At 55.9% G+C, this 138,079-nt stretch overlaps 4 protein-coding genes and 3 pseudogenes across 10 annotated transcripts in view; 4 read left to right on the plus strand and 3 right to left on the minus strand.

Annotated features, from left to right (window-relative positions):
- Positions 1–9,144: 9,144 nt before the first annotated feature.
- LOC116537649 lies at positions 9,145–23,237 on the minus strand (annotated as a pseudogene).
- A 12,174-nt stretch (positions 23,238–35,411) lies between these two features.
- Positions 35,412–38,414, plus strand: PSMG3 (proteasome assembly chaperone 3). 2 transcript variants are annotated; one of them, XM_032259859.1, is made up of 3 exons: positions 35,412–35,519; positions 36,170–36,394; positions 37,887–38,414. In XM_032259859.1, exons 2-3 carry the CDS (start codon positions 36,179–36,181, stop codon positions 38,037–38,039), a joined length of 369 nt encoding a protein of 122 aa, XP_032115750.1. In that variant the 5' UTR covers positions 35,412–35,519; positions 36,170–36,178; the 3' UTR covers positions 38,040–38,414. The 2 variants fall into 2 exon arrangements, with proteins under 2 accessions (XP_032115750.1, XP_032115749.1); XM_032259858.1 differs by having other exon boundaries at positions 35,428–35,519; positions 36,158–36,394.
- A 12,114-nt stretch (positions 38,415–50,528) lies between these two features.
- Positions 50,529–62,857, plus strand: TMEM184A (transmembrane protein 184A). 2 transcript variants are annotated; one of them, XM_032259860.1, is made up of 9 exons: positions 50,529–50,685; positions 51,211–51,429; positions 57,426–57,591; positions 57,974–58,064; positions 58,170–58,245; positions 58,489–58,580; positions 59,643–59,812; positions 61,136–61,333; positions 61,915–62,855. In XM_032259860.1, the coding sequence occupies exons 2-9, from the start codon at positions 51,211–51,213 to the stop codon at positions 62,142–62,144; spliced, it is 1,242 nt and encodes a 413-aa protein (XP_032115751.1). In that variant the 5' UTR covers positions 50,529–50,685; the 3' UTR covers positions 62,145–62,855. The 2 variants fall into 2 exon arrangements, with proteins under 2 accessions (XP_032115751.1, XP_032115752.1); XM_032259861.1 differs by lacking the exon at positions 50,529–50,685 and having other exon boundaries at positions 51,143–51,429; positions 59,736–59,812; positions 61,915–62,857.
- Positions 62,858–65,932: 3,075 nt separating this feature from the next.
- Positions 65,933–67,966, minus strand: LOC116537650 (annotated as a pseudogene). Its single transcript, XR_004263237.1, has one exon. The product of XR_004263237.1 is annotated as an uncharacterized LOC116537650 (transcript).
- On the minus strand, positions 65,934–78,441 carry MAFK (MAF bZIP transcription factor K). Of its 4 annotated transcripts, none has more exons than XM_032259864.1 (3): positions 78,257–78,441; positions 69,662–69,741; positions 65,934–68,938 (listed from the first exon to the last, which is right to left on the minus strand). In XM_032259864.1, exons 2-3 carry the CDS (start codon positions 69,695–69,697, stop codon positions 68,504–68,506), a joined length of 471 nt encoding a protein of 156 aa, XP_032115755.1. In that variant the 5' UTR covers positions 69,698–69,741; positions 78,257–78,441; the 3' UTR covers positions 65,934–68,503. The 4 variants fall into 4 exon arrangements, with proteins under 4 accessions (XP_032115755.1, XP_032115754.1, XP_032115756.1 ...); XM_032259863.1 differs by having other exon boundaries at positions 69,662–69,856; positions 78,257–78,335; XM_032259865.1 differs by lacking the exon at positions 78,257–78,441 and adding an exon at positions 70,415–73,032.
- Positions 71,672–75,272, plus strand: LOC116537651 (annotated as a pseudogene).
- A 28,788-nt stretch (positions 78,442–107,229) lies between the features above and the next one.
- Positions 107,230–138,079, plus strand: part of INTS1 (integrator complex subunit 1) — a 33,132-nt gene continuing 2,282 nt past the window's right edge. Inside the window, exons 1-43 of the mRNA XM_032259867.1 lie at positions 107,230–107,329; positions 107,650–107,748; positions 108,445–108,735; positions 111,596–111,792; positions 111,941–112,078; positions 112,351–112,510; positions 112,606–112,711; positions 112,801–112,987; positions 113,094–113,239; positions 113,359–113,500; positions 114,624–114,800; positions 115,452–115,560; positions 116,160–116,280; positions 116,650–116,727; positions 117,665–117,822; positions 118,424–118,520; positions 121,333–121,424; positions 121,628–121,688; positions 122,966–123,163; positions 123,490–123,619; positions 123,838–124,017; positions 124,103–124,252; positions 125,385–125,564; positions 125,682–125,786; positions 126,757–126,924; positions 127,022–127,133; positions 128,168–128,329; positions 129,254–129,400; positions 129,817–129,915; positions 130,231–130,355; positions 130,910–131,164; positions 131,760–131,919; positions 132,137–132,277; positions 132,649–132,832; positions 132,912–133,035; positions 133,655–133,779; positions 133,917–134,004; positions 134,077–134,303; positions 134,430–134,553; positions 135,628–135,761; positions 136,169–136,361; positions 136,835–136,962; positions 137,332–137,444. Coding sequence (XP_032115758.1) covers positions 107,691–107,748; positions 108,445–108,735; positions 111,596–111,792; positions 111,941–112,078; positions 112,351–112,510; positions 112,606–112,711; positions 112,801–112,987; positions 113,094–113,239; positions 113,359–113,500; positions 114,624–114,800; positions 115,452–115,560; positions 116,160–116,280; positions 116,650–116,727; positions 117,665–117,822; positions 118,424–118,520; positions 121,333–121,424; positions 121,628–121,688; positions 122,966–123,163; positions 123,490–123,619; positions 123,838–124,017; positions 124,103–124,252; positions 125,385–125,564; positions 125,682–125,786; positions 126,757–126,924; positions 127,022–127,133; positions 128,168–128,329; positions 129,254–129,400; positions 129,817–129,915; positions 130,231–130,355; positions 130,910–131,164; positions 131,760–131,919; positions 132,137–132,277; positions 132,649–132,832; positions 132,912–133,035; positions 133,655–133,779; positions 133,917–134,004; positions 134,077–134,303; positions 134,430–134,553; positions 135,628–135,761; positions 136,169–136,361; positions 136,835–136,962; positions 137,332–137,444 — 6,070 coding nt within the window. The 5' untranslated portion in view covers positions 107,230–107,329; positions 107,650–107,690. The remainder of the gene's footprint in view (positions 107,330–107,649; positions 107,749–108,444; positions 108,736–111,595; positions 111,793–111,940; positions 112,079–112,350; positions 112,511–112,605; positions 112,712–112,800; positions 112,988–113,093; positions 113,240–113,358; positions 113,501–114,623; positions 114,801–115,451; positions 115,561–116,159; positions 116,281–116,649; positions 116,728–117,664; positions 117,823–118,423; positions 118,521–121,332; positions 121,425–121,627; positions 121,689–122,965; positions 123,164–123,489; positions 123,620–123,837; positions 124,018–124,102; positions 124,253–125,384; positions 125,565–125,681; positions 125,787–126,756; positions 126,925–127,021; positions 127,134–128,167; positions 128,330–129,253; positions 129,401–129,816; positions 129,916–130,230; positions 130,356–130,909; positions 131,165–131,759; positions 131,920–132,136; positions 132,278–132,648; positions 132,833–132,911; positions 133,036–133,654; positions 133,780–133,916; positions 134,005–134,076; positions 134,304–134,429; positions 134,554–135,627; positions 135,762–136,168; positions 136,362–136,834; positions 136,963–137,331; positions 137,445–138,079) is intronic.

Here is a 138,079-nt window from a genome sequence, read left to right on the forward strand (position 1 = left end):
TTCACATACACACACCTGTCCACATACACACACCTGTGTACATGCACACACCTGTCCACATACACACACCTGTCCACATACACACCTGTGCACATACACACACCTGTCCATACACACACCTGTCCACATACACACACTTGTGCACATACACACACCTGTGCACATACACACACCTGTGCACATACACATACCTGTCCACATACACACACCTGTGCACATGCACACACTTGTGCACATACACACACCTGTTCACATACACACCTGTGCACATACACACACCTGTCCACATACACCATACACACACCTGTGCACACACACCTGTGCACATGCACACACCTGTGCACATACACACCTGTGCACATACACACCTGTCCACATACACACACCTGTGCACATACACACACCTGTCCACATACACACCTGTGCACATACACACCTGTCCACATACACACACCTGTGCACATACACACACCTGTGCACAACCTGTGCACACATCCGTCAACATATTGGTCCCCACACCTGCGCACCTGATGCCTTCCTCTAACACATCTTCCCTTTGCAGCCGACACGAACTGAGCCTGCCCTGGCCAGTCCCGAGGAAGGCCAGCAGCCCGGCCCCCCGCTTTCCAAAAGCTGCTTATCTGACATCACAGCTCCCACGGGGGAAGAGAAGCCCAGCGAACATAATGAATCCAGAGAAGCTTCATCATTATTTCAACCTTTTAGCTGAGGCCGTGTTTACACCAGAGAGCAGGCCTGGAAGGCAATCGTGGGTGGGAAGCTTCTCTCAGATTTTAGGGAAAATCACAGGCACAAAGGCGTGCCGGACCGCGTAACTGATGCAGAAGGGCATCCCAGAGGGAGCAGGGGCTGGCTCAGCGTCATACAGCGCATGCCCCGCACTGGCCCCTGCATTGGCCTCCGCCTCCTCAACGCCCCCCATGCCTCCCTCCCTGCCCAGGAGGTATCAGAATCCAGCTGGTGCAGCCACTCAAGAATGATGAATACTTTTATGTTTTTAACAAGTGTAATTTAAAATCTTAATATGACATCCTGTCCAGCCACAGGCCTCGGGATGCACTTAACCTTCCTGCTGGCCCTTCTGCCCAGCCAGGGCTGGGATCCCACCCACAAGCCGGGGGTTGTCACGACCCACACTGGAAGCCCTCCACACATCCCACAGCCCCTCACCCCATTTCCTCTTCTTCCTCTATCACTGCTCCATTTTCCCAAAGGCCTCATGAGTTCTGGTTTCTCCATTTTCCCCTCAATGAAGTAGCAGAGGCCCTGCCCCCCCGCAGAATCCCTGGAAGCTCTGAGAACCATCCTCTCTTCCCTGTGCCCACATCCAGGCCCCTGCAAACGCCACAGCAGCTGCCAGGTGCACCCTTAACACAGCCAACCTCCTACCGGGGCCAACGGGCCTTATGGAGCCTGGCCCCATTACTTCTCCTCCATCATCTCGCACTGTGAGCCTCCCGGATCACCATCGAGACCACATGCTGCCTTCCACGGGGTGAATGGGGGACCCCAAAAAGATATGCCCGAGCGCTGACCCCTGAAACCTGTGAATGGGATCCTTCACCCTGTGATGGTCTTAGGGGATGTAATTAATGAAAGATATCAAGATGAAGTCATCCTGGATTCAGGATGGGCCCTAATTCTGATGACAGATGTCCTTGTAGGAACAGAGAAGGACACAAAGACACAGAGCCCATGTGATGAGACTGTGAGGTGACAGTGACAGAGATCGGAGCGTCAGGGTGGTGTGTTGTTGGAAACAGAGGCTCAGTGCCGCAAAGAAAAATCAGCGCTGAGACAAAGAATCTTTCAGCAATGCAACTTTTATTCCCTGGACTGCAGGAAGGGGACTCTCATGAGCCATCTTGTCATGAGCATACAGTGAACAAAGGAAAGCAGGCATATTTATCCCTTACACATTTGGCGTTGTCCTTGCTGCTGCATCTGATCTCCGTTGGCTGGAGCCAGACCTCACAATCTAAACTAAAACCCGATTGGCTAACAACTTAAAACTTTTCTAAACAGGTAAAAGCAGTGAAGAGCTGAGACATGCCTGTGAGCACATCCAGCACAGATGTCTTGTTAAAGTACAAGGACATAGAATGTACCACATGCCTGTAAGCATGGCATGTCTAAGAGCTACGTAGGATAGGGCTTAACAAAGTTATTAGCACACTTATTCTTTAACAAAAAAGGAACCTTTAAAAAGGAACTTTTCTACTTTTCACATGTGTCTACAAGCCAAGAACCACCATGAGCTGCTGGTGGCAGCCACAAGCAGGGGAGGGGGCTGGAATCCATTCCCCCTCCGGACCCTCAAGAAGGAACCAGCCCTACTGACTCCGACTTCCTTGTTCCCTCCTGACCTGTGTGACAGTAACTTTCTGTGGTTTTAAGCCCCACAGTTTGCAACATCTCATCACGGTCATCAAAGGAAGCTGCCTCTCTTTGAGTCCCCAAAACATTTGTGTCCTTTCTGTCTCCGAGCCTTTTTGTGTGCTGTTTCCTCTGCCCAGAATGTTTTCCCCTCTACCTCCACCTGCCTGCCTTCTGCTCAGCATTCAAGCCTCAACAAAAACATCACCTCCTCAGGTGCTCTTCCTCGGACCACCCCCCAGGATGATCATGCCCCTCCTTGTTAGTGTCCTCATGGCGCTAATCCCTGGAAATGGCCTCATGAACTGACAAGCCTGCTCCTCTTCCTGTCTTTCCAACCCCCTGGATGTGGCCATCAGCTCTCTTGATCCCTGAGATGACTCAGGGTCAGCACAGCTTATGTGGGTTGACCTGGATGGATCATCTATCCCTCTATCCATCCTCCTATCCATCCTCCCATCGATCCACCCTCCCATCCATCCTCCCTCCAACCACCCTCCCATCCATCCTCCCTCCATCCATCCTCCCTCCATCCATCCTCCCTCCATTCATCCTCCCTCCATCCACCCTCCCTCCATCCATCCTCCCATACATCTTCCCATCCATCCTCCTCCATCCATCCTCCCATCCACCTTCCCATCCATCCTCCCTCCATCCATCCTCCCAATCACCTTTCCATCCATCCTCCCTCCATCCATCCTCCCTCCATACACCCTCCATCCATCCTCCCTCCACCCATCCTCCCTCCACCCATCCTTCATCCATCCTCCCTCCATCCATCCTCCCATCCATCCGCCCTCTATCCATCCTCCCTCCATTTATCCTCCCATCCACCTTCCCATCCATCCTCCATCCATCCTCCCTCCACCATCCTCTCTCCATCCATCCTCCCTTCACCCATCCTCTCATCCATCCACGCTCCCACCCATCCAAGCAATCCCTGCCTGTCCAGAACAGTAGGAGCTGTGTCAGGCTCCTGGCACAGGGTTGGTAAACAAGCATGGAGTCAGTGGCTCAAGCAGAAGGACCATGGGGAGACTAATTGGCCGACCTGGGGGCAGAAAAAGCAGCAAGTACCTTGGGAACCATGTGTTTTAACTGTGTGCACTATTGCCACTCTCTGCAATGGCAGGAGAGAGACTATTGGGTTTTAAATCTCCAGGAAGCTGATAAATGCATTTGGCTCCTCATGGCCGGGGTGCGCCCCCCGCCACCCACACACAGCCATTAGAGCCCTGGGAACAGGGCATGGAGCCTGGAACACGTCACACCCCATGAACGCCAGGCCATCACTCCATCTCCCCAAATATCTGATTTCTGTCATGCGGGATTGTAAGCTGTCCCCACGCACAGGGCACCCAAGATAGTCTCAGGGGCTAAGTGGCCGCTGCTCCTCCAAGAGCTCATAGGTAAACATGGCTAGTTTTCTCTCAGCTGACACCAGAGGGGAATGTTGCAGCATGAGGCACTGAGAGAGCAAAACGTTTAATTAATTTTTAGTCTTTGCAGACGAAAGGCACTGTCGCTGCCAAGGTGCGGTTTCACTAATGAAATCGTAATATGTACAATGGGTTAAAAACACACAAATAAAGCCCCAGTCCCTAAGGGTTTGCCTGGGAAACTACAGAGATGGCTCCCTGTCGAGTAATGAGGGGAAATCGCTTGAGGAATTGGAAAATGATTTGGGGAGAGGGGTTTATCAAGTCAGGGGAGGGAGGGTGCAAAGATAACATAGAGGAAAGAGGGGTGGAGGGAGGGGGGAAAAAAGGAGGAGGAGGGAGGAAAGAGGGGAGAGAAAAGGGGAAGAGAGGAGGGAAGGAGGGAGGAATGAGGGCAGACCAGCGCCCTTGGCCTGGGGCTGTGACCCTCTCTGGGGAGTGACCCTGGGACCATCTCAGAAAGGCAGAGAACCTGAGGCACTATCGGCAGAGGAGCTTCTGGGATCGGGGGTCTCCTCTGTGGGCTCCAGTCCACCCTGCCTGGACAGCAGCTTCCCAAAGGCCCAAGGTGCCAGGGCTGGGCCCTAGCTTCTCTTCCCATCTCCAGAGGCCTCCTTCCTCCCCCTTGGCAGAAGGGGCCTCACAGGGAGATCCTGTGGGCATCCTGCTAACTCCCTGCACAGTCTCTGTGAGCATCGCCCTGAGCCAAGGTGGATCAGGCTGTCCTGAGGCCTGGGAGCCTCCTGGCCCGGTCACATACAGGCATCCTGCACTCGGTCTGCCCCAGGCCTCCCTCCCCCAAGCCTTTGTCCGTGCCATGCCCCCGGGCCAAGATGCCGTCCCCAATGCCACCATCCACCTGGACTCCCAGAGAGCGTGCCTCCTCTGTACCCACAGCAAAGCTCGGGAATAGAGCCTGACCGAGCCTGGCTTGTTCTAGCTTGTGTGATAGCTTCCTACGCACACAGTTCATCTTTCAAGCCTAATTGAAATCTCAGAGCCGGGTTGTCATCTCATAGCACCCTTACCCCGTCCGGGTGCCCGGGGGCCCACCGCGTGCCTTCTGAGCCTTGGTTTTTTGGGGTTACGATGGGGAGCACAGGGGTGTGCAAAGCTTCAGAGTGCAGATTGTCACAGAGGTGCAGAGAGCATGGGACATGCTAGGATAGGCTGATTGCCGTCTCCTTCCTGGGAAAAGGCTCTGGGCCTCAGACTCCAGAGCCCTGGCAAGGATGGACGGACGGACGGGTGGATAGCAGTGAGCCCAGCCTTCCCTCCAGGTGAGAACGCAGCCACCTCGGTCCTGCTGTTTCCAGGTAAAGAGTTCTGTGAATTCGATGGAGGAAGCTGGCCCCCCGCCCACCCACACATGGTGTCAGACAGTGTTCCGGGACAGCGCACTCCCCAGCCGACCCTGTCTGCTACGTCCTATCCTCCGAACCACAGAGGCAGTGGAGGATGAGGTATTTGAGGAGTTCGGGGAGTTGCAAGAGAGTTAGCATATTTCTGAGAACCCCAGGTGCAGCTTAACCTACAAATGGAAAATTATGGTGATGAGAAAGAGGATATTTGATGAGGCAGAGTCTTGGGGGAATCGGATTTTGGCTGACGAGCAAGGAAAAGGCAGGCTGGGCAGGGAGGCAGGAAGAGGCAGGTGGCCCTGCTGGGAGGGGGGCGGTGGAGGTGGGAAGCGAGTCCTGAGCGAATGTGGAGGGGGGAGAACCATGGGAAGTATCCCCCAAGGCCTTGGGAACCACAGGACCTGCACTGCCAGCCACCAGCCCTGGGGACCACCGAAGAGAGCTTGGACCCTCCTGGCTGACCGTTTACATCTCACCCATCATGCAATAAGCATGCACCTTCTGGGCACCCCAGCAACTCCTGGTGCCACCAAGGCACATCCATTGAGTGTGTGTCTGTCCCCACACCCCCGGCAGACTGGGCTGCTCCTGCCTGCCTGGCCCCACTACCCACTCCCACTGTCGCCCAGCCTCATATAAGTAGACGCCAGCTGGCCCATCTCTCGGTGGCCACCACGGCTCTTCCCATCCTTCACGCCTCATTCTTCCTCCCAGTCATGAGTAAAGTGGATTTCCCCTCCCTTGAGGGGGACGTCTTAGCTTCAGAAGCATGATCTCAGGAAGCCCCCAGCCTCTGCTCAGACCTTGAGATGCCCAAAGAGGAAACCAGCTTCCCAAGAGCCTGAGGTGCCAGGGCTGGGCTCTAGCTTCTCTCCCCGTCTCCAGAGGCCCCCTTCCTTCCCCTTGGCAGTCCTCCCCAGACCCAGCCTCATTTCTTCAGACCCCAGGTTCCTATCTCCCCTTTCCTCTGCCATTCGGCAGATTTGCTATGTGGCCCTGGGAAGAGAGTCTCCAGCAACCTCTGTCTAGCACAATGCGGGGGGTTAAAGGTGACTCACGCCTGTAATCCCAACAACTTTGGGAGGCCGAGATGGGAGGATCACTTGAGCCCAGGAGTTTGAGACCAGCCTGGGCAACATCTCCAGACCCCATTCGCAGTCCAGCCTCCAGCAGGCAGAGCCCTGTGAGGAAAGCAAGGGACCTCAGCACCTCTGACCACCAAGCCGGATGCTGGAGAGAAGGGAACCCCCTAGCTCCCACCAACCCACAGCCTCGCGATCGAGGTGGGCTGCCGACGGGGGACACTGTGGCCTCCCAGACAGCTCTGGTTCAGGCTGGGCCCCTGGGAAGTGCACACAGATTAGTCAGGGTTCTCCAGAGAAACAGAACCAGAGGAAAAATGAGTGTGACTGTATGTGCGTGTGTGTACATGGAGGCAGAGAGGCAGACAGACAGAGAGATTCACACGGGAATCAGCTCACAGAATCATAGAGGCTGAGCAGTCCCACCATCTGCTCTCTGTAAGCTGGAGGCCCATGGAAGCCAGTGGTGTGATTCAGTCCAAGTTTGAAGGCCTGAGAACAGGGGCTCGACCGACACCCACAGGCAGGAGGAGATGGACGCCCCCGAATAGGAAGAGAGATAATTCTCCCCTCTCCTGCCTTTGTCCCAGGGGATCATCAGTGGTTTGCGTGACACCTGCTCACACTGGGGAGGATGGACTTGTCTACTTCGTGTAGTGATTCAAATGGTGATCCCCTCTGGAAATGGGAGAATCGGATTTTGGCTGACGTGCAAGGAAAATGCAGGCTGGGCTGGGAGGCAGGAAGAGGCAGGTGGTCCTGCAGGGAGAGGGGGTGGTGGAGGTGGGAAGCTCATCCTGAGCAGATTCGGGTGGGGTTGAATAACAGGAGGTGCCCCCCAAGGCCTCAGGGACCACAGGATCTGCACTGCCAGCCCCCAGCCGTGGCGACCATCAAAGAGAGCTCAGACCCGCCCAGCTGGCCATCACGGCCTCACAGGCACACCCAGAAGTGATGTTTCACCAGCCCTCTCGGCGTCCCTTACCCAGTCAAGCTGACTCCTAAAATTAACATCACAGTCAGGTCAGAGGTATGCACGGACTTTCCCACTGAATTCCCTCGATGTCCTTTGAAGGAGGTCTTATTATTATTCTCATCTTATAAGAGAATGTTTGAGAGATTTGGTGATGGCTCCTGGCCACACAGCTCAGGGGCAGACGCACACCCAAGGCTTCAGCCTTCACGCCCGGGCTCTCAAATTCTCCCCAGCCCAGTTTCCTTTAAACCCAACCCAAGCCTCTCCAGACCTGAGGCATGATATACGCCCACCCCTTACTGGAAGCCTCCACCCCCACCTCTCCTTCCACTTCTCCCAGCTGTGTCTCCTGGCCATGCTGCCTCTGACTCGTCCTCCCTAGACCCAGCCTTATTTCTCCAGACCCCGGGCACCTATCTCCCCTTTCCTCTGCCACTCGGCAGATTTGCTGTGTGGCCCCGGGAAGAGAGTCTTCAGCAACTTTTGTCTACCACAGTGGGGGGGATTAAAGGTGACTCATGCCTGTAATCCCAACAACTTTGGGAGGCTGAGGTGGATGGATCATTTGAGCCCAGGAGTTTGAGACCAGCCTCCAGACCCCATTGCTACAAAAAATGAAAATTAGCTAGGCTTGGTGGCATGCACCTGTAGTCCCAACTACTCTGGAGGCCAAAGTGGGAGGGTTGCTTGAACCCAGGAGGTTGAGGCTGCAGTGGGCTATGATGGTGCTACTGTACTAGCCTGGGTGACAGAGCAAGATCTTGTCTACGAACAAACTAACACACAGAAAAAGACTGCAAATTCTTTGCCCTCCTCCCATTGAGAGGAGGCCATTGCCCCTCCCATTGAATCTGTGGGCTCCAGTCACCATCAAGAGCACATGGGGCTCAGTCACTTGCTCACTGTGTTCACAGCAGCACTGTCCCCAACAGCCAAAAGAAGAAAGCAGCCCAAGTGTCAGGGACTGATGAATGGATACACAAAACGTGGTCCTTCCACACAACAGAGCATTACTCAGCCTTAAAAGGGAATGAAGGCCAGGTGCGGTGGCTGATGCCTGTAATCACGCCCAGCACGTTGGAAGGCCAAGGTAGGTGGATCACCTGAGGTCAGGAGTTCAATACCAGCCTGGCCAACATGATGAAAGCTTGTCTGTACTGAAAATACAAAAATTAGCCAGGCGTGGTGGTGGGCACCTGTATTCTCAGCTACTCAGGAGGCTGAGGCAGGAGAATTGCTTGAACCTGGGAGGCGGAGGTTACAGTGAGCTGAGATCACGCCACTGCACTCCAGCCTGGGTGACAGAGCAAGACTCCATCTCAGAAAGGAAAAAAAAAAGAGAGAGACAGAGAGAGACAGAATGAAGCCCAGGTGTGGTTGCTTATCCCTGCAATCCCACACTTTGGGAGGCCTAGGCAGATGGATTGCCTGAGGTCAGCAGTTCGAGACCAGCTGGCCAACATGGTAAAACCCTGTCTCTTCTAAAAATACAAAAGTCAGCCAGGCATGGTGGTGGGTGCCTGTAATCCCAGCTACTCAGGAGGCTGAGGCAGGAGAATTGCTTGAACCTGGGAGGTGGAGGTTGCAGTGAGCAGAGACCGCACCATTGCACTCCAGCCTGGGCGACAGAGTGAGACTCCATCTCAAAAATAAATAAATAAATAAATAAAAATTTTTTAAAAGGGAATGAAGTGCCATCATGTGCTGCAGTGTGAAGAAAACTCAAGGACATTATGTAAAGTGAAATAAGCCAGTCACCAAAAAACTGATACTGTATGATTCTGCTTATGTGAAGTGTCTAGAATAGCCTTATCCATAGAAGTAGAAAGCAAAATGGTGGGTACCAGGGGCGGGAGGGACAGAAGGATGGGGAGTTATGATTTAATGCATACAGAGTTTTTATTGCAGATGATGAAAAAGTTTTAGGTATCTACACTGGCAATGGTTATAAACATTATAAATGTATTTAATGCCACTTATGAAGGATTAAAATGATAAATGTTATGTTTATTTCATCACCACCAAAACGTTGTGGGTGCAGCAGTGCTGGTTTCTGGTCCTAGCCTGAGAGACTGGCAGCTTCCACCTACTGTCTCTTGGGACAGTGTCTCTGGGAGCTCTGAGCTGTCATGCAAGACGTCCAGCTACCCTGAGACCACCATCCTGAAAGGCCACAGGGAGGAGCTCTGTGGACAGTCCTAGTTGAATCTTGCCTTCCAGCTGTCCCTGCCAAGATGCCAGGCATGTGAGTAAAGCCATCATGGACCCTCTAGACCAGACTTCCCACCAGCACGGGACCATCTGGCAGCCACATGGAGCAGAAGAACCGCCCAGCTGAGCCACTTCCAAACTCTTTACCTACTAAGTCATGATCCACAATGAGCCCATCATAGGGATGGTTTGCTTTGCAGTGTGGATAACAAGGATGTCATGTGAGGGACAGCTGAGGTACTGACCCAGGATGTGACTGATGCTCTCCATGTTCCCAGAGCTCACTGGGAGCTGGGGACCTTCAGGTGCATCAGAAACATGCCCTACCTCTGTGAAGCTCACAACCCAGTGGGGGCACATCAAGTCACCAGGCAGTTATCACCACAAGGTCATTGGAGCATCGATGGTGGAGACACAGGGCAGCACAGCAGCTTCGGGGTGGGGAGTGGGGCTGATACCACTGGAAAAAAACAGAGAGGGCTTTCTGGCATGGAGGCTCTTGGCTCTAACCCCATCAAGACTCTCAGGATCCCAGTTTCTCCATTTATGAAATGAGGACCATGGGACATCATGAAGATGAGCGGCTGTGATCCAGGAGTGTGGACATTCAGCCAATGCCCAATAGAACTGGAGTATAAATACCCCAGCTCCCTCCCCCTTAGGGATGACTTCGAGGTGTGTGCTACAGCAGCTGCCCACAGCAGTGGCAGGCATGGAGACACATCCATTTTGAAACATCTTCCCTTCCCTACCTCACTCCCTGGGATGGTTAATTTTAATTTTATGTGTCACTTAAGTGCACTGTAGGGTGCCTAGATTACACATTGTGTCTGTGAAGGTGTTTCTGAATTAGATTAGCATTTGAATTGTGGACTCAGGAAGGTGGCCTGCCCTCCCCAAGTGGCTAGTCATCTTCCAGTCCCTCAAGGGGCTGAACAGAACAGACGGCAGAGGGAGGAGGACTCACCCCTCATTTCCTGCCTAGCCGCTGGAGCTGGGACATCTCATCCTCTCTTGCTCTGGGACTGGATGTCCGCCATCGGATGCCCTGGTTCTCAGGCCTTTGGACTTGAGCTGAGTTTCAATCACACCTCGGGCTTCCCTGGGTTTCCAGCTTGCAACAAGACAGTGGGACTTCTCAGCCCCAAGAGTCACAGGAACCAAATTCCTCACCCTAAATCTTTGTGAATTGGTTCTGTTTCTCCGGAGAATCTCACTAATATGCTCCCTCACTGTCCCTTGCAATTCCTGAGATCACCTCCCAAAGAAAGCATGCATTCTCACTCCTTCCTTTAGGATCTGCTTCTGGGAAGCCCGATCCAAGACAGCTGAGATTGACTAGCCCTAAGTCTTCTGAAGGCCACTACCCTGCTTTCACTGGGAGGGCCAGGGCTCAGGGTAGGAGGGTAGGAGCAGATGGCTCAGGAGGGGATGGTGCAGGGGCACCTCGAACTGTAGATTCACAAAGGAGCAGCAGTGTGGCCTGGGAGAAGTCGATTAACCTCTCTGAGCCTCCATTTCCTCACACTTGAAAAGGGGCAATGGGCCAGGCACAGTGGCTCACACCTATAACCCCAGCACTTTGGGAGGCTGAGTTGGGCAGATCATGAGGTCAGGAGTTCAAGCCTGGCCAACATGGTGAAACACTGTCTCTACTGAAAATACAAAATATTATCCACGCATGGTGGCATGTGCCTGTAGTCCCAGCTACTTGGGAGGTTGAGGCCAGAGAATCACTTGAACCCAGGAGGCAGAGGTTGCAGTGAGCTGAGACTGCGCCATTGCACTCCAGCCTGGGTGACGGAAGGAAGGGAGGAAGGGAGGAAGGAAGGAGGGAGGGAGGGAGGGAGGGAGGGAGGAAAAGAGGGAAAGGGGGAAGGCAGGAGGGAGAGGGAAGGAGGGAAGGAGGGAGGGAAGGAGGGAGGGAGGGAGGGAGGAAGAAAAAGGGCAATGGTGTCCTCCCCGTGGGTGGCTGTGAGGTGTGGGTTTGGGTAGATGCAGGGCTTGGGCTGAGGAGTCACCACCAGGGCTCTCCTCTCGCACTGCTCCTTTTCTCACCATTGGTCCCTGCCCTGCCCCTGATGGGCTGTGTGACCCAGGAGGCATCACTTCCCCTCTCTGGGCTTCAGATTCCTCTACTGTTCTGCAAAGGGATTGACCTAGATGGCCAAGGCACCTCAGACTCCTAGAAAACCGTGTTTGCTTGGGAGACACAGTCCCGGGGGATGCCACTACTCTGGACTTGCAAGATGGTTTCTCTCCTGGAATGGCTAGGAGAAGCCCAACAGGAAGGCGGAATGTGGGTGTCATCTTCGCCCCTGGACCCCTCCTTGCCTTGCCCTGTCTGGGCTCCTACATTGCAGATGGCGAAAGAATCCAAGCCTTCCCTGTGCCCCTCGCCTCTGCACTTCCAGCCCTCTCGGCAGCCTCCGGGGCACCTGGGCTACTCCTTGGAGGCACGTGCCATCCCTCCCTTGTCTCCCACAGCCTTGGTTGCTATGGCCTCCAGCCTGGGACCTCTGAGCCACCCCAGGACTCCTGAGTCTCCGCAGCCCATTCTGCCCATCGAAAGCCAGGGTGGACAGGGACGGGCAGGTAGCTGAGGACAGGGGCACAGGGGCAAGCCTCCCCACTCCAGGCGCCACCACAGGATAGGAGGACATGGGACCTGGAAAGGGACACCCACCAGGACATCTGATCCCAAGGCAGGAAAGGAGCAGGCTGCCAAGTCACGCTCATCCCAGGTGGCATCAACGTGCAATCCATCATCTGCGGCTGCCGGAGAAGGATCCCGGCTCCTCACAGGAGTTCTGCCCACCTGGCCAATCCAGCTGCCCACTCTTCCACCTCCGTGTCCTTCTGCACCAGTCACCAGGCAGGGTGGAGGCTGGAGCTCACCCACCCAGCTACAAAGCCCAGCCTAGCAGGCTGCAGGAGGGCAGGGTGTCATTCCCAATGTGTGGATGGGAACACTGAGGCGGGGTGGAGGAAACACCTTTAGGTCCCCTTGAGAGAGGGGACGGGTCCCAGGAAGAAGGTAGTTCAGCCTGGGTTAGGATGGGTCACATGACAGAGGGAACCTCCCGGTGTCAGCGCCAGAGGCCAGTGAGGCTGAACTCTCAGCACAGTGCTCAGGCATCCCCCTGCATCCGGGAACAAGAGCCACTGCACCCCGCCTCCCAGGGCTCCAGTCTCCCAAGGCTGCCACGTACTCCCTCAGCCTGGAGCAAGCAGGAGGGGGCGGCTCCGGCAGGAGTGGCAGTGGCCCTCACCCTAATGAAGCCATCTCGCCACCATAATAAAGACCTCATGTACCTCCAATGACACTTAGCAAATCCGGGCACAAATAAATAACCCAAGTCCAATTGAATTAACCTTCAGCTGATCAGCACAGCTAAGCAAATTACCCTGCGGCCCGAACGAGATTAAAAGACCCGGCGCAGACTGGGATCATTCGGCGGGAGGGTTCACTGGGTTTAACGAGTTTAAGCCAAATCCCCCGGCGTTCTTTTCTCTGGTTTTAGGCCACTCTGCTCCCAGAGTGTAGCCTTTCTGGGGCACAGCTCCCCCCAGGGAGTGGCAGGGAGAAGTCAGACGTGTGGCAGAGAGGGTGAGGCCAAGGGAGTGGTGGTGGAGGAGGGAGACCCCCGCCTGTGCAGGGGAGAACGGCAGGCCACGGCAGACGGTGTCCCCAGGGGCACAGCCAAAGCTGGTTTCCAAGAGACAGCGGGTGCCGGGCTGGAGGCCTGGTCCTCCTAGCTTACCCCTTGACACCCGATGGCACCCCCTTTACGCCCAGCTGCATTTAGACCTGGGCTGACCCCCAGGATAAACCTGCTTTATAAGGTCCGATCCCAGTCATGCTTCTCCCACCCTGACCCCAGGCTCTCCCCCAGCCCATGCAGAGGGTAGGGGCTGGAAGCTGCCTGTGGTTGGACAGAGACGTCCCCTGAGTGGGAGGCCACAGTGATGCAAGGCCATAATGACAGATCAAATCACCACCCCGCCAGCTGCCGGAGATACATGGGTCAACATGACTTTTAGAAGAACAAAGACTGCCGGGTGCGGTGGCTCACGCCTGTAATCCCAACACTTTGGGAGGCTGAGGTGGGTGGATCACGAGGTCAGGAGTTCAGGACCAGCCTGACCAACATGGTGAAACCCCGTCTCTACTAAAAATACAAAAATTAGCCAGGCGTGGTGGTACGCACCTGTAATCCCAGCTACTCAGGAGGCTGAGGCAGGAGAATCGCTTCAACCCAGGAGGTGGAGGTTGCAGTGAGCCAAGATTGCACCACTGCACTCCAGCCTGGGTGACAGAGCAGGACGCATATCAAAGAAAAAAAAAAGGAACAGAAGAACAGAGACCACTCAGGAGGGTTTCTCTGCCCTCTAGGGCTGCCAGCCTTTCCTGGCAAAAGGGCCTGCGCTCAGCTGGGATGTCGCAGCCAGGGATGGTGGGCCCCGGAGGGAAGCAGAGACCTCACCGTGCCTGAGGAACCATTGCCCAGAGCATGCAATCTTCTTCCTGCTCCGGGGTGGAGCACTCAGGCAGCCTGAAGAGGCCACACGCCTGAGGGCTGCTCCCAACCGAGTGACCCAGCTAGAAACACGAGAGCTGTTTACCCAGGCTGCAGTGGATCCACTGAGACGTGGCCCTAGAATTTACACAGAGAGAGAGGACTCAGAAGACAGTGCTCCCCGAAAGTTCTAGAGCCAAGCGAGGTGTGGCTTCCCAAGGCAGGGGTACAGCAGGCCATGGACTTCTCCCCTAAGGGATTTGCTTGTAGCGCAGGAGACTCAAAGGGAACCTTAACCTCACGGAGTTCAAAAAACCCTGTTGCATGTGTCAGCCGGGAGTTGGTGGCCGGGGAGGGCTTCCTAGCAGGTCTGATTTGCGTGATCGTGCCATCCACAGTGGAACTCTGGAGTTCTGAGTCAGGAGGGAGGTTGGGGCAGCTGTGCTCATGGGGGAAGCCATGCAGACGCCATGGAGCGGGCGCCACTCTGGGGAAGGTTTTGGTCCCAGTGCCACAGCTGAATTTCCAGGTGTCGCTCTGTGGGTCTTTTTTTTTTTTGAGAAGGAGTTTCACTGTCACCAGGCTGGAGTGCAGTGGCACAATCTCAGCTCACTGCAGCCTCCACCTCCCAGGTTCAAGCGATAATCCTGCCTCAGCCTCCTGAGTAGCTGGGACTACAGGTGCGTACCACCACGCCCAGCTAATATTTTTTGTATTTTTAGTAGAGACGGGGTTTCACCGTGTTGGCCAAGATGGTCTCCATCTCCTGATCTCAGGTGATCTGCCTGCCTCCACCTCCCAAAGTGCTGGGATTACAGGCATAAGCCACAGCACCCAGCCCTCCTCTGTGGGTCTTTAGAGAAGTCATGCCAGCGGCGCCCAGAATGGTGCCAGGAGGCAGCCTGTGCCCTTGTTTTGGGGTTCACTATTAGGTGATGTTGGTAGGAGCCACCTGAGAATAGGATGGGGATGGGAGAGTGGAGACTCCATAAGCCATTAACTCCCAAGGGAGCTCATCCTTGCGGTGGGGCCATGCAGGATGGGATGACGGATCCAGGAGGTGCGATGGCCACCAGCAGATACGGTGAGTCAGCGGCATGAGAGCAGCACAGCCCCAAATCATCCAGGCTTCGCCAGCACAGACCCCGGCCTGGGTGCTGTGGGGGTGCATGGATGCTCCCTGCCTTGTCCCTGAACACAAGAAGGCACCTTCCGGCTGGGACCGAAAGCCAGAGAACAGTAAAACCAAAACACAGCAGTTCAGAATGGAAGATGTCCCAGGCCCCAGGTGATAAAGGCCCAGCTGGTTACAGATGCCCAGAGCTGGGAAGCCTTCCTGAAGGAGGAGGCTTGAGTGGGGCCTACAGCCAGCTAGGGAGCACCTCGGAGGTCCTTCCAGGGGTGGAACGGAACCCAAGGCGAAAGAGAAAAGCAAACCGTATCAGCCACTGTGCTTCCTTCCTCTGGGCTGTGTGCTGGGGTCACTCCAACACTGCACCTCCATGTTTACCTAGTGAGCATCTCTTCCGGGAGGTGGAGGTTCGGGTCCCAAAGCCACAGCTGGAAGGGGTACACACGGCCCTCTTGCCCACTGGTGGGTCCCAGCATCCAGCAGCTGGGAATGCTCTGTCTCTACTAAAAATGCAAAAACAAAAAAATTAGCTACTCGGGAGGCTGAAGCAGGAGAATCACTTGAACCCGGGAGGCGGAGGTTGCAGTGAGCCAAGATTGCGGCATTGCACTCCAGCCTGGGTGACAAAAGACTCCATCAAAAAAAAAAAAAAAAAAAAAAAAACCACATAATTGGGAGTAAATCACTCCTCAGCAAATGCAAAAGAACGGAAATCATAACAAACAGTCTCTCAGACCATGGTGCAATCAAATTAGAACTCAGAATTCAAAAACTAACCCAGAACCGCACAGCTTCATGGAAACTGAACAACTTGCTCTTGAATGTTGACCGCATAACCAATGAAATGAAGACAGAAATAAAGATGTTCTTCGAAACCAACGAGAATGAAGACACAACATACCAGAATCTCTGGGACACATTTAAAGCAGTCTCTAGAGGAAAATATATAGCAATAAGTGCCCACATGAGAAGCAAGGAGAGATAAAAAATTCACACCCTATCATCAAAACTGAAAGAGCTAGAGGAGCAAGATCAAAAAACCTCAAAGTCTAGCAGAAGACAAGAAATAGCTAAGATCAGAGCAGAACTGAAGGAGATAGAGACACAAAAAACCCTTCAAAAAATCAACAAATCCAGGAGCTGGTTTTTTGAAAAGATCAACAAAATAGACAGACTGCTAGCCAGATTAATAAAAAAGAAAAGAGAGAATAACCAAATTGATGCAATAAAAAACGATAAAGGGGATATCACCACAGATTCCCCAGAAATTCAAACCATCATCAGAGATTATTACAAACAACTCTATGCACATAAACTAGGAAACCTGGAAGAAATGGATAAATTCCTGGACACTTGCCTCCTCCCAAGCCTAAACCAGGAAGAAGCCGAAACCCTGAACAGACCCATAACAAGGTCTGAAGTTGAGGCAGCAATTAAGAGCTTACCACCCAAAAAAAGCCCAGGTCCAGACGGGTTCACAGCCGAATTCTACCAGACATACAAAGAGGAGCTGGTAACATTCCTTCTGAAACTATTCCAAACAATACAAAAAGAGGGAATTCTTCCCAAATCATTTTATGAGACCAACATCATCCTGATTCCAAAACCCGGCAGAGACTCAACAAGAAAAGGAAACTTCAGGCCAATATCCATCATGAACATAGATACAAAAATCTTCAATAAAATACTGACAAGCCGATTGCCACAGCACATCAAAAAGCTTATCCACCATGATCAAGCAGGCTTCATCCCGGGGATGCAAGGCTGGTTCAACATACACAAGTCTATAAACGTAATTCACCACATAAATAGAACCAAAGACAAAAACCACATGATTATCTCAATTGATGCAGAGAAGGCCTTTGACAAAATTCAACAGCCCTTTATGCTAAAAACCCTCAATAAGCTAGGTATTGATGGAACGTATCTCAAAATAATAAAAGCTATTTATACAAACCAACAGCCAATATCGTAATGAATGGGCAAAAACTGGAAGCATTCCCCTTGAAATCTGGCACTAGAGAAGGATGCCGTCTCTCACCACTCCTATTCAATATAGTACTGGAAGTTCTAGCCAGAGCAATCAGGCAAGAAAAAGAAATAAAGGATATTCAAATAGGAAAGGAGGAAGTCAAATTGTCTCTATTTGCAGACGACATGATTGTATATCTAGAAGACCCCATCGTCTCAGCCCAAAATCTCCTGAAACTGATAAGCAACTTCAGCAAAGTCTCAGGATACAAAATCAATGTGCAAAAATCACATGCATTCCTATACACCAATAACAGACTTAAAGAGTGCCAAATCAAGAACAAACTTCCATTCACAATTGCCACAAAGAGAATAAAATACCTAGGAATACAGCTAACAAGGAACGTAAAGGACCTCTTCAAGGAGAACTACAAGCCAATGCTCAACGAAATAAGAGAGGACACAAACGGATGGAGAAACATTCCATGTTCATGGTTAGGAAGAATCAATATCATGAAAATGGCCATACGGCCCAAAGTAATTTACAGATTCAATGCTATCCCCATCAAGCTACCAATGACCTTCTTCACAGAACTGGAAAAAAACACCTTAAACTTCACATGGAACCAAAAGAGAGCCCGCATAGCCAAGTCAATTCTAAGCAAAAAGAACAAAGCGGGAGGCATCACACTACCGGACTTCAAACTATACTACAAGGCTACAGTAATCAAAACAGCATGGTACTGGTACCAAAACAGAGATATAGACCAATGGAACAGAACAGAGGTCTCGGAGGCAACGCAACATATCTACAACCATCTGATAGTTGACAAACCAGACAAAAACAAGCAATGGGGAAAGGAGTCCCTGTTTAATAAATGGTGTTGGGAAAACTGGCTAGCCATGTGCAGAAGGCAGAAACTGGACCCCTTCCTGACACCTTACGCTAAAATTAACTCCAGATGGATTAAAGACTTAAACATAAGACCTAACACCATAAAAACCCTAGAAGAAAATCTAGGCAAAACCATTCAGGACATAGGTGTAGGCAAGGACTTCACGACCAGAACACCAAAAGCATTTGCAACAAAAGCCAAAATAGACAAATGGGACCTAATCAAACTCCACAGCTTCTGCACAGCAAAAGAAACAGTCATTAGAGTGAATCGGCAACCAACAGAATGGGAAAAAATTTTTGCAGTTTACCCATCTGACAAAGGGCTTATAACCAGAATTTACAAAGAACTAAAACAGACTTACAAGAAAAAAACTAACAAGCCCATTCAAAAGTGGGCAAAGGATATGAACAGATACTTTACAAAAGAAGACATACATGAGGCCAACAAACATATGAAAAAATGCTCATCATCACTGGTCATCAGAGAAATGCAAATCAAAACAACATTGAGATACCATCTCACGCCAGTTAGAATGGCGATCATTAAAAAATCTGGAGATAACAGATGCTGGAGAGGATGTGGAGAAACAGGAACACTTTTACACTGTTGGTGGGCGTGTAAATTATTTCAACCATTGTGGAAGACAGTGTGGCGATTCCTCAAGGATCTAGAAAGAGAAATTCCATTTGACCCAGCAATCCCATTACTGGCTATGTATCCAAAGGATTATAAATCATTCTACTATAACGACACGTGCACACTAATGTTCATTGCAGCACTGTCTACAATAGCAAAGACCTGGAACCAACCCAAATGCCCATCGATGATAGACTGGACAGGGAAAATGTGGCATATATACACCATGGAATATTATGCAGCCATCAAAAACGATGAGTTTGTGCCCTTTGTAGGGACATGGATGAACCTGTAAACCATCATTCTCAGCAAACTGACAGAAAAGCAGAAGATCAAACACCGCATGTTCTCACTCATAGGCGGATGTTGAACAATGAGAACACAGGGACACAGGGAGGGGAGCACTACACACTGGGGTCAGTTGGGGGGAAATAGGGGAGGGACGGTGGAGGGTGGGGAGCTGGGGAGAGATAGCAAGGGGAGAGATGCCGGATGTAGGTGATGGGGAGGAAGGCAGCAAATCACACTGCCACGTGTGTACCTATGCAACAATCTTGCATGTTCTTCACATGTACCCCAAAACCTAAAATGCAATAAAATAAATAAATGGGAAAAAAAAAGGATTAACTTCTTCTTCTTGTTTTTGAGACAGAGCCTCACTCTGTCTCCCCAGCTGGAGTGCAATGGTGTGATATCGGCTCACTGCCTTCCTGGTTCAAGAGATCCTCCTGCCTCACCCTCCCCAGTAGCTGGGATGACAGGTGCCCGCCACCATGCCCGGCTATTTTGTGTGTGTGTGTGTATTTTTAGTAGAGACATGGTTTCGCCATGTTGGCCAGGCTAGTCTCAAACTCCTGGCCTCAAGTGATCCTCACCCCCTTGGCCTCCCAATGTGCTGGGATTACAGGCGTGTGCCACCATGCCCGGCCCCCACCCAAAAGGATTGAAAGCAGGATCTGAGAGAGGCAGATGCCCACCCACATTCCCAGAGGTGTTACTCACAGGAGCTGAGAGATCAGAGCTGCCCACGTGTCCACCAACAGGTGAGTGAATGGGCACGAAGCGCTCCATCCATACATCCGGAAACTGTTCAGCTAAACAGAGGAAGGGGCGTCTGACACCTGCCGCAGCGTAGATGGACCTCAATGGCATCGGGTTCCATGAAATCAGCCAGTCATGAAAGGGCCGGTACCGTATGCTTACACACACATGGGGTTTCTATAGCACTAGAATCTGCAGAGGCAGAAAACAGAACAGTGGGTGCCGGGGAGTGCAGGGTCAGGGGGGATGGAGCGTGAGGGTTTCACGGGACATGAAAGAGTTCTGGAGACAAGTGCTGAGGGGTGCACAACAACATGACTGTGTTTAATGCCACTGGCCTCTGCATTGGAACGTGGTTATCATGGTGATTTTCTGGGATGTGCATTTTACTACAATCAAAAATCAAAATAGGACAGGCATGGTGGCTCATGCCTGTAATCCCTGCACTTTGAGAGGCTGAGGCAGGCAGATCACTTGAGGTCAGGAGTTCAAGACCAGCCTGGTCTCGAACATAGCAAAATGCTGTCTCTACTAAAAATACAAAAATTAGCCAGGTGTGGTGGTGCACGCCTGTAATCCCAGCTACTCAGGAGGCTGACTGAGGCAAAAGAATCGCTTGAACCTGAGAAGCAGAGGTTGCAGTGAGCTGAGATCGTGCCACTGCACCCCAGCCTGGGAGACAGAGAATCTGTCTTTAAGAAAAACTAAGATAAAAAGAGTTTGGCTATGGACCAAGAGAGACAGTCAGGAAGACGGACAACGGGGTGGGCTTCCCTCGGGAACGGAGGCAGAAGCAGGGAGACTGAGGGAGGAGCTGAGACTGCATGGGTAGGTGAATGCAGTGACCAGGTGGGCACAGAGGGGCCAGAGAGAGAGGGACAGAGCTGGTCCCAGCCACACAGTGGCAAGTCCGCAGGTCTCACAGCCCCTCCACGAACATGCAAGCCTCCATGCATGCACAGGTTTTCATGCTCACATCTGCACATGCTTACACATATGTGCTCGTAACACACGTGTACAGCTCACCCTCATCAAAGCCCAGCTGGTACTTGATGTACAATCTCAGGTGGGTGACATTCTGGAGACAAGGCAGGGAGTGGGTCAGGGCTTAGTGGGCGCAGGGCTGACAGCAAAGGCTGGTAAGGGAATTCGGGGAGGTCGCTGTTGGTTTGGGTCTTTTTTTTTTTTTTTTATTGAGATGGAGTCTTGCTCTGTCGCCCAGGCTGGAGTGCAGTGGTGCAATCTCGGCTCACTGCAACCTCCGCTTCCCAGGTTCAAGTGATTCTTCTGCCTCATCCTCCCAAGTAGCTGGGATTACAGGCACCTGCCACCATACCCAACTAATTTTTGTATTTTTAGTAGAGACGGGGCTTCACCATGTTGGCCAGGCTGGTCTCGATCATGATCATATCTGTAAGATGGTCAGCATTTGTCAAAATTCATAGAACAAAACACCAAAGGAATGCATTTTACTGTATGCAAAATATACCTCCTTTTTTATTTTTGTTGTTTCAAGAGACAGAGTCTGGCTCTGTCACCCAGGCTGGAGTGCAGTGGTATAATGATGGCTGAGTGCAGCCTCCACCTCCTGGGCCCAAGCGATTCTTATGCCTCAGCCTCCAGAGTAGCTGGGACTACCGGGCCACCACACCAGGCTAATTTTTTTTTTACTTTTTGTAGAGACAGGGTCTTGCTATGCTGCCCAGGCTGGTCTTGATCTCCTAGGCTCAAACAATCTGCCCACCATAGCCTCCCAAAGTGTTGAGATTCTAGGCATGAGCCCCCCCACACTCAGCATTTATATCATTGTTTAAGTTAAAAATAGAAGAAAACAAAACACAAGCCTAGCCAGGAGCCCTGTTCTTAGCTCCCTAGACCTGGCTCTGTGGAAGGCGGGGTCCCTGGGCCACCCCCATCCTATGGCTCTGTCCTTCGCAGCTATGTTCCAGGGGAACAGAGTGAGCCTGTCACATATATGCCAGACAGAGAGTGCCCACACACTGCCCTGATGCTGGGGAGCCCTGGAGAGAGCTGCAGGGCTGTGAGCAGCTCAGAGTGTGTCGCTTTTGCTGAGCAGCCAGTAGGTTCCTTGCCCAGGACAGTGAGTCAGGAACCTGGCTGCCTGATCTTGTTCCCCTTTTCTCTAGGGCTACCAGGAAGGTCAGAGCTGAGGCTGAGGCCCAATAACAGCAAATGCAGAGGACCCGGCACCAGCACACACATGCTCTGTGCTTCTGTTACGGCCTTGACAGTCTGTTCCAGCGTTTCTCTCCCCAGGTCCAATTCTGGAATTCATGCCCTTGTCTGATTTATAACCCTCTACCTGCGTGCACCCTGCCATCTCCCCAAAGGACTGCGGGCTGGGACTGTCTCCTGGCTACTTCTGCAGAGCCAGCACGGGGTCAGGCTCAGCAGGTGCCTGTGACGTCAATTACAGATGCCAACACCTTCCAAAGACAAAGTGCTTTGTCATCAGGTGACTGGATGGGGAGAGAGGGACCCAGATAAGAGAAGATAGACAGAGAAAGAGAGAGAGAGAAAGGGAGACAAAGACAGAGATAGAGACAGACGGACAGACCAAGGAAGACAGAAAGAAACAGGCAGACAGACAGACACAGAAACAGATAGAGACAGACCATGAGAGAAAGAGAGACACACAGACAGGCAGGAATGGCAGAGAAAGAGACAGACCAAGAGAGACAGAAACGAGAGAGACAGAGATAGACGAAGAGACAGAAGACAGAGACAGACAGACCATGAGAGACCGAAGGAGACAGGCAGACAGACAGAAAGAGACAGAGAGAAAGAGACAGAGAGAGACACACAGACAGACAGACAGACAGGCTGAGAAAGAGACAGAGATAGTCAGACAGACCAAGAAAAAGAGAGACAGACATAGACACAGACAGACAGATAGGCTGAGAAAGAGAGACAGACAGACCAAGAGAGAAATGAGAGAAAGACAGAGATAAACCAAGAGAAAGACAGAGACAGACAAAGACAGAGATGCAGAGACAGACAGATAGACAGACAGACAAAGACAGAGCCAGACCATGGGAGACAGAAGGAGACCGGCACAGACAGAAAAGAGAGGAGAGAGATGGAGACAGAAAGCGGCACACAGACAGAGAGGCAGGTAGAGAAAGAGAAGAGAAAGACCAAGACAGAAACAGACAGACCGAGACAGTCAGACAAAGAGAAACAGACAGACTGAGAGAGACGACCGAGAGAGACAGAGACCAAGAGAGACAGCAACAGACAGACAGAGACAGACAGCGAGGGACAGAGACAGAGAGACAGAGACAGGGAGAGGGATGCACTGGCTCCCAGCCTCCCAGGAACATGCAGAATTTCTCAGAAGAGGAGGAGGAGGAGGACCTCCCTCCTCCAAGCAGGGAGTGAGGAGAATAAGACACCTCCGTCCCTCCACCCACCCTAGACCCAGCCCCAGCCCAGTCCCAGTGCCTCACCAGAGGGTTCTGTGGCCTCTGCTGCCCCCTAGAGGTGCTTTCTGGCAACACATGCACTCCCGACCCGGCTTCCCAGTGGCTGGAGGCAATCCAGGTGCTCATCCTTACCACCCTCATCCCTGCCAGACTCGGCTCAAATCCCCTCCCGGGACTCGTGCACCTGGGGTTCGTGGGTGCTTCTGTGCCATGCCAGCCTCCCTGGCTACACCTACTGCAAGTATTTTTCCTTCTTTTCCCTTTTGATTTCTTTTGTGGTTGTAAAAGTAAAATGTTAGCTATAGCCGGGTGCAGTGGCTCACACCTATAATCCCAACACTTTGGGAGTCTGAGGTGGGAAGATTTATTGAGCCTGAGAGGTCGAGGCTGCAGTCAGCAGAGCTCGTGCCACTGCACTCCAGACGGGGGAACAGAGTGAGACACTGTTGAAAACAAAACAAAAAAACAACAAAAACGTCAACTATAAAAAATTCATATTGAATATGTGTGGACATGGAAGCACAAGTCCCACCTAATTCTGCCCCACCACCCCAGTTGAGCTTGGTGACACAGCATCACTGAGGGCCTTCTCAACCAGGAGGGAGGTCCTGTATTTCCAGGAGCTCTTTGCTTATGGGCCCCTCTCATTCTTTTTCACAGCTGTCTTCCTAGGGGAGCATTTTCTCCTTCCTTTCAAATCCCTTTGAAATTATTTCCTGTTCCACTTGTTGGCAGTAGCGTCATTTCTGCTTTTCCTGGCTCTGCCTTGACCTGCAGCCCTTTGCTTATTGCCCATCTTATGGAGGTAGTGGGGGGTCCTTGGACCAGCTTCCAGCAGAAAATGCTCATCGAGTGAATGACCAAGCAAACATTTCTCTTATGGATGGATGGATCAGCAGATGGATGGGTGGGTGAATGAGTGGATGGATGGATGAGTGAATTCATGTGTGGCTGGATGGATGAGTGAATTCCTGGGTGGGTGGATGGATGAACGGATGGATAGATGGATGGATGGATGGATGGATGAGTGGGTGGATGGATGGGTGGATGGGTGGATGGATGGGTGGTTGGATGGGTGGATGAGTGGGTGGATGGGTGAGTAGATGGATGGAAGGGTGAATGCATGGATGCATGGATGGATGGATGGATGGATGGATGGATGAGTGAATTCATGAATGGATGAACAGGTGGACAGATGTGCGAATGGATGAGTGGGCAGATGAATGGGTTGGTGGATGAATGGATGAACGGATGGGTGGGTGGATGAATGAGTGGATAGAAGGGTGGTTGGATGGATGGATGGATGGATGGATGGATGGATGAATGGGTGGGTGGATGGATGGATGAGTGAATGAATGGATGAATGGATGAGTGAATTTATGAGTGGGTGGATGGATGGGTGAGTGAATGCATGGGTGGGTGAATGGATGAATGAGTGGATGAGTGAATGCACGATTGGGTGCGTGGATGGATGAGTGAATGGAATGGGTGGGTGGATGGATAGATGAGTGAATGCATGGATGGATGGATGAGTGAATTCATGGGTGGGTGGATGGATGGGCGAGTGAACACATGGGTGGATGAATGAGTGGATGAGTGAATGCATGAATGGGTGGGTGGATGGATGGATGAATGGGTAGGTGGATGGATGGATGGATGAATGGGTGGGTGGGTGGATAGGTGGATGAGCAGATGAATGGGTGGGTGGGTGGGTGGATGAGAAGATGGATAGGTGGGTGGATGGATAAATGAGTGGGTGGATTAGTGGATGAGCAGATGGATGGATGAGTGGGTGGATGGATGGATGGGTAAGCGGGTGGATGGATGGGCGGATGGATGGATGTCTGTTTGGCAGGCATAGAGAGCAACTGAGATGTGCTTGCAATGCTGGAGGGAATGCACAGTGGTGCATACACATTGGAGAGCAGCTTGGAAGCTTTTAGAATTAAACAAGTACTTACCATGCTACTTAGTAACCCCATTCTCAAGTATTTCCCAAGAGAAGTGAACATTTATGTTCTCACAAACACGTGTATATGGAGGTCAATGGGAGCTTTATTCACAGTGGTCCAAGCTGGATACAACCCAAATGTCTTCAGTAGGAGAATGGACAAAGAAATTGTGGTGCATCCAGACAATGGAATACTACTCAGCAAAAAAAAAAAAAAAAAAAAAAGAAAGAAAGAAAAAAAAAGAGAGAGAGAGATAAATTACTGATGTGGCCAACAACATGGTTGAATCAGTATCCTAAGTGGAAGAAGCCAATCAGGAAAGGCTACACACCACGTGACTCAGGAGGTCAGCAGGACTGGTTTCAGAAGACACAGGTAACAAAGACCCTGGTGATAACACAGAATACAGTTAAGAAGCCAGCCAAAACCCACCAAATCCAAGACGGCGGGAAAGCGACCTCTGATCATCCTCACTGCTCGTGAAAGACACTTCCACCAGTGCCGTGACAGCTTACAAATGCCATGGCAACGTCCAAAAGTTACCCTACATGGTCTAAAAAGGGAAGGAAACCTCAGTTCTGGGAATTCCTCCCCTCTTTCCCAAAAATCTCATGAATAATCCAGCCCTTGTATAACATATGATCAAGAAATAACCCTAAAAATAGCTGGTCAGCAGCACCCAGGGCAGCTCTGCCTACAGGATAGCCACCCTTTTATTCCTTTTTTTTTTTTTAGGTGGTGTTTCTGTTGCCCAGGCTGGAGTGCAGTGGCATGATCTCAGCTCACTGCAACTTCCGCCTCCCAGCTTCAAGCGATTTTCCTACCTCAGCCTCCTGAGTAGCTGGGATCACAGGCATGTGCCACCACGCCCAGCTAATTTTTTGTATTTTTAGTAGAGACAGGGTTTCACCATGTTAGCCAAGTTGGTCTCGAACTCCTGACCTTATGATCTGCCTGCCTTGGCCTATTTCTTTACTTTCTTATCACCCAGGCTGGAGTGCAGTGGCATGATCATAGCTTGCTGCACCCTCGAACCCCTGGGCTCAAGCAATTCTCCTGCCTCAGCCTCCCAAGTAGCTGGGACTACAGGTGCACCACACCACGCCCAGGTAATTTACTTATTTTTTGTAGAAATGGGGTCTAGTTTGAGGCCAGCATGGCCTCAAATTCCTGGCCTCAAGTGACCCTCCCAACTCGGCCTCCCTAGTAGCTAGGTCTACAGGCGTGGGCCACCATGCCCAGCCTTGTCTTTAGTCTGAATTTGCATTTTGTTTTCTGTTAGATGTCAGAGCTGCCTTTAGCAGTATCCCCTGTGGTTACCAGTTCTACCATTGCTTACAGAATGACAGCCATTTAGATTTGCAAAAGCCTTTCATAGTCTGAGTGCAGCCTCCCAAATGCAGACTATCTGATGCAAGCCACACATGCCCAGGGCTCAGTCCGTCTGGGGCAGGGCTCTCCCCATATGCCGTGCGTGGAAGGTCTTGGAAAGTTCCAGTGTTCAGAAAGCCCTCGTGCTGTGTCCGGTCTGCCTGTTCTGGCCCGCCATTCAGTCAGGTCTCTACACTCACCCACAGACACAGACAGGACCTTCAGGAAGTGAGGCCCTTCTCACCTTCCCACCCCTCCACACTCCCTCTTTGCTTGTACAAAATCAACTCCAGGTCTGTCTCTACCTCCCACAGGCAGGACCACCAGGCCACCCCTTCCTTCTTGGTCCCCGTCCCCACCCCAGTTCGAGAGTCTTAGGAGCAGATAGGAACCCCCCCAGGAAACACAACAATCACAGAAGCACAGACCTGGAGGCCACATTGCCAATCTTGCCATTTTACAGATGAAAAAACAGACCCAAGACCATAAGGGAATCATCCAAGGTCGTCAGCAAGTTAGAGGTGGGGACGAGGCAGGGCTTGGGCTGTGTCCTGCCTCCTGGGTCTTTCCCCATCCCTACACCCCCACACCACCTCACGAACCACTTGCTTTGCACGCCTTGTTTAATTCAATCACTTCCACAAACGTTCACCCAGAGACCATGAAACACTCCATTCTCTCCTGGAAGAGCAAAAACGCAGCAATAATGAATGAGCTTCCACTCAGGCTAATGAGCTTTGTCATCAGGCTCCTCACCCGGCCACTGGGCGGCTTCTTTGCCAGGGGAAATAACTTCTTAAAATATTGAAATAAAGGCTTTTAGAAATTGTACATGGATTAAGGTTTCATTTCTTAAAGAACTAAGCAAATAGTGCAAGAGGTGAGGTGGCAGTTTTCAATATTTGCAACAAAGACAGAAAGCCTCAAGCTAGGGAGATTGTAAGACTGGAACTTAACTAAGTTCAGCGGAAAACAAAGTGACGTGCTAAACTCTCAATTCTGCGCCATGATGGAAAGGGGCCCAGCAGCAGTGGGTTTTCTTTGTTTACTGTGTGGTGTTAAATGAAATACTCCAGTTCACATAGAACTCCAAAGCCTGGCTGGGCTCCGTGGCTCACGCCTGTAATCCTAGCACTGTGGGAGGCTGAGGCGGGTGGATCACCTGAGGTCAGGAGTTCAAGACCAGCCTGGCCAACAAGGTGAAACCCCATCTCTACTAAAAATACTAAAATTAGCAGGGCATGGTGGAGGGTGCCTGCCTGTAATCCCAGCTACTCCAGAGGCTGAGGCAGAAGAATTGCTTGAACCTGGGAGGCAGAGGTTGCAGTGAGCTGAGATCGCACCACTGCACTCCAGCCTACAAGACAGAGACAGACTCCAAAACAAAAACAAAAACAAAAACAAAAAAACCTGCAAAGCTCAGAGCATCCCTGGGCAACACAGCAATCACAGCGCTGGCGAAACTGAGACTATGCCCAGCAAGAAACGCCACTGGTCTTTGTTTTAATTTTTTTTGAGACAGGGTCTCACCCTGTCATCCACGCTGGAGTGCAGTGGCACCATTATAGATCACTGCGGCCTTGACCTTCTGGGTTCAAGCAATCCTCCTGCCTCAGCCTCCTGAGTAGCTGGAACTATAGGTGTGAGCTGCCACTCAACTAATTTTTAAACTTTTTTGTAGAGATGGGGTCTTGCCGTATTGCCCAGACTGGTCTCCAACTCCTGGGCTCAAGCGATTCTCCCACCCTGGCCTCCCAAAGTGCTGGGATTACATTCAAGAGCCACCACGCCTGGCTCCAAGCCATCTTTAAATGCTCCCCAAGAAAAGGTTTAATTTGCTTTCTAGATGAATCTCTCCCTGGATCCTTATAAACTGGATTTGTTTTTTTTCTTTTTTTTTTTTAATAGGATTCATTAATTTCCTTTGGGAAAAAAATATGAATTTTACATTAGACAACCCTGGGTTTTGCTCTTATGAGAAAATATCTGTAATTTTCAATTGGTTGCTTTTAATCTTTTTTTCTCCAAAAAACTGTAGCAGCAGATGCTTCTTAAATCCTGCCCTGCCCCACCCTCGACTTGGACTATCAAAGTTCAGAAAAAATAAGTGGTTCGTTGTTTTTCCAGATAACTAGGTGCTAAAGATAATCTGTGTCTTGTGGAATGCTCCAATTGGAATCATTTCTATGTCTGTGCTGCTATTTATCCAAGTGCCTTTGCAACCATAGTGTGTAGGTCACTGCCAACGGCAACCCTACAGGCACATGGCAAGGCCACAAGATTCTCACACCCAGCTGGGGGCACAGCAAAGGCAGTGATGAGGCCAGTGTAAAAGCTGGAGTCTCTGGGGCATGGAGTCTCCCAGGCCTCAGCTTCAGGTCTGCTAGCGAGGAAGAAGATCTTGGCCTGCCGCTGTGGTTCATGCCTGTAATCCCATTGGGAGGCTGAGGTGGGAGGATCGCTTGAGCCCAGGAGTTTGAGGCCAGCCTGGGTGACATAGCAAGACCTTATCTCTATAAAAATATTTTTTAAATGAGCCAGGTGTGGTGGCAAGCACCTGTAGTCTCTGCTACCCTGGGGGCTGAGGTGGGAGGGTTGCTTGAGCCTGGGAGGTGGAGGCTGCAGTGAGCTATGATTGTGTCACTGTATTCCAGCCTAGGTGATAGAGCAACACCCTGTCTAAAAAAAAAAAGGAAAAAGAGGCCAGATGCAGTGGCTCACACGTATAATCCCAGAACTTTGGGAGGCTGAAGCGGGTGGATCACCTGAGGTCAGGAGTTGGAGACCAGCCTGGCCAACATGGCGAAACCCCGTCTCTGCTAAAAATACAAATATTACCAGGGCATGGTGGGACGCACCTGTAATCCCAGCTACTTGGGAGGCTGAGACAGGAGAATTGCTTGAGCCCAGGGGGCGGAGGTTGCAGTGAGCCAAGGCTGTGCCATTGCACTCCAGCCTTGGCAACAATAGCAAAACTCCTTCTAGAAAAAAAAAGAGAAAGATCTATAGCCCAGCAGTGAAGCCTGCCCACAGTCCAGAGTCCCCCTCCTGGCCCTGGCCTCATCTCCTCTGCAGGGGCAGTGTGTGTCTGCTTCTCTGAGTCAATGTCCAGTTTCTTTTTGTTTTTTGAGATAGGGTCTAGCTGTGTCACCCAGGCTGGAGTGCAATGGTGCAATCATGGCTCACAGCAGCCTTGACTTTCTGGGCTCAAGTGATCTTCCCACTTCAGCCTCCCAAGTAGCTGAGACCACAGATGCACATTACCATGCCCATTAATTTTATGTTTATGTTTGGTAGAGATGGAGTAGCTGGAATTACAGGCACCCGCCACCATGCCTAGCTAATTTTTGTATTTGTGTAGATACGGGGTTTTACCATGTTGGCCAGGCTAGTTTTGGAATTCCTGACCTCAGGTGATCTGCCCTCCTAAGCCTCCCATGTGCTGGGATTACAGGCGTGAGCCACCGTGCCCAGGCCTAAGTCTGCTTCTTGACCCTGTGGATTTGTCTGTTCTGGAAACTGTCTATAAATGAACCATGCACTGTGTGGCCATTTGTGCCTGGCTTCCTTCACGAAGCGTAACGTTGTTGAGGCTTGTTCGTGCTGTGGCCTGTGTCAAGTGCTTTATTCCTTTTAGAGAAACCGATTCCTGCTTGCTGAATAGTTGGGGAGAGTGCATGACATCACCTTTGCAGAAGGGCCCGGCACAGGACATGATACGTAAGGGGTGCTCAGTAAAGCTTCCCTCCCTTCACGGGTCACAGGGACCCACTGATCATAAACTCATAAACAGACAGACTCATAAACACCCACTGTGATCAGTGGTTCTGAGCTCTCTGCACTCCTAGGCTTTTGCAAGAAGCAGAAAGACTACACATAGCAATGAAGCCAACCTATACGTCCCAAATTCCCCTTGATGGGCCTGGTAATTGTCAAAACAGCCTCAATGCCACAGTCAGTTCTGGCTACTGAGGTGGGCTGTGATGGTGCAGAGGCTGAATATTGCCTGGCGTGGTAGTTCACACTTAATCCCCATGCTTCGGGAGGCTGAGGCAAGAGGATTGCTTGAGGCCGGGAGTTCAAGACCAGCCTGGGCAACATGGTGAGACCCTGTCTCTACTAAAAATACAAAAATTACCCGGGCATGGTGACACACGCCTGTAATCCCAACTACTCAGAAGACTGAGGCAGGAGAATTGCTTGAACCTGCAAGGGCGAAGGTTGCAGTGAGCTGAGATCGCATCACTGCACTCCAGTCTGGGCGACAGAGCAAGACTGTCTCAAAAAAAAAAAAAAAAGCAGCCATTCAGGCAGCCCCTGGGGGCCCTGTGCAGGGCCTGATGGTCACCACTCCAGCAGCTTGTAGAGAGCCCTGCCAGGCCCAGGACATCCCGGCCATATGGTCCATTTGCACTCCAGCTGCTCCTCATCAGGTATAGAGCAGCAAGGTCTATTTATCGAAGGACAGGGAGAACAGCTGGGTAATCATAAACCTAACAGCTAAATTTATGATATTCCAAGCCTTGGTAATATACCAAAACTTCATATCTACTAAAAACACAAAAATTAGCTGGGCGTGGCGGTACGTACCTGTAGTCTCAGCTACTCAGGAGGCTGAGACGGATGGGATTGCTTGAGCCCAGGAGGCTGAGGCTGCAGGGAGCCATGATCATGCCGCCACACTCCAGCCTGGGTAACAGAGTGAGACCCTGTCTCCCAAATAAATAATAAAGTAATGAACGTATGATGTTCCAGTGAACCGCCGCGTGTGGGCTGCCTCTCTATTTATTTATTTATTTTTTTTAGACGGGGTTTCCCCATGTTGGTCAGGCTGGTCTTGAACTCCCGACCTCAGGTGATCCGTCTGCCTTGGCCTCCAAAGTGCTTGGATTACAGGCGTGAGCCACCACGCCCGGCCTCTTATTTATTTATTTATATTTTGGGGGGGCTGCCTCTCTCAATCCCACAAGACAGGCACCCTCCTTTTCCATCTTCATTTCTAAGCTGAGAAACTGAGACAAGTTGCCCAAAATTATAGAGTTACTCAAAATTAATAGCCGAGGAGGTTGATTCTGATGCCTAAAGCTTTACCCAATCAAGATTTGTTGTACCTGGAAGTCCTCTGGGTCTAAAGGCCAGACTATCTGAGTCCTTGTCTTTACAGGGCTGCAGAGGAAAACAGAAATCATCGTGAACACAGAACCTGTTACGTCACTGGTCTCCACTCACACACCCCTCCCGGCGGAGCTCTGGGATCTTTCCTGCTGAGCGGACTGGAGAGTGTGCTGTGAGGCTGTGCACATACAAAGCATGTCAGTTGCAAAGCCAAACTGTCTATGTTTCAAGAGGTGTAAGGTTTCAGGAAGCCCACGGATGGGACGCCAGGGATGCTCAGACGGAGACCAATGCCATGGGTCAGCGTGGGAGGTTCTGGCAAAGCCACACAGGCAGGCAACTGAGAGTAGGGCCACCACCATGGCTAACCACTGGATGCCCCTTCAACAAGATACGGCGTGAATATCAAATGATGAAGAGAGCCTTCTGGGGAAACTGACGGCGCCCTTACACGTTTTTGTAAAACAATCCTCTTCATCCTGGAGCTGGGAGAATCACACACAGTGGGAAGGACAACGTGTGGAACCATCATACAGTTTGTCAGAAAAATTACAACCCTATCAAATTGGCACTTGACTAATTCTTTGTTGGTTTCACAGATTAACACACCATGGCATTTTCACCTACAATTTAGTGAATATAAGACAAATTTAAGATACTTTCCTTTTTTTTTTTTTTAAGATAACTTCTCAAACTCTTTGTGCCATGATTGGCATCATTACTATTAGATTCCCATTTTACGTGAATGCACTTCAGAGAGTCTTTCTTTCCAGTTCATTTACCCTTCGGTACTGGAGAACAGTCAATGATGTGCAATGAGATCCTCCTCCATTCTTCTAGGTATATAACTTCTGTCCATTTAGGCTGCCAGAAAGTCCCTGGACCATCACCTTAGCCTAGGACAACCTCCTCCTCTCATTTTTTTCCTACTATCTTTATCTTAGATCTAGACCCAAATTGACCAAACAATCCCTCACATATGTAATTAACAGTGACATCAAAAACAACATCCAGGCTGGGCGCGGTGGCTCACACCTATAATCCAGCACTTTGGGAGGCTGAGGCAGGCAAATCACCTGAGGTCAGGAGTTTGAGACCAGCCTGGTCAATATGGTGAAACCCCGTCTCTACTAAAAATACAAAAATTAGCCGGGTGTGGTGGCAGGTACCTGTAATCTCAGCTACTCAGAAGGCTGAGGCAGGAGAATCCCTTGAACCCGGGAGGTGGAGGTTGTAGTTAGCCAGGATGGCACCAATGCACTCCAGCCTGGTGACAGAGCAAGACTGTGCCTCAAAAAACAACAACAGCAAAAACCCAGCATCCATCTTGTTCTTCAACATCCCTTTATAAAGGTGATAAGTTTATTTCAGAGGGTTTTTTGGTTGTTTTTTTTTTAGGGGATTGGATCAGATTTCTTGTGTCTATTTGCCTACAGAGAGAGAGAATGCACACACAGGTGAATAAAAATGAGTGAACCTCTTGAAGATTTTAGATGGCAAAGCAATACATTGGCAATTTGCTTGTGGGGTATGTGTGGGTGGATATGTGTTTAAATTTAGAACCGGGAGCAACTTAAGACTTTCCTGGGAAATTGAGATGCTTCCGGCTTTTTGAGTAGTAGAACCACGAAACTCATCATCCTTCCTTTTGTGTACTGGCTGCAAGAATGCTCAAAAATGAATTTCCTCTTGATTTATGTCTATTTTGAACATGTTCTGTATGCATGCCTTTTATTTCAGGCCTCCAGAAATCATCACTGGAGGAGCATGCTTCATTTGACTTGACCTGGATTGGATATGAAGTCATCAAGTCATGAGAAGAGGGAGTCAAGCTCTTCCTAAGGGCTGTAGTGGCGTAGATGTCAGAGGTGTGTGAACCACAGCGGCTCCAGCTTGAACAGGGGCTGGGTTAAATGAGGCTGAGACCTACTGGGCTACATTCCTAGACGGTTAAGGCATTCTAAGTCACAGCATGAGATAGGAGGTCAGCAAAAGATACAGGTCATAAGCAGTCTGCTGATAAAACAGTTTGCAGTAAAGAAGCTGCCCAAAACCAAGATGGTGATGACAGTGACCTCTGGTCATTCTCACTGCTACACTCCCACCAGCACCATGCCAGTTTACAAATGCCATGGCAACATCAGGAAGTTATCCTAAAGGGTTTTAAAAGGGGAGGCAGAAATAATCCACCCGTTGTTTGGCATATAATCAAGAAATAGCCACAAAAATGGGCACCCGCAGCCCTTGCGGCTGCTTTGTCTATGGAGCAGTCATTCTTTATTCTATTACTGGTGGAGGGCGTCCAGGTTCTTGACGTCTTGAACAAAGAAATGGACAAAACGCACAAAGCAGCCTGGACGAGGTGGCTCATGCCTGTAACCCCAGCACTCTGGGAGGCCAAGGCGGGCAGATCCCCTGAGGTCGCAAGTTTGAGACCAGCCTGACCAACATGGAGAAACCCCATCTCTACTAATAATACAAAATTAGCCAGGCGTGGTGGTGCATGTCTGTAATCCCAGCTACTAAATGAAGAGGATGAAACAAAGTTACAGAATCATTTACTCAGTGTACACCCTATGGATTTTTTTTTTTTTTTTTTTTTTTTTTTTGAGACAGAGTCTCACTCTGTCACCCAGGCTGGAGTGCAGTGGTGCAATCTCAGCTCACTGCAACCTCCACCTCCCCAGTTCAAGTAATTCTGCCTCAGTCTCCTGAGTAGCTGGGATTACAGGTGCACGCCACCACAGCCAGTTAATTTTTTTATTTTTAGTAAAGGTGGGGTTTCACCATATTGGTCAGGCTGGTCTTGAACTCCTGACCTCATGATCCACCCGCCTTGGCCTCCCAAAGTGCTGGGATTACAGACGTGAGCCACTGTGCCCGGACTGGAGATGTTATTTCCTGTCACAGCTGAAGTGTTCATTGGCCTTATGTACCCTGTCTGCAGACCCTATTATTCTACCTCAATTCCTTTACTTTTCTAATAAACTTGCTTTCACTTTATGGACTCGTCCTGAATTCTTTCTCGCATGAGATCCAAGAACCCCCTCATAGGGTCTGGATCGGAACCCCTTTCCGGTAATATAACAGAAAATACAGCCTTGACATGGCTGTCAGGAAACGACAGACAGGCCGCTGAGGGTGGGGTTCTGAAGGGGTTTGACCCCGTGAGGAAGGCTCTGGAGGCTCCAGTCACTCTCAGCCACTGTGAAAGATGCCCGACCCTGCCAATAAAACTTCCAGCTTGGAGAAACTGAGGCTGAGCAGTAGGGGGTATGGGGGTCCCTGGAGGAACCAGAACCCATCCTGCTTCAGGGTGGGGCTGGTCCCCCTCTTGGCCTTTGCTGGGGCTTCGTGTCACGGAGCAGTGACTGAGGGTCGGTGTTCGAAGCCCACCACAGGCTGCCAGCTGCCCAGGCGTGGCCAAGCTCTCCGCACCTGCACGCGTCTGTAAAACGTGGATGAAACGCTTCTACTGAACCGGGTGGCTGAAATCAAACGAGTTATGGGTATAAAGCGCTTAAAACGATGTCTGGTACACACTCGGTGCCAAATAAGCGTTCGCTGTGGTGACTACAATGCCTCCAGCCCAAAGCCGAAGGTCGAAAAGGGCCGGGCTCCCAGCGCAGGGGGTTCCCTTGCGCTACGCTTCGGGGGGGTCCTGGACACAGACACGGCGGACAGAGCTCTCACCAGCGAGGGCCCCGAAGGTCTGCAGCTGAAGGCCCGGGGACAAAGATGGTCGCAACACCCTTTCCTGAAAAGAACGGGGTCCCGCGCTAAGGCGCCCCCAAGCACTCCCGGCAGCGCGGAACCCGAGCAGCTCAGGAGCCCGGGAGCCCCACGTCCCGGGGACCGGAAACGCCGCGGCCCTTACTTCCGGAAGGTGGACAGAACCTGCGAATGGGGGCGGGCCAGCGTCGCTCACGCAGAGCCGTTTCCGAGCGCGACGCCTGCTTGGTGGGAGCAGGTACTGCCGAGTCTTCCCGGGCAGTTGCGTCCTGCGGTAGCGCTGCTGGTCTTGGCCCCGCGTGTCATGGGGGTCCCCGACCCGCGGTTGTAGGGCCAGGGCGGCGGTGGCGGGGCCTAGGGGCAGGAAGCCACTGCCCGGCCTGGCAGTGTGAACGTGCAAGTCGATCCGCTAACCCAGGAAGCCCCTGGCACGGTCTGTGCGGGCGGTCCCGCTCCAGCCTGGGTTTTATTTTTTAGTGACAGATTCTCGCTCTGTCGCCCAGGTTGGAGTGCTGTGGTGTGATCACGGCTCACTGCAGCCTCGACCTCCCAGGCTGAAGTGATCATCCCGCCTCAGCCTCCTGATTAACTGGGACCACAGGCGCGCGGGGCTGATTTTTAAATTTTTTTGTAATTTTTTTTTGGTAGAGATGGAGGTCTCACTATGTTGGCCAGGCTGGTCTTGAACTCCTGGCCTCAAGCTGTCCTCCTGCCCCGGCCTCCGAAAGTGCTGGGATGACAGGCATGAGCCACCGCGCCTTGCCTCTCCTTTTGAATGGACCTTCTTCCATTTCTGTTTCAATGCCCGGTGCTTCATATCTGTACATAATCCGTTTGATTAACTCTTTTTTTTCTCCTGTTTAACCTAAATCAAAGCTGCCATTAAAGAGCCCCGCAATGGAAGATACGCCGTTGGTGATATCAAAACAGAAGACGGAGATGGTGTGTGGAGTCCCCACCCAGGTGGTGTGCACGGCCTTCAGTAGTCACATCCTGGTGGTGGTGACCCAGTTTGGGAAGATGGGTACCCTGGTCTCCCTGGAGCCCAGCAGCGTGGCCAATGACATCAGCAAACCTGTGCTCACCACAAAAGTCCTTCTGGGGCAGGATGAGGTAAAGTGGATTGGCCGGGAACTGTGGCTCACACCTGTAACCCTAGCACTTTCAGAGGCCTTGGTGGGCAGATCGCTTGAGGCCAGGAGTTTGAGACCAGCCTGGGCAACACAACAATGCACACAGAAGTCTCTACAAAAAAACAAGTGCCTACAAAAAATGAGAGAGAGAGGCTGGGCGCAGTGGCTCACACCTGTAATCAGAGCACTTTGGGAGTCTGAGGTGGGCAGATCACTGGAGATCAGGAGTTCTAAACCAGCCTGGCCAACATGATGAAATCTCATTTCTACTAAAAATTAGCTGGGTGTGGTGGCACATGCCTGTAATCTCAGCTACTTCAGAGGCTAAGGCACAAGAATCGCTTGAACCCAAGAGGCAGAGGTTGCAGTGAGCCAAGATCATGCCACTGCATCCCAGCCTGGGAAACAGATGGAGACTCTGTCTCAAAAAAAAAAAAAAAAGAAAAAGAAAAGAAAAAAATTAGTTGGGCATAGTGGTGAGTGCCTTTGGTCCCAGCTGCTTGGGAGGCTGAGGTGGGAGGATCACTTGAGCCCTGGAGGTTGAGGCTGTAGTGAGCCATGATTGTGCCACTGCACTCCAGCCTGGATGACAGAGCAAGAGTCTGCCTCTGAAAATACTAATAATAGGTTGGGTGCAGTAGCTCACGCCTATAATCCCAGCACTTTGGGAGGCCGAGGCAGGTGGATCACGAGGTCAAGAGATGGTGGCACGCACCTGTAGTCCCAGCTACTCAGGAGGCTGAGGCAGGAGAATTGCTTGAACCCAGGAGGCGGAGGTTGCTGTGAGCCGAGATCGCGCCATTGCACTCCAGCCTAGGTAACGAGCGAAACTCCATCTCAAAATAATAGTAATAAAGTTGTCAGGAAGGGACCCCCAGGGAGGAGGAAACAGCCCTTCATTGGCTGTGATTTGTTGTTAAGGATATGGGGCATCTGACAGACAAAGCCCCGTACAGCAACAGCATTTTCCGGGCACTCGTGGGTCTCAAGGCACCCTGCTTGTCCTCGGTGGATGCTTTGTCCAGTCTGCAGGCATTTTATCCAGCAGACAAGCAGAGGTACCAATTTTGTCATTCAGGCCGCCTCCCCTGCCATGATTCATTATGTGAGCAGGTGGCTGGCTGTGCCCTGCCCTGCTCTGCTCTGCAAAGATCACATGTGAGATTCGTCAGCACTTGCCTCCACAGGCTTGTCTTTCCTGGGTTCTTTTAGATGAGAGTCAGCCAGAAGAGACAGGGCTGCAAAGGCGCGGAGAGAATGAACAGAATAACGCGTCCTTAGCAGTGTGTTCCTGACTGGAGTGTTCTGAGTGCTGCCTGTACTCTGAGTCACTGTGGCATGGACTTAACATGGTGGTGGTTAATGGTGGTATGGGAGGCCTATCTGGGTTCCTGAGGGATACTTTATGAAAGCATTGAGGAAAAGACCAGGCTTCTTGCAGTTAAAATGTTTTCTTCTCCCTCCTTTCACAGCCTCTCATCCACGTCTTTGCAAAGAACCTGGTAGCGTTTGTGTCTCAAGAAGCTGGAAACAAAGCAGTCCTCCTCGCTGTGGCCATGAAAGACAAAAGCATGGAGGGGGTGAAGGCGCTGAGGGAGGTGATCCGGGTGTGCCAGGTGTGGTGACCTGGAGGCAGCTGCCCCTCACTGCTCAGCAGGACACGTGAGGACCCAGACACCCTCTCAGGGACTCAAGTCTTGCCTCCCTTCCCGGTGGAGGGAGGAACTTTGTCTGGCACTAGCTCTTGGAGCCAGGAAAAATATTTGTGTCTCAGGCAGACTTTTACTCTGGTTACTAAGATTATCTGTGCATGGGGGTAGAGGTGGAGCATGGAGCATGTCCCAAGGGAGTTGTGAATGGATCTCACTGGGACCTGAGTCGTTGCTTGTGTTTGAGAATTGGAGGAATGAGCCAGCAGGCCTGGCTTATGGCTCCCTGTGTGCAGGATCAATTTTAGGAGAAAATTTCTTTTTTATTAAAAGCAAATGTGTATCCCAGAATACTTCCCCATCCTCCTTAACAATGGCAAGACCCCACAGTGGCACAGCATGAGTTCAGTTTCATGTTCTTCACAGGGAAGGAAAACTTGTTGGGTGAAAACGCAGAGGAATGTCATTCCCGGCCACTGCCTGGATCGCAGGCGTGGGCCTGTACGTGCTGTCACCCTGCTCCTCCTCCCCTGACTTCTCTGAGCCCGCTGGGAAGCTGGTGGCTGTCAGCGGACATTTCTATCTTTCTGTGTGTGCCTGTTCCTGTGCGGCAGCTGGGGACAGACGCTGGCCTCTGAATCCTGAATGGCAAGAGTGGAGGGACACTTCTGTCAAAGGAGCCTCGTGTGCAGAGATCAGGAGGGAGGAGCGAGGCAGGGCGGTGCAGGGCACTGGGGTGGGTCGCCAGAGGTAGGCAGCTGGGTTGTGGCTGAACATGACCTCCCTGTGGGGAAGGCAGGGGTCCTGCTGTGCTGAGGCCACAAGACTTAGTCTTTCGGGAAGCAGTGTTCACAAGGGTTGGCAGAGCCCAGGGCCAGGAATTGGCTTCAGGATGGCATTTACGCCTCTGACAAGTGGCAGCCTGGGCTTTCCCTCCACCTGCTGCCAGGGAAGCTTTACTGATCATGCCCAAGTTGGAATTTCTGAAGCTGGAAGTCGAAGATTTGGACCACTCGACTGGCAGTCTCGTGAAAAACAGGCAACTGGAGAGTTGAGGTGGGTGACAGGATCCAGAGGCAGAAACCAGGCAACACTCTGGAGCAGAGTGAGCGCCCCGCCTGGCCTTCCAGAGAATCGGGGGGTTTACTAAGTCTTAGCTACCTGTGAAGAAACACCTTAGGGGCATAGGGTGTTTGTGGAATTAGAAAGGAATATTTTCTTTATTCCTTTTTATTTTTTTCAATAGAGGCTGGTCTCACTGTTGCCCAGGCTGGTCTTGAACTCCTGGCCTCAAGTGATCCTGTTGCCTCAGACTCCAAAAGTGCTGGGATCACAGGCATGTGCCCTATTTCTTCCCTTTTTTTTTTTTTCTTTTTTAATTGTTATGCCTATTATCCTATTCTAAACCCCTGCTGCTTTTTTTTTTTTTTCTTTTTTTTGAGACAGAGTCTCTTTCTGTTGCCCAGGCTGGAGCGCAGTAGTGCAATCTCGGCTCACTGCAACCTCCGCCTCCCAGGTTCAAGTAAGTCTAAGCTTCCCGAGTGGCTGGGACTACAGGCGTGCGCCACCACCTTTGGCTGATTTTTTGTATTTTTTAGAAGAGAGGGCGTTTTACCATGTTGGTCAGGCTGGTCTTGAACTCCTGACCTCAAATGATCTGCCTGCCACAGCCTCCCAAAGTGTTGGGATTACAGGTGTGAGCCACCATGCCCAGCCTAACCCCTGCTCATTTCTAATAGCTTCTGAAGTCCTGCGATTTTCTTTTTTTTCTTCTTTTTTTTTTTTTTTTGAGATAGGGTCTCATTCTATCAACCTGGCTGGAGCACAGTGGAGCAATCTCAGCTCACTACAGCCTTGACTCCCAGGTTCAAGCGATCCTCCCATGCTCAGCCAAGCAACCTGAGTAGCTGGGACTACAGGTGCATGCCTCATTCCTGAAGTGCCTAAGTTTTGTGTTTTTACTAGAGATGAGGGTCTCACTATGTTGCCCAGACTGGTCTCAAACTCCTAGACTCAAGCGATCCTCCTACCTCAGCTTCCCAAAATGCTGGGATTACAGGCATGAGCCATGACACCTGGCCAATTTTCTCGATATTAGAAACCCTCGAGGACAGGTGATGGGAAGGACCATTTCAGACTGCTGGTCCGATTTAAAAGGAGTTTGGAAGGTGAGTTTGCTAAAGATGGGACAGAAGGAAACTGACTCTTCAGGGGCTCACTTCTTTAGCAAGGGCTGCGGAATGCCCAGTGCCATGCTGCCTGCTGGGTCACCCACAGCCGTGGTCCCTGCCCCTGTGGGTTCACAGCCTGGTTGGCTATCAGACAACCTTAGCATGAGAAGAGAGCAGCAGAGTCCCATGTAGGGATCCTGGCAGATTTCCTGGAGGAGGTGCTGCCCCCATCATCTACATGCAGCAGGGACCCAGGGTATACTGAGGCAAACCCAGCCCTGGTAGATAGGACTCTCGGGCAGGCATGCGTCAGGTCTGCCAGCCCCTCATGAAATCCTACATTGAATCCCACTTGGTGTCTGCCTCCTGGGGGGCCTGAACCCACAATTTTAAGGGCCATAAAAGAGTGGATGGAAGGAAAAAGGAAGGGCCATCTGCACATGAGTAAAGCCCCAGTGGGTAGCAGGTGTGTCAGGACAGGTGCAGGGACTCAGGATCACTGCCAAAGGAAGGGGACCTGGGGCGGGGGTGGAGTAGGGGGACCAGCTCACCAAGGGCTCAGCCTTGAACCAGAGGCCAGGGCATGATGTCAGCAGATTAATAGAGTGGGTGCCTGGGCAGAAGCCTTGCCCTTTGGTATTAGCCTGTAATTACTCACACTTGTCTAAAAGTCAGATGTTTTTGCTGGGTGTGGTGGCTCATGCCCCAAATCTCAGCTACTTGGAAGGCTGAGACAGGGAGGGTGGCTTGAGCCTGGGAGTTTGAGCCCAGCCTGGGCAATGAAGCAAGACCCCATGTTAATACATACTTGCCTGTCTCTACAAATAAAAACCCGACAGTTTTGTTGAAGAGCTGCAGCTTCACTTATTTAACCAGTGGGGACACAGTGTGGACAGCGCTCCAATATGAGTCCGGATGCAGCTCTGCGGCTTGCGCCTCCTGACCTGTCCCTTAGCGGTAATGATGGACTGCTGGCCGTGGGATTGCCCTTACCACCAGGGCCACCCATTCAGGCCTCGCCCCATGAGTGGTCCCCTGCATTTTCCATACACAGAAGCAGGCACAGAGAGGCCGCACCCCAAGGTGGAGAAGCCGGAATCACCCCTGCGGGGTACCCTGGAGCCCCTGTACCCCAGTCACGGGCCCCGTGGTTCTCCTTCATGGCTTCCTTTTTTATTTTTGAAACAGTCTCACTCTGTCGCCCAGGCTGGAGTTCAGTGGCTCAATCTCAGCTCACTGCAACCTCTGCCTTCCTGGTTCAAGCGATTCTCCTGCCTCAACCTCTCGAGTAGCTGAGATTACAGGCACATATCACGACAGGGTTTCACCACGTTGTTCAGGCTGGTCTCGAACTCCTGACCTCAGGTGATCTGCCCACCTCAGCCTCCCAAAGTGCTGGGATCACAGGCGTGAGCCACTGTGCTGGCAATGGCTTCCTTTTCTTTCACGCAGCAACTGCACCAGGAAAATTGTTCTCACCAAAGCCAAGGTCGTTTGCCTCCAAGGGTGCCCAGTCTAGTGTGGCACTCTTGTTTTCGGGAGAGCATTGGCTCCTGAGAGCCAGGCCCGGGAGGCCTGTCCCATCTAATTGAGTCCTTGTGACCACTCTTCAAAGGTAGTCTGTGAAGGCCAGGCGTGGTAGCTCACACCTATAATCCCAGAACTTTGGGAGGTCGAGGTGGGCGGATCATCTGAGGTCAGGAGTTCGAGATCAGCCTGGCCAACATGGAGAAATCCCATCTGTACTAAAAATACAAAAAGTTAGCCAGGCGTGGAGGCAGGTGCTAAAAATACAAAAAGTTAGCCAGGCGTGGAGGCAGGTGCCTGTGATCCCAGTACTTTGGAAGTCCAAGGCAGGCCGATTGCTTGAGCCAGGAGTTCAAAACCAACCTGGGCAACATGGGGAAACCCCATCTCTGTATTTAAAAAAGCATATAAAGACAAAAATGAATTTCATAAAAAATAATAAAGTAGGCTGTGGAGAAACTAAGGCTCTGGAGGGGTGGGCACATTGCCTGGAGGCTCCTGGGATGTCCACACGGCTCTGCCCCGTGTCCTGTGCAGGGTCCCGAAGCCAGCCGCCTTGAAGATGGTGCTGAAACAGGCATGTGATTGAGAATGGGCTCCCAGCGCCCTCCTGAGGTCCTTCACAGCCACCTGGCAGCCATTAGCAACACGGACCGAGGCGAAGCGCCTTCGCCATCCGGCCAACTTCTCTGCTGTAAATCAGATGGCAGCAACTGTGGAAGGGCCCTGGCCCTCTGCTTTCTGAGGCCTGCTCCCAGCCTCATAACTCAGGAGCCACCCCTGCTCCAGTGAGGAGCTCTCTGGCCATCATCGCAGGCACAGCCTTCTGCTGTGGGGATTGCTGCTCCTTTAGGAGTACGAGCTGCCAGTGGCATTTACCCGCAATCCAGCTGTAATCACAGCTCCCAGAAACTCACGGCCCACTGTTAGTAATGAACACGGGGCCTATGGCAGCCACTGCAGCTGAGACAGTGGACAGTGTTCACTCCAAAGCAATACACTTGCACCAGCACGGTGCAGCTTCCAGCACTGTTTTCTGCTTGGCTGCAAGGGAACCTCCCCAAGTCTCCCCACCACCCCCTTTTCCGAAGTGGATGTGGTGACCTTGGAGGCCAAAAAGAGCCAATGAGAGGACTGTTCTTGGCTCTTGTTTCACGTGGCTTCTCCAGGGTGTTGACGAGCCCTGGTCCATGTGGACTGATGATGACAAATGACCCATGAAGGGGGACAGCAGCACGCGGGGACCAGCAGACTGAGCTGGCCTCGGTTATCTTGTTGAGCATCTGGGAATGCAATTGGAACAGGAGCCGTGGGTAAGTGACTGGAATGAGGGCCTGACCAAAAGGAATGAAACCAGAGAGACCAGAATGGTGGGGAAAAGAACTGCACAGGGGCACTCTGCCACTTTGGTTTTATACTTTGGCATCACAGCGAGAAAAATGACAAACCCTGCCTTGGGTGTAGTGAAGGGTGACTCGAGCAGCGAGTGAGGATGTGTAGATTCCCTAACAACTGTGAGAAGACTGAAAGCGCTGGAGCTCTGGGGATTCAGAGTCATTTTCAGAAATAAGGCCAAGCGCATGGCTCACGGCTGTTATCCCAACACTTTGGGAGGCTGAGGTGGGAGGACGGCCTGAGCCAGAGGCAGAGGTTGCAGTGAACCCAGATCACATTGTTAATAGCTGTGGCCAGGCAGCTGTGAAGGACCTCGGGAGGGTACTGGGAGCCCACTCTCAAGTACACGCTAGTTTCAGCACCGCCTTCAAGGCAGGTGGCCTGGGACCCTGCATATGACATGGAGCAGAGCCACATGAACACCCCAGCCTGGGCAACAAAGCGAGACTCTGTCTCCAAAAGAAAAAGCAAATAAGAAAGAAGCACACATCTTTTGATGAAGGATGTTTTGATAAAGACTCTGCTCTCATGGGCCCCAGAACACTCCAAGGTAGGCAGCACGATGCCGTCAGCCCCAGGACCTGCAGACGCGAAGCTGGGCTCTGAGTTGCTGGCTGGGAAGGTGGTTGCCAGCCGAACCCACGCCGGCTGAGGAGGGCAGAGGTCAGCTGCCCCTGTCTAGGCATGATTTGTGACACAGGAAGGAGAGAGCACTGGAGAAATCCTGGGGTCTGGAAGGAAAGGTGGGGGAGGGAGGGAGGGGTCTCCAAGAAAAGGGAAGCCGGCAGCGCTGTTTCTAAGCAGAATTCTACGGAACTTGCAGCCAGGACTCAGGGCACACACCTGCTCTGCCTGTCCAACTTCACCCCGACCACCCAGGATGGGAAGCATTGTGGAGGCTACTTTGCAGGTGGGAAGATCGAGGCCCAGGGCCATGCTGCGACGTCCCCCCACCCAAGGTTCAGCCCAGGAAGGTAGAACAAACCCCAATTCCAGCCCCATGTCCCACTAGCCAGGGGCCTGCAGCTCCTGACTTAGCTCCCCCATCAAACAGGGGTTTGTCCTGCCCCACCGGGTGGGAGGCCTGAGCTGCCAGGCCCACGGGAGCTCGTGCGTGCATCTCATGTTCCAGTCCGCCCGGGTAGCAGGCGTACATGGGGAGGGGCAGAGCTTGACAGTGATCTGTGTCCCGACACCCTCAGGCTCCTGGATGAGGCTTTTCAGGGGTGAGGGGGCCAAAGAAGGGAAGGGGGAGGCAGGGCCTGCGTCACGTGTGAAGGGGCATCAGGACCCCAGCCCATGCACGGTCCCATGTCTGAAATCCACCTGACAGGGAGATTGGTCCAGGCTCTCATACCTGCTGGGACAACAGGAGGCAGGGGTGGCACGCGGACAGACGTGGGTCCCAGAATTCGGGCAGAGGGGAAGGTAGAGGGTGTGGTCCATGCCAGCTGCACCCAGGCAGGTAGAGCCAGCTGGGTGGGGTGGGGGTGGGGCTGGGAGGAGTACCTGGGTCTGTGGAGAGGCTAGAGCTCAGGAGCAATCGTCTCACAGGGACCCAGGCTGCCCCGCTGCTGTGAGGAGGGGGCAGTGGAGGCCGGGGACCTCGCTTCAGGGCCACAAGCCCAGAGAGCTGCCGCCAACTGGCCTGACAGGCTGAGCACTACTGGAAGGTAAGCTGCATGGGTGTGGAAGTGCAAGCGTGTGTGTGTACATGGGGTGTGGGGTCCAGGCTGAGCCCCTGCACTTCAATGGGGTGGGAGGCTCCTGAAAAAAAAAAACTCATACCTTGAAATTTTAAGAATCACAGTCTCCCCACCCCTGAGCCCCACCTCTGGCTCCAGATGTGGGGGTGTCCAGGCCAGACCAGCATCCCCAACCCTGGCTCCAGATGAAAGGGTGCCCCCAACCTGTCTACACCCAGTGCTGGCAGCTCCCCCAGGCGAAGGCAAGTACAGGCAGGCCCTGGTGACTCTCTGGGGAAGGGGCAACAGGGACGGGAGCAGGGAGGCGGGGGCTGGGCCCGGGAGGACAGGGCGGAAGACCTACTGCAGGAAGAAAGCAGAGTCCTCAGGATGGGGTCCTCAGGGTCTGGGGCTGACGGGCTCAGGCAGGCAAAATTGCTTGAGGGTCAGAAGCTGAGGCAGGGGCCCTCCATGCTGCACCTAGCTGCCAGGTCACCAGGCCAGCTGAGACAATGGAGCTGAGTCCCAGGGCCTGGCCAGGCTGGCTCTCCCATGCAGCAGCCTGCATCCCTAGAAGAGCAGGTGACAGGAGGCCAACCTGAGGCCTCAGCCCAGCCGCCCTGACCTGCCGCACAGCTTTCGCTAGTGGAGACAGGCGCAGGCTGGCACAGGCTCTGCCTCAGGTCACAGACACCGTGCATAGCCAGAGCCGGCCCCAGCTCTTGGTATTGCCCAGGGCCTGCTCCCCGCAGCTGTAGGAGCCATTCCCCAGCCCTAGTGAGAAGGGGTATGTGGACCCCCAGGAGGCCACACTGTCTGCCCGCCCCACTCGGCTCTCCGGAGGGCATGCCCATGGACAGGAGCCAGGGGAATCCCAGAACCAAAGGAGGAGGTGGACATGGCACCCAGGTCCCCGGCATGGCGGGTGGCTGCCAGGCCTTCCAGGATCATGCTGGAGGGAAGAGCGGCCCCTCTATGTGACTCCATGGCCTGAGCACCAGGGCCTGGCCAACAGGGAGACCTGTCCCTGTCACCCCCTGCTCTCACCCCAGGGCTGCTGCCTTGGTGAATTGCTGGCCAGGGCCCCCAGGGGAGGATGGGGTGGGGTGGGCCTGGGAAGTTGGGTGTCAGGGATGTGTGCCCACTGGTCACCTCATCCCCCTGGGGTGTAGCTTGGCCTGGGACACTAAATGAGCTAATTCTGAGGACATGACTCCCGGGTGCCCCAAATTCCACCCAGCAGCAAAGGAGGCAGGGGGTACAGCACACCCTGGGTCTGCAGAGAGGTGGGTGGGCAGGGGGTCGGGGTGGGCACCAGCAGGGCAGCCAGCCTGGAACTGGGCAGCAGTGCATGGGCCTGAAGCCAGGCTTCTCACGAGGACAGGAGGCAGCTGTGCCAGGACCAGGATGTGGGACTGGCTGGGCGGCTTCTCAGCTCCAGGCACCTGGACACAGTGAACAGGGGTCAGAGGGCCCTGACGCCCAGATCTGGGCAGGCAGGTCTGTCCTGCGATGGGCTTGGTCAGCGTCCAGCCCCCGCCAAGAAAATCAGGCCCAGCCAACTCTGCCGCCTCTTGTGACTGGGCGCAGGCAGTGACACCAGCACCGGCTGTGGCCTCGATCAGCCTTTGAGCCCCAGGAGCAGGTGACAGAGTGGTCAACCTCCCAACTGCCCCACCCTGGGGACTAGGCCCCCTAAAAACTCCCTGTGGGACTTGGAGCCAGGATCCTCCCTGGGGAGGAGGGAGGGAACTGGCTACTCCATCAGATCCTTTCCCACCCAGGGTGTACCTCAGCGTGCCCAGAATGGGCCGGGCCTGGGCAGGGCAGGTGACGGAGGTGAGGGCTGCAGTGCAGGGCTCTGAGAGCCTTGGAACCCACTGGGGAGACCCTGGAGCTGCTCACAGACACTGGCAGGGCCAGAACCAGCTGAGAGCCAGAGAGGTGAGGGCGTTTCAGGAATGGGAGGACTCACATGGCCGGGCAGGTGGTCACTGGGTAGGGGAGAGAGGGAAGCCAGTGGCCATTCAGCATGGTGTGCACAAGTCATGGGTCTCACTGCGTCCACTCAGCACCCTCTCAGGGCAGGCATCTCTGCTCCCATGTTCCAGGTAGGGACATGGAGGCTAAGGTGTGCACACGGGGGAATGGCTGGACTGGAGTTCACACCCAAGAGCCCTGAGTGTTCACTTTGCTGAATGATCGGGCACGGTGGGTAGGGATTTGGTAGAAACCCTGGTAGTCCCTGGGTCTGCCTGGATGTTGGGACAAAAGAGGCAGATGTGATGGAGACAGAGCCAGGTGGGAGAGACAGCAGGGGTGGGGACAAATGCAGGCTGGGTGGGGTGGGTGGGCAGATGATGGAGACAGAGCTGGGGTGGGATAGCTGGGGCAGGGCCAGAGGCAGGCCAGGTGGGGAGGGTGGCCCAGAAGATGGACGGGCAGGCCAGCAGTGATCAAATCCTGCTTTGGCCAGGACTTGGAGCAAATCCACTTTACAGATGAAAAAACAGGCCCAGAGAGGCAAAGGCGCCTGCCAAGGTTGCCAAGGCCATGGGCAAGACAAAGGGCCAAGGGCTGAGGCTGCTTCTGAGAGTGGCATGCTCAGAAAGCTGTGAAGGAAGGCTGGGTGGAGATGGCAGAGGCCTCCTCTCTTTTCAGAGCCTTGCGTTTATAAAAGGCCTTCAAGGCCCAGTGCTGGGGAGAAGGGATACAGCCAAAGCTGCCAGATGAGGCAAAGTCATTACCTCGAATGTGCAAGAGGACCTGGAGTTCTGGGCTTAGGGGCCAGAGCCCAGGCTTTTGGGACAGTTTCCTAAAGGCACTAGCTGAACAAGAACATGCCAGAGTAGGACGGCTATGAGAAAAACCCAGAGGCAATGCTGGACCTGCCTTCCACCATCAGGGCAGGAGGCATCCCTGACTAAAGAGGGCTTCTAAGGGTCAGGGACCCTCAGGGGCCATGAACCAGCTCAGGCTGACACCAAAGACCCTTCACCCATACTCCCCACTGGCACAGCTGTGGGCTGAGGAGATCAGCAGGCCTCCCTGGCCTTGTGAGAATGCCCCACCTCTTCCCACCGAGGATCTGCCTCTGGAGGAAAGCAGAGCTTTGGACTTCCCTCAATCTGTGTCCGGGGCCCAGACCCTGAGCCTCCCCGAAGCTGGAGCCCTTCTGGAAGCCTGGCCCTGGGGGCTCCAGGACATCCAGAGATGTCCTGCTGACATCTAACCACAGTGCTTCCTGCCATCCACTCAGCCATTCCCACCGCCAGCCAAGGGAGGGGCCTGAAGCTTCATCCTGTGCTCGGGGCTGGAAGCAAATCAAGCAGGGACTATGGCCTCAGTTTCCCTGCCTGTAGCATGAGCCACCTGGATGAGGTGAATCCTGGTCCCTTCCAGCGCTGTGCACACCCAGGCAACAAAGTTTCACCCTTCAAAGCCCCCAGCCAACATCACTTCGTAATTGTCTGTGATGGTGATCCCAACACCCACAGCCAGAGGGCGACATCTGCACGAGCTGAGCCGTCTGCCTAGGACTCTGCAGGGAAGGTAGGGGGGCAGGGGGAGAGTACCTGCAGCTGCAGCTGGAATGCAGCCAAATGGAAGTTGGTGACCGCCTTCCAGCATCCCTGCCTGGCCAAAGGGAGACCTTAGCCCACAGGACCACCGCGTCAGCAGGACAGACACCCCCTACCCCCATGTCCCAAGCATGGACAGGGCACGGCTCCAGGCTCTGGTAGCTCCCGCCAAGAGAGGGCCAGCAGCAAACACAGACAGGTGCACAGGGATAGCACACGAGTGAGGAGGGTGCTGGGACAGCTGGGACTTTTTCTAAAGGTGACGCCTGAGGCTACAGGACAGAGTCACCCAGGAGCAGGTTTGCCTGCTCCAGAAGGTCCTGGCCTAGGGAGCAGGCACGCTCTGGGAGGGCTGAGCCAGGGTGTGCGCTTGGTGGCTTTGGGCCAGGCAGGCGCTGATGGGGAGGTCCAGCAAGGCAGGCCTGAGAGCTGGGCACGACTTCCTGAGCTTGTCCCCCACCTGGGAGGCTCCCTGGAAGGACAGTGTGGGTGGAGGGGTTGGGGAGAGCAGCCAGGGTGTCCCAGGTACTGATGGGCCTCAGCCTGGGCCCCTCGTGGATCCCTGGAGGATGTTGGATACAGTGATGTGCCCCTTGTTCCCATCTCTAAAAGGGAAACAGGCCAGGGACAGTGGCTCACGCCTATAATCCCAGCACTTTGGGAGGCCATAGCAGGCGGATCACCTGAGGTCGGTAGTTCGAGACCACCCTGGCCAACATGGTGAAACTCCATCTCTATTAAAAATTCAAAAGTTAGGCAGGTGTGGTGGTGGCTGCATGTAGTCCCAGCTACTCGGGAGGCTGAGGCAGGAGAATCACTTGAGCCCAGGAGGCGGAGATTGTAGTGAGCCGAGATTGTGCCACTGCCCGGTGACAGAGCGAGACTCCATCTCAAAAAATAAATAAAAATAAAAGAGGAACAGTGGCTCCAGTCATTGCAGCCTCAACCCCCGTTGCCCAGGGCTGTGGGAGGGTCGGAAGCATGAAGGACAAGGAGTGTGTGGACCTGCTGCAGGCACGGAGTGGGACTTGGTAATGGTGGCCCCCGCGGCATGAGCCCAAGCGTAACCAGAACAGGCCAAGAGGTGGGCTGAGGGCCCATGTCCTACTCCCAGGAGCCGGGGTGGGTGAGTTTTCCACAGGGGTCTCTGCACGGGGTGACAGGGACCCTCAGGGCCCCCCAACACCTTGCCAGACCTCAAAGAGTCCAGGGACCTGGCTGTCACTCCCTGCCTCCTGCCTTGACCCACAAAACCCAGAAATATTTCATTTCTTTTACTTTTTTTTTTTTTTTTTTTTTGAGACAGAGTCTCCCTCGGTCGCCTAGGCTGGAGTGCAGTGGCTCAATCTCAGCTCACTGCAACCTGTGCCTCCTTAGTTCAAGCGATTCTCCTGCCTCAGCCTCTTGAGTAGCTGGGATTATAGGTGTGTGCCACCAACCTGGCTAATTTTTATATTTTTAGTAGAGATGGGGTTTCACCACGTTGACCGGGCTGGTCTCGAACTCCTGACGTCAAGTGATCCGCCTGCCTCGGCCTCCCCAAGTGCTGGGATGACAGGCGTGAGCCACCGCATTCTGCCCAGAAAACAAATGTTTCAACACACCTCTTGGGGCATGGATTTTTTTTTTATTCAGGTGAAATTCACATAACATCAATGTTTAAGTGAACAACTCATTGGCAGTGAGTACCTCTGCAGTGCTGTGTGCCTGCTTCTACCTCATTTCAGGACCCCTGTCACATGCCCCAGAGAATCCCTGTACCATTAGCTGTCCAGCCTTCCTCCCACAGCCTGGCCCTCCTCGGCCCACCGCAGACCTCTCCCACCTGTCCCTGCTGGGTGGCAGCTGCCTGGCCGTCTGACATAGGCAGGTGAGGGCACCTGGCAGCCAGCAGGTTCCTGAGAGCCAGCTGCCACCCAGCAAACAGCCAGGAGGATAGAGTGTCAGCCATGGGAGGGGATGGGCCTGCAGCCTGGGGCTCAGGTGGGCCACTGGGGACATAAGGTGCTGGCTGCCCCGCCCCATCCTGGCCTGGCACAGCCTTTCAGATCCCAGCCTTGCCCCGCCCACTATGGGACTGCCAGTGAAGGCCACGTGGCCACGAGAATGGCCAGCCAGGCTTCCCTGGAGGCTGGGCCTCCCCGGACTGGGCCAGGTGCTTCCTGCCAGCGGAGGTAGAGCTGGGTCCTATGACTGCAGGCCAGAGGGAGAGGAGGAGGCTGGACTGCAAGTGTGGGAGTGGGTGGACCCAGGCCCCCAGCAGGTTAGTGGGAATAGCAGGTGCCTAGGTCTGCCAAGAACGCTAGCAAAGCTGGGCTCCCAGGTGGGCGGGCAGGTCCTGGGGAGCCAGTGAGGGCCCCTCCTCCATGAGTGGCTGCACACTCCCTCCTGCTGGGGCAGGTAGTGCTGTCCTGCACCTGCTCCCCAGAGCTCCCAGGCAGGCAGGATGGCAGGGGTTCCCCCTCCTCTGCCCCATTGGAAGACAGTCTTTGTCCCCTCAGAAGCAGGCTCCCTGCAAGCCTGCGACTCCAAGGTGGAAGCTGGTTTTACAAGGGGGAATCTAAGTAGGGCCCCTAGGTTGCAGGTGGCTGATGGGTGAGCCTGGGTGCCTGAGCTCGGGGCAGGGAGGGACCTGGGCCTTGTCCATGCATGTGGGGGCACGGCCTGGTGGGTGGCTCAGCCTCAGCGCCCATCTCACTGTCCCCTCCCTCCCCAGCTGCTTCCTGCTGCCGGACGCCAGCACCTTTGCCCTCACTCCTCTGGGTCTGTGTCCTCCCTCCCTCTGCAGATGAGTAATGTCTCAGTGATCCTGGGGACAGCTGGCGTCCCCCTGGTGTCAGCGACCTGGCCACAACCCAGCCCCCCACCGTCCGTGCCAGCTGGGCTGCAGATGGACCGCATGGGGAATGGCTCCCAGCAGGCCCCCTGGCTCTTCCTCACCTCCGCGCTGGCCCGAGGAGTCTCAGGCATCTTCGTGTGGACTGCCCTGGTCCTCACCTGCCACCAGGTAAGCCCTCCAGCCCCCAGCCTCCTTCAGGACCCCGGTCGCCAAGGGATGTGGCTGTGGCTCAACTGGGTCCCCCTGGGTGCTGCTGCTACAGAGGCTGTCAGAAGTGGCATCGGGCCAGGGCACAGGGGGAGGGGATAGGCGTTCCCCAAGACATGGCATGTGGGAGCTGGGCCTGAAAATGGGGAAGCCTGCCAGGCTGAGTACAGAGTGCCCACCAGGCAACCCCAGCTATTTCTCAGGCTCCTCACCTAGCTCACTGAGGTCAGCAGTGTGGTCCCATTTCACAGACAAGAAGACTGAGTCTCAGAGAGACCAGAGGTCTTTCCCAGGCTCATGTATCTGGAAAGGGGAAAGGGCCTTCTCCCTCCAGAGGTGTGGCACCCTGGAGAAGGCTGGTGAGGGGGTTGGCGGGGGGTTGAACTTTGCTCCATAGGGAGCTGGGGAGCAAAGGTTTCAGCTTGGCTAGAGGGACTGGGACTCCTGTGCAAGAGATGGGCAAGAAGCAACTTCCCCAAGCCCTCAGCTACACACAGCTCCCCACCTGAAGCAGTCCCCAGGTAGAAAAGCGGCCAGGCACTGTGGCAAGGAAGGGCCAGACAGAGGCAAGGAGGAAGCGATTGCCAAGGGCAGGGGCTGGGCAGAGAGGGCAGGGAGTCAGGGATGGGACCAGCCTGAGAGCCTCAGATACGCAGAGAGGCCGGGGCAGTGTGGGGGGCGGGGGCAGGACCTTGTCCAGAGCCCTTTACCCCACTGTGGGGAGGCGGCTTTCAGGAGGCACTGGGAACCCAGGAAGGCTGCAGAGAGCTTGGCTGAGAGCAGAGCTGCTCCCTGGGTGCCAGGGGCACTGGCATAGGGAATGGATCCATAGATGAGCCGGGCAGGGGGCCATCAGGAGACTCCTGGGCTCAATCCATCCTCGTGCCTCGGTCTACCAAAGTGGTGGGATTACAGGCGGGAGCCATTGCACCCGGCCTACCAGGAAACTGGCTGGCAGGGACATGGGCACGAGCCTCCAAGGCAGCATCTTAGTGACGACTTATGAACTGTTTATTAGCTGGTCGTGGGGGCCCGCATCAGTCATCCCAGCTACTCAGGAGGCTGAGGTGGGAGGATTGATTGAGCCCGGGAGTTCGAGGCTGCAGTGAGCCGTGACTAGATAACCAGAACCCAAGGTAGATTTGTATAAGCGTGGGCCTGGAGTGTGCAGAGCCAGGGAGGTGGTATGGAGGCAGGCCCTTCCTGTAAGACCATCAGGGGAGGCTTCCTGGAGGAGGCCGTCTTTGCATTGTAATTTTGGGAACTGGCTGTGTATGTGTAGCTATAGCCTGGCTTCAGCATCTTGGGGGCTTGCAGTCAAGACAGGGCTTGTGAAGGCCCCTCGGGCTCGAGTTCAGGCCCTGTCCCAGGAGTCTCAGGCAGGACAGGAGTGGCTGGACACCCTCACTTTTTACCTGCGAGGACCGAGGCCAGAGAGGGCGGCAGCTGGTCAAGGTCACCCAGCCATGCAGTGCCAGCCCCGAGAGAGGTCTCCTGCTGGCTGGTCATGCCGTCCCTCCCAGGCACCAGTGGGGGAGTGTGTGACTGATAAGAGTCTGTTCCTGCCGCCAGCCTCCCCCAACTTCCTGAGCTGCACCCCAAGCAGCCAGGTGCACATGGCCTCTGCTCGCCTGCTGCTGCCACTCATGGCACCTCCTCCAGGAAGCCTTCCCCATGAGCTCCCGTGCGCCCAGCTCCCAGGCTTGGCTGCCTCTCAAAGACCCTGTGATTGTGTCGTGTCCTCACAGAAAACATGGAAAATCAGCCGGGCGAGGTGGCTCACGCCTGTAATCCTAGCACTGTGGGAGGCTGAGGCGGGCGGATCACCTGAGGTCAGGAGTTCAAGACCAGCCTGGCCAACATGGGGAAACCCCTTAAAAATACAAAATTGGCTGAATGTGGTAGCACAGGCCTGTAATCCCAGCTACTCGGGAGGCTGAGATAGGAGAATCACTAGAACTTGAGAGACAGAGGTTGCAGTGAGCTGAAATTGTGCCACTGTACTCCAGCAGGGGAAACAGAGCAAGACTCTTTCTCAATTAAAAAAAAAAAAAAAACATGGAAAGTCCAGAAAGGTTTAAAGGCAAACGCTACAATCACCCATATTTTTTTCCCAGGCTTTTTTTTTTTTTTAAGGCAAGGTCTCACTCAGTCGCCCATGCTGGAGTACAGTGGCACAATCATTTCTCGCTGCAGCCTCCACCTCCCGGGTTCAAGCCATCCTCCCACCTCAGCCTCCCGAGTAGCTGGGACTACAGGCACACACCACCATGCCCGGTTACTTTTTGTATTTTTTTAAATTTGTATTTATTTATTTATTTATTTATTTTTGTAGAAACGAGGTCTCCTTATGTTGCCCAGGCTGGTCTCAAACTCCTGGGCTCAAGCAATCCTCCTGCCTCAGTCTACCAAAGTGCTGGGATTACAGGTGTGAGCCACCATTCCCAGCCTACCAGGCATTTTTAACATAATTTGAGATCCTACTTTATCATCTTAATTTTTAAATGCTGCATTGTATCAGAGCGTTTCCTTACACAGGTGTATTTTTTTTCTTTTTTAATGTTTTTACATTTATTTAACTTTAAAAATTTTTATTTCTTTTTTAAAGAGATGGGGTCTCGCTATGTTGCCCAGGCTGGAGTGCAGTGGCTATTCACAGGCGCAATCCCACTACTAATCAGCACGGGAGTTTTGACCTGCTCTGTTTCCGACCTGGGCCGGTTCACCCCTCCTTAGGCAACCTGGTGGTTCCCCGCTCCTGGGAGGTCACCATATTGGTGCCGAACTTAGTGCAGACACCCGATCGGCATAGCGCACTACAGCCCAGAACTCCTGGGCTCAAGCGATCCTCCCACCTCAGCCTCTCAAGCAGCTGGGACTACAGATGCTCACCACCACACCTGGCTAATTTTTATTATTTGATGTTTTGTAGAGACGGCATCTCACTGTGTGGCCCAAGCTGATCTCAAACTCCTGGAGTCAAGCAGTCCTCCCACCTCGGCCTCGCAAACTGCTGGGATTACTGGTGTGAGCCACTGCACCTGGCTAATTTTTTAATTTTTTCTAGAGACAAGGGCTCACTATGTTGCCCCGGCTATAAGTGTATTTTTTTTTTTTTTTTTTTTTTTTTTGGAGACAGAGTCTCACTGTCGCCCAGGCTGGAGTGTAGTGGTGTGATCTTGGCTCACCGCAGCCTCCGCCTCTCAGGTTCAAGGGATTCTCCTGCCTCACCCTCCCCAGTAGCTGGGATTACAGGCACACACCACCATACCAGGCAAAATTTTGTACTTTTAGTAGAGATGGGGTTTCACCATGTTGTCCAGCCTGGTCTTGAACTCCTGGCCTCAAGTGATCTGCCCGCACTGGCCTCCCAAAGTGCTGGGGTTACAGGCATGAGCCTCTGTAGGTGTATTTTTTAGCATGGTTTTCACTGGTGGTACAGCAGCTCTTTGCACTGTTGCACCATGATGTGACCAGCTTGTCCCACCATGTGGGACATGCCTGTGTCTTCGTACAGAAACCTCCTTCTTTGTTTCTGAATATATTTGTTGCTAGGGAACAATAAAATTCTTTTTATGTTTTGTTTTGTTTTGTTGTTGACACAGAGTCTGACTCTGTCACCCAGGCTGGAGTCCAGTGGCATGATCTCGGCTCACCGAAACCTCCACTTCTGGGGTTCAAGCAATTCTTGTGCCTCAGCCTCCTGAGCACCTGGGATTACAGGGGCGTGCCACCACGCCTGGCTAATTTTTTTTATTTTTTAGTAGAGATGGGGTTCTCCCCGTTGACCAGGCTGGTCTCGAGCTCCTGAGCTCAGGCAATCCACCCACCTCGGCCTCCCAAACTGCTAGGATTACAGGTATGAGCCATGTGCCCAGCCCCTAGGGACAAATGCTTTTTTTTTTTTTTTGAGATGGAATTTCACTCTTGTTGCCCAGGCTGGAGTGCAATGGCGAGATCTTGGCTCACCACAACCTCCCCTCAGGGTTCCCCCTCCCAGGTTCAAGCAATTCTCCTGCCTCAGCCTCCCGAGTAGCTGGGATCACATGCATGTGCCACCACACCAGGCTAATTTTGTGTTTTTAGTAGATACGGGGTTTTTCCACATTGATAGGGCTGGCCTGGAACTCCCAATCTCAGGTGATCTGCCCACCTCAGCCTCCCAAAGTGCTGGGATTACAAGCATGAGCCACAGCGCCTGGCCAGGGACAAATTCTTAGGAATCAAAGGGCTTGTGAAGACCCCCCGGGCTGGAGTTCAGGCCCTGTCCCACCCCTGAGCCCACCGCCAGACCACCCTTGAGTGAGGAGTCTCAGGCAGGACTGGGAGTGGCTAGACCCCCTCACTTTATACCTGGGAGGACCGAGGCCAGAGAGGGCAGCAGCTGGTCAAGGTCACCCAGCCAGGCAGCGCCAGCCCCGAGAGAGGTCTCCTGCTGGCTGGTCATGCCGCCCCTCCCAGGTACCAGTGGAGGAGTGTGTGAACAAGTCCTTTGGATGCCTTCACAGCAAAAGCCAATCTACCTTCTGAGAGTCTGCCCAGCCCGAGGCCAGGACATGTCCCCTCTGTCCCCCGGGTCGGACACTTAGCTGGACTGGGCTCTGGAAACTCCTGCTGAATGAAGCAATGAGTGAGTGTTCCTGTGGCCAGCCTAGGAACAAACAGGACCCTCACTCAAGACCAAGGAGGTTATTCAGAAAAAGAAGGATCTATTGTACAATGCCGTGACTATTATAAACAACAACGTGTTCTATGCTTGAAAATGGCTAAGAGTGGACATTTTCCGTGTCCTCCCTGCAAAGAAATGCTAAGTATGGGAGATAATGGAGATGTGACTGGGCTTGACTCAGCACTTTCCCAGGAACACACATGCCAGACATCACACTGCACACTGTAAGTGCATACAATTTGATTTGCCAGTTTAAAAAATAAATTTTAGCTAGGTGAGGTGGTTCACTCCTGTAATCCCAGCACTTTGGGAGGCTGAGGTGGGCGGATCATGAGTTCAGGAGTTCAAAACCAGCCTGACCAACTTAGTGAAACCCTGTCTCAACTAAAAATACAAAATTTAGCTGGGCATGGTGGCGCATCCCTGTAACCCCAGCTACCCGAGAGGCTGAGGCAGGAGAATCGCTTGAACCCTGGAGGTGGAGGTTGTGGTGAGCCAAGATTGCCCCACTGCACTCCAGTCTGGGCAACAGAGTGAGACCCTGTCTCAAAACAGTAATTAAAATAAAAAGATTTTTGAGAAACATGTTTTTTTGTTTTTGTTTTGTTTTGTTTTGTTTTTTGAAACAGAGTCTCGCTGTGTCACCACACTGGAGTGCAGTGGCACAATCTCGGCTCACTGCAACCTCCGCCTCCCAGGTTCAAGCGACTCTCCCGCCTCAGCCTCTCAAGTAGCTGGTATTACAGGGATGCACCGCCACTCCTAGCTAATTTTTGTATTTTTAGTAGAGACGGTGTTTGACCATGTTGGCCAGGCTGGTCTTGAACTCCTGACCTCAAATGATCCACCCGCCTCAGCCTCCCAAAGTGCTGGGATTACAGGTGTGAACCAGGGCGCCCAACCATGAAAAGTAAATTTTTCAATTGTATATTATTTTTAGTTGTAACCAGAAATATGTATTTAATATATACTTTTACATTGATACTTATATGTACTTCTATAGTAAATACGTATAAAAATATGTATCTGATTACAATAGGAAAAAATTTTCTCTAATAGTAAAAAGCATGCCCATTGTAGAAAACTAGAAAATGCAGGAACATAGAAGGTGCCTGGTGGCCTGTGCCCACCCATCCCCACCTCCTTCCTGGCTCACCTGGGCTGGTGTGGGGTTACCAGGTGGGCCTGTCACCCAAACTCTCCTGCACCCACCCACACCTCCTTCCTGGGCTGGTGCAGGGATGCCGGGTAGACCTGGCTCTCACCCAAACCCTCCTGCTGTGCCCAGATCTACCTGCACCTGCGCTCCTACACCGTGCCGCAGGAGCAGCGCTATGTCATCCGCCTGCTCCTCATTGTGCCCATCTATGCCTTCGACTCCTGGCTCAGCCTCCTCCTCCTGGGAGACCACCAGTACTACGTCTACTTTGACTCTGTGCGAGACTGCTATGAAGGTGAGCCCTGGGCTGTGTCGGGTTGGGGAGAGCGGAGGGAGAGACTCCCCAGGGCCAGCCCCCCGGAGCACCCCACTCTCCTGGTCCCTGTCGGAGGGGCTGCTACAATGGTCAGGGTTAGCGGCACTGGCAGGCCTGGAACACACGACCCCACAGCCTCCGGGAGAGGGGCTCGGTGGACCTGCCCTGGCCTGGAGGGGCCCTGACGGAGCACCCTGACCCTCTTGGGTGTCCTGCTGGAGATGGGGCCCTTCAGGGAGCCTCTGTGTGGCCTGCCAGTCCCCGCCGCTCCTGAGCATCCTCGTGTCCCGGTGTGATGGGTGCCATGGGGTCCCCGTGCAGCTCAGGGCTCATGACCAGTCCCCCTCTGTGCTCCCTGCAGCCTTTGTCATTTACAGCTTCCTGAGCCTGTGTTTCCAGTACCTGGGAGGAGAGAGTGCCATCATGGCCGAGATCCGTGGAAAGCCCATCAAGTAAGCCCCTCACCCCAGACCCCCACACCACACACACCCAGGACAGGGAGCCCGGGCAGCGCTGGGGCTCTTCTTCCGCGCCAGCTCAGGGACATCCCCCCACAGGTCCAGCTGCTTCTACGGCACCTGCTGCCTCCGGGGCATGACCTACTCCATCGGGTTCCTGCGCTTCTGCAAGCAGGTGAGGGGGCCCACCCGGCCCTGCCCCCCCTCCTTCCAACTGGCCCTGCCCACCCTCCTCCCACCCAGCCCTGCCCCCACCACCTGGCCCTGCACCCCCTCCTCCCACCCTAGCCCTTCTGGACTTGGCCAACCCAGTGCCACACCACCCAGTGTCGAGGGGCTGCTGACTGCTGGCTGCCTCATCCCCCATTCCTGGGCTCGGGGGGGACCCTGCCTCATACCAACCAGATGCCCTCCCTAGGCCACTCTGCAGTTCTGCCTAGTGAAGCCCGTCATGGCCATCACCACCATCATCCTCCAGGCATTCGGCAAATACCACGACGGGGACTTCAAGTAAGGCAGGAGGTTTGGGGGCACCTGGCAAGAGGAGGTCACTGGGTGGGGTCCCCAGGGGCCCGGGAGTGGGGCCCCACAAGGCGGGCTTGGCGTCTAGCCGAACTAGGGGTACCCCAGGACGGGCACCCACTTCCTCTCCACAAGAACCTCAGCACTGCCAAGGCCAGGGGGCTGGACCTCCCCTTGCAGGACGCACCGGGTTGAAGCTTCAACCCAGTGCCAGTGTCTGTAACGAGGACCCCAGGGCTTCATGGCAGCCAGTGATGGCCCCAGCCCCCACCCTGCCTTGGGCTCCCTTGACATATAGGGCATCTGGGCTAAGGGGGTCAAGGTCCATTCCAACCTGTTGGCTGGAAGACAGGCAGCCACCCAGCACAGGAAGGACCCCCGCCAAAGTCCATACACAAACTCACCAACACCACACATGTGCACACACGTGGTTTTACAGGTGCACACGCATCATATGTGTATGGTCACACATGCACATACGTGCACACATGCACACAGCACGTGTGCAAACCATGCACACAGCACAATTACGTATGTTCACACCTTCATGCACACATGCACACACACATGCACACACACATGCATGCAATGTGTGCGCACATAGCACAACACACCCCACTCATGTGCACGTGCACACATGGCATACATGCACACACACACATAGGTGCACACTCAGGCATGACACCTGTATGTCCACCACACAGAGGACCTTCAGGCAGTGGCCAGGTGGACTGGATTGGGAGGCGGCATTTTGACAGAGGCAGCCTGGATGATGTCTGAGCAGAGGACGGGATCCTGGAATGAGGAGGGGCAGGGCTGGTAGGGAGAACAGCCGTGTGGCCCTGCCCTGCCCTGCAGAGCCCTGAAGCCACCCCCATCTCCCCACGCTCTCCTGCAGGCCCTGGAGTGAGGATCAGATTGGGCCAGGGTCCCTGTAGGGCCCATGCCCCTGGGTGGGGGCCAGGCCGAGGATGTGGCGGCGGCAGCTCTGGGGTGGGGAGGGTGGTGGGGGCGTGGGGCCATCCTGACCACAGCTCCTGTCTGGCCCAGTGTCCGCAGCGGCTACCTCTATGTGACCCTCATCTACAACACCTCCGTCAGCCTCGCCCTCTACGCCCTGTTTCTCTTCTACTTCACCACCAGGGAGCTCCTGCGGCCCTTTGAGCCTGTCCTCAAGTTCCTCACCATCAAAGCTGTCATCTTCCTGTCATTCTGGCAGGGTGTGTGGGGCCACTGGGGTGGCGGTATGCCAGGGCTATAGTCCAGAGAGCCCAGGTTCACCTCACACCCCCATCCCAGGTTCACACCCCCATCTCGGGTTCACCTCACACCCCCATCCTGGGTTCACACTCCCATCCAAAGTTCACCTCACACCCCTATCCCAGGTTCACACCCCCATCCAGGGTTCACCTCACATCCCTATCCCAGGTTCACACCCCAATCCCAGGTTCACCTCACATCCCCATCCCAGGTTCATCTCACACCCCCATCCAGGGTTACCTCACACCCCCATCCTGGGTTCACACCCCAACCCCGGATTCACCTCACATCCCCATCCCAGGTTTACCTCACATCCCCATCCCAGGTTCACCTCACACCCCCATCCCGGGTTCACCTCACACCCCCATCCCGGGTTCACCTCACACCCCCATCCCGGGTTCACCTCACACCCCCATCCCGGGCTCACCTCACACCCCCATCCAGGTTCACCTCACACCCCCATCCCTGGTTCACACCCCAATCCCGGGTTCACCTCATACGCCCATCCCAAGTTCACACCCCAACCCCGGGTTCACCTCACATCCCCATCCCAGATTTACCTCACACCCCCATCCCAGGTTCACACCCCCATCTATGGTTCACCTCACACCCCCATCCCAGGTTCATACCCCCATCCCGGGTTCACACCCCCATCCCAGGTTCACCTCATACCCCCATCCCGGGTTCACCTTACACCCCCATCTCAAGTTCACACCCCCATCCCAGGTTAACCTCATACCCCCATCCCGGGTTCATCTCACACCCCCATCCCGGGTTCACCTCACACCCCCATCCCAGGTTCACCTCACACCCCATCCCGGGTTCACCTCACACCCCAATCCCAGGTTCACCTCATACCCCCATCCCGGGTTCACCTCACACCCCCATCCCGGGTTCACACCCCCATCCCAGATTCACTTCACACCCCCACCGGGGGCTCATCTCATGCCCCCTTCCCCAGGCCCTGTGAGCTTCAGTTTCCCCAGCTGTGGCACAGATCAGCTGGAAGCCAGGGTAAAGCTTATGGGTACAGGGGAAGTGGGGAGGTCCCGCTTTGGGGCTGGAGCAGCAGGGCAGGCCCAGGAGGGCTCCTGAGCATCTGCTGTGCTGAGATCCCTGACTTTGGAGGTGCCCTGCCCCCCTAAACCTCAGTCTCCCCTGGGTGGGACGAAACCACATGGACAGGATCACAGCGCTTCGGGGAGCTGCTTCAGGGTCCGGGGCCTCTTCCTCCCCTGTAGACCCCATCGGGGGCTGGGGCTGAGTGGCTGTGGCATCTGCAGGGCTGCTGCTGGCCATCCTGGAGCGATGTGGGGTCATCCCGGAGGTGGAGACCGTCGGCGGGAACAGGCTGGGGGCTGGCACGTTGGCCGCTGGCTACCAAAACTTCATCATCTGCATGGAGATGCTGTTCGCCTCTGTGGCCCTGCGTTACGCCTTCCCCTGTGAGGTGTATGCAGAGAAGAAGGACAACTCGCCAGGTATGTCCTGCCTTCCAGCCGGGGCACCCAGAACGCACAGCCCTGCCTTCCAGCTGGGGCACCAGGTCTGTGTCCATGCCACTCTCGAGGTCCAGGAATGCCAGCTCACTGGGCAGGGAGATGACCAGTGGGCATCCAGCTCCAGACAGGCACCTGGGCTGTGTGGGATCCAGGTAGTCCCAGATCCCAATGGTGATAGGGGTTGGGCATCCCCTGCCAGGCACACCCCCCATTAGGGTGGGGACAGCCTGTGGCCTGCCTGCCTGGCTTCTCATCAGTCTTTGTGGAGTGGCCAGGGTGCCCACCCAAGGCCAGCCAAAGGTGTACCCCGCTGCTCGGAGCCCCTCTGAAACTTCAGGGCGATGTGGTCCTTGGCAGGGGTCTGGCCAGGGATAGTCCCAGTGCTGGGTGGAGGAAGCTGGACTGGGGTCCAGGGGTCTGGGGCCACCCTCCGCTGGCTGATGCCAGACCTGGACATGCAGGAGCCCCAGCCCTGGGCATCTGGTAGGCAGGGCTGAGGGGCATGTCCGGGGGCTGAAGTGCAGGGGGGATGGTGGGGTTCACATGCTGCATTCCCCCAGCTCCCCCGGCACCCATGCAGAGCATCTCCAGCGGCCTCAGGGAGACAGTGAGCCCCCAGGACATCGTGCAGGACGCCATCCACAACTTCTCTCCCACCTACCAGCACTACACACAGCAGGCCACGCACGAGGTACCCCGACCTGGCACCCACCCTGGTGGCAGCTCTGGTGGGAGCAGGAAGAGCCGGAGCCTGGAGAAGCGGATGCTGATCCCCTCAGAGGACCTGTAGAGGGGCCTGGCCTGCTGGCACCTAGCTAGGGACCCAGGTTGCCCAGGCCTCTGGGAAGAATAGGGTCCCCGATCCACCAACCCTCCTGCCAAAGGTGGGGCCTCTCCTGAGAGCCCTCCTGTGAGGCCCTCGGAGCCCACTTCCCATCCTCCCTCCAGCCCGGTGTTCAGGGCACTTAATGGCCCTGCCAGGCACCCAGGTGGGCCGGCCGCCCCAGGAGAGGGCACCTGAGCCAAACGGAAGAGCCTGGGGACACCCTGGGATCACCTGCCATCAGTCCCCAGGGTCACTGTGGGGCGGGCAGTGAGTGTGGCTGCAGGGCCTCGGCTGCACGGGCCTCATGAGAACTGTGAGTGGGTCAGACGCCCCGACTCGAGACAGACAGTGGACGGATCCCAGGCTGGGCAGCTGCAGGGAGGGGCGCTAGGGCATTGGGCAGCCCAGCCCTGACACAGCAGCTCTGGGTGCTGCAGGCTGGCAGGGTCCACACAGGCTGGCTGGGGCTGGGCCTCCTCAGAGCCTGCTGCGGCCATTGTGGGCACGTGGAGAAGGGCCCACGTGACTCCACATGCCAGCCACAGGGAGCCCTGGCCAGGCGCCCACAAGGTGTGCCTGGGATGGTTCACAGAACCACTGGGTGTCTGTGAGGCTGGCCAGTGCCACAGGGCTGCGAGAATCGCTCTTATTTATATTTAAACACCTTGGATTTTCTATTGAGTCTTAGCTTCTGTTCCAGCAGGGCCTGTAGCCTTGGGAGCAGGCAGCAGTGGGGGGTCACAGGAGGCCGACTGCTCAGAGTCTGCACGCGGGAAAGGGGGTCCCACCCATCTGGGGTGGACAGCCTCATTGCCCAGGGCAGTGCAGGGCAGAGGTCAGGCAGTGAGATCACAGCGGCCGTCTTTTTCCTGGGAGCTTCTGCTTCCTCCAGAATGGGCCTCGTGCCAGCCCCATCCACAGTGGAGGTAGAGGCCACGAGGGCAGAGCCCTGAGCATCTGGGGCACAGCGGGGGCTCCTGCCTGGGCGCCTGCCTCCTCCCCTTCTCTTATTCCTCCACGTGCCAGGCACGGCCCTGGGTTTGAGGAGCCAAGCCTCAGACACATGCCCTGCCCTCAGGAAGCTGGAGGCACCCAAGTGGCCTTGGAAATCCCAGCGGCGAGAACAACTGCCACCCAGGGACTGAAGGGGCTTCTGGGAGGACATGTGGCTGGATCAGGGTGAGGGGTGTCACTGTAGGGGCACACCCCCCTAAGCCCAGGGCCCGTAAGGGGAGAGGGCAATGACCCAGCCTGCAGGTATCAGTCAGCTTTGTGTGTCTGGGGCCCGAAGCACAGGTTGGGTGGGGGCTGGGGCAGTAGAAGTGGGCAGAGCCTGGGAGGGGGGCTCAGGCAGTGGGTGTGGAGAGCCAGGGAACAGCAGGCACAGCATACAGGAAGGCTCAGTGGGCACCACCCAGGAACCAGAGCTCCCACCCACACTGCCCCCACCCATGGCCACCAGGAACAGCGGGAAATGTGTCTCAGCTCTCTGAGGGACTCAGCAGGGTGGCAACAGACCAGTGGTGCCCGGGCTAGAGAGGATCCACTCCCAGACTTTTGCTTTCTGGGCTGGGGACGTGGGGACTCAAGGCCAGTGGGTCTGCAGGGCCCAGCTGGGCTGCCTGATGAGACCGAGCTCCCCTCAGGCTAGAAAGACCCCCACCCGCCTTACTGGACCTCTGCAGGGGGAGGCCCACCAGGTGGCTACCATCTGTCACCCCATCAGCAGGTGGGAGCATGGTGCTCCCCAGGTAACTGCTGCCAAGGGGCAGTTTCTGGAGGCTGGGGACACTGGCCAAACCCTGGGCCTTCTCTGCCCTTGCCCCGGGGAAGGCCACCCGTTTAGGGCTTGAATTGCCCAAATCTCATGTTTGGAGGGTGTGTGGCCGACAGCTCCCCTTCTGGAGACCCAGATACCGCATGGGCTCTGGGCGGCAAAGGCTGAGGGCCAAGGACTGGGCTCCTATGCCAGCAGTACCAGGAAACTGACACACTCAGCGCTCACACCAGCCAGGACGGCGACAGAGCTCAGAGAGGCGTAGCAAGTTGCCTGAGGTCACAGAGCAGCGACTTGGACACCAGTGAGCCAGCTCTGCAGAGGCCGTCTCTCCACCCTGCCTCCTGCCCCTCACAGATGCCTCTCCCCTGCAGACAAGGCTGCTTCTGCTGGTTTCCAGCACAGCTCGAAGGAAAGCCCTCAGGGCTAAACCCACTCTGCATGGATGAAGGCAGCGTGAGGCGGTCCAGGCCAGGCTCGCCCGCCTCGGGAGGGAGCATGGGCACATGCAAGGGGGAGAGGGCAGAGAACAGCGTGGTTCCAGTGTCATCATCACTGCTGAAAAAGGGGTTCCCCAGTGACAGGCCCCAACAGAGGAGCAGGCCTCGAGGCAGGCAGGAGCCACGTGTCTTAGCTAGATGCTCTGCCAAGCTCTCTAGCCCCTCCTAGCCTCAGTGTCCTCATCTGGAGATGGTCCAGCTGAGAATCCTCAGCAATCCACAAGAAAGGCTGGAAGCCCTGGGGGCCCCAGCCTGGCCTGGGTGTAGGCTGCGTGGCTGTTCGAGGTGGTGTCTCCTGTCATAGCTTCCCCATCTGTCCTCCCCCAGGAGAAGCAGGCTGGGCCCAGAGCCACAGGGTGGGCCACAGGGAGGTTGGATTTAGCTGGGGAAAGTGCCATCCCTGCCATTGCTAGGGACAAGCTCAGGCTGCCGTAGCCCCAGTAGATGCCACTCCCACTGCACCATGCACCAGCTACGGCACTCACCTCCACACCCAACTCACAGGAAGCAAGGCTGGGGTGGGAGGGACTGGCCCCAGGCCACATGGTTGCTGAGAGCTGGGATTTTGACGGGGTGCAGTGGCTCACGCCTGGAATTTCGGCACTTGAGGCCAATGTGGGCATATTGCTTGAGCCTAGGAGTCTGAGACCGGCCTGGGCAACATGGTAAATCATCATCTCTACAAAAAAATACAAAAATTAGCTGGGTATGGCGGTGCATGCCAGTGGTCCCAGCTACTTAGGAGGCTGAGATGGGAGGACTGCTTGAACCCAGGAGGTTGAGGCTGCAGTGAGCCGTGATCATCCCACTGCACACTCCAGCCTGGGTGACAGTGAGATCCTGTCTCAAAAAAAATTGAGTTGGGATTTCACCCAGTATGGTCCAGCACTGGAGAGTGTTCAGACCCCAGTCAGCTCAGCCCCAAAAATGGGGACGGGTGGGCAGGGGCTGCTCTCCCCGGAAGGTCAGGCAGGGCAGGGACAGCATCTGGGCGGGCCCTTGACTTTTCCGAGTCCTCAGGCTTCCGTCTGCTGTGCAGGGGGCTTTGCTCTCTGCTCCCGGACAGACTCTGTCTGGCTCAGAACTTCCTGCAGGCTCCACTGAGAGTCCAGCAAAGCTGGATGAGGGGTCTCACGGGGAAGGGGGACGCTGACCGCCGCACTGCTTTCTGCTCCTTCGTTGGAAGAGAGAGGCTGCCTGGACAGAAGGCTCCGGGTGGAGCAGACGGAGATGCTCAGGACTGCAGCTTGACCCTCAGAGACCAGGCCCAGGACGTGGCCACCTGACTGGCACCTCCCTTGTGGCTGTCCCAGCGTCAGTCAGGGGCTGGCAGTCTGAGAAACCCACTTACACATGGTGCCCAGATCCTGACCCTGACCCTCCTTGGTGAGGGACAGGCGGGGTCCCCTGGGATGGGGGAGTGGTTCTTGGCCCAAGAAAGCCCCAGCTGAAAGCACCAACTACACGACGCAAGAGTCTGAAACCAGAAAATTCTTTATTGCAAAGGTACAAAAGCGGTCACAGCAGCAGGACGCACGGCAATAAATTAGGTGGTGGCCGCAGGGACAGAGCAGGGCGGCGGCGGCCAGACACGGGCCCACATGTGATCTGTTCTCAATAATTTATATCATGATAAAAAGCAACACAAAAATAAATATTGAAATGGAACTGCCCAGTAGCACAGAGGCCAGGGTGAGGCGGTGTGGAGGCGAGGGCAGGAGTCCCCACGCCTGGGAAACTCGAAGACCTGGATCTCTTTGGGAAGCCGGAGGCATGGAGACAGAAAACAAACCCACTCGACAAAGAGACCTTCGTCTTTTAAATTAAAAAAATCCATATATTAAATCATGACAATGAAATTTCAACAATCTGGAAGGAAAAGCAGAACACGCCATCCTTCCCTGGCCCGGCCCTGGACGGTGACGGGCTCCGTCCACCCTGGGGGCCGGGGGGGGGGAGTCCCCTCTCTGGCAAAGCACCACAGGCAGGTAGACGCCTACGGCCCACAAGACATGGATCCCAAGAACCTCAAGACGGGACAGAACCGGCCACCCGCTGTGGCCTGTCCTGTGGGGCCCAGTGGCCTGGTGTGGTCCGTGGGAAGACGGAGGGGGACGGCAGGCGGCCTGGGGCTCCCAACTCCCACCATGCCCGCGCCCGCAGCTCTGCTGATAGATTTACAGTATCAAACTGGAAAACAAAGATTGTTACGAAAAATCTGTAGATAAACTGTGAATATAATTTTATATCTCTATATATTTTCTGTTTCTCTCTTTAAATATCCCCCTGGTCCTTATGACATCCAATATGGATTACCTACCACGGCCACGGGGGGCAACGGCTGTTTGGGAACGTGCAGCCCTTTGCTCTCTTGGGACCCAGTGGCCCTGGTGGGCCTGCAGATTCCCGCTCACTTCTAACAGTAGATGCAGAACCAAGTCGCAGCCCTGGGGCTGCCTGTCCTGCGACCTCCCAGTGTGGCTGGCACTGGCTGGGGCTCTGCAGCTGGTGGGGGGTGTTACCGGGTGGGCAGTGACCACTGAGAGGGAGCTGGGGCCCCAGGCACCGCCTTGCATGTCCTACGTGGCAGCCCCAAATGGGGCTCACATCCGCCAGCTCCCCCAGGCAGGGGCTCTGCGATCCCCCGGCTCCCACCGTGGAGGCCCCAGTCACAGGAGGGACCCTCAAGCGGCTCTCCAGGAAAGGAAGCCCAAAGTGGAGTGCCAACCCCGCTGGTGCCTCAGTGCTCTGGGAAGGAGAAGCAGGCGAAGGCTCCAGATGAGGACTGAGTGCTGAGGGCCTGCAGCCCGTGGCTGTGCTCCTGGGGGTCTGCACGCGGGAACCACATCCATCAGGCTCTCCTGGCCTGGTGCCTGCCACCGCCCAGCCCACCGTGCCCTCCAGAGTGCCAGCCTCACTCCCAAGCTCCTCTACAACTGAGCCGTGTCCTAGTCCTGCCCCTGAAGGCTCTCCACCTGCTCTCGCACACAGCTCCCACCTCCTCCGCCACCCCACGAGACTTCCTCCCTCCCACCTCCACGTCCACGTCCACCAACATCCCCCAGGCTGCACCCCCTCCCCAGGCCCCCAAAAGACCTCCTCATTCCCCCTACACTGACCACAGCTGGCGAGAAGCAGCTCCAGGACACAGAGCCTGAGTTCCGCTCACTGTCACCTGATGGGATGCTTCTGCCTGTCTCCACCAAGATCTGACAGCCTGCGAGGTCCGTGTCTGGGCGGCCGGCTCCCGTGGGCAGGGGGCTTCTGCGCTATGCAATCTCCTCCGATCACCAGAGCACAGAGGAGACCTCATAACATATGAGCCATTCTCTGCAATGCGTGCCCACAGGCCCTCCCTTGGTGAATGCCAGCAAGCTGCCCCCATCAGCCCCAGTGCCGTGATGCCAGATGTGCCTGCACACACCCACGTGTACACACAGACACACCACCCCACGCAGGCGGCCTCCCACACCGTGCCCACTCCCGCAGGCCCCCGCTAAGGTGGAAGCAGGTCACAGCCACTCCAACAGGACAGCTGGAAGGACGGACACCATCCACGCTCCTCCGCAGGGGCTGTGGAGTTAGGGCAGCGAAGGGCCCCCGCACCAGCTGGAGGGCCGTGGCAGGACAGGTGTTGATAGCTGTTCACGGCAGGAGTGGAAGACGAGCTGCACACCAACCCAGCCACAGGGGCCTGACTTCCAGGGCTGTCTCTCCTGGCAGCCCCTGCAGGGGACAGCGGAACTTCCTGAAGGCCTTTCCGTCGATCCAACCTGACTCCCACGGGCACAAGACACCAATTCCCACACACAGACACATCCTGCAGGGAGCCGGGGGCAGGCGTGAGTGGGTGCGTGTGTGTGCATGTGGACTGGTGAGCTCACTGGAGCCCACTCCTCGCCCTGCACCATAGTTTCATCCCGGCTTGAGCTGCCTGCACCTGAGGGGCCTGCGTTTGGACTTGGATGTTGAAAGTGCGTCCCAGTGACAGGCTTAAGGGGTGCGACCCTGCTCGCCTGCCCGCCGCCACCTGCCTCTGGCAGGCACTATGAGGCGGCCGAGAAGGGTACAGAGGTGGAGGAGAGCTCGGCGGACTTGACGATGGTGATGACGCTGGTCGTGGCCACCTTGGAGGGTGCCACGGGCCCACGGGCTACGGTGCGTGCGAAGGTCTGCAGCGCCTCGTACTTGGAGCGCAGCGCGTCCAGCTCCAGCCGCATGCTGCTGTTCTCACGCGCCAGCTTCTCCACCTCCTGCTGCAGCTCCACGCGCTGCCGCTCCAGCTCCTCCTTCTGCGTTACCCGCTTGATGCGGCAGCTGGCCGCGTAGCCACGGTTCTTGAGTGTGCGCCGCCGCTGCTTCAGGCGGGTCACCTCTTCCTTGGTGAGGCCCCGAAGGTGCTGGTTCAGCTCCCGCACTGACATGGACACCAGCTCATCATCGCTGAGCACCGGGGCGTTCTCGCCCGCCTCCTTCTTGACCTGGGGGGCCACAGCGCAGGGTCAGTGGCAGGAGAACATGGGGTGCCCGCCTGGGACCAGCACCGGCATGGTCAGGGACCCAGCGGTACCCCTGCATGCCCGCACGCTCTCGGGGCTGGCCTTCGGACCACAAGATGCCGTGCATGCAGGCAGCCCACATGATGGCTGTGGCCCCACAGGACCCTTTCTGAATGGGAAAAGCCAGCGGTGACATTGGTCACTCCTGGTTACTGACAGCCTCAGAGCCCATGAGGACCCAGAGCACATATGTTCTGCTACTGAGACTGAGCCGGTTCACAGGCATGCACCATTGCAGAGGCGGGGAGCACCGGGCACAGATGGGCTCAGGCCCTGGGCGCCGGAGCATCCCATTCACCAGAGGCCACGCTGCCCACACCTGGAGTGGGAGGATGAGGCCACACTGCTCACACCTGGAGCAAGGGGATGAGCTCATGCAGTAGTGCCCAGCGGGGACATGGCCCTGTCGGGTGGGCATCAGACCCTACCAAGCCCACAGCATGGGAGTCATCTACTGGGGCCACAGTCCCCGATCCTGACCCCACCTCTCCTGTGAACATCCCCTGGACACAGCACCCCACCTCTTCCTGACAACAGAGAGGCCTCCATCACAGGCTCAGGGCAGTCCTGAGAAGCCGGGGTGTCAAGCCGGGGGCCTTTCCCATGCCTGTGTTTGAGACGGGGCCTGCCTGGAGCCAGCCTTACCTTTAATGCCTTGTTCGGTTTGGGATTAGTCGTCATAACCTGGGCACAGTCACCAGGACAGAGCTCTCTGGAACTCGTAGCTGGAAAACACGGGCAAGCAGAGAAGCCAGCGCAGGTCAGGACCGGAGGTGCAGGACGGGGCGGCCGCCTCCCATGCAGGGACCTCCTCAGCCTGGGATGGATGATCACAGCACCCTGAAAACAAGACGGGGTACCATCCCGGCCCATCCTGAGGGGCTCCCCAGGGCATCCTGGCCAAGCTTCTGTCTCTGCCTAGGGTTCCAGGAGGTAGCCTGGCCACACCTCACACTCTAGCACAGTCCGAAGATCAGCTGGGACCCCCACCCCAGAGCCTAATAACCACATGCAGCCCCCTGCTGCCCTGTGGGCCTGGGCTGTGGCCACCGGCGCTGTGGGGTGACCAGCAGGTGCCAGCAGTGGCTGCTTCCTGCTCTGACTCTCCCCGAAGTCAGACAAGACGTCTGCACCCGTGCGACACAGGGTGCTCCGTCCTGAAGACCAAAGTGACCACTGGCAAAACCTCCCTCCCCCAAGACGGCTGTGCTGGCCCCAAGGCCCCGCTGGACAGCCACCCTAACCTGGCAAAGACTCCAGTGCTCCGGACGCAGCCTGGATCCCTGAGAGGGAGCCTCTGGGGAGCCCTGGCCATCACCAGTTTCCCCCAAGGTGGGCCTGGGTGAGGCCCCAGCCGCCTTCACGCCCCAACCTCCCCGCAGGCCACGGGTCACCTACCACGGCCCCAGCCGCTGTGGCTGTGACATCACCACCTCCACCTAAGCTGCCCCTGAGCGAGGATCCTGCGGCCCGAGGGGGTGTGGGGCCCCTGAGGGGCACCAGGTCGGGCGCTGCAGCCAGAGACTTGGAAGGTGGGGAGCCGCCGCCTTGCCGAGCGTTAGACTGTCTGGCGGGAGCCGTCCCCGCCGCCGCCCCCGCCACCGTCCTCACGTCTGCATTGTGTCACACATTCTAATCATTCATGAAAAACCCAGCCAAAGCATCCCCGGCATGATCCCTCCGATAGTTGCCATGGCGACCTTGGGACCGAGCCAGCCCTCACAGTCGTCATGGAAACCGAGAAGCCCAAAAAATGATCCTGACTTCAGGTCAGGCTGCACAGACATCACGAGGCTGGCAGGCAGTAAACAAACTCATTCGTATCCCGCAGCCGGGACAGGCGGGCGGAGGGCGCGGGGCTGCTTGTAGGACAGGGGTTCACAGCACCCACTCCCACACCCCAAATACCAGACACAAGTTCCTGCAGAAGGAACATCAGAGTGGCACATGGTGGTGGGCGGTGTCCTTGGGCAACACCTCCACTGGACATGGGCACTGTGGGGGGGGTGACCCCATCCTGCCCTCCCTGCCAGCCCAGGACCCCCCTACCCTGTGCCAGGGAGCCCTCGGGCCCAAATCCCTTCACCTTCCAGCCCCGCCTCCTACTGGGGTCCCACCCCTGCAGTGCACCCATCCCCACAACCAGAGGACCGCGTAAGCGAGACGGTCCCACACTAGGCTGCGGAGCCCGCCGCCCTTGCCAAGGCCAGCTGCTCTCAGGGCGCTGACGTAGACGGCACAGGACGACACCAGCTGGTCCTGGAGAAGGCCAGGTGGGCTCCAGGCTCCTCTGCACCCGCCCTGGGGCAAGTGTGACAGTGGAGAAGCCGGGGCTCGGCTGCCTCGGCCACCGTGGGGACCTGCAGATGCCAGCGGCTGGGAGCACCATGAGAAACTTTTCCATGTCAGAGGGAGGGGCCGCGGGCACCGCTTCCAGCTCTGCAGTGAGCACGTCAGTGCACAGGCCGGCCACAACATAGCTATGTGGTGAGTCACCAGATGTTTACAGAGCCTCGCGAATTCCCACACACCCCGGCCGCCCACCCAGCAAGGACCCGCTCCCAGGCCCCCAGGCCCCCTGCCCGCCGTGGCAGCAGAGCTGGGCGGAAAAGGAAGGTCCTGCGGACAGGGCCGTCTGGCCAGATCCACGGTGACATGCAGGGCTCGGCCAGGTACCCGGGGCAGAGTTCAGCGTGGAGATCCTTCCACTAAGGAGAGGCTTCCCGGGACGTCTGTGATGTCACAGAGGTGAACAGGAGCTGGTGGTGACCCCAGGAGGGGCAGTTGACAACTTCTACAAGGTCAAGGTCGCCAAGGCTGCTAGAGCACACCTTCGCTCCCCTCATGTCGCCAGTGCTTTAGGGCACACCTGCACTGGGCCCCTCTGAGGAACTAGAGACCTGGGGGAGGCAGGGGTCCTGGGCAGCCCGACGCTGTACTCACAAGCTCACCCCCGACTTCCTTGGGCAGGTCACAACTCTGCTCTGCCAAGGAAGCCTGGACAAGCCACGAGCCTCTGTAGCCAACCCCCAAGAGGCGATGCAGAAGGGACGGGCCAGCCAAGTGTCGAACCTTCTCTCAGGAACCCAGCATGGATGGGATGCTGCTGGCGCCTACTTCTCCCCACCACACATGAGATATATCCAAGTAGCATTAACCTAGAGTCGCCTTAAACATCAGAGGCAAGAAAATCGACAGCTTGCTTTTGGGAGGAGATTCAGAGGAGAGTTTTGCATGTGCAAAAAAAGTTTGTAAAGCAACTCATCTAAAAATGATGACTGCCCTAAAAAGGGGTTTTGTGAATCGTTCGCCCTCACACAGTCTCCAGGGCTGCCAGAGCACAAGTAGAAAGGGCTCCCTCCCCAGAGCCAGAGACGCAGCCTTAGGGTATCATGCCAGGGGGAAGAGTGTGCCTGGGGTCCCAAAGACACCCGCAACGCCGGCTTCCCGCTACCTGGGGCCCAAGGCAGGGGCTACTGCATCAGCACCTGGTCAGCAGTGCAGCCAAGCTCCACCCCAGCACCCCCAAGGAGCGAGGCCCTGGCATTCTGTCTTACGACCACCAGCTAACAAAACGCCAGCACTGCCACACATGCCCCTGATGCCCCTGAGCTCCTCTGGGTTTCCATAGAGTCACCCCGGTCACTGTGGTCAGCACCACAGCTGGGGGCCTGGGTAGGCGGTCTGAGTTTCCGCTATGGGGTCCCAACCACTGACCTAGGTAAAGGGTGCAGCAATCACCCCCCACACCCCCAACCCCAGTCCCTGGCAGCAAAGTTCTCCGCCTATAACCTGGAACACCTTTTATGTGACTGGTTTTCTGATGGAAGAGGAAGGGCTTTCAATGCAAAGCCAGACACCTCAACATGATGTACATCTAAACAAAGCTCAGCAGGGGAAATCATTTCCTCTAAAGGAAAAGGAGGCTGGGAACAGTGGCTCACGCCTATAATCTCAGCACTTTGAGAAGCCGAGGTGGGTGGATCACGGGGTCAGAAGTTCAAGACCAGCCTGGCCATGGTGAAACCCTGTCTCTACTAAAAATATAAACATTAGCCAAGCACAGTGGCAGGTGCCTGTAATCCCAGCTACTGAGGAGACTGAGGCAGGAGAACCACCTGAACCCAGGGAGGTGGAGGTTGCAGTGAGCTGAGATCGTGCTATTGCACTCCAGCCTGGATGACAGGGTGAGACTCTGTCTCAAAAAATAAATAAATAAATAATAAAGGAAAAGGAACCACCAGAAGCCTCAGACAGAGGTGACTCCTGCGGCTGCAGCTGGGAATAAGTGATGGAGCCAGGACGCTTCCATTCAGGATCCAGACCGAGGGTCTGGGCTCCATAAAGCGCAGGGCAGGGCAGCTCCGCCATGGAGGAACCTTGTAGAAGATGAGGATCTGGAGCCCAGGCCTCCAGCAGGCAGGGCACACAACCCAGGGTCAGCCATCCAGAACTGCCCTCTCAGGAGCAGATGAGTCCAGGCAGCCACCTCAGCAACTGGAGAGTCATGTTTTACCTTTTGATTTTCACTTTAGAGACAAGGTCTCGCTCTGTCACCCAGGCTGGAGTGCAGTGGTGTGATTATGGCCCACTGCAGGCCTCCTGGGCTCAAACAATCCTCCTGCTTCAGTCTCCCGAGCAGCTGGAACTGCTGCTGTGGCACCACGACACCCAGAGAATTTTAAATTTTTTTAGAGAGGCAGGGTCTCACCATGCTGCCCAGGCTGGTCTCAAGCTCCTGGGCTCAAGTGATCCTCCAGCCTCAGCCTCCCAAAGTGTTGGGATTACGGGCGTGAGCCACCCTGCCCAGACATTTTTAACTTTTTAAATCCTAGCAAATATTCACTGGTCACCCATGGGTCTGACCCCGCTCAGTGAGGGGTTGACAGCCCTGACATCTCTTGGTGTGCTGGCACAAGCTGAGAAGGACCACCTTTGGGGTCCACAGGGGAACACTTTATGCACAAAGTTGGGACTGGGCACGGTGGTCCTTGCTGGGAATCTCAACACCTCTGGAGGCCGAATGCTTGAGCCCCATAGTTTTAGACTAGCCTGGGCAACATAGCGAAGCCCTGTCTCTACAAAGAAAAAAAATTTTTTAATAGCCGGGTGTGATGGCACCCGGCTACTCGGGAGGCTGAGGTGGGAGGTTTGCTTGAGCCGGGAAGCCAAGGTTGCAGCGAGCTGTGATTGCACCACCACACTCCAGCAGCCTGAGTGACAGAGCAAGACGCTGTCTCTTAAGAAAAAAAAAAAAAAAAAAGACAGAGAGAACAAAGTGAGTAGGGCAGGTGAGGGCTGGATGACCCCTCTGAACAGTCCCGGGCAAGGATGCCCATGGAGACAGAGATTTCAAAGCTTCGGGGCTCTGATTCTTCCCAGATGACAGGATGCATCGGGGCCACCGCTGACTCTCTGAGGCCAGCACAGGGGCTCTGGATGGGTCACCTGCTCTTTCCCAAGGGGTGAATGACAACGGAGACTCCAAGCTCCATCCCCTCAGCCACCCAGCCAGTCTGACTAAGACAGAGTGGCCCTTCCACTTCCATTATCTACGGGTCTAGAAGGATGTGAGATGCAGGAGAGGAAGGAGGGCCCAGGAACAGAGGATGATCGTCCTGTGCGAGAGGCTTGGGTTCATCCAGCGGCACATCAGCAGCTGCCCTCCCACCCTCCCTCACCTGTGACTCCCACGACAGGTGCAATCCACAAAACCAGAGGCCACCCAGGGCGTGCTGGCCTCTACTGGGAGCCTTTCAGCAACAGACTCCAAGGCAGGCACCCCTCACAGTGGGCCACAAGGGTGGGTGGGGCCACTGTGGTGTTGGTACCCAGTGGGCACCTATCAAACAGGTATCAACCGACTAACTGCAGCCCTGGCTGGTCCCAGAGACCAGCCAGACACCCATCCTACTGAGGATGAAGTCCTAGACTGCAAGGGCCCCCACGGTCCAGCTGTTCTGGACACAGCCCCCCTCAGCATGTGGGAGGTACCCCGCTTGGCACCCCTAGCCCGGCCCACACCAGCCCGCAGCCTGGCCCTGGCTGGCCGCCCTCCAGCAAGCTACAACTGTGGGCCCGGCTTGGAGGACATCTGGTCACCTTGCATTTGCAGTCCGAGGAAGCTGTGTCATCCCGCTACATCCAGAGGTGACTCAGGCAGCCGCAGCAGCAGAGAGCAAACTGCAGAACACACCACACCCGCTCCAGTCCCCGCCCTGGCTCCCATACCATCCTCCCGCCCTGGGCCTCTGCTCCCCATCAGCATCCTGTTCTTCCCCAACCGCCCTGGGGCTTTACCCAGCTCCTCCAGCCTCCAAGTACAACCAGGGGCATTCCAGGGGGCCCAAACGCCCCCTCCCCCAGCCCCCAACTGCATCATTCAGTGGTGTGGCCCCAACTCTCTCTCCTTTCCTTGTCCACTCACCGAACTGGCTTGATCCCAGTCCCCAAGCATTGCCTGCCCGAACCCATGGCACCTGCCCTGGCTCGGGCCTCCAACTTCTCTTGACTGGACTACAGCTTTGGCCAAATGGGATGCCCTCACCCTGATCCTGGTGCCCCCACACGCAGCAACACAGGCTTGGGGTTCCTCCTGAACCCCAACTCCCCCATCCCAATGCCGTGGCAGGTTTCTAATCCCCCCACTATCTGCACTGAGTACGTGGTTCCTGCCCACCCTCAAGCCCTGCTTCTTCCAGAAACACTCTCCATTGTCCTCAGGTACGCAAACACCCTCTACCAAGGCCTGGTTCTAGATCCTTCTGGGGACAGGGGGCCTCCCCACAGCATGGTGAGCTCCTTGCGAGCAGGGAGCATATCTTCCCTACAACCTACATGAGTCCCCACTGCACGAGATGAGCCAGCCTCGCATGGGAGGGCAAGGAGAGGGCAGTCTCCACCACAATACCTTCCCCAACACGCCCGACACACAGCGTGGAGACGCAGGCAGGCTTTAGACCAGACCCCACCGGCCCTGGGGCCGGGCCAGAAGATGTCATGGCCTGGGTTTCCTCATCTAGAGTGGCCGGTCAGGGCGGGGCGTGTGGCCACTCAGGTTCATGTGTACCTGCTCTAAACTCCGATTTTAAGACGACACTCCCAGTTTCCTGAAACTGCCGGAAAGCGGAAACATGACGAGTCTGTGACTTATAAAAAGCAAAAATAAATAGCAGGGAAAAGCATCTTCCATTCTCGGACAGCAGGGAGGGTGGGGACGGAGCAGTGAGTCACTGTTTACTGTGGAGAGGCAGCCACATGGAGCGTTCTCCCAGCTGGCCAGATTTCCATTTCCCGTGTGGACTGGACCCGAAACCCAGAAAGTCCACTGCAGAAACCTTTAGACTCAGAAACAGCTGGGACAGGAACAGGCACAACTTCTTCTCGGTCTGGGTGGTAAACAGCTTTGCCGGAGACTGTAAACAAATGCCGCAGCCATCAGCAAGCCCCATGGGTGAAAGCACGCGCCTTGTAGACACAGAGTGGCCCGAAACAGCAGCCTCCCAGGCGCACAGAAAGGCTGGCACCCCGACAGCCCCAACCCTCAGTAAACGCTGTCCCCCCGATCCCGGTTACCGGCACCTGGGGAGTCAACAACACTGCAGGGAACCAGCCCCTCAAAGCCCTGCTTGAGTTCAAGGCTAAAAGGCAGGAGAAGCCTGGTTTGTTTTTGCTTGAATAGATGTCTTATTTTGGAATAATGAGAGGTCTAGTTTTAAAAGCAGACTCCCTCTACCAAGGTCAAACTCACACATTCCTGCTGAGTTACCTAAGGAGGGGAGACAGTCTCATAAATGGTGCTAATACCCAAATACGGTGCAGGTGTGTCCCAGCCACCTGCACAGCCCACCCACACTCTCCAGACCCACCCCCAGCTCTTTTAACGCTCCAAGTCCCTGAAGATGCTGGGCTTGGAGAAGCTGCACCACGCACCCCTCTCTGTCTTGGAGATCCCCTTACAACACACGATGAAACCTCAATGCCAGTCAAGAGACCTAGAAGCCCACCCTGAAGAATCAAAGGGGCGAGAAGGGCTGTGCCGGAGCCCAACCAGATATCCCTATCCCATACAGATATGTCCAGCAGGGGGTGGGGGGTTTGAGTCTCAGGATCTTCCCGAGGCCAGGCACCTGGCCAGGGAGCGGCTGGCTGCCTGTGGGTCACTTGGTGAATGAATGGTGAGTGGATCTGATTTCTGCCTCGGCTTCAAAAGCCGCGTTAAGAAGCAAGCAACAGCATGCTCAGGGGCACAGGACCGGGGAGAGGCACACGGGAGGCCCCGAGAACACACCTGGCCTGAGCATGAGAACGCAGCACAGCGCAGGGCCAGTGCTGTGCCCCAGGCAGACCCAGGTCAAGGGCCAAGGCCAGGCCGGGTCCTGGCTTTCTGGGTTCCTCAGTGGCACCTCCTCCCACCCCCCAGGATCTAGAGGCTGTGCAGACACACACAGTCACAGTCACAGGCACATACACACAGTTTCCTGAACTTGACAGAGGTACAGAAGAACCCATGCAGTGGAAGCTGGAAGAGGCCTGAGCCCCTGCCCCACACGTGGGCAAAAGGATATGCGCCTTGGGGCCACTGTCACCTGCCCCCTCCCGCCTCCTGCAAGGCCTTCCTTCCGGCACCCCCCCTCCCCGCAGGTGGGCGGCTGAGAGCTACACCAGTCCCAGGACCCCGCCTCTGGGGAGACTCGGTTACCCCCAGTCCGCCCCCGGACGCGCGTGGGCCCTGCCATTGGGCCGCAGCGCCGCCACTCACGAGGAGGAAGCGCGGGGGGCAGGCCAGGGCGCACGCGGAAGCCACGCTGGGGCGGAAGCCGCGGGGAATCCACGCGCCCGCGCCCTCCCCGCGCCGCCCGCACGTGGCGCCCGCCCCGCCCCCCGCAGGTGTGAAGGCGCGGGCCCGGTGCGCGCCCCCGCCCCAAGGGGACCCCCGTTCCCCCAGGTCTGGTGTCCACGCCCCAGGGCCCCGGGCACTGCAAGCATGGCCCGGGAGGCACGCTCAGGGTAGGGAGCCTCGCGTCCCGGCGCTGGGCCCAGGGAAGCCCCCGCGGCCTGCCGGGCGGGACCCACCTGGGCAGGTGCGCGGGTCGCCCTGTGGGCCGCGTGGGAGTCTTGGGCCCTGCGCACCCGGGCCCGCCACCCCCGGCCCGCGCCCCTGGACGGCTGTGACTCAGCGGCCAGTAGGCCTGGCCCCGCGCCCCCGCCCAGCTGCCCGGGCGCCCCGCCGCCCCTCACCTGGCGTCGCGCGGGTGGCGCAGGCGCGCGGCGGCTCCTCGCGGGCACGCGCTGTCCTCGCGCCGGCGCTCACTCTCGCGCTCCCCTCGGCCGCCGCCGCCGCCTGGCGCTCGGGCTCAGACTTCGCGAAGAACAACAAGTCCCCCCCCGCCGCCCGCCGCCACCGCGCCCGCCCGCCCGGCTCCCCAGCATCTGACACCGCTTCCGGGATCCGCGACGAGCGCGTCATGCCGCCCCGCCCGCGACCACGCCCCCGGCCACGCCCTCCTCTCCTGCCAGAGGTGGTCGCTGGCCCAGCTCGCACCTGCAATCCCCGCGCTTTGAGAGGCCCAGCGGGAGGAACGCTGGAGCCGGGGAGTTCAAGACCAGCCTGGGCAACATAGCGAAACCTCCCTTTCCCTATTCCCCGTCTCTACAAACAAAAAAATTTAAGGCCAGCTGGGCACGGTGGCTCAAGCCTGGAATCCCAGCACTTTGGGAGGCCAAACCGAGAGGATCGCTTGGACTCAAGAGTTCCAGACCAGCCTAGGCAACATCGTGAGACTCCATCTCTACAAAAAATGACAAAAATTAGTCGGGTGTGGTGGTATGTTCCTGTAGCCCCAGTTACTCAGGAAGCTGAGGCAGGAGGATGGCTTGAACCTGGAAGGTGGAGGCTGCAGTGAGCCATGATTTTGCCACTGCACTCTAGCCTGCGTGACATGGTGAGATCCTGTCTCAAAAAACAAAACAAGCAAACCAGTAATGTAAAAATGGGGATGAGTACCGGGAGTGGTGGCTCATGCCTGTAATCCCAGCACTTTGGGGGGCCGAGGCGGGCAGATCACGAGGTCAAGAGATCGAGACCATCCTGGCCAACATGGTGAAACCCCATCTCTACTAAAAATACAAAAATTAGCTGGGCGTGGTGACACGCGCCTGTAGTCCCAGCCGCTCGGGAGGCTGAGGCAGAAGTACTGCTTAAACCCGGGAGATGGAGGTTGTGGTGAGCCGAGATCGCACCTCTGCACTCCAGCCTGGCGCCTGGCAACGGAGCGAGACTCTGTCTCAAAAAAAAAAAAAAAAAAAGATGGGGATGAGTGGCTACTGACCACAGCCTCTGTGGGTGGGCCCAGCCCCCTTCTAAAGCCCCAGCTGGTGGTTGCTGGGGAGCACAGCAAGAGTGCCCAGGATGGGATCAGAGCACCACTGGCCGGAGGAGTCCTGTGAGGGATCTTCAGGTGCGGCTGGCCCCTGGGGGAGCTGCCTCTGCTTCTTGCCACAGGTGGAGGACAGACTGGAGAGGGAACCCGTCTGGAGTCCCTCGGGGGGACGGTGAGTCCCTTGCCATGCTTCTGGGTCCCTAAGCCCCACTCCTCTAAGCGCTGCAGGAAGAGTCTCAGGCCTGGGCAACTGAGGGTTCCCCAGGGCACCCGCCACATCTGTCCAATGCAGGTTCTGGGAAGCCTGTTTTCTCGGCTCAGGTGGGACTCAGGAGCAAGTGCAGGGAGGTCTTCCAGTGTCATCCTTGCCACTGTGTGGCTGGGGATTTAGGCAGCAGCCCAGTGGCCTCTTGCTGTAGAGTGAGGGGGAGGCTTCCTGGGCCATCTCTTACCCCCACATGCCAGTCCTGCACTGACCGCCTGGGAGACCCCTCTTGGCTGAGGCCCATGTGGCCTTCTGGGGCAGCCAGCCACAGTGACGCCTGCAACCTGACCAAAGAAACAGCTGCCAACCATTCAACAACAGCAGTAGCAACAATGTCCCACACCCCCAGGATGTTTGCAGAAAGACATCCCCTGGGAATGGGAAAGGTACTTCCCTTGTCCCGGCCCACATACTGCACTCAGGGTCCTCTGATGCCTCAGGAGCCTCCCGAGAAGCTGTGGGGGTCTCCAGGGGACTCTACATTTCTCATGCTGTTGTTCCTCTAACTCAACTGCATTCTTTCCATACTAAGCTTTTGTTACTAATTGCACACTTTTATTATTGTCTTTTTAATTTTATTTATTTTTTTTTGAGACGGAGTCTCACTCTGTCCTTCAGGCTGGAGTGCAGTGGCGCCATCTCAGCTCACTGCAGCCTCTGCCTCCTGGGTTCAAGTGATTCTCCTGCCTCAGCCTCCCAAGTAGCTGGAATTACAGGCACCCACCACCACACCGGCTAATTTCTGTATTTTTAATACAGACGGGATTTCACCATGTTGGTCAGGCCGGTCTCGAACTCCTGACTTCAAATGGTGCACCCACCTCAGCTTCCCAAAGTGCTAGGATTACAGGCATGTGCCACCACACCAGCTAATTTGTGTATTTTTAGTAGAGACGGGGTTTCACCATGTTGGCCAGGCTGGTCTCGAACTCCTGACCTTAGGTGATCCGCCTGCCTCGGCCTCCCAAAGTGCTGGGGTTACAGGTGTGAGCCACCATACCCAAGCATAATTTTTTAAATTTTGATTTATTTGTTTTGTGCCAGACTGGAGTGCAGTGGTACAATCACAGTTCACTGCAGCCTCTATCTCCCAGGCTCAAGTGGTCTTCCCATCTCAGCCTCCTGAGTAGCTGGGCCATGGGCTGGTGCTACCACATCCAGCTAATTTTGTTTGTTTTTTGTAGAGAGGGAGTCTCATTCTGTTGCCCAGGCTGGTCCTGAACTCCTGGGCTCAAGAGATTCTCCCACCTCGTCCTCTCAAAGTTTTGGGATTACACACATGAGCCACTGTGCCCAAAGTTTATTTTTTACCATGGTAAAATATACATCACATAGAATTTACCATTTTTGCCATTTTTTTTTTGTTTCAACAATAGAATTGAACTATTTTTTTTCTAACTTAAAAAATATGTATTTTTTCAGAGATAGGGTCTTGCTATGTTGACTAGGCTGGCCTTGAACTCCTGGCCTCAAGCAATCCTCCAGCCTCAGCCTCCCAAAGTGCTAGGATCACAGGTGTGATTAGGCTGGGCATGGTGGCCACCACACTAGGCCAACGTAACCATTTTTAAGTGTACAGTTTGGTGGCATTAAGTACATTCACGTTGCTGTACAAACATCACCGCCATCTGTCTCCGTAAGTTTTTCATCATTTAGTGGTAACTTTTGTAAAAAAAAAAAAAAAAAAAAGTTAAGTTCTGGCCAGGCGTGGTGGCTCACGCCTGTAATCTCAGTACTTTGGGAGGCCAAGGCAGGCGAATCACCTGAGGTCGGGAGTTTGAGACCAACCTGACCAACATGGAGAAATCCCATCTCTACTAAAAATAAAAAATTTGCTAGACGTGGTGGCTCATGCCTGTAATTCCAGCTACTCGGGAGGCTGAGGCAGGAGAATCGCTTGAACCTGGGAGGTGGAGGCTGTGGTGAGCCAAGATCACACCATTGGACTCCAGCCTGGGCAACAAGAGCAAAACTCCGTCTCAAAAAAAAAAAAAAAAAAAAAAAGTTAAGTTCTGGATCCATTTAAAATCTATACTGCCATATGCTGTAGATAACTGTGGACCCAACTTTTCCTTTTTCTAAATAATTATTAAGGTGTCCCAATATAATTTATTAAAAAGTCCATGCTCACAATGCTGTATTAAGCCCATTTTAGTGGTGAAGAAACTAAGACTCAGAGAAGTGAAATGAAGAGACACCCCCCGGATCCCCCACCCCTGACCCCACTCCTGCAAAAGTGTGCCTAGTGGGAGCTGCCTTCTCAATTTCTGCCTGATTCTACCCTCTCATTCCTGTTTTCAAGGAGCTGATGAGAATAGAGACTGGCTGGGTGTGGTGGCTCACACCTGCAATCCCGGCACTTTGGGAGGTGGAGGCAGGTGGATCACGAGCTCAGGAGTTCGAGACCAGCCTGGCCAACATGGTGAAACCCCATCTCTACTAAAAATACAGAAAACTTGCAGGGCATGGTGGTGTGTACACATGGTCCCATGACAGCACCCTTGCCCTCCAGCCTGGGCGACAGAGTGAGATTCTCTAAAAACAAAAACAATTTCTTAAAAGAAATCATTAAAGTACTTAAAGAAAACACTTTTGTGTGTTTGTTTGTTTGTTTGTTTGTTTTGTAACAGGATCTCATTCTGCCACCCAAGCTGAAGTGTCATGGTGCAATCCTGACTCACTGCAGCCCTGACCTCCTGGGCTCAAGCGATTCTCCTGCCTCAGCCTCCCAAGTAGCTAGGACTACAGGCATGCACCACCGTACCCGGCTAATTTTTATATTATTATTGTTATTACTGAGACGGAGTCTCACTCTGTCACCCAGGCTGGAGTGCACTGGGGCAATCTCAGCTCACTGCAACCTCCGCCTCCCGGATTCAAGCAGTTGTCTGCCTCAGTCTCCTGAGTAGCTGGGATTACAGGTGTGCGCCACCACGCCCAGCTAATTTTTTTGTATTTTTAGTAGAGACAGAGTTTCATCTTGTTGGCCAGGCTGGTCTCAAACTCCTGACCTTGTGATCCACCCCCTCGGCCTCCCAAAGTGCTGGGATTACAGGTGTGAGCCACCTCGCCCAACCAATTTTTATATTTTTAAATAGAGACAGGGTCTCACCATGTTGCCCAGGCTGTTCTTGGACTCTTGGGCTCAAGGGATCCATCTGCCTCAGCCTCCCAAAGAGCTGAGATTACAGGCATATACCACTGTGCTCAGCCTTGAAGAAAATGTGTAACTTTCTTTATAACTTAGAGTGGGAAAAGGTTCCTCTAATCTTGATTAAAAATCTAAATACCATAAAACAGATTCAAGGCAAAAACTCCTCGCAAGCGGCCGGGCACGGTGGCTCACCCAAAATCCCACCATTTTGGGAGGCCGAGGTGGATGGATCAGAAGGTCAAGAGATCGAGATCATCCTGGTCAACATGGTGAAACCCGTCTCTACTAAAAATACAAAAATTAGCTGGGCATGGTGGCGCACGCCTGTAGTCCCAGCTACTTGGGAGGCTGAGGCAGGAGAACTGCTTGAACCCAGCAGGCGGAGGTTGCGGTGAGCCGAGATTGCACCACTGCACTGCACTCCAGCCTGGGTAACAAGAGCGAAACTCTGTCTCAAAAAAAAAAAAAAAATAAATCCTCGCAAGCAACGTCGCAACACAAAGCACACACTAGGAAAAATACTCACAACCCAGATCTACCAGGGGCAGGGCTCCTAAACATGTGTGAAAGAAAACAACCAATGAAAGAAGGCAAAACACATGAATGAATAGATCATCTACAGAAAAACAAATCCACAGAACAAACACATGAGACGGTATTTATCATCAGAGAATGACACTGCAGTTCTGCTTCTCATCCACGGGAATCACCAGATCAGACCACGTGCCTCAGTGGCACAGCTCAGGGAAGGTGCCCTCAGACACACTGCTGGTGGCAGTGCAAGGCAGCGGAGCCCCAGGGCAGCAGTCTGGCCACACTGTCCATGGGACCATGGCCCCGATTTGTGCCAGAACCCAGAAAGCTGACTACTTCATTCTCCTTCTCCTCCTCCTCCTTCTTCCTCTTCCTTCTCTTCCTCTTTTTCTTCTTTCTCCTCCTCCTTCTCCTTCTTCTTCTTCTCCTCCTCCTCTTTATTCCTCCTGTTCTTCTTCCTCCTCTTCCTCCTCTTTCTCCTCTTCCTCCCCCTCTTCATTCTTCTTCCTGTTCCTCTTCCTCCTCTTTTTCTTCTCTCCCCTCCTCCTCCTTCTCCTCCTCCGTCTCCTCCTTCTTCTTGTTGTTCTTCTTCCTCCTCTTCCCCCTCTTCCTCCTCTTTTTCTTCTTTCTCCTCCTCCTCCTTATTCTCCTTTTTTCTTTCTCCTCCTCCTTCTTCTCCTCCTCATCCTTCTCCCCCCCTCCTCTTTCTTCTCCTTCTTCTTGTTCTTCCTCTTCCCCCTCTTCTTCTTTCCTTCTTTCTCCTTCTTCTTCTCCTCCTCCTTCTTTCTTCTTCTCCATCTTCATTTTCCTTTTTCTTCTTTCTCCTCCCCTTCTTCTCCTTCTCCTCCTCTCCCCCTCATCCTCCCCCTCTTCCTTCTCCTTTTCCTTTAACTCCTCTTTCCCCTCCCCCTTCCCCTTTCTCCCTCCTCCTCCTTCTTCTCCTCCTCCTCCCCTCCCCCTCATCCTGCCCCCATCCCCTCCTCTTTTTCCTTTAATTCCTCCTCCCCCTCCCCTTCCGCTTCCCCCCCGTCCTCCTCCTTCTTCTTCTTCTTCCTCTTCTTCTCTTCTGCTCAGACTGGAGTACGGTGGTGCAATCCTAGCTCACTGCAGTCTTGAACCTCCAGGCTCAAGTGATCCTCTCACCACCACATCCAGCTAATTTTCATATTATTTTTATAGAGACGGGGTCTTGCTCTTTTGCCCAGACTGGTCTTGAACTCCTGGGCTCAAACAGTCCTCCCACCTTGGCCTCCCAAAGTGCTGGGATTACAGGTGTGAGCTATAGCACTCAGAAATCCCACTTCTAAAATCTGTGCCATGGATCCAATTGTTCACGTGTGAAAGGGACCTGTGCAAGGATCACCATGGTGACATCAACGGTCATTGTGGCCCACTGAAAACAGCCAACTTGCCATCGTTGAGGGACTAGCTGAGTCACTTAGCACAGCCACACGGTGGAGTGCTATGCAGCCATGAAAAAGAAAGCAGAAGACCTCTGCATGCTGAGTCGGAAGGAATTCTGGGGTACACTGTGAATGAAAAAACAAAATGCAGAACTAGTGTATAATATACTACCTTGTGTGGTTGGAAGACCCCACAGTGCCCAGCAAGGGTCTGGAGCCTCAGCCTGTTCCCATATGAATACAGAACTAGAAAAGAATTAGAGATATAGTTACATAGTTATTCCTATACATAATCATGAATAATCATATACAGATATTGATCGACTTACCACCTATGAAACTTATGACCATTCGACTTTACAACCACAATCGTTAGCCACGACTGCTCCGCGTCTGGCAGCGCAAACGTTGCCCAGCTGGGCGTACGACAGTGCAGACCAGCTTCCGGCAGCACTACCATCTCCGTGTGCACCATTTCAACTGTACATATAGCCTACTCAACTTACGACCAAATCGTGTTACGACCGGTCCGGGGTCCCGACCGTGGTCGTAAGTCGATCACTAGCTGTAGTTATTCATATGTAATCACAGGAATACATATATTCTGTATAATCTTTTACTAATGATTATCTGGTTATGAAGCATGGAACTGAGGTGACAATGTGAACAAAGTGACCGTAAGGCAAGATGCTCTAAGCCCTCTGTCACACCCACATAAGGGCTGCTGGAGGGTGCCTCGGCTGACTGGGAAAGCACCTGACAAACATTTAGGCAGCTAGGGAAGGAGACATCCAAGACGTCTGAGCCATCTCCTTCCTTGGGGGAGTTAGGAGAAAACTCCGCTCCTCCAAGCTCTTGTGGTAAGGCCTGACAGTTGTCAGGGAGATCCTCAGACATCGGAGCTTAACTGTCTTTATGTGATGCTGCGCTTCAGTGGTCACCTTCCATGTCACTTTCATGTTCCGCTTCTGCACCTGGTCCCTCCTTTTCTTAAAAGATAAAATCAGTAACATAGATCTTAATGTCATTGTTCTTTCTTGACAAATGTGAAAAAGTGCTGATGCAAAAGTGCTCCTCACTTCAGCTACTTGAAAGATCTGGGCCCCTATCTCCAAGACACACACATGAGTTACCTGACTCTATCACTGACCACCAATACCTCACCCTACCTTCCCTGCCCCCTGCTTTGTACTCAATAAAAGTCAGAATGTCCAGGCACTCGGGGCCACTGCCGGACTTCGAGCTTTGGTTGGCAGTGGACCCCTGGGCCCAAGCTCTGTCTTCTCCTTCTCAGTGTCTTGTGTCTTTTATTTCCACAGTTTCTTGTCTCTGCACCAGTAGAGAGGGACTCATGGGACCCTGTAGGGCTGGACCCTACAACCTTGAGTGCAAGGAATGGCAGGAGAGAAAAACGTAGAATCATGTTTACACCGCTACAAGGAAGACTGGAAGGATAAACCAGAAGCTAATAGAGACCAGATGTGGTGGCTCATGCCTGTAATCCCAGCACTTTGGGAGGCCAAGGCAGGAGGATTGCTTGAGGCTAGGAGTTCAAGACCAGACTAGGCAACGTGGCAAGACCCCATATCTACAAAAAATTGTAAAATTAGTTAGGCATAGTGGCATGTGCTAGTAGTCCTAGCTGCTTGGGAGTCTGAGGTGTGAGAATTGCCTGAGCCTAGAGTTCAAGACCAGCCTGGGCAACAGAGCAAGACTCCTCCCTACAAAATATGAAATAGCTAGGCACGGTGGCTCACATCTGTAATCCCAGCACTTTGGGAGGCTGAGGCAGGCAGATCACTTGATCTCAGGGGTTCAAGACCAGCCTGGCCAACATGGTAAAACCCCGTCTACTAAAAATATAAAAAATTATCCAGCCGTGGTGGTGCCCACCTGTAATTCCAGCTACTCAGGAGGCTGAGGCAGGAGAACCGCTTGAACCCGGGAGGTGGAGGTTGCAGTGAGCAGAAATTGCACCACTGCACTCCGGCCTGGGCAATAGAGTAAGACTTCATCTCTAACAAATTAAAAAATAAAAAAAAAAAAAACTTGCCAGGAGCAATGGCTCATGCCTGTAATCCCAGCACTTTGGGAGGTTGAGATGTGCAGGTCACCTGAGGTCGGGACTTCAACAGCATCCTGACCAACATGGAGAAACCCCATCTCTACTAAAAATACAAAGTTAGCCAGGCATGGTGACACATGCCTGTAATCCTAGCTACTTGGGAGGCTGAGGCAGGAGAATCGCTGGAACTCAGGAGGTAGAGATTGTGGTGAGCCAAGATCATGCCATTATACTCCAGCCTGGGCAACAAGAGCAAAACTCCATCTCAAAAAATAAATAAAATAAAATAATAATTAGTGGGGTGCTATGGTGCACACCTGTAGTCCCAGCTACTCAGGAGGCTGAGGTGGGAGGATCACTCGACCCCGGGAGTTAGAGGCTGCAGTGAGCTAAGATTGTGCCATTACACTCCAGCCTGCACAACAGAGCGAGACCCTGCCTCTAAAAAAATAAAAAGAAAAGCCAGTAGAAACAGGTGCATTTGGTGGGTTGGGTGGGGCAGGGTGAGGCCAGTGTTCTCTGGAAAACTCGTTTTATGCCCTTTTGGCTGCTGTCAGGCCACGTATCTCACCTGCTCGAAGCTATACAATTAAATGTAAAGTGAAACAGAGGAAGGAACACAAAGTGGTTGTGTGGGTTGAGGTTCTGAGGGGCCGTGCAGACCTTTGCCCTGTGCCTTGGTGAATGTCCCTGTTATTACGGATTTATGGCAGAGGCAGTTTTGGTTATGCCTAGACTGTCCCTGTTTGCCCTGGAAAGAGCCGTGTGACTGTCGGGGTGCTGGGACTAGAATATAGAGCAGAGCCTGCCCCGGGACCCCAGCGGTGCAGAGAGATGTGGCAAGACCCATATCTATAAAATATTTAAAAATTAGCCAGACATAGTGGCATGCACTTGTAGTCCTAGCTGCTTGGGAGGCTGAGGTCTCATCACTCGCAGGGAGATGAGTCTAATCGTACCATGAGCCTGGGGTGCCCTGGGAGGGGTGGGGTCTCTCCTACCCCCACTTCTACCTGAGATTCCTGAGAGCTGGAAGCATGGAGGGTAACTAGGGGGACTCAGGTGGTCCCAGCTGAAGTTGAAGAATGGGAGGGACACAGAGGCCACCAGGATCAATTCTGCCTTCGGGAGGAGACAGGCAGGAGCCCTGGGTGTGAAGGGCGGGAGGTGGGCCCCAGCAGTTCTACCCTCAGCATCCCCGAAGACTCTCCCCCCGGGACTCACACCCCAGAAAAGCAGGGACTGGAGCTTGGAACAGGCTGGGCTTCAGGGTTCCCTGCCACATCCCACCCTCAGCTCGGGAAATCCAGTGTGCTCCCTGGGAACTGAAGGGGGCCCAGTGTCTGCACCCGATGCCTCAGGAAGGGGCAGCCTCTGCAGGCGGGTGCTTGCTGACTGCCACAGGCGTGGTGCACGCTCCTCTGCATGACTGCAGGGCTCAGTGGGGCCTGTCAGTGTCCAGCACTCCCTGTCCACTGTGAGGGGGAGAGAAAATGTGACCTGCTCAAAGCTCAGGGACTCTCTCTGCAGAGGCAGGGTGGCACCTCGGCCTGGCACACCTGGGCACTCAGGGCCATCCTGAGTGCGGCTGGGTCAGTGCTGTGCCCTTGGGAGGTTCCACCTGAGCGAAGGCCCTCCCAGGAGTGTGGGGGCTCCAGCTGGGTCCCAGCAGTCAGACTCCTCCCAGGAAGCAGCCTTGGGCCGCGGCTGTCGGGATGGCTGGGGACCTCTGCCTGTGAGGGGAGCAGAGGGAAGAGGGGTCCCCATGCATGTCAAATCTGGGAGAGGTGCAAAGGGCCCCAGAGAGGGAAGAGGCGGGATCTGACTTCCCAGTTCTTCTCCACGTGCCCAGCTGCAAGGCCTGGGGGCATGGCAGCCACCCCTGAGCCTCCTCCTCATCCCTAAAATAGGAACAGGATCCACTTGAGGGCCAGACACGGGGAGGTTCTTTGTAAATTGCAAGTGTTCTCAAATGAAAAGACTGGCCGGGTGCAGTGGCTCACACCCAGCACTGTGGGAGGCCAAGGCGGGCGCATCACCTGAGGTCAGGAGTTCAAGGCCAGCCTGGTCAACGTGGCGAAACCCCATCTCTACTAAAAATACAAAAGTTAGCTGGATGTGGTGGTGCACGTCTGAAATCCCAGCTACTCAGGAGACAGGTGGAAGGATCACAGGAGCACATGAAGTCAAGGCTGCAGTGAGCTGTGATGGTGCCATTGCACTCCAGCCTCGTCGACAGAATGAGGCCCTGTCTCCAAAAAAAAAAAAAAACCATGGCTCACGCCTGTAATCCCAGCACTTTGGGAGGCGGGTGGATCACGAGGTCAAGAGATCAAGACCATCCTGGTCAACACGGTGAAACCCCGTCTCTACTAAAACTACAAAAAAATCAGCTGGGCATGGTGGCGCATGCCTGTAATCCCAGCTACTCAGGAGGCTGAGGCAGGAGAATTGCCTGAACCCAGGAGGTGGAGGTTGCGGTGAGCTGAGATCGCGCCATTGCACTCCAGCCTGGGCAACAAGAGCGAAACTCCGCCTCAAAAAAAAAAAAAAAAAAACCTCAAACCAAACAAAATAACAGTAGTTCCCGCCCAGTGGTGACTTGGCCTCTGGGGGCAGCTTCCTGCATCCTTCACTGTCACAGAAGCCAGTGGTGGGAGAGGTGACCACGGTTCTCTCTCCCGGAGTGCAGTGATGCCATCTCCGCTCACTGCAATCTCCACCTCCCGGGTTCAAGCAATTCTCCTGCCTCAGCCTCCCCAGTTGCTGCCTCCCAGGTTCAAACAATTCTTGTGCCTCAGCCTCCCGAGTACAGGCATGGACCACCATGCCTGGCTAATTTTGTGTTTTTAGTAGAGATAGGGTTTTGCCATGTTGGCCAGGCTGGTCTCGAACTCCTGACCTCAGGTGATCTGCCTGCCTCAGCCTCCCAAAGTGCTGGGATTATGGGTGTGAGCCCCCTCACCCGGCCTCCCTTTCTTTCTTTTCTCCTTCTTTCCTTCTTTCCTTCTTTCTCTGGCTCTCTCTCCTTCCTTTCCTTCTTTCCCCTTTCCTTTCCCTTCCCTTCCTGTCTCTCTTTTTTCGTGGATTCTTACTCTGTCACCCAGGCTGGAGTGCAGTGACGCAATCTCCGTTCACTGCAACCTCCACTTCTTGGGCTCAAGCGATTCTCCTGCCTCAGCCTCCCAAGTAGCTGGGACTACAGGTGCACACCACCACACCCAGCTAATTTTTTTTGTATTTTTTAGTAGAGAGTGGGTTTCACCACGTTGGCCAGGATGGTCTTGATCTCTTGACCTCGTGATCCGCCCACCTCGGCCTCCCAAAGTGCTGGGATTATAGGCGTGAGCCACTGGTCTTGGCCTTATTTTTTGTGTTTTTAATGGAGACAGGGTTTCACTATGTTGGCCAGGCTGGTCTCGAACTCCTGACTTCAGGTGATCCACCTGCCTCAGCCTCCCAAAGTGCTGGGATTATAGGGGGTGAGCCACCTTGCCCAGCCTCTGGCTTTTTCAACTGGGTCCTGACTTTTGGGCTTCCTGATTCAGCTCCGCGTTGTCGGGTTTTAGCAAGAATCCCACTGATGCAATTTAGCCAGAGCCTCTCCCTCTCAGCGTGGAATGGGCTCCTCCTCGCCCATTGCTGTGGTCTGAATGTGTTCCCCAAAATTCAAGTTTTCTTTTTTTTCTCTTGAGACAGAGTCTTGCTCTGTCACCCAGTCTAGAGTGCAATGGCACAATCGCGGCTCACTGCAACCTCTGTGTTCTGGGTTCAAACAATTCTTGTGCCTCAGCCTCCCAAGTAGCTGGGACTACAGGCCTGAGCCACCATGCCTGGCCTTATTTATTTATTAAAGAGACAGAGTCTCACTATGTTGCCCAGGCTGGAGTGCAGTGGCGTGATCTCGGCTCACTGCAACCTCCGCCGCCTGGGTTCAAACAATTCTTGTGCCTCAGCCTCTCAAGTAGCGGGGATTACAGGTGTGTGCCACCATGCCTGGCCCCTATAAATTCAAATGTTGAAAGCCTGTCTCCAATGTGGTATTAAGTTGTGGGGCCTCTGTGAGGCAGTCAGATCATGAGGCCTCTACCTTCATGAATGGAGTGGAAAGACTGGTCTTGGTGGAGAATCTTGGGGGAAACTGCTTCCCTGTTCTGCCCTGTGAGGACACAGCAGGAAGGTGCCCCCCTTCCATGAGGACTGCACCCTTGCTGAGCACCAAATCCACTAGTACCTTGGTCTTGGACTTCCCAACCTCCAGAACTGTGTGCATTAGATTTCTGTAGCTTATAAACTACCCAGGTTAAAATATTTTGGTTTTGTTTGTTTTGGGTTTCTTTTTTTGAGTGAGATTCTTACTCTGTCACCTAGGCTGGAGTGCACGGGAGTGCTGTGGCACGATCATAGCTCATGGCAGCTTCAACCTCCTCGGCTCAAGTGATCCTCCCCACTCAGCCTCCTGTGTAACTGGGACTACAGATGCTCACCACCAGGACTGGCTAATTTTTTTATTTTTTATTTTGTATTTAGAAGGACAGGGTCTCACTCTATTGACCAGGGTAAAGTGCAGTGGCACGACCATGGCTCACTGTAGCCTTGACCTCATGGGCTCAAGTGATCCTCCTGCCTAAGCCTCCTGAGTAACTGGGACTAACCGTGACTGGCTTATTTATTTATGTTATTAATTAATTTATTTATTTTTAAGACAGAATTTCACTCTTGTTGCCCTGGCTAGAGTGCGATAGCAGGATCTCGGCTCACTGCAACGTCTGCCTCCAAGGTTCAAGCGATGCTCCTGCGTCAGCCTCCTGAGTGGTGGGGATTACAGGTGCCCACCACCATATCTACCTAATTTTTTGTGTTTTTAGTAGAGACAGGGTTTTGCCATGTTGGCCATGCTGGTCTCCAACTCCTGACCTCAAGTGACCCACCCGCCTCAGCCTCCCAAAGTGCTGGGATTACAGGGATGAGCCATTGTGCCCAGCCAGGGTATGTCTTTAATAGCAGTGTGAGAATGGACTAACACATCAGCTTTGTGTTCTCCCAGGAGGACCAGAGAGCCAGGAACATGGCCCACAGAAGTGCATGCAGGTGAAATCAGGCTTTTCATAGCCTTGTTCATCTTCACCCCAAACCGAAACCACCCAGCTGTCCATCACCGGGGAGAGGTGCCTCATTCCCAGATGTTTGCAGTTGTCTACAGCCAAGTCACCTTTCATGATGTCACATGTGGCATCTTCCAGAGAGGGCTGTAGCAATCTCTCCCGTCCCTCATGTTCTCATTACGGTGACTTCACCACTCTTCCAGCAAGGGGCCGAGTCAGGCCCTCTCCCCGTGAACCTGGGCTGGCTTATGACAGCCTTGGCCAGCAAAGGACAATGGAGGTGATGTCATGGGACGTGGGTCATGAAAGGCAATTGTTTGGTTTTTCCAAATGCCAACTGCATTAGTCAGAGGTCTCCAGAAAAACAGAACCAGTAGGACATAGAGAGAGGGATGTCAGGAGATGTATTATGAGGAATTGTCTCACGTGGTCTGTCTGCAACCCAGAGATCCCAGAACACTGCTGATGAAATTCACCTGCGCCTAAGGCCTGGGAGCCAGGGGAGGCAATGGTGGAAATCTCAGTCTGAGGATGAAGGCCTGAGGGGGAACTGGAGAAAGTTCCAGATCCAGAGGCCCAAGAACCAGCAGCTCTCATGTCCAAGGGCAGGAGAAGGGGAGAAGAAAGGAGGGAGAGAAAATTCAGCCTTCTCTGCCTTTTTTCCAGTTGGACCCTCTGTGGTTTGGATGGTGCCTGCTCTCACTGGGGAGGGGGCTCCTGGATCTACTGATCCAGTGCTGATTTCTCCCAGAGACACCCTCATGGACACACCAGGAAAGAATGTTTTAGGCTGGATACAGTGGCTGGCACTTGTAATCCCAGCACTTTGGGAGGCTGAGGCAGGAGAACTGCTTGAGCCTGGGAGGTCAAGACCAGCTTGGGCAACATAAAGAGACCCCATCTCTTAAAAAGATCAAAAAATGGCTGGGTGAGGTGGCTCATGTCTGTAATCCCAGCATTTGGGAGGCCAAGGCGGGGGGATCACTTGAAGTCAGTAGTTCGGGACCAGCCTGGCCAACATGATGAAACCCCATCTCCAATAAAATACAAAATTTAGCCTGGCATGGTGGCACATGCTTTTAATTCCAGCTACTCAGGAGGCTGAGGCAGGAGAATTGCTTGAACCGGTGAGGCAGAGGCTGCAGTGAGCCGAGATCGAGCCATAGCACTCCAGCCTGGGTGACACATTGAGACTCCATCTCAAAAAAAAAATGTATCAAGAAATTAGCTGGGTATGGTGGTGCATGCCTGTGGTCCTAGCTATCTACTCAAGAGGGCAAAGCGGGAGGATCGCTTGAGCCCAGGAGGTCGAGGCTGCAGTAAGCTATGATTGCATCACTGTATTCTCTGTTGCCTAGGTAACACAGCAAGACCCTATCTCAAAAAAAAAAAAAAAAAAAAAAAAGACTGTTATACCATCTGTCTGGTATCCCTTAGCCCCGTGAAGCTGACATAAAATTAATCAAGACAGCCAACACCAACTGATGTACTGCAAGTCACTACCTGGAGTTAGTATGGAACCCACAGGTTAAGCACTCAGTCCCCCAACACCATCCTCACTTTAGCTGCCAGCCACACATGGGGTCCCTAGGCTACTTAAGATGTGACCCCCCAGGTAGCTTCGGGATGGGGCTGAGGGCCTTTCTTCAGCTGACGACAAACATGGGGCTTCCCATGACCTCCCACTCATTATCCGGTGTGATAATTCACTATCACAGAGCAACTCAGGGTTTCCTGATGATTGCAGTTTATTATAAGGGGTACAACTCAGGACCAGACACGTGGACTTACCACATAAGGCAGGGAAGTGGGCTACACAGGTGCCCAAGCCCTCTCCAGGAGCTCTGCCTACCGGCACCACGACACAGCTCAGAAGCTCCCCGTGGCTGGGCACGGTGACTCACACCTGTAACCCCAGCGCTTTGGAAGACTGAGGCTGGCGGATTGCTTGAACCCAGGAGCACTGTGCACCTGGAAGCCTAGCCTGGGTGATGTGGTGAAACCTCATCTCTACAAAAAATACAAAAATTAGCCAGGTGTGGTGGTGTGCACCTGTAGTCTCAGCTACTCTGCAGGTTTAGGCATGAGAATTGCTCGAACCTGGGTAGTAGAGTGAAACTTGCAGTGAGCTGAGATCGCACCACTACACTCCAGCCTCGGTGACAGAGCAAGACTCCGTCTCAAAAAAAGAAGGAAAAGAAGCTCCCTGAGCCCTGAGCCCTGTAGTTCTGAGTTCAGTATCTAGGTCTCATGACATATGTATGATTGGTTAAACCACTGGCCAGTGTGATTTAACTCTATCCTCGGCTCCCCTCAGGAGTGGGTAGCTGGAGTAGGGTGAAGGTTCCAACACAATAATCACATGGCAACCAGGTGCGGTGGCTCTCACCTGCAATCCTAGCACTTTGGGAGGCCCAAGCAGGAGCATTGCTTCAGTCCAGGGGTTCGAGACCAGCCAAGGCAACCTAGCAAGACTCCATCTCAACAAAAAATTTAAATTAAAAAAAAAAACAACCATTAGGGGTGGGGCGTGGTGGCTCATGCCTGCAATCCCAGCACTTTGGGAGGCTGAGGCGGGTGGATCACCTGAGGTCAGAAGTTTGAGACCAGCCTGGCCAACATGGTGAAACCCTGTTCCTACTAAAAATACAAAAATTAGCCAGGCGTGGTGGCGGGCACCTGTAATCCCAGCTACGTGGGAGGCTGAGGCAGGGGAATCTCTTAAATCCAGGGTGGCAGAGGTTGCAGTGAGCTGAGATCACACTATTGCACTCCAGCTTGGGTGACAAGAGTGAAACGCCATCTAATAAATAAATAAATAAAACCGGCAAATGTGGCTGTGCACACCTGTGGTCCCAGCTACTTGGGAGGCTGAAGCGGGAACGCACTGCTTTTGAGTCCAGGAGTTGCAGTGAGCCACAATTATGCATCCTAGGCGACAAAGCCCAGACCCTGTCTCTATTTAAAATAAGAACAATAATCATACAATTGGTTCCTCTGGTGATCAGCCCCCAGTCTGGAGCTATCTAGGACCCCACCTTCAGTCACCTCATTAGCAGAAACTCAGATAGGTGGCTTGTTATAACAAAAGACACTCCTGCCACTCAGGAAATTCCCTGTGCCAGCAACTCAGAACAAAAACCTTACCTATCTATAAAAATAATTTTTTTTAATAGAGTTGGGGTCTTGCTATGCTGGCCAGGCTAGTCTCAAACTCCTGGGCTCAAGTGATTCCTCTGCAATGGCCTCCCAAAATGCTGGGGTTACAGGTACAAGCCACCGCACCTGGCTCATATTTTTTTGTTCTACTGTGTGATAACACAGCAACAGACATATTCACTGTTCCCAGGGCCTCTTCCCCTTGGAAGCAAGAGCACCATGTGAGGACGTCCATGCCACCTCCAGACCCTCCTGTCAGGTCCCAGCCTGTAGCTGGTATTAAGCAGGAATGCGTGAGGCAGGAAGTCATGATGTGTGCAAGCCCCAGCTGTGTCCTCTGCAGCCGCAGGACGGAAGCGCCCCCGGGGTAAGAACCATGCTGCTCATCCAGTCAAGCCAGACCCACGAGAGGTCTGAGAGGTCGTGGCGAATGGCCACTGTAAATAAACCTTACCATAACAAATGCTGATTTGCACTTGGAGTCTGAATTCCTGGAGAGCCAGGCCTCTTCTCCCTATGCTGGTGGTTCCCCAGCCTGGCAATGTCACATTACAGCAACACAACCTGGGAAGCTCTGTCCCCGACTGTACTTTCTGAGCCAAAATTCAGGACACACGATCTGGTGTGAGTTTGTTGTGGCACGACTCTGTAAAAAAAATGCCATCTGGGAACTGTGATTAGGACATGGGTTGGAATGTCTGGGACATGTCTCGGCTTTTTTTTAAAGAAAATTTCATGAGGTTATTTTTCTGATTTCAAACATAATGTCTCAGCTCATTGCAGAAAACTTGGACAAGTCCAAATGAGGAAACAAATCCTGCGCAACTCCCAGCAGTGTTGGGGAGATTTTCATGGTTTATGGGGACAGTGGGACACAAGATCAAAAATCAGGACTGCCCTGGAAACGGCCAGCGGGATGAATTCATGGCTCAGGTGCCACCCACCTGGCTCCACCCCACCTAGGAAGGGAGAGCGGGGGAGACAGGGGCACAGGTGCCGGAGCTCAGGTTCTCCGTCTCTGCCCTCCAGGGAAGCCTCCCCACACAGCCCCACTGGATGTCGGCTGTGACCTTCAGCTCTCCCAGACCATGACGTTGACCTCTGCCCTCCTCTCTCCACCACTGCTCACAAGGTGCCTCCAGAAGCTTCCATCACCAAATGGAAGAAACAAACAAACAAATAAATAAAAAGCCTAGGCTGGCACCATGACTCACGCCTGTAATCCCTACACTTTGGGAGGCTGAGGTGGGCGGATCGCTCAAGCCCAGAGTCCACAGTTCCAGACCAGAAAAGGCAACATGGTAAACATTGTCTCCAGTTTTTTTTAATTTTTATATTATGCCAGGCAGGGTGGCTCACACCTATAATCCCAGCACTTTGGGAGGTCAAGGTGGGCAGATCACTTGAGGTCAAAAGTTTGAGACCAGCCCGGCCAACATGGTGAAACCCCGTCTCTACTAAAAATACAAAAATTAGCCGGGCATGGTGGCGCATGCCTGTAATCCCAGCTACTCAGAAGGCTGAGGCAGGAGAATCGTTTAAACCCAGGAGGTGGAGGTTGCAGTGAGCTGAAATTGCACCACTGCACTCCAGCCTTGGTGACAAGAGCAAGACTCTATCCGAAAAACAAAAATTATATATATATATATATATATAAAAAGCCTCAACACCCCTCCAGGGCCTCAGTCTCTCCAGGGAGACAGTACAATGAAGGTGAGGAGCTAGCTGGGCCCGTGCAAGTCCCTGCTCCTCACCTCCTTCCCGCCATTGCACTGGTTCTCAAACTTCATTCCCCAGAACCCAGTGAGTTCCCTGTCGCTGAGCCCAGCAGGGGTTCCAGGCCCCTCCCCACACTCCAAGCGCACGCAGCTTCCGTCTGCCTGCACTTCATGACTGACAAGAACATTCTGCATCGTCACGATTTTTCTTTCTTTTCTTTTTGGAGACAGGATCTCACTCTACTGCCCAGGCTGGAGTGCAGTGGCGCAATCTCAGCTCGCTGCAGCCTCAACCTCCGGGGCTCAAGCGATCCGCCCACCTCAGCCTTGCCAGTAGTTGGGACTACAGGTGCATGCCACCATGCACAGCTCATTTTTGTTTTTGTGTTTTGTAGAGATGGGGTTTTGCCATGTTGCCCAGGCTGGTCTCAAACTCCTGGGCTCAAGGAATCCTCCTGCCTCAGCCTCCCAAAGTGCTGGGATGACAGGCATGAGCATTTACGATTTTTCAAAGATGGGAAAACCACAGCCAGAAAACTGGCTAAGAAAACTTTTCTAAACCACAGTTAGAAAAAGGTTGAGTGCATTTATCTCCGCCTCCAGAGCCCATAGTCCGGCAGCCTGAACTCAGTCACAGACCTGGCCAAAGGCAGCAAGATGCTTGAATCCTGGAGGGGTGGGAGCTCGCTCTGGGGGTCTTCAGAGTGGGGGCTGCGGAATCCCGGATCATCAGTGTGTGGTGGGCCTTCCAGAGCAGCTTGCCTCTCATTGAACAGAAAGGGAAACTGAGGCTTAGGGAAGGGTGGCCCTGAAGAGAAGCACGCAGGTGCCAGATGGGACCACCACGTCTCCTGCCCCGGCTACTTCTTTGCCCAGCACATCCAAGCATGGGAGGAAGTGCCCTCAGCAGCACCGACTTTTCCTCCTGGCAGTGAATTTGAGAGCAGACACCTGCAGCCTGGGGCAGCTTTCTACGCCGAGTTCTCCTGGACGTCTGGGATGTCAGGGGTGAGAAGCGGAAGGACTTGGGTCCCTCAGGGTCAGAGGCCTCGGGCCCCCTCCCTGCCCCACAGTCTTCCTGCTCCAGCCTCCCCCTCCCTGTGACGAGGACTCATTTCCTCGTGAGCTAGTGGTGCTATTTTCAGACAATTGTTGGAAAGCGTTTCCCTGTCTCCAGCCAGAAGCTGCCCCCCCACCCCCGGATCTTCTGCTTGCTGGCTGGGGTCTGCATAGGTTGGGAGGCTCGTGCCCAGTGGGTTCTTGAACACCAGCCCCCAAAGGGTTGGTTTCTGGCCTGGGCTACCCAGGCATCAGCTCGGCTGGACACCAGCCCATGAGGGGCCACCTATCACCTCCTGAGCTGCCAGTGGGTCCTGCTGCAAGGGATCTTCTTGGCATAATCCAGCCTGAAACCTCCATAGAAGAATGTTCTTTAGCAGAGAACAAAACCTCCGCTGGCATGTTGATGGGCTCTGAGCTGCCCCCACGGGCATCGACGTCCTCGTAACTGCTGACTCACGGCTTTGACACTCGTCACTGGGCTCAGGAGCTTCCAGTGTGGATGAGGTGGTTTCTAAATTTAGTGGGCAGGGTGGCTGGGAGGCGGCCAGCTCCCCAGGCACCCTGTGGTCACTTGTCATTCAGAGGAACTTGGACTCTCTCAATCAATTCCCGGCCCTCAGCACCTACTCCCAGTGACTGTGGCAGCCGCCAACCCCACCAGTTCTCACTGAGGCCCCTCCGCAGTCCCAGGAGAGGGGGACATCTGCTGTGCCCATTTTCCTGGTGGGTGAACAGAGGCGCAGAGAGAAAACCTCCCCAACATCACGCAACCAGTGAGCCAGGCGCCAGAACTCAACACCAGATACATCTCCCTGGGCGGGCTGGGTGCGGCGGCTCATGCCTATAATCCCAGCACTTTGGGAGGCCAAGGCAGGCGGATCACCTGAGATCAGGAGGTCAAGACCAGCCTGGCCAACATGGAGAAAATCTCTACTAAAAATACAAAATTAGCCGGGCGTGGTGGTGCCTGCCTGTAATCCCAGCTACTCAGGAGGCTGAGGCAGGAGAATCACTTGAACCTGGGAGGTGAAGGTTGCAGTGAGCCAATATCATACCACTGCACTCCAGCCTGGGAAATAAGAGCAAAACTCCGTCTCAAACAAACAATCTCCCTGGGCCTTTTCTGCCCTGTTGCCCAAGGCCCTGAAGGCCAGAGCCATCCTGGGTGTGGGGCACAGCCATTCCCCATAGTTCTCTAAATTTCCTCACCTACAAAATGTAAAAACAAAACAAAAAAATTGGTGCATGCAGCGGATACTGTAGGCGGGCAGCCTCCCTGAGCAGGTGGCACACGGGCCCCACAGCTGCAGCCAGCGTCGGTGAACAGCCTCGGGCTGCCTCTTCTCCAGAGAATGGCCTGGGCTGGGGGTGGGCACCACCCTGCCAGTGCCTGACCCATGCTCCCAGGGCAGCCCCCACCCTTGGGCAGGAGAGAGCTCCTAGTCAGGTGGAGACTTCCACAGAGCACCCCTTTGTCTGGCTTCTTCCTGCCCCATCCCACCCTCCTCACTTGTTTCCCTGTAAAGAATGAGGCTGGGTGCGGTGGCTCACGTCTGTGATCCCAGAACTCTGGGAGGCTGAGTCGGATGGATCACTTGAGGCCAGGAGTTTGAGACCAGCCTGACCAACATGGCAAAACCCATCTCTATTAAAATTACAAAGATTAGCCAGGTGTGGTGGCGCACACCTGTAATCCTAGCTACTCAGGAGGTTGAGGCAGGAGAATCACTTGAACCTGGAAGGCAGAGGTTGCGGTGAGCCGAGATCATACCACTGCACTCCAGCCTGGGCAACAGGGTGAGACCCTGTCTTAAAAAGACAGGAATGGTACCTGGGCTGGGTGCAGTGGCTCACTTCTGTCATCCCAGCACTCTGGGGGACCAAGGCAGGTGGATTGCTTAAGCCCGGGAGTTCAAGACCAGCCTGGGCAACACAGTGACAGCTTGACTCTACCAAAAAAGACGAAGATTAACCAGGCATGGTGGTATATGCCTGTGGTCCCAGCTGCTCAGGAGGCGGGGGTGGGAGGATCATGTGAGCCCAGGAGGCCGAGGCTGCAGTGAGCTGTGATCATGTCACTGCATTCCAGCCTGGGCCACAGAGCCAGACCCTGTCTCTAAATTTAAAAAAAGAGAATCAGGACAGCCATGTCACAGAGCCCAAAGGCACAAAGCACGGGTGCTCAGTGTGGCCATGGGACGGGGCACTCCGGGGAGCCACTGGTGTCCTCAGAGAGCCACCTGTTTCAAGAAAATGCCTGGGGCTGGAGTGAGAGGAGAGGTGGGTGGACAGTGGGGAAGTGGAGTTGCGGAGATAAGGCTTGGGGCTCTGGGACTCAAAGTGGGGAGGCAGGGGGGCTTGGATGCAGGAGGGAAACTGAGGCAGAGAGGGGCATGTTTGTGTTATAGGAGGCCCTGGAGCTGGCCTGAGGGGCCCTGGGAGGGAGCCCACAAAGAAGGGGCCGTGAGCGCACAGGCCTGGGAAGGGACAATGGAAGCCGGAGGTTTGAGGGGTGGGTCCCGAGGACAGGGCGGGCAGAGACAGGAGGGGCGGCTTCCACCGAGGGAGGAGAAGAGAAGAGGGGAGAGCCTGAGATCCAAAGATATTTCAGGGCCTGGGCCTCCCAAAGTCCTTCCCCATCCTCACGGCTCCCGATTCTCTGTCGGTTCACCTGTCTCCCGAGCATCCTGGGGGTGGAACCGGAATTGGGCCCTGCTCTTGGAAGCCAAAGGGTCTGAGCTCTCCCCCAGGAGACAGGTATCCCACGTCACGGCGCAGTGGCCAGTGAGGTTCAAGCTCTCCCAGCCGTTGGAGTCTTGAGGCAGTGGCCAGTGAAAGCTGAGCACTTGCAGTGCACCAGCTGTCCCGAGTCTCAGTGTGGTCACGTGGCCTGACTGGTCCCTGGGTGAGGTGGGATTCTTGATGTGGCTCTGTCTTTGGGACTGTACTCTATGGGAGCCCCATACAAGGCTCGGGGTTCCAGCCAGGGAGTGGAAGGGAAAGTGGGAGCCCAGGTTCCTCGGAGGGGCAAGCCTGGGGCGAATGGGGAAGGAAGGCTTCTGGGAGGTTCAGGGAGGGGCCGGGGCTGACGCCCCAGGATGTGGGTCACCTGGGAACAATGGCAGGCTCCCCGAGAGGACCCCTGTGTGTAACGGGAAGACCAGGCCTAAACTGCGCTGAGGACGCTTGGCACAGGAGGGGAGGCTGGAGCCCCCGGTCTAGGCCTGGTCTGTAGAGAGAGCAGCAGCTGCTTCCTGGCATGGGGCAGTTAAGCCACACGCAGCTGCAGGCTGCCCGCCGTGCCCATCTCCTCTTGGGCCTGACCCGGGCTTCTGTTCCCCTCCCCCCATCCCCACCCTGCCAGCCGCCCCAATCCCTGGTGCTGGTGGGTCATGGGGGGCCGTGGAAGCCAAACCTGCCACACCAGCCAGGTCACAAGGTCGGGTCCTGCAGGGACAGGGTCACCTTCGGCACTTGCTGCACTCTAGGGTCACAGCAAAGATGACCCCAGGACGGTGGGAGTCAGAGGCTTGGGCTGGCAGGGCCGACGGTGACCCTCCAGGCTGAGGCTCAGCTATCCTAACAGCTGTGGCTTCCTCCCACCAGGGAGATCACAGGCATGGCTCACCTGTCCACCGGCACTCACTGTACATGGCAAACCGCCCTGGACCCAGCAGGAACCAGGCAAACCAGGCTCTGCTGGTGACTCTGTCAGGCAGGGAAGCAGGGAAAAGACCAGCCAGGGGTGGGCGTGCACTTGTGGTCCCAGCTACTCGGGAGGCTGAGGTGGGAGGATCACTTGAGCCCAGGAGTTTTGAAGTTGCAGTGAGCCATGATCACACCACTGCATTCCAGCCTGGGTAACAGAGCAAGACCCTGTTTCTAAAACAAATTTTTTTAAAGACATGAAGGAAGGGCCAGCTGGGGTGGCTCACGCCTGTAATCCCAGCCACTTTGGGAGGCTGAGGAGGGTGGATCATGAGGTCAAGAGGTTGAGACCATCCTGGCCAACGTAGTGAAACCCCAACTCTACTAAAAATACAAAATTAGCTGGGTGTGGTGGCGCATGCCTGTAGTCCCAGATACTTGGGAGGCTGAGGGAGGACAGTCGCTTGAACATTGGAGGCGAAGGCTGCAGTGAGCCAAGATCACGCCACTGCACTCCAGCCTGGCAATAGAGCAAGACTCCATCTAGGAAGGAAGGAAGGGAGGGAGAGAGGGAAAGAAAGAGAGAAAGAAAGGAAGGAAAAAAGGAGGGAGGGAGGGAAGGAAAGAAGGGAGGAGGGAGGGAGGGAAAGAAAGAGAGAGAGGAAGGAAGGAGGGAAGGAAGGAAGGAAGGAAGGAAGGAAGGAAGGACGGACAGACGGACGGACCAGGCACAGTGACTCACGCCTGTAATCCCAGCACTTTGGGAGGCTGACGCGTGGATCACCTGAGGACAGGAGTTTGAGACCAGCCTGACCAACATGGCAAGACCCTGTCTCTACTAAAAATTCAAAAATTAGCTGGGCTTAATGGTGCACACCTGTAATCTGAGCTACTGGTGGGGGCTGAGGCAGAAGAATTGCTTGAACCCAGGAGGTGGAGGTTGCAGTGAGCAGAGATCACGCCACTGCACTCCAGCCTGGGCAACAGAGCAAGACTCTATCTCAAAAAAAAAGTTAGCTGGGTGTGATGGCAGGTGCCTGTAATCCCAGCTACTCAGGAGGCTGAGGCAGGAGAATCGCATGAACCCAGGTGGTGGAGGTTACAGTGACCTGAGATCGCGCCACTGCACTCCAGCCTGGGCAACAGAGCCAGACTCCATCTCGAAAAAAAAAAGAAAAAAAGAAAAAAGAAAGACATGAAGGTAACATCCCGCTGGCGGAGGCTGGGGCATCAGTTATTGATCCAGGGAAGGAAGCCACCAGAGTGAAGGCCAGGATGGGGTGGACAGGGAGCCCAAGGACCAGCTGGGGAGATTCTGGGCACAGGGAATAGTGTGTGGAAAGGCAGGCACCTTCCAGAAATGGTGAGAAGGCTGAGGGGTGGGGTGGGGTGGCACTGGGGGAGACTTTGCAGATATAATGAAGGTAAAGATTTTTTTTTTTTTGAGATGGAGTCTCTGTCACCCAGGCTGGAGTACAGTGGTGTAATCTCGGCCCACTGCAGCCTCCACCTCCCAGATTCAAGTGATTCTCCTGCCTCAGCTTCCCCAGTAGCTGGGATTACATGTGCACACCACCATGCTTGGCTAATTTTTGTATTTTAATTGAGATGGAGTTTCACCATGGTGGTCAGGCTAGTCTTCAACTCCTGACCTCAAGTGATCTGCCCCCATCGGCCTTCGAAAGTGCTCAGATTACAGGCGTGAGCCACCACGCAGGCCTAATAAAGGTCAAGATCTTGAGATGAGCTCACCCTGGATGTGGGTGGGCCTCAAATCCCTCAGCAGGTGTCCTCACGAGGCACAGAGACACAGAGAGAAGACAGCCACATGGAGACAGCGGTGGAGGCTGGAGGGATGTGGCCACGAGCCAAGGACCCCTGGAGCCCCCAGGAGCCGGTCGGGGTAGGAAAGGTCCTCCCCTAGAGCCCTTGGAGGGAGCACAGCTGTGACTTCAGGCTTCCGAACTGCAAGAGAGGACATTCCTGTGGCTTTAAGCCACCAAGTGTGTGGTGCTTTGTAAGAGCTGCTATGGGAAACAACCACAGGTGTTTATTTCACTTTTCAGGTGATATGCAGTCTTTGGAGAATTCTGAGTGGGGGAGGAACATCTGATGATTTCTTGTTTTGAGACAGTTACCCTCTGTCACCCAGGTTGGAGTGCATGGCACGATCTTGGCTCACTGCTGCCTCCACCTCCTGGATTCAAGTGATTCTCCTGCCTCAGCCTCCCAAGTAGCTGGGACTCCAGGCGCCCGCCACCATGCCCAGCTAATTTTTGTATTTTTAGGAGACATGGGTTTACCATGTTGGCAAAGCTGGTCTCAAATGCCTGACCTCAGGTGATCTGCCCACCTCAGCCTCCCAAAGTGCTGGGATTACAGGTATGAGCCACTGCGCCCAGCATAAAAATTAAATTTCTAACAAAAAATATTTTTAAAAAGTGAGCAAATGGGGGAGGAGACCAAAAAAGTAAAAAACAAACAAACAAAAAACCGAGAATTTTTTTTTAAAAAGTGAGCAAACAATTTGAACAGACACCAATAATGCAGACATACATATGGCAAAAAGACAGATGAGAAAACGCCTATCATTACATATGGGGAGCTGCCGATGAAGATGCAAGGCAGACCATGTACACTCCCAGGATGACAGAATGTCCGCCGTCCTGCCCAGGCCAACCGCGGAGAAGACACTGCTGGAATCTGGAATCCACCCAGCAGGCTCCACTCAGCAGCAGACAGAAGCCTCCAGTGCAGGCAGTGCTGGGGTGAGTCTGAGAATCATTACACAGAGTGCAGCCAGCCAGGGAGTGTGCCCTGTGTGCACACAAACTCCAGAAGAGCGAACTGCATGTCTCCAGGGACAGAATGTGGACCTCTGGTTGCCTAGGGACAAGGCAGGGGTGGTTTGGGAACTTTCGTGGTGGGGTCGGAAGGGATGGGGCCGCAGGTGCATGCGAATGTCAACACCCATTCGCGTGCACCGTTTACACATCTGCAGTGTATCAGGCATCAACTATAACTCAAAAAGGCTGTTTTCAAAAAGAGGTGGGGGAGTGGGAGGAGGAAGAAGAGGGGAAAGAGAAGGAGGAGGAAGAGAAGGGAGAAGCGGTGGGCAAGGTTGACTCCTGAGTTTGTAGAGAAAGAGAAGGATGGGGAGGAGGAAGAGGAGGAGGAAGAGAAGGGGGGAGGTGGTCAAGATTGACCCCTGAGTTTGTAGTGAAAGAGGAGGAAGAGGAGGAGGAAGAGAAGGGAGAGGAAGAGGTCAAGGTTGACTCCTGAGTTTTTTGAGAAAAAGGAAGAGGGGAGGAGGGGGAGGGAGAGGGAGGGGAGAGAGAAAGGGGAGGAGGGAGAGGAGGGGAGGAGGGGGAGGGAGAGGAGGGGAGGAGGGGGAGGGAGGGAGGAGAGGGGAAGTGAGAGGTCAAGGGGAGGGGGAGGAGAAGGAGGGGGAAGAGGGGGATGGGGAGGAGGTCGTCAAGGTCGACCCTGAGGCTCTGGCCTGGGCCCGGGTGAGGGCATTTGCCGGAGGCACAGGCCCCACATGCAGGGGCAACGATGCTGGTCAGAGGTGAGGGGAGACAGGTGGCCGGCGGAGGAAGTTCTGCGCAGGCTGCTCCTGTTCAGGAGAGAGGAGGAGGAAGCGTGACCTCATCGGATCTCCGCTCCACCTTAGAGAGTTACCCTGAGGGACAGATTGAGACATGGCGGATGGACGAAGTTGCACAGCCCCCCTGCCAGGGCCTCAGGGATCCTTGTCTTACCGGCCTCTTCTCCCACGGGCACCATGGACATTTCCTTCCGGCCTCGCTGCCCACACAGGGCCCTGGAGCCCCTGGGGTCATGCGGGGACCCAGCTGATGCCTGCAGCAGTGGGAAGAGACCTTGGCTGGTCACACAGCAGCTCTCAGGCTGCAGCCTGGGGCCAGGAGCCTCCTGAGGCCACATCCGAATGGCCACACCCAACTTCAGGGGCACAGGGAGACCATCTCCTCCTTGCCGTCCCTGGAGGGGGAGGTGGGGGACGCTGGGCAAGGGACACCTAGGCCTCCCTCGGTGGCAGTGCAGGGTTCCAGTCAGTGCCCTGCTGGGAACAGAGATCTGAGATATGGTGAAGTGGCAAAAGCCAGGTGCAGAAAAGAGGAGCCATGTGCTTGCTACCTGCAGGGTGAAGAGGCAGAGGGAGGCACATGGGTGGGGGCTGTCTGAACGCGCATGGGAAGATGAACACAAATCAGAACAGAGGCTGACTCCAGGGGACAGACTGGTGGCTCAGGGGTTCAGGGAGACCTTTGACCCTTTGGATGATCCTTTTTTTAAGACAGGGTCTCACTCTGTTGCCCAGGCTGGAGTGTAGTGACACCATGATAGTTCACTGCAGCGCTGACCTACCAGGCTGAAGAGATCCTACTACCTCAGCCTCCTGAGTAGCTGGGACCCTAGGTGTGCACCAGCATGCCTGGCTAATTTATCTTTGATTTTTTTGTATAGATGAGGTCTCACTATGTTGCCCACGCCGGTCTTTGACTCCTAGGTTCAAGTGGTCCTTCCACTTTGGCCTCCCAAAGGACTGGGATTAGAGGTTCACACCACGATGCCCAGCTAATTTTAATTTTAATTTTGTAGAGATGGGGTCTTGCTATGTTGCCCAGGCTGGTCTTGAACTCAAGTGATCCTCCTGCCAAGCTTGGCATCCCAAAGTGCTGAGATTACAGGCGTGAGCACCGCACTCGGCAACTGTATGATCTTTTGTGTCTTTTGATTTTTGCTCCCATCAGTGTTTCATCTATTTAAAAAAAGTAAAAGATGGGGAGCAGGCTCGGTGGCTCACACCTACAATCCCAGCACTTTGGGAGATAGAGGAAGGCAGATCACCTGCGGTCAGGAGTTTGAGACCAGCCTGGCTAACATGGTGAAACCCTGTCTCTACTGAAAAATACAAAAAAATTAGTCGGGCATGGTGGTGGGCCCCTATAATCCCAGCTACTCGAGAGGCTGAGGCAGGAGAATCACTTGAACCTGGAGGTGGAGTTTCCAGTGATCCGAGATCCCACCCCTGCACTCCAGCCTGGGCCAAGACTCCGTCTCAAAAAAAAAAAAAAAAAAAAAAAAAAAAAGGGCCGGGCGTGGTGGCTCATGCCTGTAATCTAAACACTTTGGAGGCCAAGGCGGGTGGATCACCTGAGGTCGGGAGTTCAAGACCAGCCTGACCAATATGGTGAAACCCCGTTTTTTTTTTCTTTTTTTAAAAAAGAAAAAAATTATATATATATAAAAAAAGAGGATGAACTTTGTGGAAAAGAATTCTATCTCAATAAGGCCATTATTATTATCATTATTTGAGACGGAGTCTCTAACCGGGGCCCCCCCGGACTGCGCGCCCTCCCCAGTGCCTGTGCCCCGGCTGCCCCCATTCCTTCCCCTGGGACATGCAGAACTTTCCACTTGACACCTCCGGGGATCCCTGACGCCACACCTCCCGCTGTGCGTCTTCGAGTGTGTCCCTTCGCAAGGCCAGCCCCACCTGCGCATGGGGAGGAGTCTGGCGCCCGCCCCGCGCCACGGACCCACCTGGACCGGACCACTTGCACGCGGCGCCGGCCAGTCCGCCTCCCGCCACCAGGGGGCGCTCCAGGCACCAGACCGGCGCCGCGGGTCTCGCGCCCGTCCCCTGGTCCGGGTTCCTGCCGCGCTGTTTTGCTTCCGGTTGTTTCGGAAGTCGGGTCCTCAGGCGCGGCGAGATCAATTTCCGGTTCCGGGGTGGCGGGGTGGCGGGGTGGTGGGGTGGCTGTGGCCGGGCTCCCGTCGCGATGGGTCTGAAGTAAGTGGGCTGCGGCCTGGCCGCTCCCTCATTGCGGGGCGAGCACCTGATTCTCTCGATCCCCCTCCGGGCCTCGGGGCTGTCCCTCCTGGTTCTGCCGCCCCCAGCTCAGTGTCTGCGCCGCCTGCTGCGGCCTGACTGAACCGCTCCCGGGCGGCTTGAAGACGGGGTCCCTGCAGCTTCTGCAGCATCGCCCCGCCTGGCAGGCACGGGACCACTGTCTCTGGGTCCCAGGCCCAGGCCCCATGCGGTAGGGAAGCAAATGAGTGAGCGAGCAAGCGAATGAATGAATGAATGACCGCGCGCTGACTCCTCCTCAGGTGACGCCGCAGCCACCGGGAACCGCGAGGGACGGGGCAGGATGAACCGGGCCAAGCCCACCACTGTGCGCCGGCCCAGCGCCGCGGCCAAACCCTCAGGTGCGTCGCCCTCCCCGCTCTGCAGCCGCGGGTCTTTGGGGTTCTCAGCTGCCGTGAAACCTGCCTTCGGCCAGGGTGTTCCGCAGCCGCGGCTGTTTCCAGGAATTGGGTCTGGAAACACTACCCTCGGCCCTCAGCGGCTCTGGGAGTCCCTGGGAGGCTCGGGACAGCGGCGACTTTCTCCGGGATTCTAGTGATCTCGTTTCAGGCTGCCGACAGTATTGGAAGGGTGTCGTGGAAGGGGTTCCCTAGGCGGGAGGCGGGAGGCGGAAGGCAGCACAGGATAGCGTTAAGAGCGAGGGGTCTGCAGCCAGACTGTCGGCTCAGATCCTCCGGGCTTTGCCACTCACCTGCTGTGTGACGCTGGGCACATCGCTTAACCTCTCTGTGTCCCCTTCTCCCCTGTAAAATAAGAGTAATCGCACCTATTGCGGAAGCTGGGCGGGACTAAGCACACTGACTGGAATAGGCTAGAGATGGCCCGGTTTGTGGTTAGCACTGGGTAACTGTACGCTGCCACCTGTTCCCATCCTGCCGGTGGCAGCTCTGCTGTTGGCTGCTAAGTGACCTCTGGCTTCTTCCTTGCCTCCTCTGACCCTTGTTTAATCCCCTCTGAGATAACAGGAGGGTGGAGTCAGGCTTTTTCCACCTTGGGTGTTGTGAACGCAGCAGGTTTTCTCTCTCCCTTCCCTGCAGGGCACCCTCCCCCAGGAGACTTCATTGCTCTGGGCTCAAAGGGTCAGGCCAATGAATCGAAAACAGCGTCCACCCTGCTGAAGCCAGCCCCTTCTGGCCTGCCTTCCGAGCGCAAGCGGGATGCGGCAGCTGCCTTGTCTGGGGCCTCGGCCCTGACCGGCCTCACCAAACGCCCCAAACTCTCCTCCACACCCCCACTGAGTGCCCTGGGGCGTCTGGCTGAGGCTGCAGTGGCAGAAAAACGAGCCATTTCTCCGTCGATTAAAGAACCATCTGTGGTGCCAATTGAAGGTAATGAGTCTCTGGACTTCGCCCCTCACTGCGTCCGTCCATCAGGTGTTCATGGAAGGCCGCCTCCTGGCCCAGCACCACCCATATGGCCAGGGTCCCCTGGGAGAGCGGATGTGTGTGACTTGTTCTTAGAAGTGCTCTCACATAGTTGCCTTTACCTCACGTGTGTTCTATGTCCTGGGCTGCTGGTGGCTGCCCTTTGAGAAGCCTGTCACAACCCTCTTCACTTGTTTGTCTCATGTATCTGTTGGGCACCCACTTTGTGACAGACACTGTCTGAGCCTAGGGGGTAAAGCGTGCGTGGTGACAGCCCAGGTGTGTATTCTTAAGGATGCACAGCCTGGTGCGTTCCTCTCTCATCCTGAACGGAGGTGATTGCACTTTGTTCCTCCTTCCCCCCTGGTTACCAACAGGGAAGAGTTGATCCCCTCCCTGCTTACAGTTGAAAAGCAGCAGAACAGTAGACATCAAGGGGAAATGTAAACTTCACCATGATCCTGTTGCTCTCAGAAACACCTTTCACTGTGTGTCTAGAATCACCCCTGCTTCTCTGCACCATTTTCCCAACGACTGTTTTTAAAGGCACCATGACTCCCTGGGGAGCCTCACTGGCAGCTGTCACACCACCCCAGCAAGCCTTGCTGTCTGCAGTGTTTTGTTTTTATGGGAGCATTTCTTTTGGATAATTTCTTTTGTATCAAAAAGAATAAGCATCCTGGTGACTTTGGTAGTGAGGTGTCTGTTCAAGCTACGCCACCCCTGGTTACTGAGTTTTGTGCTAGGCAGGGCCCAGGGGACTTGTGGGCTGTGGCCTTGCCCTCAGGGAGGGACCTGGGTGCTGCAGTGCAAGCCTATGAGTGAGTCTGGTGAAGGCTCAAAATATGGAGTCCCTGAGGGCCTGGAGGGAGGAGGCCTGGCAGGGAGTTGTGGTGTGAACGTGGGCCAGGAAACACGGGCAGGGTGATGAAGCTGGGGCAGGCAGGAAAGGGAGGTGCCAAGCAGAGAGTGGACTGTGCCCAGGGGATGGAGGCCTGGCCTGGCTTGGGCAGCACACGCTAGTGAGAGCCGAGGCTGGGCACTGCAGACAGTGTTTGTGCTGGATTCATTTGGCATCAGGGAGCCCTGGGGGCAAATGGCCCAGGAGGGCACAGATGAAGAACTGCTTTAGGAGGTCAAGCTTCAGACCTCCCATGCGAGGCCTGTCCCTGGGCAGCTCTCCAGGTGCTGGTGAGGATCGAAAGCGAAGACAGAGACCATAGGCTTCACCCTGGCCCGGGTTCTTGGCTGCCAGCTGCTCAGTTCTGTTCTGTTCTTTTCTTTCTTGGACCACTTCCTGTAGAAAGGAGATTTTGAAGGTGAAAGGAGATATGGTTATGAAAAGCATATTCTGTGTGGTAGATCACTGCAATATTAAATATTCTCAGCAAAATGGAGAGACAGTTGCGTCCAGCCATTTGTGGTACCTGTATTTGGAGTCCCTCCTAGGCCGCCCCCCTGTCCCACCTGCTTGTCTCAGGGCGTCAGGATTTTTCCTCAAAGTCTTAGCCTCAGGTGCAGTTAAGGTGGATCAGAACACCTCTTGTCCGCATGTGTGTGTGTATATGTATTTTTTAATTTATTTTGAGACAGAGTTTCTCTCTTGTTGCCCTGGCTGGAGTGCAGTGGCACAGTGGCTCACTGCAACCTCTGCCTCCCGGGTACAAGCAATTCCCCTGCTTCAGCCTTCTGAGCAGCTGGGATTACAGGCCTGCGCCACCATGCCCAGCTAATTTTGTAGTTTTTTTTAATAGAGGTTTATCCATGTTGGTCAGGCTGGTCTCAAACTCTGGGCCTCAGACAATCCACCTGCCTCAGCCTCCCAAAGTGCTGGGATTACAGGTGTGAGCCACCGCACCTGGCCTAGTTTTTTATTTTTTTGAGACAGAGTCTCACTCTATCACCCAGGCTGGAGTGCAATGGCATGATCTCAGCTCATTTCAACCTCCACCTCCTGGGTTCAGGTGATTCTCCTGCCTCAGTCTCCCAAGTAGCTGGAAGTACAGGCATGCACCACCATGCCCGGCTAATTTGTGTATTTTTAGTAGAGATGAGGTTTCACTATAAGTTGGCCAGGCTGGTCTCGAACTCCTGACCTCAGGTGATCCTCCCGCCTCAGCCTCCCAAAGTGCTGGGATTACAGGCGCGAGCCACCTCACCTGGGCATGTGTGGATATTTAAAAACACAGTACTGAAAAACTTTTGGGTCAAAGAAGAATCAGAATGAAAATTAGAAAACCTCCTCCAATTAAACAGAGGCAAGCACATTAGGAAAGGTATGTGCTGGCCCTGATACTCCTCGGAGGGTGAGGGAGGAGTAGATGCTTGTCTGGAGGTCGTGAGCTAAGCCCCCATGGAAAGAGGGAGGAAAAGTAGGGAGAAGGGCATGCTGGAGCCCGGAGCCGGGGCGGGTGTGGAGGAGTGGGCGGCTGTGCTGCAGTCCACAGTGAGAAAGGAGCTGCCAGGTGGAGCTGTGCTTTGCGAAAAGGGAGGCTGCAGTGGACCAGCTTACTGAGAAATGTCTGTCCGTGGCCTCCGGGGTAGTCATGCAGTCCTCCGTGGAGCCAGGCGGGAGCGGCTGGCAGGCCAGTGCTGAGGCCTTTGAGACCGCCTGTCTTTGTGTTGAGGAGACCATCTGCTCTGCGCCCTCAGGGGTGGGGTCCTTGTTTCCAGGACCCCCGCAGCTGACCCGGCCGGCCCAGTTTCTGTCCCTGGAGGGGCTGACCCTGAGCACCCTGGGTTCCTTGTGGTCTACCTTGTGTTGTGTGGCTTTGGGACAGCCCTGCCCAGGCCCCGCTCTGACTGTGCCGCCTGCTCTGGCCAGTGCTGCCCACGGTACTGCTGGACGAGATTGAGGCAGCCGAGCTGGAGGGCAATGACGACAGGATCGAGGGCGTGCTGTGCGGGGCCGTGAAGCAGCTGAAGGTCACCCGGGCCAAGCCCGACAGCACCCTCTACCTGAGCCTCATGTACCTGGCCAAGATCAAGCCCAATATCTTTGCCACCGAGGGCGTCATCGAGGTTTGACCTGGGCCCCTGGTGGGAGGCAGGCAGGGCCGGGGTGCTCAGCATTCCTCCTCACTTCCCTCTTAAGTGTCCTGCCTGTCCCATGCCAACTTTGCCTCTGGGGCCAGCAAGGCTCCCATGTGACATTCGCCCTGCCTGGCAGGCTCTGTGTAGTCTCCTGCGGCGGGATGCCTCCATCAACTTCAAGGCCAAGGGGAACAGCCTGGTGTCCGTGCTGGCCTGTAACCTCCTCATGGCTGCCTATGAGGAGGACGAGAACTGGCCCGAGATCTTCGTCAAGGTGAGTGGCCTCTCCCAGGGCTGGTGAGGTCGCAGCTCTGGTGATGAAGAGAGCAGAGCACCATGGGACAGGGCGGGGGTGGAAGTAAGGCAGAAGAAGTGTGTTCTCTCCAGAGGTCTGTGTCTGACAGCCCCAGCGGGTCACGGCGTGGTCCTCCTGCACACAGAAGCTGGAGAGGGCAGCCTGGGCGCTCAGTCCCTGGGCAGCAGGCGGGCCTTCCCCAGCCTGGTTGTCTGGCTGGGCTCAGGGCTGAGGGCATGGCTCCTGCACAGGTGTACATCGAGGATTCCCTGGGGGAGCGGATCTGGGTGGACAGCCCTCATTGCAAGACGTTCGTGGACAACATCCAGACGGCCTTCAACACCAGGATGCCCCCTAGGAGCGTGCTGCTGCAGGGGGAGGCAGGCCGAGGCGCGGGCGACCTGGGCGCAGGTAAGAAACATGGCTGGCTGGAGAGGGCAAGCGTCCAATCCCACAGCAGGGGAGGGATGGGAGGCACTGCATGGGGCACTCTCCATGGTCTGCAGGGAGCAGCCCGCACCCCTCCCTCACAGAGGAGGAGGACAGCCAGACAGAGTTGCTGATCGCGGAGGAGAAGCTGAGCCCGGAGCAGGAGGGCCAGCTCATGCCCAGGTAACTGCACGCCCATCTGGGCCTGGGGGTGGTGGGGGTGGGTGCCTCGGGGCCTCCTTCCTCCCTCCCCGCTCCCCCCTCTGGCCTAGGTATGAAGAGCTCGCGGAGAGCGTGGAGGAGTATGTCCTGGACATGCTGCGGGACCAGCTGAACCGGCGCCAGCCCATCGACAACGTCTCGAGGAACCTGCTGCGGCTCCTCACCTCCACCTGTGGCTACAAGGAGGTGCGGCTACTGGCCGTACAGAAGCTGGAGATGTGGTTGCAGAACCCTAAGGTTCGGGGCCGTCTGGGGTGGGGCAGGGCGGGCTCCATGTGGGTCACAGTGTGGCCTTCCCACCGAGGGTGGCTGTGAGTCCACAGCTCCCTCCTTGGCCCCGCAGCTGACCCGGCCGGCCCAGGACCTGCTGATGTCTGTCTGCATGAACTGCAACACGCACGGCTCCGAGGATATGGACGTTATCTCACACCTCATCAAGATCCGCCTCAAGCCCAAGGTCCTCCTCAACCACTTCATGCTGTGCATTAGGTGCGAGGCGAGTGGGCGTGGACACAGTGGGGGCGCAGGCGGAGCGGGGCACGTGGGTGGAGTGGGCACAGGGCCTGCCCTGCCTGCACCCTCACCACACTCCCGGCTTCCACACCCAGGGAGCTGCTGAGTGCGCACAAGGACAACCTGGGCACCACCATCAAGCTGGTGATCTTCAACGAGCTCTCGAGTGCCCGGAACCCGAACAACATGCAGGTCCTCTACACTGCACTGCAGCACAGCTCGGAGCTGGCACCCAAGGTAGGCCCAGGGACCCCGGCCTTGCCCTCCACACCGGAAGGGGGGCTCCGGGCTAGAGGGGCATGTGACGTCTAGAGAAGCCAACGGTTGGTGGTGCTTTGTGCGATAATGCTCCTGGGGCTCAGGAAAACGCTCTTGAAACCCTTGGGCGTGACGTTGAGCCATTTCTGGAGTGGGTGCAGCCACAGGTCCCAGCATCTTTCTCAGAAACTTCATGAAACTCAGTCCATTTAGGAGGGTGCCACACTGAGTCTAAAAAAGCCACCCAGGTTTCTAAGCTCAAACCTGCCTTTTTTAATTTTTCAAGCTCATTTCTGCCTTTGGATAATGAGGCTTTTTGTTTTAAAACTTTTTGTATAGACAGGGTCTTATGTTGCCCAGGCTGGCCTCAAAGTCCTGGGCTCAAGCAATCCTCCTGCCTCAGCTTCCCAAAGATAACTGGTATGACTCCCTGGGCCTGGCTCAGACCCACCTCCTGAATAGTGGATCCCCTGGTTAAGCAGGGGTCCCTGTAGCCCTGGGGACTGGCCTCTGGGTCCTGGCGGTAGGGACCCTCAGATTCCCGTGTCTCCTTTGAAGGGAGCCAGGGAAAGCTCCCGTCACCACCAGCACATTAGGCTTCCCAGTGGGCTCCACGACCTGTGAAACATGAGGGAGGCGCAGCCGGCTCTTAGCTGCAGACTCAGCCGTCCTCACAGTCCGGCGTTTTGAGACAAGACTGCAGCCTTTCAGATCCTGGGTGGTGGTCTTGGTTTTTTCTGTTCAGCCTGTGGTGGGAGCGGGCTGAGATGGCACGCACACTTCTATGGCTCTGCTGCCAGTGTCCGGTACCCCCAGCATCTGTCAATTAATTCTTTCCCTCATTTCACGAGGACCAACTCCCCATGTGCTAGTTGTCAAGAGGGGATTCCTTGATGTGGCCTCTGCTGGCCAAGGGCTGGCAGCCAGTGGAGCAAGGAGCACGCCACCCCGTGCCCTGCACTGTCTGAGATCCACTGTGGCACCCTCGGGCACTATATTCGGTTGTGCTATGGGAGGGAGCCAGGGCGCATGCTCCTGGAACAGGCCTGTGACGGGGACAGCACCGCCGGGCAGCCTCCCATGTGGCCTCTCTCTGCCCCAGTTCCTGGCCATGGTGTTTCAGGACCTGCTGACCAACAAGGATGATTACCTGCGGGCATCTCGGGCCCTGCTGCGGGAGATCATCAAGCAGACCAAGCACGAGATCAACTTCCAGGCCTTCTGCCTGGGGCTCATGCAGGAACGCAAGGAGCCGCAGTACCTGGACATGGAGTTCAAGGTGCCCAGCCTGGCCACCAGGCCGCCTTTCCCTCACGCGTCTTCAGCCCCCTCATCCTGGGTCCCATGCTCATTCCACCCCTTCGAGTGCCCTGGCTGAGCAGTGGGTACGGGGATGAGTGAGGCTGTCTGGGGCAACTCGTCCCAGAGGGCAGCATGGATTCCATCCTGTGTGAAGACCCAGGAGGGTTTACCAAGCGTGGGGGAACTGGCAACCCCTGAGCCAGATGGAATAGTTTGCAGCAGGAATGAGTAGGGAGGCAGCAGGAGTGGGGCTCGGGCTGCCTGGCTGGGTTGGAGACTGTGCGAGGGGTGCAGAGGGAGCTGGCACTGGAAGGCAGAGTGAGGGCGGATCACAGAGATTCCAGGTCTCTGCAGCTAACTCGCAGCCAGCCCGTGGGGGTGGCGTGTTGTGCGAACAGGGCTTTGTGGATCTCTGTTGGCTGAACCTCCCTCCCGTGGCCAGACTAGGACCTGCGGCCCACCAGCCCTGGTGCCCAAGACCTCCTGCCAGACCCCTCTCCTAGCTGGTCCCGGGCTCCCTCTCTGGATCCCTGCTTGTGTGCGTGTGTATGTGTGTATGCGCCACGTGGATATGAAGTGGGGCTCCCGGGTGGGCCATTCCGGATGCAGACCCTGTGCTGCCCTGCAGGAGCGCTTCGTTGTGCACATCACTGACATACTGGCCGTGTCCATGATGCTGGGCATCACAGCACAGGTGAAGGAGGCCGGCATCGCCTGGGACAAAGGAGAAAAGAGGAGTAAGGACGTGGGGGTGGCCCAGCCCTGCTCCGTGGGGATCTCGGGTCCAGGCTGGCAGTTGGTGGCCCTCCATGGCTGCACCATCCCCTGAGCACCCAGGAGGAGTGGTCTCACAGCATGGCCACCCAGGGTCGCGGAGCCTGGAAGCTGCCGTCCCTGTTTCTGTCCATCTGGACTTCACCCCAGCTGCAGGCTCAGGACTTGTTCACCCTGAGCACATCTTTTGTATGCTCCAGTTCTGGCCCAGCGTGGGGGCATTGTAGGCATCGTGGCCCCAGCCAAGGGCAAGAGGGGAGAGGGGAGGTGGTGTTCAGGACAGCCTGGGTGTTTGATCCTGGTTTTGCCATAAGGCTGGGCCGCAGAAACCCTCTAAGACGTTGACTGGAGCAAGTCACTCGAGACAGGAGAATTCCAGTCACCCACCCACTCATCAGAGTCACTCTGCTCTGCAGGGTGTTATTTCAGCCGGGAATGGTGCAGAAGCTGGGGATGACCCGAGTTACCCCCTCCCTCATGCCAGCCTTGAACTGGACCCCGAGGGGTGTCTGTAGCCTCTCACAGCCCACGGCTTTGGCCCTAAGTCGTGTGTCTGTTTCAGACCTGGAAGTGCTGCGCTCGTTCCAGAACCAGATCGCCGCCATCCAGCGGGACGCTGTCTGGTGGCTCCACACTGTGGTCCCCTCCATTAGCAAGCTCGCCCCCAAAGACTACGTGCACTGGTGCGGCCCGGGCCCCCACAGCCCACTAAGCTGGGATCAGCCAGGGCCCCTCACAGGAGCCTGTCCCATCCCTGTGGACAGCAGCAGCCTGTGTGCATTGAAACCTCCTATGGGGCCTCTGCCTTGGTGAGGGTGGGGCTGTCAGGCTGAGGCTGCGTTTCTCTGCAGCGATTTTGTAAAGGATTCTCAGTCACTGTCCAGCCTGGCAGCCCTGTGAATGGTCCCTGGGTTCTCTGGTCGTGCCGTGAAGAGGCGCTGACTTTGGGCACCAGGCAGCCCAGCCTCTGACCACTTGGGCCTGTGGGAGCGGGGTCCCTTTTGTCCCTGAGACCCATGTTGTGACTGATGACTCTTCTCTACCTGCCCCAGCCTGCACAAGGTGCTCTTCACCGAGCAGCCGGAGACCTACTACAAGTGGGACAACTGGCCACCTGAGAGTGACCGAAAGTGAGTGTGCTGCTGCCTGGGGCTCCTGCATGCTGGGAGGGCTGGTGTGGGTGCCGGGCAGGCTGGCGGGCTCCGGGAGGGCTGGGGTTGGGGGGTTGCAGGGTGGGGCTGGGCTGGCTGCAACAGGAAGAGACAGTGGGAGGTGGACTGCTGTTCTCATACTCACATTACCATCCTGTCCCTCCTCCACAACCCTGGGTACCACCCTTTTCCCACTCCCATGCTGGTGTCCCTGTGCCCCTCCAGGGATTCCACTGCCACATGTGTTCACAGGAATCCAGGCCCCAGCCGCAGCCTCCCCCAAACTCCTCCCAGGGTATCCATAGGCACCCCACCCTCCATGCAGTCCCAAAAGCGCCATCTGCCCCTGTTTCCCTCCAGACAGCCTCACACTGTCCTTCCTCAGCTGGCTGGCCTCACAGGTCTGACCCCCTTAAAGCCTCATGGGTGACCCCACAGGTTCTTGGCCAACACTCCTTTCCACGCCCGCTTGGGACTCCTGTTTGTCCATCCCACCCATCATGCCCTGGGCACTCCACTCACCTTCACTGCGGCCTTCTCGGTTAGGTTTTGGAGGTGTAGGCTCCATCTCTGCCATCTGGCTCCCAGCTCTTTGAGGGCAAGAACCATTCTGAGGCCTCTGTGGGGTGGCAGAGCCTCCCCTGTGGTGGCTGTAGGAACCAGTGACCGTGTGTAGCCCAGAAGGCCTAGGGCAGGGGTGGCCTCCCCTTCTCTCCCTGCCCAGGCGAGACCTAGAGCCGGGGCACCTGTCCTCCCAAGGGAGGCTGAGGGTGGAGGGGACAGGCTTATGGGAGGCAGCAGCAGCCCTCTGCCGCCAGTCCATGGGCTCTGTGTGGGGAGGCTGGCCTGTCCTTGGCCCCTCAGGTCCTGCAGGTGTGGGCAGCCCACACCAAGTCACGCCTCCACCACCCCACAGCTTCTTCCTGCGCCTGTGCTCGGAGGTCCCCATCCTGGAAGACACACTCATGCGCATCCTGGTCATTGGGCTGTCCCGGGAGCTCCCGCTTGGGCCCGCGGACGCCATGGAGCTCGCTGACCACCTGGTGAAGCGGGCCGCTGCCGTGCAGGCGGACGGTAAGGCTTCTCTAGGGGATGGCGCCTGCGCTGGGCTCTGCTGCCTTCACCCCTGCAGAAGGCCCGGCACTGGCACGCACTTCTGGGGTGCTCTGCAAAGCTACACTTCAGCTGGTTCCTGTGCCTTCTTCACATCCGGCCGTTGAGAATTCAGAGGCGAGCGTAGCTTTGGCAGTGATGTAGTCACTACCCGTTTTTGGAGTTTGTCCTAGAACTGGCACATTCTCGGTGTGATTTGGCCACGGCTGGATTTCCTGTCTGTCCCACCCTTTAGGAGCCCAGTAGAGTGATTGTAAACCCAGCACGCCTGTGTCTGAGGGTCACACTCTGCCCTGAGGCCTTGCAGGTCCCCCCCTCTTCACCTCCATACTCTCCCTTGGCCGTCTGCCTGCTCTCTAGACCCAGCTCAGGTGCCCCCGAGAGCAAAGTGCCCCGTTTCCCAATGAGAAGCTGTGTTCCCCCCAGCTCCGCTGCTCAGGCCCCATCCCAAGGCATCCCCCGCCCCACCCTGACACTGCCCAGGCAGGGCTGCGTCCCCTCACTGTCTGTGCCTGATGGTCTGTGAGTGGTCCCAGAACTCTTATGTCACTCTTGGTCTTAGATGTGGAGGTGCTGAAGGTGGGGAGGACCCAGCTGATCGATGCCGTTCTGAACCTGTGCACCTACCATCACCCTGAGAACATCCAGCTCCCGCCTGGGTAAGCCCGTGCCTGGCTCCCCACAGGTCCGCTCATGGCCTGTTCTGTAGAGACCAGTGAGGCCGTTGCAGGCCTTGACCAGCTCGGCCCAAGTCCCACTGTTACCTGGGTTCGAGTGAGCCATTTCTCCTTGTCTTCCTCGGTGTCTCCAACTCAGTCAGACTTTTTTCCCGTGTTTAACATGAACGTGCTTTATTTTTTACACAAGAGTGAGTTTATACTCTGTATTTCACGGCTTTATTGAGAGACAGTTCATGTGCATTTCATCTAAAATGTGCAATTCAGTGTTTTTAGGACATTCACAGGTTGTACAATTGTCATTGTAATTTAACTGTCGAGCCTTGTCTGGTCCCGAAGGAACCTTGTTCCCACCAGTTGTCACTCTGCATTCCTCCCCCTCAACCCACAGCAGCCTCACCTGCTGTCGCCTTCTGTAGAGTGGCCCTTGTGGGTGTTTTCTGTAAATAGCATCCTACAGGGCGTGGTCTTCTGCGACCTGCATCCTTCCCGGGGCATGCTGTTTCTAGGGTCGCCTATGCTGTAGTGTGAGGCAGCATCACAGTCCTCGTGGCTGAGGGCACCCCACTGTGCGGACAGAGCACGTCTGCTTCACCTGCTCCCCTTCTGATGGACAGCGCTGCTGTGAGGGTGTGTGTCTGAGTCAGTGTGGACGTGTCTTCAGTTCTCTTGAGTAGGTGGCTAGGAGTGGGGTTGCTGGGCCATGTGTTTAACTGAAGCTCTGTCAGACCCTCCCCAGCGGCTGCCACACCACGCGTCCCTGCTTACATCCCCAGTGCTGCACTAGGGTTCCAGGTCTCCATCCTCGCCTACACTCATGGCCCCTGTTTCTCAGCAGAGCCATCCTGCTGGGGTGAGGTGATATCGCATGTTGGTTTCGGTTTGCATTTTTCTTTTTCGTGAGGAACGGATTCTCACACTTGTCACCCAGGCTGGCGTGCATGGCACAGTCATGGCTTACTGCAGCCTCAACCTCCCTGGCTCAAGCGATCCTCCCGCCTCAGCCTCCTGTGTAGCTGGGACTACAGGCGTATGCCACTACGCCCAGCTAATATTTTTAGTACTTGCAGAGACGGGACCTCACTTTATTGCCCAGATTGTTTTCAAATCCCTGGGCTCAAGCAGTCCACCTGCCTTCAGGCCTCCTGAAGTGTTGGGGTTACAGGTGTGATGAGCCACTGCCCCTGGCCAGAAGTTTTCAATTTGAGCACGTGCAATTTATCTATTTTTCTTTGGTTTCTGTCCTTTTGTGTCCTATTTAAGAAACCATCACCTATTCCAGGGTCACAGAGATTGAATTCTATGTTTTCTATTGAGGGTTTTAGAGTCCTAGCTCTTACATTTGGGTCTTTGATCCATTGTTAGTTTTTTTAATGGTGTGAGGCTGGGATCTAGCTTCATTCTTCTGTGGGTGGACATCCAGCTGTCCCGGCAACATGTTGAAAGCCTGTCTTTCCCTGATGAGGTTTTCTTGGCTCCATGTCAGAAGTCACACCCATGTGGGTTCTGGACCCGCACTTCCATTCTGTAGACCCTCACGGGCAGCACAGAGGTCACCTTTGGGGAGGCCCGATCATCTTCCAGCTGCTGCTGCTGTGTGTGCTTTGATGTCGTACCTAGGATGCTGCCGGCTGGCCTAGGCTCCCAAAGCCCTCCTCTTGCATTTTCCTGAGAATGTTAGAGCTTGGTGCTCACTGTCTCTGGAGTCGGTCCTCCACTTTGTGTTTGGTGTTTGGTGTTGTTTCTGGTTGTCACAGCACCATTGTTGAGAGGGCTTTCCTGCTCCTTGGGCTATCTTGGCGCCCTGTCAGTGGTCTCTTGCGCCTAAGTATGAGGGCTGACCTCTGGACTCTTGCGTGTAGGCAAGAGGGTGGACTCTCGACTCAGCTCCATCCTGTCCGTCTGCATGTCTGTCATCTACAATTGCTGAGTTTTAAAATTGGGAAGTGCGTTTTCCAACTTTGTCCTTTGCCAAGATTGTTTTGGCTGTTCTGGGTCTTGCATTTCCATGTGAATTTCAGGGTCAGCTTGTCAGTGTCTGCAAAACAGCTGCCTGGGATGTTGCGGGGATAGTGTGGAATCCATGGGACAGTCTGGGGAGCGCCACCATGTCAGCAAGACCATACCCTGCGATCCATGCACGTTGGCAGGTTTCCGTTTATCCAAAGCTGTCACCCTTTCAGCAGTGTTTTGGAATTTTGATTGGATGAGCCTCATAATCCCGTGCTGGACCCGAGCCTTGTGTGCCCTCTGATGCCGCAGTTGGGGGCTTCTCCTGCCTCTCTCTCCTTTGGCACCCGCTGCCCACTCTGATTTCTGGGGTGGTCTTTCCCAATTGACAGCCTCTGCGCGTGGCTCCAGGCAGTGTCTCGATTCACATCTTCCTGGTAGCTAGGATCCGTTTCCTCACCTGAGAGACCTGTGCTTTCACTTAACCATATCATTAAAATTCCATCTCGATGGTTCCTGGGGCAGTGTCTAGTTACCCCAGGACAAGTAGAGGACAAGAATCATTGACACGTAATGAGCATTTATTATGTATCACTACCGCTCCCGTTTTACAGCTGAGAAACTGAGACTTAAAAAGGTAAGGACGGAGCTGGAGTCTGGGCCTGGACAGGGAGCCCAGAGGTGGGCTCACACATGTGCCTGGACAGGTGTCACTGGAGGGCAGTCTCAGGAGGAGCTGGGAAGCAGCACCATCCCTGCCCCCATACCCCAGCATCTGGCCTGGCCAATTCTTGGTGCCGAGCTTGGTGTGCTGGGCCTGAGTCGGGGCGCTCCTCCCTTCCAGGTACCAGCCTCCAAACCTCGCCATCTCCACCCTCTACTGGAAGGCCTGGCCCCTCCTGCTGGTCGTTGCCGCGTTCAACCCAGAGAACATCGGTGAGCTCCTGCTGGCTAGCCCACACGTGCTTGGCCCTGCTGGTCCTTTTGCTCTTGGGGCAGTTTGTCTGTTGGGACTTGGGATGAGCCTAGCTGGGGACGAGAGGAGGAGCTGGGAGAGGGTGGGGTCACATGCCTGGGGCAGGGGGCTACCTGGTGCCCAGGGGAGCCTGGCCAGCCTCGCACACCCTCTGGTTCCCTAGGCCTGGCTGCATGGGAGGAGTACCCGACCCTGAAGATGCTCATGGAGATGGTGATGACCAAGTGAGTTCACAATCTCCTTGGTGGGACCGGGGCCGGGTGCCCAGGGCCTCATCTCATTCTGCTGGGGCTGTCTCCCGCCTTGCTCTGTGTTCCCCGCTGTCTCCTGGGCCACGCTGCATCTGGCTTCTGTTGAACTCATGGACCTGAGCTCCTACACCTAAGCCTGGTGCACTGTGCTCTCTTCTCTTTCCCTTGCTGGGAGAGGGGGTGTGGATTGAGGCAGCATCACAGAGGCCAGCAGGGAGGTCCACAGGCCGTCCCAGCTCCTCCTGGGCAGTGAGCATGCTGCCGACTGGAGTGGGGACCGGGCAGGCTGGGGGTGGTGTGATGCTAGAGAACATGGCAAGAGAATTAGGCCAGAGATGGGCTGGACAGGATGGAGCTAGGCCCAGTTGGCCAGGGGGCTTTAACAGGACCCAGCGTGACCCTGCGTGGGATCAGCAGTGGGTGAGCCTCAGGAACAGTTCAGTGCAGGTGGGATGAGAGTTGGCACAGCCTGCCTGGGAGACGCCCAGGGCTCACCACAATGGCAGCATTGGTGCTCAGACAGGGTGAGGGCCAACGAGCTCCGGGGCCAGCATCCTGTCTCACCAGTGACAGCACCACACGAACGGCAATGACTGAGATGAAGTGGCACCTGAGGCTGTGACATCATAGGGACAGGGAGTGTGTGTGGCCCTGGTATTGTGGGGACCGGGCATGTGTATGCCCATGCATTGCAGGGAGTGGTGTGTATGTGTCCTGAGACGGGAGGCCCGGCTGCTCCCCTCCCACCTCTGAAGGAGCAGGCTGACTTTGGGGCCTTGGGAACAGGGCTCAGATGAGAGCAGCCATGGGGAGTTGGGTTTTGGAACACGTGAAAGCCACGTATGCTTCTGGAGGCAGAGTCTGCCCTGCAGGTCTGTCCCTGAATGGGGTGAGCAGAGCCTGCCTGGCTGTCATGCTGGGCTGTGCTCCCGGTGTGGGTGGTACGGATGGCATGGAAAGGAAGGAGGCCTGGCTCTGACGCCTCTGGGCTTGGCTCTGGTGAGGGCAGGTGTGTTGCCTGTGGACGATGAGGTAGTCGCTGGGTGGGCCTCTGGGCAACACTGTGGCTTCTCTCCGTGGTCTCAGCTCTGACAGCATTGTAGGTGGCCCGGGTGTCCTGTGCTCCTGACTGTGCTGTGCACCAGGCAGCCGCGGCCATAGCGGTTTTGACCCTCCTTGACCTGAGCGTGGTCCACTGGGAGCAAGCCCTTTATGGGGGCAGGGTGACACACTACCCCGTCTGGCCGCAGCAACTACTCCTACCCGCCGTGCACCCTGACGGATGAGGAGACCCGGACAGAGATGATGAACCGTGAGCTGCAGACCGCTCAGCGGGAAAAGCAGGAGATCCTGGCCTTCGAGGGGCACCTGGCAGCCGCATCCACCAAGCAGACCATCACTGAGAGCAGCAGCCTCCTCCTATCGCAGCTCACCAGCCTGGACCCCCAGTACGAAGCCCGAGCAGCCCCTCCCTGCACCTGCCATTGGGACTGGTGGGTGGTTGGTGTGGGTGGGACAGAGGCTGAAGAAGCTGGCAGAGCAGACCGGCAGACTCTAAAAGGCCCGTGGAGCCCCGTCCCCATGTCCCTGGCTTACTGCTGTCAGGCCAGGCCTTGGGCACATTGAGGTCAGGTCAGGACTGGTTGACAATCGTGGGCTGTCGGCTGCCCCTCAGAAGCACGGCTGGGAGGAGGGAGTGCTGCCTTTGCTGTGGTTCCTGGGAGGTGATCTGCTCTGGGCGTGCTGATGTATTGCATCCTCTGCGACCTTCAGGGGACCCCCCCCGGAGGCCTCCCCCTCATATCCTGGATCAAGTGAAAAGCCTCAACCAGTCCCTCCGCCTCGGGCACCTCTTGTGCCGGAGCCGAAACCCGGACTTCCTCCTCCACATCATCCAGCGGCAGGTGAGAGCTGCAGCTCCGGGAGGTAGAGATGGTGGTCTCAGGAGGCCTGGAACCTTCCAGAGGCCTCGGTGGCTGGAAGGGGGCAGGGCACACCTGGGTGTGGGGTCCATGAGCTGGCTGCCATGTGTGGCCCTCCCCAGCTACACGGTCACTAGGGGGCCTGGCAACAGGTGTTGGGTCCAGAAGATACTGAGCGGGGGTCACCATTGCCTGCCCAGGCCTCCTCGCAGTCCATGCCCTGGCTGGCCGACCTGGTGCAGTCCAGCGAGGGCTCCCTGGACGTGCTACCCGTGCAATGCCTGTGTGAGTTCCTGTTGCATGACGCTGTGGATGATGCTGCCTCTGGGGAGGAGGACGATGAGAGCGAGAGCAAGGAGCAGAAGGCTAAGAAGCGGCAGGTCAGGGCTGCCCACCGCCCCGCACCCCGCATCCCGCCTGCCTGGCCTACCACCTGCACTCCTGAGAGTCCCTTTGTCCCCACAGAGGCAGCAGAAGCAGCGGCAGCTGCTGGGCCGCCTGCAGGACCTGCTCCTGGGCCCGAAGGCTGACGAGCAGACCACATGTGAGGTGCTGGACTACTTCCTGCGGCGCCTTGGCTCTTCCCAGGTGGCCTCCCGTGTGCTGGCCATGAAGGTGAGGCTGCGGCGGGGCCCCCTGAGCACACACTTCATGTTTAAAATGAGTGGACTGGGGCCAGGTGTGGTGGCTCACACCTATATTCCAAGCACTTTGGAGGCTGAGGCAGGCGGATTGCCTGAGGTCGGGAGTTCAAGACCAGCCTGGCCAACATGGTGAAACCCCATCTTTACTGAAAATACAAAAAGTAGCCGGGCATGGTGGCCTCGGGCCCAGCTACTCAGGAGGCTGAGGCAGGAGACTTGCTTGTACCCAAGAGGTGGAGGTTGCAGTGAACTGAGATAGCACCATTGCACTCCAGCCTGGGCAACAAGAGCAAAACTCTGTCTCTAAATAAATAAATAAAATAAATTGAGTAGGCCAGGCGCAGTGATTTGCTGCTGTCCTCCCATCACTTTCGGAGGCCAAGGTGGGAGGATCACTTGAATCTAGGAGTTTGAGACCAGCCTGGGCAACAAAGGGAGACCCCATCTCTACAAAAACTTTAAAAATTAGCTGGGTGTGATAGTGTGTGCCTGTGGTCCCAGCTACTCGGGAAGCTGAGGTCGGAAGATCACTTGAGCCCAGGAGTTTGAAACCAGCCTGGGCAACATAGTGATACTCCATCTTTACAAAAAATTAAAGATCAAAAGAATTAGCTGGGTGTGGCAGCATGAACCATGGTCCCAGCCACTTGGGAGGCTGAGGTGGGAGAATCCCTTGAGCCCAGGAGGTTGAGGCTGCAGTGAGCTGTGATCAAACCACTGCACTCTAGCCTGGGCAACAGAATGAGACCATGCCTTGAAAAGTAAAGTGAAAATGAGTGTTCAGTTCAGCTGACTGTATTCTAAGTAACTTCCCCGTATAAGAGGGATGCGCTAGTGAAATGTGAAGGGGGCGCTGCTGCCTGCCCCATGCTTTCCTGCTGGTGACGGAAGAAGGTCCAGAGTGGTTTCATGAACTTGAACAGAAGAGGTTTACAGAAAGAGCCTGGTCTCCTTTTTCCCTTTTACCTGTGGCCTGTTCCCTGGGAAGCAAGCGCCACATTCTCCTTGGGGCTCTGAGGGCACCACACATGTGCTCCTGAGGCTTGGGTGAGACCTTGCCCATGCTGCTGCAAGCCAGCCCAGCTCACGTGTGTCCGCTGCAGGGTTTGTCGCTGGTGCTTTCGGAAGGCAGCCTGCGGGATGCAGAGGAGAAGGAGCCCCCCATGGAGGAGGACTCGGGGGACACGGATGTGCTGCAGGGCTACCAGTGGCTGCTACGCGACCTGCCCCGCCTGCCTCTGTTTGATAGCGTCAGGAGCACCACAGCCCTGGCCCTGCAGCAGGTGAGGAGCCTCGGGGGGAGGGACGAGAGAGCACCAGCCAGGGGCCAACGGGGAGTGGGGAGGGACGAGAGGGTCACAGCCCTGTCCTGGCACCGCTCAGACTGCTCTTCTCTCCAGGCAATCCACATGGAGACTGACCCCCAGACCATCAGCGCTTACCTGATCTACCTGTCCCAGCACACGCCTGTGGAGGAGCAGGCCCAGCACAGTGACCTGGCTTTGGTGAGGCGGCGGGGCCAGCCAGCATTGCGGCCCTGGGGAGGGGATGAGACTAGCCAGCAGTGTGGCCCTGGGGAGCGGACAGCGCCAGCACAGCCACCCAGCCCTGGGGAGGGGACAGGGCCAGCACAGAGACCCCACCATGGGGAGGGGGCAGGGACAGCACAGAGACCCCATCCTGGGGAGGGGGGCAGGGACAGCAGTGCGGTGCCCTGGGCTGGCAGCTTCTTGGGCCACAGGGAGGTGTCAAAGGTGGGAGGGCTGTCATGACTGCTGTGCTGGGGCCTCTGTGCCCCTGTGGCCACTTGTGCCCCTTCCTTAGTCACCACTCACTCCCTGGAGCCTTTCTCCCTGGAGTCTTTCTCCCCAGACCCTGAGGGTGCGAAGCCATGGGAGTGAGGGTGCCTTGGTCATAGCCGGGTAGAGTCTGAGCCATCATTCCCCTCCCCGTGCCAGGAGGGTTTTAGCTGTGGGCTCAGGTGGCTGGGCACCCACCCGCTGTCAGCATCTCTGCCTCACACACATGGCACTGAGGGCCGTGTGAACCCACAGCCTCCGGTCTTCTCTCCTGGCTGCTGTCCTCTACTGGGCTTCTCACTTTGCACTACTGTCGTCTTGTCCCCAACCTGCACTGTGATCTAGTGAAAGTTCATGGCCCGAGTCCTTGCGGCATGAGCAATGGGTAAATAGACAGTGGCTGCATCTGCTTTCAGGGCCGAGTCACTGTCCTGGCCGTGAGAGCCGCGTCCTCCCTGGAGAGTCCGACCAAGCCCTGCTCATTTCCCCTAGCGGCGTGCAGCTGAGTGAGGGTCTCTGGTCGTCTCCCCTGGTGGCCTGTGGCTGAGCAGGGGTCTGTGGTGCCGGGGCCCTGCTTAGGATCCCAGAGGGGGCATGCCAGCAATGAGGCTGCCCTGGCTGGCTGGAGAGCAGAGCTGTCCCAGAGCCTCTGACAGCCCCCCTGTCCACACATCAGGACGTGGCCCGGCTGGTCGTGGAGCGCTCCACCATCATGTCCCACCTCTTCTCGAAGCTCTCCCCGAGTGCTGCCTCGGACGCCGTGCTGAGCGCCCTGCTGTCCATCTTCTCTCGCTATGTGAGGCGCATGCGCCAGAGCAAGGAGGGCGAGGAGGTCTACAGCTGGGTGAGGCCGCATGGGGCTCTCGGTGCCGGCTTGGTGCCCTCAGCGCCAGCCCAGGGCCCCGAACCTTATGGCCCCGACTTCCCCTCCTTTCCCATAGTCAGAGTCTCAGGACCAGGTCTTCCTGCGCTGGAGCAGCGGGGAGACGGCCACCATGCACATCCTCGTGGTCCACGCCATGGTCATCCTGCTGACGCTGGGTCCGCCGCGAGGTGAGCTGCATGGGTGCTGGGAGGGGCAGCTTCATGCCAGGCAGGCCATGGCCTTGACCACACCCAGCAGCTTCTGCCTCCTTGCCTTGCTTCTGGGTGGGAAGGAAGCCCTCCCAGGGACCCTGTGCCTAGCTTCCCTCCTAAAGTGGATGTTGCAGTCTGCAGTCTGTCCCTCGTGTCAGAGCACTTGGTGGAAGCTCGGGAGAGCCCCTTGTGGCAGGACCTCCTAGCCTGTAGAGCCCTGAGCTGAAGGGCCTGGCGCAGCCTGGGGTCAGAGTCCTCACTGCCCCAGCCCAACTGTGCAGGCCCATGGTGCCCAGGAGGTGCAAACTCAGGGTTTCACTGGGTGGAGGTGCGACATGAAGCTGCCAGGCCCTCAGGCCCTCTCCCCAGGGCCCAGGTATGTGGCCCTGAGGACGCTCCGGCCAGTGCAGTGTTTGGAACCTGGCGCCCACTGGCCGCGTCCTCTGAGGCTGTAGGCTTCCCCTTTGCTCCTGGATGACACCAGGAACTCCTCCCACATCACCCCATTGTGTCTGCCAGTGGGGCAAGGGGGTGGAACCCCCTTGCTGGGAGTCAGGTGGACGTGGGTGGGCTGTGCCAGTGTGGTGCCCCTGTTGGGAGGCAGTTACGGTCACAGGCATCACCCTTGGGAAGGGCAGCAGGGGAAGGTGGCCCCATGCAGGCCTGGGCCTGTGGGGTTTTCCATTGGCTTTGTGGAGCCAGACAGCTAGACAGGACCTGGTTCAACCAAGTAGCGCCCCAAGGGCAGGGGCTGGGCAGGGACACACACATGTCACTTGGCCAAGACAAAATGGCAGTGATGCCGCCTGCCCTCCTGCTGCGTCTGTGTTCTCTTAACGCAAAACATCTGCATGTAGCAAGTGCTCACCTAGCACGGGAGCCTCACCTGCTCCTCCAAAGCCTCAGAGTCCCCCTTGGGAGAGGAGGTACCTCCAGCCTTGGCACCAGCTGTGCTTGGGGCTGGGCTCCTGGTGGGTCTGAAGGCTGCTCACCTGTTTTCCTTCCTGAAGCTGACGACAGCGAGTTCCAGGCACTGCTGGACATCTGGTTTCCAGAGAAGAAGCCGCTACCCACCGCCTTCCTGGTGGACACGTCAGAGGAGGCACTGCTGCTGCCTGACTGGCTGAAGCTGCGCATGATCCGCTCTGAGGTGCTCCGCCTGGTGGACGCCGGTATGGCCAGGCTGGGCTCGGGCGGGGGCTGCTGACTCAGGGGTCCCAGGCCTCTCACCTGCTCCTACACTTCCCCACCTGGTGGACACCGGTACGGCCAGGCTGGGCTCGGGTGAGGGCTGCTGACGGGGGTCCTGGGTGCCTTGCCTGCTCCTCATGGGCCTGGGCAGCCTCCAGCCATAGCAGAGGAAAGGGCTGACTGGGTGGCTTCGGGATCCTGCAGATCATACGTCCTGGCCACACAGGGCTGTGCTGGGCCCTGGGAGACCAAGGCGGCCTATGCTCGCCCATCCGATAGGGCCTACTGTCGGGCTCAGAGACCTAGAGTGAGAAACAGGTCTTGGACGGAAAGAAGAGAAAGTGGTCTGGGGTTGGAGGGGAGGAGGGGAAGTGGTGGGGCCTCTGAGTTGGTCCTTGAAGGGGGCCCCAGCAAGGGCTGAGCAAGGGACCTGGGCCAGCGCAGGTCAGTACGGCTGGTGCCTGGGCACAGTGAGGGGACATGGTAGATGGCTTGGTGAGTGAGTGGGGCTGGCTCAGGAGGCCCACGACCGCCAAGGGGTCTAGGCTCCTCTATGCCTAGAGAGGAGACAACCACAGTGGCCTGCGTGTAGCAGGGAGGTACACCACTCCATGCCACCATACACCCTCCTGAGTGTCCACCCCACCCCCGAGCTGCCATCCAGGGCCCAAGGCCGTCCCAAGCTGCTGCTCCCTTCTACGGCCCCAGGTGTCAGGTGGGGCCACCAAGTGTACAATGCCCCAGGTCTTGAGTGGGGTCACCAGGTGCATGCAGCCCTAGCTGGGGCCACCAAGTGTGTGCCTTGGGTGGGGTCTCTGAGCACATGTGGCCCAGGGTCTCTGGTGGGGTCCTGAGTGTGCATTGCCTGGGTCTCTGGTGGCGTCACCGAGCACGTGCACCCTCAGCTCTGCAGGACCTGGAGCCGCAGCAGCTGCTGCTGTTTGTGCAGTCCTTCGGCATCCCCGTGTCCAGCATGAGCAAACTCCTCCAGTTCCTGGACCAGGCAGTGGCCCACGACCCCCAGACGCTGGAGCAGAACATCATGGACAAGAGTAAGATGCCGGGGACCTGCAGGGTGGGGTTGCACACCCGGTGCCAGCTTCAGCCTGGCCAGGTGCTTTGGGGTCTGGGTGGGCCCACCCAAAGCAGGTGGGTGATCCAAGGTCAGGTGGGCATGGATGGCACACATGGGCAGGCTTAGAGCAGTGGGTTGATGAGGCTGGTGTAGTTAGGAGAGAGCCAAGCCCTGGGCCCGCCCCAACCCCGGGCCAGGCACCCACTCGGGCTGTTTTGAGCTTAGAGGGAGATGTTGGGGCTCTCAAGGCCAACTGAGCCTGCCCAGCTTCAGAAGTCCTTGGGAAGCGTTAGTGACCGTGGGGGCATCCCCAGCTCTGGTTTCTGTGGAGAGGGAAGGACTTGCTCCCTGGCTCCTGGCCATGCCCAGGCGTGACCCTGCTGATGTCTGCAGATTACATGGCCCACCTGGTGGAGGTCCAGCATGAGCGAGGCGCCTCCGGAGGCCAGACCTTCCACTCCCTGCTCACTGCCTCCTTGCCGCCCCGCCGAGGTACTGAGGAGGGGTGGGGCCCGCGCAGACACCCAGCCTAGGGAGGGGGCAGAGCTCACTTTCGGATACCACCTGACGGGCTCCCACAGAGGCTCTCAGCCCATCTTTGGTCAGCATTTGTCCCTGGCCAGCTGGAGAGTTCCAGTTCAGTCTGAGATCCCTGTGGTCCTGAGCGAGACCTGGGGTCCTTGGGGAGCACAGCCCCCAGGTCTGGGTGATGGTCCCTGGACAGGGCTGGCCATGGCTTGCGAAGCTCCCACCGCTGAAAGCCTGTCAGAAAGTGTCCAGCCACTGACTGTTCTCCTGTCTCTGCAGACAGCACAGAGGCACCCAAACCAAAGAGCAGCCCCGAGCAGCCCTCGGGCCAGGGCCGGATTCGGGCAGGGACCCAGCTGCGCATTCTGGGCCCTGAGGATGACCTGGCCAGCATGTTCCTCCAGGTAGTGATGCTGCTGCCCCTAGGTCTCCATCTGCAGCCCCTCTTCCCAGATGCAGCCTCCCCTGCTGTCTTGCACGCACAGCGGCCTTTACACGAGGGACTGCCCGACACTGGTACACTGCTTTACGTAATACCCCCGTGCTCTCAGAGGGAGGCTCAGGCCAACACTGGGGAAGGGGGTCGCCCCACACCCTCCCTGCCATCCTTGCACACCCCTCTGTGGGGCACCCAGTTTGATGCAGAAGCTGAGGTTGCAGGGTTTGCCCGAGGTCTTGCTGCTGGAGCTGGGGATCCTGATGGAGCCTGGTGGGCCCTGGGCAGGCTCTGGACACCTTTGTCCTCTGAGCAGCTCCTGGGTGTTGGGGTCCCTCACCACTCCCCATCACAGGTCTTCATGGCCCTGGGCCCCTGAGGCCACAAGGTGGGGGCCACAAATGAACAGGGACACAATGGGATGGTGTTCTGGCATGGAGCTGCATCAGGTGCTTAGCATCTCTGCCCTCCCTCTCTGCCTCCCCCTCTGCCTCCCCTTGACACCACCCCGTCCTGTTCCAGATCTTCCCGCTCAGCCCAGACCCTCGGTGGCAGAGCTCCAGTCCCCGCCCCGTGGCGCTCGCCCTGCAGCAGGCCCTGGGTCAGGAGCTGGCCCGAGTTGTCCAGGGCAACCCTGAGGTGCCAGGCATCACGGTGCGAGTCCTGCAGGCCCTCGCCACCCTGCTCAGCTCCCCACACGGTGGTGCCCTGGTGATGTCCATGCACCGATGCCACTTCCTGGCCTGCCCGCTGATGCGCCAGCTTTCCCAGTACCAGGTACCCAGAGCCCCTCGGGTGGGAGGTGAGAGGAGGGAGGAGGTCAGTGAGGACTCGGCCTCCTGCAGGATGGCCTGGATGTTCTGCGACTGCTTCTCTTTGGGTCCCGGGTCTCAGTTTCTAAGTGAAAAAGGACAGGGCCCCAGGGAGCGGGGGCAGGGTCCACTTTTTTCAGTGAGCATGCCCCCAGATTGGGAGGTGGGGGTGGCACAGCTTGTGCCTGTTCACATGCCACCACCCAGGCTCGGCGCTCCTTCCTCGCTTTCCTTGTCTGCTGGTGTCTGCTTGGGACTGTTTTACTTGTGTGTCTGTGTTAATTTCTTCTACAGAGCCACATGTGAGCCCTAACCAGCTGGGGGGTTTTGAAAGGGTCTTTTTGAGGTTGTCTGGGCCCATGCGGGGGGGGGCACCATTTCAGGCAGCAGGAGGGATGAGGTTGGCCTGGGCCGCAGGTGCTGGTCACGGCAGGTCCCAGCAGCCTCATTGCCCCTGCTCTGGGCCTTGAGTGCTGGGTCCCCATGTCCTCTGAGAATGGTGAGTGGCAGGGGTCAGCTGTCATCTGCCAGGGTAGCCATGTGCTGCTTTGTCCCCACAGTGCTGTGTGCCACAGGACACTGGCTTCTCCTCACTCTTCCTGAAGGTGCTCCTGCAGATGCTGCAGTGGCTGGACAGCCCCGGTGTGGAGGGTGGGCCCCTGCGGGCACAGCTCAGGCTGCTTGCCAGCCAGGCCTCAGCCGGGTGCAGGCTCAGCGATGGTGAGGACCCTGCCGGGCTGGCAGGTGGCCAGGGGCGTTGGATGGGGGCACATGGAGTGGACAAGTGGCCTGGCTCCCCAAGGCCTGAGGAGTGGTATGGGGCATGGGTGCCTGTGAGGACCCAAGGGAGCCCTTCCACCTTGGGGCCTCCCAGGATGGGGCACACTGAGAGGGGTGAGTGCTGGAGCCTCGGGGCGCTGACAGAGTCTTCCCACAGTGCGAGGGGGCCTCCTGCGCCTGGCAGAGGCCCTGGCCTTCCATCAGGACCTGGAGGTGATCAGCTCCACCATCCGTGCCGTCATCGCCACCCTAAGGTCTGGGGAGCAGTGCAGCGTGGAGCCAGAGCTTATCAGCAAAGGTACCTTCCTGGCCCAGTCCCCTTGGGCCACTGGGGCCCTGGGAAGACCCAAGCCTGAGGCTCCTTCTTGCTGCCCAGTGGGGACAGACAGTGGCTGCTCAACACTGTCCCCAGAAAGTGCCCACAGAGGTCCCCTCCCAAATGCCTCAGGGTGGAGCCTCTTGTGGAGCTTTCTCCTTGGGGTGCCGCCGATCACTGCTACACCCAGCAAAGTGAGCCCCAGTCCTGGCTATACTCTCTAGCCCCAGCTGGGCCCTGCTGTTGGGTCCCACACACACTCACCCCACATCCCACCCTGACCAGCCCACGCCCACTTGGTGGCACCTCCCCAACCTGGGAGTGACCCGCATGTCCCTCTGTCCCTCGTGCAGTCCTCCGGGGGCTGATCGAGCTGCAGTCCCCGCATCTGGAGGAGCTGCTGAGAGCACTCTTTTCTGCCACCCCGGATGCTGCTGCCCCGTTTCCGGCCTCCAAGCCTGTGGTGGTGGTGAGTTCCTTACTGCTGCAGGAGGAGGAGCCCCTGGCTGCAGGGAAGCCGGGCGCCGATGGTGGCAGGTGAGTTGGGGCACTGCACACGGCTGGGGCGGGTAGGTGGGTGGCACCGGCCCCTCCCTGAGCCTCCTTTTTTCTATAGCCTGGAGGCCGTGCTGTTGGGGCCCTCCTCAGGCCTCCTGGTGGACTGGCTGGAGATGCTGGACCCCGAGGTGGTCAGCAGCTGCCCTGACCTTCAGCATAGACTGCTCTTCTCCCGGAGGAAGGTGAGCGGCACCAGCTTCAGCATGGGACCCACCCCGGGGCAAAGGGCTCTTCCCAACCCAGAGTGCCACAGCCTTGGCCTGGGCGAGCCTTGCAGGGCTCCAGCAGCCCCCCTGCTCTAAGCCCATGTGTCCCTGTAGCAGCCCAGAGGAAGGGCAGGGTCCCCCATTGGCTCCAGCAGAACCCAGGCCAGGGTCATGGTCACCTGTGGACCAGCACTGTGACCAGCAAGATGTGAGATGGGGTGGGTGGACGAGTGGGTCAGACCCACCAAACCCTGTAGATCATGCAGGGGCCTCCATCTTCCCGAAGGGAATGGGGCTATGGCCAGCAGAAGGGAGGGCAGGTGCAGGGTTCCCCAGGTCCCCCAGAGGGGAGGGACAGCCTCACCAGAAGGGCTGCACAGAGCCCCGGGCACCTCTGCCCTGTCACGTGGCTCCTGTGGGAAGAGGTGGGGAGGCACTACGCAGGCACCAGGAGGGACCCTCCCCGGCACCACACGATGGGGCCTGGTGTCACCAGCAGTACCCCGAGCCTCTGCTCTGAGTGGCTCCATGGGGAAGCTGAGCCTGCCAACACTGGCCCAGGTGAGGCCATCCGGCCTTCTTCCTTCCTCCACAGGGCAAAGGTCAGGCCCAGGTACTCTCGTTCCGTCCCTACCTCCTGGCCCTCTTCACACACCAGTCCAGCTGGCCCACGCTACACCAGTGTATCCGCGTCCTGCTGGGCAAGAGCCGGGAGCAAAGGTGGGCACCTCCTCGTCCCCGACTGGGCTGTGTGCGCACTGGCCTTCACCAGAACTCTCCCAGCACCAGCTCTCACGGGTGTCTCCCATGCGGATATGAGACAACGAATGCTCAGTGGAACCCATGCCTCCCCCCAGGTTCGACCCCTCCGCCTCTCTGGACTTCCTCTGGGCCTGCATCCACGTTCCCCGCATCTGGCAGGGTCGGGACCAGCGTACCCCGCAGGCAGGTCTTGGGAGGATGGCCCGTCTCTGAGAGGGGGTGGTGCTCCGGGGCTGATGCAGGTGCCCGTTGCAGAAGCGGCGGGAGGAGCTGGTGCTGCGGGTCCAGGGCCCAGAACTCATCAGCCTGGTGGAGCTGATCCTGGCCGAGGCTGAGACGCGGAGCCAGGATGGGGATGCAGCCGCCTGCAGCCTCATCCAGGCCCGGCTGCCCCTGCTGCTCAGCTGCTGCCATGGGGACGACGAGAGCGTCAGGAAGGTGACGGACCACCTGGCGGGCTGCATCCAGCAGCGGGGAGACAGGTGCTCAGACACCCCAGCCCTGGATGCTGCCTGGGAATGGGCCCCCGGGGGAGTCGAGGCCCAGTCCCCGGTGGGGTCTCGTCACGCCTGGCCCCATCTGCTCAGTGAATCCCCTCTGTCTTCCAGTGTGCTGGGCAGGCGCTGCCGAGATCTCCTCCTGCAGCTCTACCTGCAGCGGCCGGAGCTTCGGGTGCCCGTGCCTGAGGTCCTGCTGCACAGTGAAGGGGCCACTGGCAGCAGCATCTGCAAGGTGAGGGCACTACTCCTCTGCTCCCCGATGCACTCCCAGGAGCCCCGGCTGGGCAGGGAGGGAGGGCAGGGGCCACACATCCTCCTGCCCCTTCCCAGTCCGTGCTGCCCTGCAGCCCTGTGGGTTTATTTGCATTGAGTTTGCTACCGAGGGAGCCTTTGGGTGGTCTGTTCGCTGGGTGCTGTCCAGCACAGCCTGGAGACTTGTGGTGTCATGGGTACTGAGCAGCCTGCCATTCTGTGGATCGACCATTGATTTATTCGTTCACCTTCTGGTGAACGTGGGGTCACGTCCAGTTTGGAGCAGTCACAGCTGCTGGGGTCTTGTGCACAGGTCTTGGTGGACAGCTGGGTCTGCTCCTCTACAGTGACCCTGGAGGAAGGGCTGGGCTTTCCGTCCCGGCTCCCCCTTCGCTGGCTGGAACCTACAGCCTGTCTTCTGCTGATACCACAGAGAGCAGCTGACTTTCTAGTCATTTCTGCTTGTGATTTTTCACTTATATGTTGTTTTACACATTGAAATCACTCTCTATGAGCAGGTTTGTGGGGGTGGTTTTGAGGTGGTGTCTGTTGCCCAGGCTGGAGTGTAGTGGCACCATCGTAGCTCACTGCAGCCTCAACCCGTGCTCAAGTGATCCTCCCACCTCAGCCTCCCGAGTAGCTAGGACCACAGGCATACACCACCACACCCAGTTAATCTTTTTGTATTTTTAAAATAGAGACGGGGTCTCACCATGTTGCCCAAGCTGGTCTTGAACTCCTGGGCTCTGGTGATCTTCCTGTCTTGGCGTCCCAAAGTGCTGGGATCACAGGTGCGAGCCATCGTGCGTGGCCGATGTGCAGGTTTGGCTTGTTTCCCGCTTGGTGCCTCATTTGGTGCTGAGCTTTGCTTTTATCCTTTGTGGCGTAGTCGGCCTGCCCTCCCAAGGTGCCATGGAAGCCATGGAGGAGCCAGTTCCTCTGCTCATGGCGTGGCACGAGGTGGATCTTGGCTGCAGCTGGCAGCCAGGCTGAGTGTGGGCGGGCAGGCGAGGGGAGCCTGCAGGCCCTGGCCTCACAGTGCCCTTCCCTGCAGCTGGATGGCCTCATCCACCGCTTCATCACGCTCCTTGCGGACACCAGCGACTCCCGGGCGTCAGAGAACCGAGGGGCGGATGCCAGCATGGCCTGCCGGAAGCTGGCGGTGGCTCACCCACTGCTGCTGCTCAGGTACTGCCCCAGAAGCCCTGCCCTTGCCAGACTTTGGTTTAACCAGGGGCCTGAGGCTCTCCAGCCTGGGCAACAAGAGCGAAACTCCCTTTCAAAATTACAAAAACATTCCATCCATGAAGAAACAAAAAAGAAAAATAATTTGTAAAAGAAAAAACAAAAACACACATCCAAAGCAAAGGGTTTCCAGTTGAGGTTGACCGAAGGAAGTCAGAGCCCTGGGCTGAGCATCAGGCGTGAGGGCCTGGGTGGGCCCCAGAGAGGAGCGATTCATCCCCACTTCCTAGGGCAGGTGGAGGGGGGCAGCACAGGGTCTGGCCCCAGGGCACAGGCAGTGGGGCCCTCCTGAGGATGTGTGTCAGGCGAGCCAGCTGGCCAGGGCTGACTGGGCCATCACCCGCCCGCAGGCACCTGCCCATGATCGCGGCGCTCCTGCACGGCCGCACCCACCTCAACTTCCAGGAGTTCCGGCAGCAGAATCACCTGAGCTGCTTCCTGCACGTGCTGGGCCTGCTGGAGCTGCTGCAGCCGCACGTGTTCCGCAGCGAGCACCAGGGGGCGCTGTGGGACTGCCTGCTGTCCTTCATCCGCCTGCTGCTGGTGCGTGCTCCTGCCGCCTGCCCTCACGCTCCCTTCCGCTCCCTTTTACTCCCTTGGCCCTGGCCTGGGCCCTCATCATCTACCCGGGACTGGGAAGACCCCTGTGGCCAGGGCCCAGGTCAGGCCCCCTGCCCTGGGGACCAGCTCCCACACTGGGAAGCCCCTGCCCACTGCCTGTCATGTGCCTGGAGGGCCCACATGCTGGAGAAACCTAACCCAGATCCTCCATGCTGCTTTCTGCGTTTCCTTTGTGCCACGGTCAAGCCCCTCATCCGGGCATGTGCCCCAGACAGCTGTGTCCACACCCTGACAGGCCACGCCTCAGGCCCATGATGCCATCCATGGTGGTTGGCAGAGGGGGCTCGTTGCTTGTGGGGTTTATGGCCTGAGGCTCTGAGAGCAGGATGGGAGCACAGGCTCTGTTTCGGCCCCACAGGGCAGAGCAGCTCGAGGGCACAGCTTTTCCTTTGCAGAATTACAGGAAGTCCTCCCGCCACCTGGCCGCTTTCATCAACAAGTTTGTGCAGTTCATCCACAAGTATATCACCTGCAACGCCTCCGCAGCTGTCTCCTTCCTGCAGAAGCACGCCGACCCACTCCAGTGAGTGCCTACAGGCTCCAGGAAAGCCTCGGGCCTTGGGCAGGGGTCCAGCCGGGCTCTGGGGGGCCACTCCTGTCAAGGCTGTGTTGGGTCAGATCTGCAGCTCCTGAGGCCAGGGAGGGCTGCTGAGTGTGGTGCTCATCCCAGGGTGCAGAGGCTGCCCCTCCTGCGCCGGAGCTGTCCCAACTGACCCCTACAGCTCTCTGCCCATTCCACAAACACAGAGCCTCCCCGCCTGGCCCTCCCCATGAGCATCCCAGCCTCTCCTGTGCACCTGGGTCTATGCCCTTCCATGCCCTAGTTTGACCCCTGACCCAACTTTGGCCTACCAGAGTCTTCCTCCCAAGTGAAAGTATCTTCTCCTCCCAGCGACCTATCTTTCGACAACAGTGACTTGGTCATGCTGAAGTCCTTCCTCGCAGGGCTCAGCCTGCCCAGCAGAGATGGGAGGGCCGACCGAGGCCTGGATGAGGAGGGTGAGGGTGAGTGGAGCTGGCAGGGGCTGGTGGGGGCTGCCAGAAGCAGCTGTGGAACAGTCCTGCAGGGCCTGGTTTTCCTGACTGCACAGCCAGGCCTGGGCCGTCCGAGGCTCCCGATGGGGGCTTTGTGAGCCTGGGACCTTGCTGGCTGGCCCCTGGCCCACCTCACATGGGCTAAGCACTGACTGGTGCCTGACTGGGCGTCAGCCCACCCATCCCAGCACATTGCCCTGCCCCTGCCACACCCTGGCAGATCCCTCACCCCCCCCCCACAGCACATACCCCCCAGGCCCAGCACATCACCTCCGCCCCTGGCAGATACCCCACCCTCCCATACCCCCCACCACAGCACATCACCCCGCCTCCCCAGCACATCCCCTGCCCACCAGCACTTGTCCCAGGCGTCCCTCCCCAGGAAGCCTCCCCTGGTTCTGCTGAGCTGGGCTTGTCCTTGGCTCTTCACTCCCGTCCTTCCCTGCCTGACAATGATACGAGATCACAGCAGGTCTCTGTCCCCCCACCCGAGGGTGACACGGTGCCACAGCTGATCTCTGTCCCCTCCTGAGGGAGACAGGATGCTGCATTAGGTCTCTGTCTCCCACCTGAAGATGATATAGTGCCACAGCAGGTCTCTCCCA

This window comes from Sapajus apella, unplaced genomic scaffold (genome assembly GCF_009761245.1).
Source record: "Sapajus apella isolate SASKATOON/1434 unplaced genomic scaffold, GSC_monkey_1.0 scaffold112, whole genome shotgun sequence".
Classification (NCBI taxonomy): domain Eukaryota; kingdom Metazoa; phylum Chordata; class Mammalia; order Primates; family Cebidae; genus Sapajus; species Sapajus apella.

Excerpts from the sequence above, each read along its gene's own strand:
- MAFK (XM_032259862.1), bottom strand. The coding sequence starts at position 69,889 with ATGGGCCGGGATGGTACCCCGTCTTGTTTTCAGGGTGCTGTGATCATC. Across the intron at positions 68,939-69,661 it reads AACCGAACAAGGCATTAAAG|GTCAAGAAGGAGGCGGGCGA; the intron begins GTAAGGCTGGCT and ends GTGGCCCCCCAG.
- TMEM184A (XM_032259860.1), top strand. The coding sequence starts at position 51,211 with ATGAGTAATGTCTCAGTGATCCTGGGGACAGCTGGCGTCCCCCTGGTG. Across the intron at positions 57,592-57,973 it reads TGTGCGAGACTGCTATGAAG|CCTTTGTCATTTACAGCTTC; the intron begins GTGAGCCCTGGG and ends TGCTCCCTGCAG. Across the intron at positions 61,334-61,914 it reads GAAGAAGGACAACTCGCCAG|CTCCCCCGGCACCCATGCAG; the intron begins GTATGTCCTGCC and ends GCATTCCCCCAG.
- PSMG3 (XM_032259859.1), top strand. The coding sequence starts at position 36,179 with ATGGAAGATACGCCGTTGGTGATATCAAAACAGAAGACGGAGATGGTG. Across the intron at positions 36,395-37,886 it reads TCCTTCTGGGGCAGGATGAG|CCTCTCATCCACGTCTTTGC; the intron begins GTAAAGTGGATT and ends CTCCTTTCACAG.